The sequence below is a fragment of the Pantherophis guttatus genome, chromosome 1 (genome assembly GCF_059756535.1).
Source record: "Pantherophis guttatus breed Tessera chromosome 1, ASM5975653v1, whole genome shotgun sequence".
NCBI classification, from domain to species: domain Eukaryota; kingdom Metazoa; phylum Chordata; class Lepidosauria; order Squamata; family Colubridae; genus Pantherophis; species Pantherophis guttatus.
Genome location: NC_142063.1, coordinates 126,099,531 through 126,243,709, shown reverse-complemented (window position 1 = coordinate 126,243,709; position 144,179 = coordinate 126,099,531). Strand labels below are relative to the sequence as shown.

The window sequence follows — 144,179 nt, the reverse complement described above, 5'->3', positions numbered from 1 at the left end:
CACAAGTTGTCATCACCAGTCTCAAAGAATGCAAAGCCATCACCACTCAAAAAAACATTTTTCAATATTCATAGAATTCCCAGAAGCAGGGTAAGCAAGTTTTAGATATAAAATAACATGAATGTAGATGGATGCCTCTACTACAGGAATGGACCATGACTGGTGCTCCAGGTGTCATTAAACCCATCCTGTCAGTCCAAATTCAAATGACCAATAATAGTGATTAATGGAATCACAGTCGAAGAATATCCAGAACTGCATATCCTTGCCTTGCAATGTTGTTGCAAAATATTATGTATAGTAACACTGTAAGAGTCTATCCTTGCCCATTTAAAACGTTAGCGTTTCCTCTATTTGACATTGGTTTGAAACAGCCACATTCATTGGCTTTAAAATGTTAATAGAAATGAACAAACACAATATCTGCAAATCCCAGCAGAGTTTACTGTATATCATTTCTGAGCACTAAGGCCATCAGAGAACTTGGAGTGAAATTATACAAGCAGCCAGAAAGAAGCTGGCTAAGAGGTAAGTCAAATGGTAATTTATTCTTTCCAACGGGAATATTTAAATGTACAAATCTGACCAAATGACATTGTATTGGAATCCCATTGGCTATTCAATAGAGCATTGACCGGACTCCATCAAATTTCCCTCTCCCTTTTTGATGATAAAAGAAAATCATTAGGACATTATTCACAATGAAAAGGGAAGGACTTTTCATTGCACAGTGCTCAGTTCTGGTGACCTATGGGAGGTGGGTATATCTGAATGAAGGATGCAGCTATTGTATTCTGTGGGGCTATATCTGTATTTTCACTCCTCCCTCCCTCCCTCCCTCCCTCCCTCTCTCCCTCCCCCCCCCTCTCTCTCTCTTTCAATTTTTGATTCTAGGTCATCATCTTTAATTATAGTTTAACTTAGCTAAGAATATAAATACAAATATAAAAGTTGCAGTCATCACAATGAAAGGCCAAATGTCTTTTTAAAAGGGCATTCAAATCCTCGTGACTGAATGCATGTTTTTGAAGTCAGAGTTTGCAAGTGGGAAGTTCTCTTCTGAACTAGGCAATTGCAACTTAGAGACAAACCAAAAGGAAATGGTTGTTCAACCCTTGGAATGGAATGGTATACCACTTTGCATAAAGATTGGCCTAGGAAGTTCCTTCCTATGCCCTTTAAAGCTGACCCTATTCTACAGTATGCCCGTGGCATTTAAAGGCATATCTGCTGTTATTGTTTAAGTTGCTGCTGCCCAACTCTGCTGGGATTTGCTAAATCCTCTATCTGTTCACTCCCATTAGCATTTTAAAAAGCCAATGAATCTGGCTGTTTCCTAACAATGTCAAACAGAGGAAATGCTAACATTTAAAATGGCTGTTGGCTTGAATCTAAGCCAGTTTAGATCTTAATTTTGCAAGGCATTCAGTTTAGAGAACAGACTACCAAGTCCTCTTGATGAACAATTCTCCTATTCTTATGCCCTTGTCAGAGGGTGGGAATACATAGGAATAAAAATGATCAGGGGGATGGAGGCTAAACCATACAATGAAGAGTTGGGGGAACAGGAATGTCTAGTCCAAAAAAGAGAAGGTCTAGGGGTGACATAATAGCAGTCTTTCAAAATTTGAAGGAGGAGGGGGTCAATCTATTCTCCAAAGCACCTGTGGGTAAGACAAGCAGCAAGACAAGAAGTAATGGATGGAAGCTACCTAGAGCCTATCTAGAATGAAGGAAAAGATTCTTGTCAGTGTGAACTGTTAGGTTTAGCTTGTAGCTTACTCCTAACTTGTTGGTCAGTCAATATATCTGTTTCTTTAAGAAGCAACTGAGCCACGTAATCAGGGTTTGCTGAACCCTGTAATTAGGCTACAGTGCATAAATAAGCAGCACAGAGAAGCGTTCCTTCTTCCTGAATGATCCTGTTGCTTCCTGCGTCTTTCTGCTGATTGTTATATGGTACTGTATACCAAGAGTTACTAAAGTCTGTTTGCTTTGGTAAGGGAAGATACTTACTGGACTGATATTACTGTTTATGACCTTGGACTGTTTTACCTACACCGAGACTGCTTATCTTGTATATAAAGTATTTTTCTCACACGAGCTGGACGTTTATCTCCTTCCCTGTGTGTTTCTGCTCTGCTCGTTGCACAAGCAACAAATACTTTTTACACACACCCTAACATGAACAATTAATCAGTGGAACAACTTAACTCTGGAAGTTGTGAGTGCTCCACAGGGGTGCTATTCAGCAGGTTCTGACAGGTTCTGGAGAACCGGTAGCAAAAATTTTGAGTAGTTGGGAGAACCAGCAAATACCACCTCTGGCTGGCCCCAGAGTGGGGTGGGAATGGAGATTTTGTAATATCCTTCTCCTACTATGCCCACCAAGCCATATCACGCCCACCAAGCCATGCCCACAGAACCAGTAGTAAAAAAATGTGAAGCACTGGTGCTTCATCACAGGAGGCTTTTAAGAAGGGGTTTGGCAGCCATTTGCCGGGAATGGTATAGGATCTCATGCTTAAGTAGGGAATTGTCCAAGGTCTCTTCCAACTGTTATTCTGTATTCTAGTTTTAAATATGGGGGTGGGAGGGAGAGAGGGGGGAGGGGGGGAGGGAGATAAAAGCACCAGAATGCACACATATATATAGGCACAGTTATCAGCTTTAAAAAGTTGTACTGCCTTGATTCTTAAGTTTTTTTAAAGCTGTGTTTTCCATGAATGCTTTAATAGCACAAAGGCTATATTTCTTGTAAATAGAAGATTGGTTCAAAACTTGGTAGAATTTTTAACAGAACTTTTTCTTTTCCTGAGGTTTCTACTTTTCCTTATGCTTTTAAAATGTTTTCTGTTTTCTAAGGAAAAATAAATAAATGAAAGGACTTAAATAGAAATTGGAAATAATTCTTCACACTTATAAATACATTGACCGCAATTAACAGTTGGGACTCAATGGGAGAGAAGAGTATAATTTGTAAGCTAGTATTTTTTTAATAATGCTTCGCTGACTTTTTTTCTTTGCTTTATCTATCAATATCATTTTTTTCTTTTTTTTCCTTTGTGATTCTTTATATTTCCTTTTCAAATAATTTTTTTTTAAATGAAGTGTATGATTGTCTTGATGATTTAAAAATATTTTCTTAGTGTGAGCAGAATAATGGAATGCTCAAAAAATCTTCATTTTTTCATATAATTAATTTTTTTCCCCATTATATCACCCTGTTACAAATATTTACAGATTTCTTGCACGTGCTGTCTTCTTCTCTCCGCAGCTATGGGTGTGGCAGTTTAAAATTCATCTTCATTTTGTGTGAGATTATTTATGGGCTACTTGCATCACAGACTGCTCAATAAATCTGATACTTGATATGGTGTGCTGAAACGCTGAGATATGGGAGAGAAACCAAAGATGGAATTGTGAATGAGAAAGATTCCAGAATGATGGAATGTTTTTTATGCTCTGAAGCAGAAATAAATCCACACTCTCTTTTGCATCCAGCCTCTTGCACTAGGAAGGATTAATGTTGTTTATACTGATTGGATGATATACACAATAGCTGCAGGTCTGAATATAATGATTTTTATTGACTTATACTGTATATGCTGAACTTGGACTTCAACATAGCACACTTTTTGAAGAGACCCTAAGGTATAGGAAGTTCCTTTACACTTAGGTCAAGCTAGAGCTTTCTTGGCTTTGGGGACATGACTTCCAGAATCTTCTGTACAAAAGTTTTGCATTGGATTTTAGCTTGATGTGAATAGACATAGCTATTTTTATTTAGATTGTTTAGCTATTTAGATTGGTTGAATTATCTCGGTTAATAGAACTGTTACCTTCTCATATTTCTAATAGTAATTTTATAGCCAGATATGTTGACATCCTGTAAAAATGCAATTAGGTTGAAAAATTAATTGAGGAAGCTCCCTTATCCTCTTAAGGCTATATGTCCTTTTAGTCTAATTTGTTTTTCCAGTTTGAAAGCTGTTTGCATGCTCTTGTCTATCATTGCCATTATGTTTACTCTCACAGTTCTTTGTGACTGGACATGATATTCAGGGCTGATGGAACTTGAAACCTTCAAATCTGGAAGAAGAAAAATTCCAACCTGGCTGCTCCAGCATGACATTTCTCTAATAGTGTGATTGGCTTGGTTATTGTGTGGGGTACATCTGCCTATCTCAAGTCTTTGGGAGGGACTTGATAAGTGGGCAGAAATGCCAAATCTAAACTAAACCTCTGGCTGACAGTATGACCAACCATAATAATGACATCAGAAGCTTTGTGCAAAGGTTAATGGCATAATGGAAGACACAGTTGCTGATCAATGATGATAAACTGGGAGAGATTAACATCAAAAAAGGAATATTTCAAGGAGACTCATTATCACCACTACTATTTGTTGTTGTACTGATTCCTCTGTCAACAATACTGAACAAGTCAGGCCATGGCTATCAAACATCAAAAACATCTGCCAGATTATCCCATCTCCTTCACAGGAACAATCTGAAGCTATATGGAAAAACATCACCTGAACTGGAATCACTGCTCAACACTGTTTGTATATATATAGCCAAAGGAGCTTGGATTGGACAAATGTGCCATCCTCACCATCAACAGGACAAAAATAGTGAAAACTAAAGAAATCAAGATGCCCTATGGAAATAACATCAAGAGTCTTGATGAAGACAATCACTGCAGATACCTGGGCATCCTTCGGGCAGACAACATCAAGCACACCGAAGTCAAGAAGATTAGTAGTAAATACATCAGCAGAATGAAGAAGTCCTTACAGTCCAAACTCAGTGGAAGAACTATCGCCAAGAATCCTATATGTCTATTTGCACTTAGGCCAAAATACTTTATTGAGCAGGACCTCAACCTAAATCTAGACAGGAAATTTGAAACATATGATCACAAAACTTAAACCTCAGTATCTCTCAGTTAAATCATGACTTTAAAAAAAATTACTAAAAAGTAATATACACAAAATGAAATAAAATTGTACTGCAAATTAATGTGTCAATTAAAACAGAGCATACGCATTGTGCATTTCTTTGAATATAGTGTTCAATATGAAAAAATATTAGAAAATGTGCATATTAGAAAAGGTTCAATATAAAAATTAGGGGAAAAATACACAAAATACATAAATTGGGGAAATTTATGTTCAAGACTATAAATAATAATAATAATAGTAACAATAATAATTCATTGAATGTATGTGCTGCCTGACTCTCAGTGACTCTCGATAGTTTACAAATTGTTAAAAGCATTTGAAAACAAGTAACAACATAAAACTACAAAAGCATCACAAAAGAAAGGAACAGAGATGGCAGAGAAAACAAACTTGGATAGGAACAAAGAAAAGAAAGCTAAGGAATGACAATTATCCTTGTCAAAGGCTTGGGCAAAGAGTCACATTATCAATATATCAATACTGTACATTGCAAAAATTGCATTGAAAAATGTTAAGGAAAAATAAATACTAATGACAGAGTTTGAACTCTATTTTAAATTTACAGGCTGCTGAGGAAATCAGATAGAATAGACGTGACTCAAGATTGAAAGTCTTACCCAGGTCAAAAGTAGACTGAGTCATCCATCCTTTGTTGATGTTAATCTCAGTAAAGAGAGTAATTATCTTAATGCACCAGGAAATAGACATCTCGAGACCAACAGATAACTATCAAATCAATGGATCAGCATCAATGGAAGAGATGAAAAAATATTTATAGAAAAAGCAATTAATTTCCAAAGTGAAGGGGGAAATGAAGACAAATAAGATATGTTTGCCTTTTGGCCTGTGGCGGAAATCTGCAGCACGTTAACTCATAAACTGCTTCACCAGAATTTGTGTCCTGATTGAAAACAACAAAAAGTGGGAGAGCCAGCCAAAGAAATAGGAAGCAAACAGTCCACTGAACCTGACTTCTCTTGTTGCAGAGCATATGGTTTAGAATTTTGTCCCGTCTCCTGGGAAAACATACTGTTCATGCCTTCATTAGTGACTTTCCCTCCACACAGTAGTTGCATCTGCTGTAAATAGAAGTACAGATTGTTGGGATCTGGGTGGTTTGAACAAACTTTGGATAAAAGAGACAGAAAGGAAAGTTAGAGAGAAATATGCATGCTTACTTGAACTAGTGATAAAGTTGTTCTGACTTTTAATTTCTGAGCCCAAGTAAAAGGAATCAGAATGGAAACTAAAATTATGAACATTTGTTATTACTATTACTATTATTATTACCCCACATTTTGACTTCAAGTCATACCAATTGAATGGTTTCTTCTTTCTCAAGAAGGTATCCAGCAGATAGATCCCACTAGTAAAAAAGGAAGAGGGCATTTACTATTCCGTCCTTCCCTTTCATTTGCTTAATTGTCCAAAAAACATTTTGCAGGGATTCTCCAACCATCTAGAGCAGGGGTGTCAAACTTTATTTCATTGAGGACCACATCAGGGTTGTGTTTGACCTTGGGGAGGGAGGGGGCCATGGCCAGGGTGGGCGTGGCCAGCTTAACCTCACTCGTGTCGGGGGCATCTGTGGTAGCCCGAGCACTCTGCCAGCAAAAACAGGCTCCTGAGCTCTGTTATCAGCCTTCTGCCATTGAAAATGGAGCTTGCTCCCTCCCCGAGCTCCATTTTAACTGGCAGAGGGTGGCAGGAGGCCATCACAGCTGATAACGGAGCCTGGGAATCAGGGGTGAAATCTAAATTTTTTTACTACCAGTTCTGTGGGTGTGGCTTAATTAGTGGGTGGGGCTTGGTGGTAAGGTGACTGGGAAGGTGTGGCTTGTTGGTCAGGTGGGTGTGGTCAAGTCAATGTCACTTCTTTGCCCTTTTTTAACCTACAAAACACAACACAACACAACTGGCTCACCCACAATATAAAAGCAGCTGTGCTAGACCCAAAATGGCCCCTGCAACAAGCAGGAACCTCACACAGCCACAAAAAGCCCAAAAAACCAACTTTCACACTTTACACACACAAAATTCCACATACAGCTTTATGAGATTTTGTGTGTTTGTGTAGTTAGAGTGAAACACTACAGTAACACACTAAATCTCAGAAAGCTGCACAAATATTATTTTATTTTTATTTATTTTTATTTTTATATAAAAGCAGCTAAATTTAAAACTTTCTAAACTTTAAATGGCTAAAAAAAAAGAACAACAAAAAAACCCCACAATTAACTATTTTTTTAAAGCTCCCAAAGGGGAAAAAAACTTACCCAATAGAACAGGGGTCTCCAACCTTGGCAACTTTAAGACTTGTAGACTTCAACTCCCAGAATTCCTCAGTCAGCTTTGCTCTGCCATTTTGGCTGGCAGAGGCACCGCAGGCCAGTCCTTTGCTCTTTCTAGGGCGGCACTGCAGGCCAGAACTGGGCCCCGGGCCTTGAGTTTGACACCCCTGAGCTAGAGTAATTTTTAAGAGATGTACATGGTTGCAGAAAGACAGTGGAATCATCAGAAGGAGACCTCTATCTCCTAGCAGGAGCTGGCAGAATTCCATTCTGCAGATGTTGTGCTACCAACAAGGCCATTCATTCATCAATCTCATAATAAACCCACCACATATCTTTACCAAAATCCCAAGTACATTTTTAGTGTGGATATTATTGTGAGGTATCAAACATCAATAAAAGAACTGAAATTTCTGGATATTTTAGAACGGATATCTCTGCAATGAATTTAATGTAGATTTTAAAAATCACTGAGAGAAGTGTCATATAAGAATATGGAATAAATACAAACTCAGACTCTGCCCAAATATACCTTTAAGGGTCTCAGCACAGGAAGCATTTTATAGAAAAGAAATAAGAGATACAGAAAAATGGGTAACATTTTACCCAAGATTTATTAATACAGGAAGAGTAAGAACTCAAGAAGATGTGAGGGGAACAATTGATTACAGAGGGATATAGTTTTCAATGGTTTTCATAAGCAGAATTAAAAGAAAGATTTAATATTGTTAAATGGGCAATTGGAATTGAACAACATAGCATAGAATTTGATAATGAATTATGTACAAACGATGAACATGTAATTGCAAAAATGGATACGCTTTTACTAAGGTGTGAAACTGCAGAAGAACAAGTTAAGGACTGCATGATAACAAATGGGCTATGAATTTTAATTATTATTATAAATAGACAAATGGAAGAGAATGTGGGTAAATGTGATGAAATTCACATTGTGTTATAATTTAAGAGAGCATAAAATAATGTACCGTTGGTATATAACACTGGAGAAACCATCAAAGATGTATAACTTCAAACCAAATGTGAAAAATGAGGGTCATTTTACCATGCATGGTAAAATGCATGGTATTTTTGTGAAAAGCTAGATAATTCTGAAAATAAATACATTCAGTTGGGCTGCAAATCCTTATGAATCTCAAAATAATATTTTAGGCTAACGTTCATTCATCCAAAAATTGTGTTTCAAATTCATTGCACTCCACAAGAGTGTATTTGAAAGCATAGACATCAGATTTTCTTTGCTACAGATATAAAGGGCTGGAGACTTAATTGACCCCTAGGATCAATGAATTTGTGTATTTGTGTTATTCTTTTGGAGTTGTACTTTCATGTGCAGAAGTAGATACATGGGGAAGTTCCTAAACATTAAAGATGTGGTGAAGAAGGAGGAGGAGGAGGAGGAGGAGGAGGAGGAGGAGGAGGAGGAGGAGGAGGAGGAGGAGGAGGAGGAGGAGCCTTGGTAGTACAGTGGTCTAAAGCACCCTGTTATTAAGACCAGCTGCCTGCAATTACTGCAGGTTTGAATCTCGCCAGGCTCAAGGTTGACTCAGCCTTCCATCATTTCTAAGGTAGGTAAATTGAGGACCCAGTTGTGGGGGCAATAAGCTGACTTTGTATAAATATACAAAAGGATGAAGGCTATTGCTTAGCACTAGCCTTCCTGTAAGCCGCCCTGAGTCTCCGGAGAAGGGCGGCATATAAATCAAATTTAAAAAAAGGAAGAAGAAGAAGAAGAAGAAGAAGAAGAAGAAGAAGAAGAAGAAGAAGAAGAAGAAGAAGAAGAAGAAGAAGAAGAAGAAGAAGAAGAAGAAGAAGAAGAAGAAGAAGAAGAAGAAGAAGAAGAAGAAGAAGAAGAAGAAGAAGAAGAAGAAGAAGAAGAAGAAGAAGAAGAAGAAGAAGAAGAAGAAGAAGAAGAAGAAGAAGAAGATATCCATTCAGTTGTGTCCAACTCTTGGCGATTCTATGGGCCAGGTCTGTCCACGTCTTCCAAACTTGCACTGCTTTTTTGAGTTGTTCTATGTTCTGGCTGGTGTCACCTTTGATGGTATCCAGCCACCAGTTAACATGATACTGAATTTTATCCCCAAATTCCTGAATCTGACTGTCTTTGAGGAAGAGGATCGCAAAAAGTTATATTGAAAAAAAAATGGAAAAATGTTAATAATACAGAGGTTCACCATTGTTTTGGGGAAATGTGTAGTTTATTCATTTTGGAAAAGGAATTGTTTTCTACCAATCAATGAATAATTCTTTGATATTATTAGATCATTTATTTTTACCCTTTTGCATTTGATAGTTACAGTATCTAGTACTATAAGATAGCTTTTGTAAATTGTTGATATATTTAACATATGTAAGATTTATTTCTTTAAATCATTTATATAGCCGTCCATTTTTCAACCAACACTGGGCAACACCCAATCAATTAAAAGATATATAAAATCATTTAAAAACTATAAAACATAACCAGTTAAATGTAAGACATCAAAAACAACAAATATGATGCAACAAGATTCTGTAATAATTTAAGTTCTGTTAGGGTCTTTAAATATGTTTTTTTTCCCCCTTGTGTTATTGGTTTGTTTTGGTTTAGTTTTAATGTCAAAGATTCCCCTGAAATCTGTGAGCTCCCACCCTAGGATGGATGGAACACAGATTTGTGGGATGTGTTCTGGATGTTGTTATTGTTTTGTCCTTTTTTAATCTTGTTTCTGATTACTAATTTTGTATTTATTGCTATTATATTGTGAGCCAGCCAGAGTCTGCTGGAGTCAGGGCAGCATCTAAATTGGTGAAATTAAATTAAATTAGTTGCTGTTCTTCATTAATTGTTTCTAGTCTTTCGTGGTTCTTTTCTATTGTTATATTTTATATTCTGGTATTTTGTTTTGTTTTTTGTGATAGATAGATAGATAGATAGATAGATAGATAGATAGATAGATAGATAGATAGATAGATAGATGATATAGATCTATAGATGGATGGATGGATGATGATAGAGATAGATGGATAGATGGATGGATGGATGGATGGATGGATGGATGATGATAGATAGATGGATGGATGGATGGATGAATGGATGGATGGATGGATGGGAGATAGAGATAGAGATAGAGATAGAGATAGAGATAGAGATAGAGATAGAGATAGAGATAGAGATAGAGAGATCGATGGATGGACGGATGGGAGATAGATGATAGATAGAGATAGAGACAGAGATAGAGATAGAGAGATGGATGGATGGATAGATGATATAGATAGATAGATGATAGATGATAGATAGATAGATAGATAGATAGATGATAGATAGATAGATAGATAGATAGATAGATAGATAGATAGATAGATAGATAGATGAGAGAGGGAGAGATTTTTTTTAAATCCCTGAAATTAGTGTAATACATTTGACTACCTAAGACAAAAATAAATAATAAATGCATTCTTTTTCCAATGGTGTCTGCAGAGTATGGCCAAAAAAGTCAAGATGGTGGCCATATCGTAGCTCCACCTGTTTTCAATATGAATTGCACACCAACAGTGCATGTAAAGCCTGGCCTGTTTTTATATGCTTCACAATTAAAAACTAACTAAAACTAAACTAACAACTAAAAATGCAATTAAAGTTCCACCTGTGTTTTATGTCTGTGATGCATGCAGTGCATATGCTGCAAATAACAGGCAAAGTTTCAGTCATACCATAGTGATTGTCACCTGTTTTTTTCACATCACAGCCTACATCCTCCCCGCTCTGATTTTCTCATTCAACACTCTGCACAGAATTACTGTAGACACCCAAACAGGCCATCTGGAATACATAGTTGTGCTGGACAGGAGGGAGGAACAATCAAGATGTTCAGGGAGAACATCAAGAAAGCTGCTGTGATTCCCCACTTCTTTCCCATCTCCCCCCTCCCCCCCATGGATCTTCCTTCTGCATCCATTGCCTCACTCTACCTGTTGGGTTGGACTGGTCTTGTTTAGACCTATTAGCCTTCTACCCAAAGCAGCACCATAAATGAACCACATCTAATTCTGCATTGAAATGCAACCATTTGAAGTTGTGATTCAGGCAGAGTTCCCTGAAGCACGGTCCCAGTGAAAGTGTACAAACTCCACTTTCTATGGTCAGAAAGTCCTGTTAAACCCAGTGAGACTTATTTCTGGACCATCCTGCATTAGAGCAAGCAGCCAGGAGTAACTAAACATCTGTTTTAAGAATTTCATCCTTAGCAACAAAGAGAAGTACCACTGATGTTTGTTTTTTTGAAGTCTACCCAGGTTCCTTAGAGCTATTAATCATATTATTTTGATTAATGGAGCTGAACTAGCTAGTCTGGGTTAATGAGTTATTAATGAGACTACACTAGGGACTTGGAAGATCATAGCCATCAAATGAGAGTTTTTCTCTTTTTTGCTCGATAGCTTTTCCACTTATCTCATCTCTACTCCAGGATCACAAATGTTCTATTTTTGCTTTCTCTTCAGACCCATCTTGTCAGCGATGTACAGCTGTGCCTGGCATCAATTATAAACAGAATGGAATCATATTTTACTTTTGATACTGTACTTTCTTGAAGGGGCCAGTGATGGAAATCAATGATTGTTTTTATTGCCATTCTTCAATCCCCTGCTTTAAAGTAATTCATGGCGAGGCTGAAGCCATTCATTTTACTAAGCTGTTATTAGAGGCCCGATATTATTCTGTTCCATTGATTCTGAGGTGATGGAATAGCAACTTATTAATTTGGGGTCATATGTTTTAGTTTTCAATTTCCCTTAGAAGGCTGAATCCTTGTGTGTTTTTCTATAGATCTGTTTTTAAAGAACTGGGATCAGAATAGACAATTTGCTCAATTAAGTATCATGTCTGCTATTTTTTCCTTATTTGTATTTTAAACACATATTAGGTTTTTTGGGAAAAATAAGCAGCATTTCAAAAGATATGACCAAATTCTTCTTTCTTGTAGACCTACCATTAAGCCGGGAGAGGTCATCTCCTCTGTTGAACATCTTAGTTCAGATGGTGCCTCTTGGAACAGGATCTGTTTGGAAGATTGAACATGTGATGGGTTTACTCACAAGTTGATTGCCACAAGGACAGTCATAGAACACCCATTTAGCAAAAGCTCAATTAACCTTTCATGTTGCCAAGATTTCTATAGAGATAAAGCTTATTCTTGTAAATGTGACACTAGAGGCAAAGCCTTCTTTCATACCATGGCATTCCGATTTTTTGTTTAAAGTAATATATTAATATACCTGGGATATATTCAGGCCATTAATATCACATTACATTCTTCTGCAATAAAACAAATGTGTAGTTTTTCAGTGAACATACCTACTTAGGTCCACTCAAGCAGAATGTTAAAAAAACAGCTATAGATGTTTTTCTCTCCTAGATCACAACAAAAAAAAATCTGCTGTAAACTCTATGTGGCATCAGGAAGAGCATCCAGTCAGTAAATGCTCCGCTCCATCCGGTCACCCCGACTCTAGCCCAAATTAAGTGATTTTTTACAGAGTCATAAAAATGGAGTTTTTATATGAATGGCCCGTGTCCCTCACAAACGTCATGTATTGTCTTCAAGAATTTTGAAGCATTGGACTTCCAGTTTGGTATCACTGAGGGCCAGTTGTAGGGAGCAGGGCTCCATGAACCTAGGCTGAACCCTCCTCATTGGAGGGCCCTTAAGGGGCTAAAGTCACTCTGAAAGGGTGACGAAGAAAGGAGGGGTGCCTTGCAGGTCACAGAGGGCAGCAGCTCTCCTACTTGATCCGAGGCTTACCCTCGCATCCAACAATGAAGAGGAGAGGCAGCCATTATTCACAAATGCACTCATTTCACATGCTAGTAAAGTTATGCTCAAAATCCTACAAGCTAGGCTCCAGCAGTATGTGGACCAAGAACTACCAGAAGTACAGGCAGAATTTCGAAGAGGCAGAGAAACAAGAGATCAAATTGCCAACATACACTGGATCATGGAGAAAGCTAGGGAGTTCCAGAAGAACATCTACTTCTGCTTCATTGACTATGCTAAAGCTTTTGATTGTGTGAATAACAACAAATTGTGTCAAGTTCTTAAAGAGATGGAAGTACCAGACCATCTTATTTGTCTCTTGAGAAACCTATATGTGGGTCAAGAAGCAACAGTGTGAACTGCACATGGAACCACTGATTGGTGCAAAATTAAGAAAGGAGTTCAGCAAGGCTGTATATTATCGTCGTGGAGATAGTGACATTTTCCTGGGCTCCAAGATCACCACAGATGTGGACTACAGCCAAGAAATTAAAAGATGCTTACTCCTGGGGAGGAAAGCTATGGCAAATCTAGACAGCATACTAAAAAGCAGAGACATCACCCTGCCAACAAAAGTGCAGATAGTCAAGGCTATGGTTTTCCCAGTTGCAATGTATGGCTGTGAAAGTTGGACCATAAGGGAGGCTAAGTGCCAAAGAATTGAGGTCTTTGAACTATGGTGCTGGAGAACTCCTGTGAGTCCCTTGGACAGCAAAGCAATCAAACTGGTCAGTCTTATAGGAGATCAACCCTGACTGCTCCTTAGAAGGTCAGATCCTGAAGATGAAACTCAAATACTTTGGCCACCATATGAGGAGGAAGGATTCACTGGAGAAGAACCTAATGCTGGGAACGATTGAGGGCAAAAGAAGAAGGGGACAGCAGAGAATGAGGTGGCTGGTTGAAGTCATTGAAGCAGTAGGCGTGAGCTTAAATGGACTTAGAGGGATGGTAGAGGATAGGAAGGCCTGGAGGAACATTGTCCATGGGGTCGTGATGGGTCAGACATGACTTCGCGACTAACAACAACAAAAGTTGTTGTTAGATCAGTTTCAATGCCAGATGACTCACATCTAGATTTGGATGTGATGGCATCCTGAAAGTTAATTTGTACACTGATGGTGCTCATACTGAAAGAGAAACTCTTCATTTCACAAAGAGTCATAGAATTAGAATATGGAATGTGAGAAACATGAAGCAAAGAAAACTTCAATACAAATATGAAGAACACTAAACTGGAGGTTTTAGGAGTAAATGAATTTAGATGAATGAGAATAGGCCACTTTAAACATGATTACATGGTAAATTATTTAGAGTATTAGACTTTATTTATTTATTTATTTATTTATTTATTTATTTATTTATTTATTTATTTATTTGATTTATATGTCGCCCTTCTCCGAAGACTCAGGGCGGCTTACAAAGCAATAGCCTTCATACTTTTGTATATACCTGCTTAGTAGGGTTTTTTGCCCCCCCCCCAAGCGGTGTTCTATTTTATACAAAGTCAGCTTATTGCCCCCACAAACTGGGTCCTCATTTTACCTACCTCGGAAGGATGGAAGGCTCAGTCAACCTTATGGGGGAATGAAGTGACAAAAAGAGCAGTATTTAAGCAGCACTCAAATACCACTGAATAAATTTCATCTATTAGAATTATTAAATATTATATACCCAACATGTACTTTATTACAGAGTGGTGGAAAATGCTAAGGGATTCTACAGCAAACTTCAAGAGGTCTTAAATGCAATATCAACAAAGGATATAGTGGTACTAATGAAAGAATAGAGGGAAGACAAACATTGAAGAAATTAAGGCATCTTGGATTAGAAGAATATTTGGCCTGGGCAAATGCAATAATACAGGAGATAGGTTAATACATTTTTGTGAAGAGATTTGTTTATTGCCAACACCTGTTTCAAGCAGCCATTCTACATAGGGACATCACCAGATGCACAACATTAGAATCAATTTGACTGCTTAATAGGAAACAGAAGATGAAGGACTAAAATTCAGTCAGGCAAGATAATTCCAGCTGTACCTTGTGGAACAGCCCATGAATCATTCATCTCCAATATATGGATTAAATTTAGAAAATTAAAGAGAGCTCTATGTCAATAGGATTTGACCTGGAAGGCATATGATCAAAAGGTAAGAAGGTGTAAGAAACTTTCTTCAGGAAGGAGGGAAGGAGATTTAATACATTAAATGATGTGAAAGAGAACTTGAGGAGGTATGGGAAGAAGCAAGAGACTTTTTAAAAACAGAAAAGCAGAAAAAACAAATAGTCACTAGAGTATTTGAGGCAGATGACTATCAAAATTCTATTTAAAGGCCTCTAGTGAAAGAGAATACTTGAAAAGGTAACCTATTTCCCGGTTAAAAGTGCTTCCCATTATGACATTTTATCTAATAGCAACCTGAATTTACTTTTCTAAGCTTTCAACCTATTCTTTCTGGATTGTTCTCTGTGTAATAATCCTGTAGAAATGTGAATACTGCTGCCATATTTATGATATGGCCTATGCAAAGGTCCTTTTTGCTGCAGCTCAGCATTCAATACCATCATCCCAGAAATTCTTCACTTTAAACTGATTCAGGTAGCTGTGCCTGCCCACACTTGTAGCTGCATTATGGGCTTTCTGACAGAAAGCAGCAGGTGAAAATAGGTAAAACCACATTGAATACCTGTTCACTTAGCACAGCCCCTCCCCTCAGGACTGCATACTCTCCCCATTACTCTCTTCTTTCTACACCAATGACTGCATCTCAAAGGATCCCTCAGTTAAAGTACTAAAGTTTGCAGATGATATGACAGTCACCGGTCTCATTCAAGATGGTGATGATGAGTCCGCATACAGATGGGAAGTTGAACAACTGGCCCTGTGGTGCAGCCAGAACAATCTAGAGCTGAACATACTTAAAACTATAGAGATGAAAGTGGATTTTAGGAGAAACCCTCCTATTCTATCACCTCCCACAATACTAGACAACACAGTATTAACAGTAGATACCTTCAAGTTTCTGGGTTCTATTAATTCCTTGGGACTTGAAATGGACACATAACATTAGAACCATCATTTAAAAAGTACAACAAAGAATCTTCCTGCATCAACTCAGAAAGTTCAGATTGCCCCAGGAACTGTTGATACACTTCTACAGAGGAATTATTGAGTCTAATAAAGGAGAATATTTGTAGCTCAGGGTTGACATCAGGGGATTTTGGTGCTCTTGGAGCTTGCTTGTTTTCTTGCAGACGTTTCATTACCCAAACTAGCACTGATGATGTTACCTAGTTTGGGTAATGAAAAGTCTTTAAGAAAACAAGCAAGCTCAGAGAACACCAAGGGCCCCTCATTATTGAATCTGTCATTTGTACTTCTATAACTGTCTGTACAGTCATACAGTACAGTATAGTACATAACTGTCTATACTTCGGTTTAGTACAGAAACTAATAGGACAGGTACAGATTTCAACGGATAAGTAGCACTGCAGAAAAAACAATTGCAACCAGCCTGCCTTCCATTGAGGATCTATGTACTGCACAGGTCAGAAAGAGGGCTGAGAAAATACTTATAGACCCCTCACATCCTGGACATAAACTGTTTCAACATCTCCCCTCAGAATGCTGCTATAAGGCATTGCATGCCAAAACAACAAGACACAAAGACAGTTTCCTCCCCCACCCCCCATGCCATCACTCTGCTGAACATCTAATTACCACAATACTATCTTATATCTGTGTGGTATGGCTGTATTAATATTACCTTTCTCATCTTTTCTACTACCTTCTCCTATTGGTATTTTATGATTATACTCATTGTTTTACATGTACACTGAGCTTATGCACCGGAGACAAATTCCTTGTGTGTCCAATCACACTAGGCCAATAAAGCTGTTCTATTCCTATTCCTATTCCTATTCCTATTCTCCTGAGTCTTTTCTATTGTAGATAAACATACCAAGTCTTTTAACTATCCCTTCTAGGACTTGGTTTCCTGTAACTTTTGATAGCTCTCCTCTGAATAGGACCTGACCAAGACAAACCAGAGTGAAACATTTATTTTTTTAATGGCCATACTAGTAAATCCCAAAATAGCATTTACTTTTTTGGCAACTGCACCACACTGCTGGTTCATACTCACTTTGTGCTCCATTAGAATACCCACACTGTTTTTACATGTATTCCTGCCAAGAGAGGTCCCCCCCCCAAATACTTATGTCTTTTTTTCTTTTTCTCCCTAGATGCAGGATTTTATAATTCTTTCTGTTGAATTCCATGTCATTACCATCCAAGCCTATCCAAATCTTTATGAATCTCCCCTTCTTACCACAGCTCTTAGTTTTGAGTCATCTGTAAATTTAATTTCTTCTCTTAACCCCTTCTTCTAAGTCACTGTATCATAAAGTCACAATAAATGTTTTGTCATTTGGCCATGGTCATGACTAGCTAAGGATAACTCTGATCCATCTCGTTGTTCCATTCCACTCTCTTCTTCCTTTTCTCCTCCTCCTGTTTCATTGAAATCTTACACAAAATTCCACTGTTAATGCAATGAATATTGTTGTAAATCTTGATTATTACAAAGATATCTGCACCTGGATGACACACTGTTTAATTGAAGATGGAATTCTTATATTAAAAAAGATTTTTTTTAAAAAAAATCCACTGTTTGTACTAACAGCGTATTACTGTAACAGTGAATTACTAACAGTAATAAGAATGCACAGACTGGAACAAAAACCAATATATTGATCTTGAACCAAATAAAAACTTACTGTTCCTTTGAGGCTATGATCAGCAAACAGGAACTCCCATACTTGGGACATATTGATGCAAAAGTGTGAATCACTAGAGGAAAACAACTATGCTTTACAAGATTGAGAGAAATAGAAGCCAAAGACAATGAATAAAGTGGTTGGACTGGATCAAAGAAACACAGAACTGTCTTGTAGATGAGTTGTAGGCTATTTCTTGAAATACTCAGGTCAAAATAATCAACATATTGTGTGTGTTACCATAAACAGTCAAGTTCTGCTTGATAGCCCTAATTAGTTGCTATATTAATTCTAGGAATATTTTATGTTTGTCACAGTTCCAACTTCTGCATGTCGTTTTCAGATTTACAGAGCTTTAAAGGCATTGTTAACAATACTTTATCCCATACACATATTATACACATTATTTCAATAGTTTCAGTCAATAAATGATTTAAAAAACATTTAAGAAATCTATAGAAACAGTAGGCTGGCACATTGGAATAAGGAATATATAGGGTAGGAAATATGTTGCCCGATACTTTTAATATATTTTATGCTCAAAATGATGTATCGCCTTTGGAATCAAATTTATCCTTATTTCAGTTTCACTTCATGTGCTAAATCACAGTCAACCAATACTTAATTAAAGTTTTCACCTGCACTTGGTAGGCACAGAATAAATCAGGTCAAACTGGAAATAAATGTATTGAAAGTAAAGCTCATTTATCAATTCAGTTAATTATAAAACAAAACAAACCTTTATGAATATGTGCCAAAGGGAAAGCCTTTCATTTTGTCTATGTGTATTTCTACACACAAAGAATTAGGACCACATCAGCTGGGCATGTTGCCATTAAGAACTGTCCTGCCTATTTATGTCCTATCTGTTTTGCAAAAAGAAAATTGTGTGGACAGTTAGCCACAAATATCGACATGGTGATACTAACACTGGTACAATACATCTAGAACCTTGTTGTAACCCCATTGTAATGAACAGAAGCTGTGCAAACCATGATAGTGGTCACACATTGCTTTCATGTTCATTTCAAATGGAGCATTTCCAGTTATATTACATCCTCTTGCATTTGATCAATATGACTACATACCCTTCGTAACATATAACTGGACAAGACTAGCCATTTTCTGTTATTTAGAATTTAGTTTTAGTATTATCTTGAACATAAGTCTTCTTAAAACAACAGCTGTACCTGAATACAGTGCATATGCAAATTGCTAATTCAAGATCTTCCTCCATCTCTTTCCACAACAGAGGTTAAGAGAGATTTGGGGGAAAGGACATACTGCTGGCACCTCTAAAATGCCAGCCTGTGAAACCTTTATAGATTTGCTACGGCACATCCTTCCTAAGCATATAACACATCAATTTATTGGCACTTTCTTGTTCCAACCTCATATGTAAGAAGCGTTGTACATTATACGCATTGCACTTCTGCAAACAATAAAAAGTCAGAACAATAACATTTAATCAGATTTGTTCTCATTGGCATTTTGTGATATTTACATTTGTTTGAACTCTTTGATGAGATCATGCCAACTAGACAGGCAAAATATCAAGTATCCCAAATCAATGTTAATTGATAGAATCCAAAGCCTTAGTTCTTCTTGTTGTTATTTTGTTTCTGATCAAAACTGTAGTCTTTTCTCTTTTTTTTCACATTTAGATACTATTTCCTAAAGGAGGAAATCCAGATAAATCATCTCTCATAGCCTCGTCTTCTTGGACCACCCTGCCTTCCATGGCAACATCTAGCTTGTTTCTTAACAGAAGTACATCTGCCCCTTTTCAAATTCAGAATAGTGATATTAATGATAGATGTACACATTTTGTGATTTTGCTTGCATGATCTGGCCATGTTTGGTGTAGCAAATATCCTCCTTCCATCTTTGGTCTCATACACAGAGCTACGTTGCCATGCAAGTTCAAAAGCATAAATTTTCTTTCTATCCTACTTTTGAATGGAAGTTCTTGTTTCCCTAGAGTGTTGTAAGGAACCCAACTGGATGTGTGATTCTGCATGATTTGTAGGTACAAACATACGATGGCATCTGAATATCTTTTTCAAGGTCTTCATTCTACTCTATCAATTGCTAATTCATGGTGTATGTCTTGACATCAAGTTTCTTTGCTGTTGATAGTTGATTCTGGAAAATAGAAGCTATCCATCACTTCAATATCTTCATTTTTCAATTCTAAGGCTGGATGCTCTACCTGTTGGCCTTTTTAATATTGAATTTTAGTCCTATTTTTTCACCGAGCTCCTTGACTTTCATTACTAGGGCTTGTACATGATTTGCATTTTCAGCTATCAGAATAAGGTCATCAATATAGCACTGGTTATTGATGTTTCTTTCTCCAACTTTAAAACCACAACTATTTTCTTTCAGTCATGCTTCCCTCAATATACAGTATATTCCACATATTGGCTGAATAAATGAAGGAACAGCATGCTGCCTTGTCTCATACATTTGCTAACCTGGAGTCAGACTGTTTCACCATGTTATGTTCATATTGTGGCTCTCCACCTCAATATACCGTATTTTTCAGAGTATAAGAAGTACCGGAGTATAAGAGACACCTTAGTTTTTGGAGAGGAAAATAAGAAAAAAGCTGATTAGCAGGTGGATCGGCCTCCCGGAATACCCCCAATCAGCTGTTCCCAGAGGTGAATTTTAGCAACAGGTTCCTTGGTTGTGAGCTCTCTGCCTTGCTTTTTTTTTTTTTTTCTTGTCTCTGAAAGCCTCCGAAACAGAGCTTCAGAAAAAAAGCCTCTGAAACTCTGTTTGGGGGCTTATTTTCTGAAGCTCTGTTTGGGGACTTTTTTTCTGAAGCTCTGTTTGGGGGTTTCTTTTCTGGAGCTTTGTTTCTGATGCTTTTTTCAGTCTCTAAAACTTCCGTTTGAAAAGCTGGATGGGGCTACATTCAGAGTATAAGACGCACCCAGATTTTCACCCTCTTTTGGGGGGGGAAGGTACGTCTTATACTCTGAAAAATATGGTAGGTTTCATGTCAGAACAGTAAGTTGTTCTGGGATTCCCATTTTTCTGAACGTATACCAATGGTTGACATGATCAACTCAACTGAAGGCCTTTGTGTAATCAATGAAGAAGATGCTGAGATATTGTGGGTTTTCTTTGTCTTTCTCAATTATTCCAGTATATATCAATAATAATGTGTTTTGTTTCTCAGCTTTTTCGAAAAATAGCTTGAACATCTGGCATCTCATTTTCTGAGTTATATGATACTATGCATTATTTTGTCTGGAAATTGTCTGATACTTTGTACATGCTGTTAAGTTTCCTTTATTTTGTATTGGTATAGAGATTGACGTCTTTCAGCTGTCCTTGTGTAGAGAGTAAGGAAGGTGACTTTGATGGGGATATGCAGATGTTGTTGCCTAGGCAAAAAAAGCTAAAGCATTTTAAAAATCCAAAACGTCCAGATAACATTCAGAAGCATTTAACACTTCCCACATTTACTGAACAATGAGGAGAGGAAGTAGAGTTCTAGTGTTCTGATTGACAGGTACTGTCAATTTCAAATTTGATCATAAAATTGATTAGCTTACTCTTCTTCCAAATCTGTGAAAGGCTTGGCTAATAGTCATATTAAAAGGTTATCCCAAAAAAATCTAATAAACACTATGTGGTCATTGATTGCATTGCAAGCAAATATCATTCTTGCTTTATCCTTCCTAACTATGAAAGCAACACCATTCCTTCTTTGTTTTTCATGTTCTGAGTAATAAACAATGTGAACTTCTGACTAAAAGTGTCCAGTTCCAGTCCATCTCAATGACCGGATGCCTAAGATGTCAATCTGCATTGATTCATCTTTTACTGTGTTGTGCTTTTCCATATTCAGGCTTCTTATGTTCCCACATCCTCACTGGAACATAGCATTTACAGGTTTGGATTGTCTTTTTCCTGCATGGCAATATCATCGACTGAATGCTTCAAATATTTTAATTTAGCCATATCATAAGTATCTTTAGTATTTCAAAAGACCTTCAGCTCTTCCTTTATAGCACGGGTGTCGAACTTGCGGTGTCACGTTGTCATCATGTGATGTATCATGACTTTTCCCCCCTTCACTAAAATGGGGTGAGCGTGGCCAGCACGTGATGCATCCGGCCTATGGGCCGCGAGTTTAACACTCTTGATTTATAGCATATGAAGTGGCATCCAACCTGAGGGGTCCATCACCTGGTACTATATCCTTAATCACTTTATCTTTTCTATCCATGTTGTTTTTCATGGTATACTACTGGAGTGATGATCTCTCCCACACAGTATCAGAGAATGCATTTGCTGTTGTTACTAAAGTAATAAACTACATCCAGAATCTCCCAATAATCTTGCTGTTAAATATGGATGCCTGCTTGCTTCAACTTTTATACCTGAGATTATATACTCACATATCCAACACAAGAAAACACAGCACCTATACCCACAGTGAGGTAACATAGCAAGATTTGGGTTCAGGATCAAAAAGAGTAGGAGAGGTTTTAAAAAAAGCCCATAACTGAATCTTGAAGCCACACCTGCAGGGGAATAAACATTTCATAAGAAGAGAAACAGGGAAGATGGGGCTTCTTTGAGAAAAGCAGCTTCAAGGTGGGAAATTCCTTGGGGCGCAGGTTGCAGAAGTACAAGAACAGGTTCCTTTCAATTACCTTTTCCATTATGCCCATCAATTTCAGGGCTTAATGGACTTACAATTGACCAGTCAACTTACCTATTTAAAAGGGGGGAAATGTACATGGCTGCAGTATCTGGGATTCTGATTTATCCCACAGTCTGAATAGGACTGCAAAGCTGGTGCTGAGCCTGGGATCTTGAAGAATGGGTACAGTCTCTGAGTAGACCCACCAGAGCTCTTGTAGCTGAGCACATACCACCACTTCAAGCTTCCTCTTCCATGTATCACGATTATTTCTTCCACTTTCTTCCCCCCAACCCCCAAACACTACTTTTATGCCAGAACACTTGTGTTGGTTTCAGCCTGCCTCAGTAATGACATGGAAGGTTCATCCCTGGGGGTGGGTGGGGAGGTCAAACAGTCAAAATGGTAGCCTCAGTCACCTAATCAGACCCTGCCCTTTTTGTACACTGTCATAACTTGACTTCTTTCAGAGAGAGGTGGGGAGAGGGAGAGAATATGAATATATTTCTGGTTGTGAGGACATGTCCTCAGCAAATGGAAAGTAAAATGTCTCCATGATATAGTAAGCACAATAATGTGGGTGAGCCTTTCCTAGCCAGCTCAAAGTGCTTTTAGACTGCCTTCTTAAATCAGAGAAGATTCATTCTTTTATTTCTGAGAAGAAAGTTAAGAAAAAAAGGAACTAGCTTTGTTTCAAGTGGAGCCATGTTGCCTTTGCATTATCTGCCTTTAAATTTCACCTCCTCAATTCTAATTCAATTAGATCTTGACAGCTAGCAGATGATACAACTTCTATTTAATTAGCACTCCACCCCACAAGGTCCAACGTTCATCAATATTTCTCTCACACAGATGCAACATCTTTCAATGTTCCTTGATTATTCTTTCTATACTTAGATGTACAGAACATCTTGCTAATGCCACATCTATTCATCAGTGAGGAAAACAAACACAAGGGATGAATCAGGCTAGTGGAGCTTTAATAAAATGAAAAGTACTTCCATACTGTGTTGCAAAACAAAAGTACTCCTGGTATAGGGCAGGGAAGAGACTAAGACTAAAAGCTGAATGGGTCAGGAAAAAGGGCTAAAGTGCAACTGTGAGGTCAATCTCCACAGCTGCCAGTGCAAATCATCCTTCTGTTCTCCTGCCCTTTGTGAAGCTGTCAGATCAGCTATATATATTCTACAATCTTGCATGCAACTTCATTGGCCACTAGGTGCTAGGTTGAGATCAATGTTCTGGAACAGTGGCTGGGATTTTGTTGCTACTTGGAACATGTTACTCTTTACAGCAGTTGTTGCCTGTAGCATGGCATCCTTTGGGTTCACAATATAGCATGGGCCACATAGATTCTATGGTGGGAGAAGAAGGCCACTATAAATCATGCAAATGTTATATTTTAGGTTTAGACTTATGCTGCTTTTTAAAAAAACCCATTGTAAACACTCAAGCCAAACAATGTAGGCTGGTGACCCCCAGGGGGAGAGCCTTCTCTGTGGGGGCACCTACCCTTTGGAATCAGCTGCCCCCAGAGATAAGGAGAATCCAAGACCTCAGTGCCTTCCGCCGTGCCCTTAAAACCTACTTTTTCCAGCAAGCCGGGCTGGTTTAGGAAGAAATTTTTTAAAATTTTTAAATGTTTAATTGGTTTGTGATTTTTTAAATTTTGGGCCAAATTTATATAGATTTTAATTGTTTTTAATATTTGTATTTCATGTTTTTAATTCTGGCTGTGCACCGCCCTGAGTCCTCAGGGAGAAGGGCGGTATATAAATTGAAAATAAATAAAAATAAATAAAGATTGGAAGATGTGGCCCATAGAATTGTCAAGAGTCAGACACAACTGAATGGATAACATCATTGTTTCATCTGCATTTGTGAAGGAAACCAGAATATTCTATTTATTTTTCACGTGTTCTTTAGTGCATTTACTTTCCCCCATGTCACTTGGTCTGAGTTAAAGCTTATCTTAACTCCTAATTCTTCTAAAATGTAAGGCTTATCTATTCCTTAATCCAGAGGTCTTCAAACTTGGCAGCTTTAAGACTGTGGACTTTAACTCCCAGAATTCTCCAGGCAGCTATGACAGTTTCCTCTCTCCATAAACAAAGGAACAGGAATGAGATGCTCAAAAGGGCAATCAGGGCAGTATCATCAGTGTCTTGAAAGATCCTATAGTACCTATCCCTTCAGAGCAGATGCCTCTGCTCTGCTCATGTCTCCTGTCTCCTATTAAACAAATATATCTTCCCAAGTGAAAGTTTCCTTCAAGAATGGAACAAAAATAATTTTATGGAACTCAGGATTTGCAATAGTTAAAAAGCAATGCTCAAAAAACATTTTAGAGGGACAGCATAAGGCAAAATAGTGACAGAAGGACAGGATAGGGTTCTGTAGAGCCGTGATGGCGTAGTGGTTAGAGTGCAGTATTGCAGTCAGTACTTCTGCTGACAGCCAGCTGCCTGCAATTTGGCAGATCAAATGTCACCAGGCTCAAGGTTGACTCAGCCTTCCATCCTTCCGAGATTGGTAAAATGTGGGCCCAAAATTGTTGGGGGCAATGTGCTGACTCCATAAACCGCTTAGAGAGGACTGGAAAGCACTGTGAAGTGGTATATAAGTCTAAGTGCTATTGCTATTGCTATCATCTGAATCACAAGTAACGAAGACATGACATCATCATTGTCTTAAAATACAAGTGCTCTTAGGCAGATACATGATTTATAGTGGAAAACATATTGGGGACTCAGATAATTATCTTGCTCAAAGGCCTGGCTATCAATCAGTTTAAAATGGAGAGAGTAAGATGTATAGGTTTTATAACAGAGCCTCTGGGGCTGGTGAGAGGGCTCTGCTGGGAGAAAGTATGGACAGTTCAGTGGTGGGTTCCTCCCGGTTCGGTCCGGTTCGGCTGAACTGGTAGCGGTGATGATATGACGTCACCGAACCGGTTCTCCCCCCACCCTCCCACCCCCCCACCCCCCCACGTTATTCTTACCTTTTATTTGGTCCCACCCCCAATCTATTGCTGCCTCCTGAGTCCCAGCTGATGACTAGAGCGAAAAAAACTGTTTAAACTCTTGCCGAGGGGCTTCAAAGGGCCGTCCTACAGCTGATCAGTGTTAAAAGCAAACAAATGAGTCTGGTCGTAAGTGCGAGGACTGGTCGTAAGTGCGAGGACTTTCCAGAAATGACTGCCCAGCTAGCCACACCCACCTAGTCACATGACCTCCAAGCCACACTCACAAAATAAGCCATGCCCACAGAACCGGTAGTAAAAAAAATTAGAACCTACCCCTGGGACAGTTGACTTGGGATTCTCCAAATGAGAGGATGGTCAGTAACAAGTTGTGACTGGTTAGGGTGGCTGTTTCTTTCTTCATAGAAGACAGTCTTCCATTTGAAGAAATGGAAGTATGACTTCAGTATGACCTAAGCGTAGCTCATAAAATTATCTGCTACAATGTCCTACCTATCAATGACTACTTCAGCTTCAATCTCAACAATACACAAGCACCAGCGTGCCTACTGTTCCTGTCCTAATGTTTCCTCTATTTGTATCTATTTTATGTATCCAATCCATGCTTATACTTATTACCTAATATGTTCTTGACAAATAAATAAATAAATAAAAATGTGAAATGATTATTCTCCCTTGAAAGCTACCTTCTTTTCAGAGGCTGAAAAAAGCCTCTGAAAGAAGCTTCAGAAAAGAAGCCACAGAAATGAAGCTTCAGAAAAAAAGCCTTCAAACAGAGCTTCAGAAAAAAAGCCTCTGAAAGGCTTTAATCTAAAATAATATGGCAAGCAACAAAAGAAGAATCAGTAAAGGTTCTAGCCAAACTATGCTAACAAATCTGGAGAATGACACAATAACCAACAGATCGGAAGAGGTTAATCTATATACCAATACCAAAGAAAGGAGATTGAACAGAGTACAGATAGTCCTTCAGAAAAAAAACCCTCTGAAACAGAGCTTCAGAAAAAAAAAGCCTACAAACAGAGCTTCAGAAAAAAAGCTCTGAAGCTCTGTTTCAGAGGCTTTCAGAGGCAGAAAAAAAAGCAAGGCACAGAGCTCACAACCAACAAACCTGTTGCTAAAATTCACCTCTGGAAACAGCTGATTGGGGGTATTCTGGGAGGCCGATCCACCCTCCAATCAGCTTTTTTCTTATTTTCCTCCCCAAAAACTAAGGTGCGTCTTATACTCCGAAAAATACAGTAGCTTCGACCATTTGTTGGCTAGAATGTTGTACTAAGGTAGCAATAATAAATTCTTCTTTCTGTGCTTTGAACTTGATGAATGTTCCCAGTTTTTGTGCCTGACAACAGAAGAGTTATGCTTCTTGCCTTCCTGACCACTGGCTCAAAAGCCAGATGTGAAACAAGCAGTCTTTTTGGTGAGGCCATGCCTTGTTGGCAACTTCAGACGTAATGTCCTAGCAATTATGCCAATAATCCTGCTCCCATCTTGAAATTACAACAAAGGTTCCCAGTCAAATTTTCATTCTCGCCCAGGAAATATCTGCACTTGTTGTATGCTCCATGCGTGGCTTCTTGCAAGTGTAAAGCTGTGCTTCCAGTGGCATCCAGCTCTTCTCAATAAAACCAGTGAGGCTGCAACAATTACAAGCATCCATGAAGTATGCCAGTGTCCTTTGACCTGGAGCTAGAGATTGGCTGCCCTTACACCAGTTCTTCTTAACAAATGGAGCATGCTGTCAATTTTCTAATTGAAGATTGACCTCTAGAGACGTGGTAGGCTGCAGCTATTCCCCTTTTCTCAAACTAGGAGGCAAGCCGGGGCTGATCGAAGGGAGGGCAGGTGGCTCCTCTCCCTTGTGCTCTCAAATGACATCTTGCACAAGCACCATTTGTAGCCTAGTCATTAAAATTCATTGGACTTCAAAAAATCAATTACACTGGGACATTTCATAGATTATAAACATGAATGATGATATCTTCATAATTAATGATTATAACCGAGCAGCTTTCGTTGTTTCCTGTCTTGCGGTTGGTCTGATTCTTAATCTACATTGGTTGCTGATCAAAAACACAAAACTGGGTAACAATTCTTCCTGCATCTGGCTGGAAATTGCTATTTAAAATTCCTGACAAAGTTTATTTGCCCTATTTTACATCCCTCTCTAGCCACAGGTGGCAAAATGCATCTGCCAAAGAAGACGAAAAATGACAGTGAACAGGGGAATTCAGTGCATGCTGGTATTTTTGGATTGACCTCTAACTGACAATCAACTTTTGGATTGACCTCTAATTGACAATCAGCCTTAGCAGTAAAGTTTGCAGAGCGATGGAAAGCAATCAAACATAGCTTTATGGTACCTTCATTCAAAAGCGCATTTTGTAAGAACAGGAGGCACACATTTTGAAGAGGAAGCAAGAGCACAGCGAGGGGAGCAGTGGTAGGATTCAGCCGGTTCTGTCCAGATCGTGCGAACCGGTAGCAGCGACTGTGGGAGGCTCCGTCCACCCAGCCGGATGTAACGCACGACTACTAGGCATGTGCAGAAGGCCATGCACATACGCAGAGGTGGCACGTGTGAACAAAGAGAGAGTGCGCATGCACACTCCCATTTGCGAACCGGTAGGGAAGGTAAGTGAATCTGGAAGGGAGATGTGGTGCAACATGGGAAGAGATTCATCACAAATATGGACTTGCTCAAATTTTTTGGATTGTCCTCCATTCTGGGAGAAGTTAAATATATAACCTCTGTTAAGCCAATGTTAGGATCTATGCTGCAGTTTTTTGTATATTTCCTGCTTCAAAGTGGCAGAAAATTATACCAATGTATTGGGGTGGGGCCCAGAAACCCCTAAAGCCCCAGACTGCCCACTCCCAGAATAGGAGAACTGCTGAAAAAGAACAGAAGAAGCAAAAGGTGGAGACAAACTGTATAATTACTAGTACAGTATATAATGGTCATAACCAGCATGTCCTTTATGTTACAATAAAAAGGTCAAACTATTGAACACTATGAGTTATGGCACAGTGCTTTGCTGGTGTTTGTGTTCTACATTTACTGCTGTGTTTTTGGTCACTATTCGTTTTCACAACTATCATTCCTTCTATGCAATCAATACAGGGGTGGGTTCTACTTACCTTTACTACCGGTTCGCAATGGGATCATGCACGCGCCTTGCTTCTGAGCATGCATTCAGTAGAAGCTTCCACGCATGTGCAGATCACTGATGATGACATCCGGAGCAGTGGCCGGGGCCTCCCACTTTTACTACAGGTTCTTGTGAACCGGTCCAAACTGGGGGCAACCCACCACTGAATCAATAGGCTACATTTTTATCCTTAGCAGGACTGGAAAAAATAAGAAGCTGGGATGTTGAATGCCACCTAGAAAAGTTGAATTTGGTTTCTTCAAAGGGGGAAGGGAATGGAAAATACACACAGACATACACAGGAAATCTTTGTGACCATGACTTACGATCACAACTGAGCTCAAAATTTCCATTGCTAAGCAAGACAGTTTTTAAATGACTTTTGCCCCATTTTATGATCTTTCTTGCCAAAGTTCTTAAGTGAATCACTGCAGTTGTTAAGTTAGTAACACAGCTGTTAAGTGAATCTGGTTGACTTTGCAAATGTCAAAAGTCGCAAAAGGCGATCACATGACCCCAGGACACTGCAAATGTTATAAATACAGGCCAGTTGCCAAGTGTCCATATTTTGATCATGTGACCATGGGGATCCTGCAGCGGATATAAGTGTGAAAAATGGTCATAAGGCACTTTTTTTCAGTGTCATTGTAACTTTGAATGGTCACTAAATGAATGGTTGTATGTTGAGGACTACCTGCTGTTTCCAGTACACGTCCAAAGAAAGATTAGCTCAATGCATAATGAAGAGGTTGAATCAGGGATGAAATCCAGCAGGTTCTGACAGGGGTCTGGAGAACCGGTAGCGGAAATTTGAGTAGTTCGGAGAACCGGCAAATACCACCTCTGGCTGGCCCCAGAGTGGGGTGGGAATGGAGATTCCCCTGCCATGCCCACCAAGCCACGCCCACCAAGCCACACCATGCCCACCAAGCCACGCCCACAGAACCGGTTGGGAAAAAAAATGGATTTCACCACTGGGTTGAATCTAGGATATCTGTCAAGCTTCGAACTGTATTCAAACTGCTTTCATTTTTCACTGCTTCGCAGCTTGTCAAGAAACCAGGGGGAAGGGAGGGAGAGATTGGAATGTGCATTCCAGACGATAACAAGAAACCATCTCTTGAGAACCAAGGACATTTCAGCTGGTGTTCCCCAGATCTTCCCACAACAACGCCTAAGACATCTAATTGGACAATGTAACCTACACAAATGGTGGGGAGGGAGGATTCTATACTTTAATTATACTGAGTTGCCTGGGAATTCCCCAGAGCTGGTTTTGCTTCAGTCTGTACCGAAATGATGTACTCAATAAAGCTTTGCATTAAGAGATTGGATCATCTCAACAGTGCCTGCTTGTTTGGGTTCATCAGTCGGAACATTGACAATATCATTACTTAAAATGATCGAGTACCACTTCATGAGAATGATCTCTGCCAGTCAGAAGATACTATGGATCCAAATGGACACATAATCTGATTGAATAGAAAACAGATCTGAGCCAAGTGGGTTTTTCTTACTATCTGTAATATGTTTTGGGGGTTTTGTTTTTGTTTTGTTTTTTGCATTTGGGTTAGATTATGAATTTGTTACTATTTTTATCCTTTCAGTATAGTATAATTACAGTCCAAGTTAAACAAGGGACCCTGAACTGATTTAGGGGCTGAATCTATCTCTCACCCCTAGCCTTGATAATCTGATTGACCAAGCAATTAAAGGACCGGGTGCAAACCCACCCCATCTCCTGACATCATGTATTTCAATTACAAGAAGAGGGGGGCAGCCTCTATCTATGGTAGATGAAAGGGCTGATCCTGTCCTCAACCAGTGTTGTCAAATGAGTGCTTTTTGTAAGAAGAAATATGGACTTTGCTTTCCATATTGCCTAGTACTCTGTGGTTACAATCACCTTGCGCTACTGGAAAAATGCAAAGTGGCAAGATGATGCTGTGCTTCAGAGGGGCTCCCCAATGGGTTATGGAGGGTGGGGGAAACCAAGAGTGCATTTTCCAACCAAGTAAGTAAGAAACACTAATGCATTCTGGTTTTCTTATATTTTTTCCCCCATTCAGAATCCATTGAGAATCATTTGAGAATAAAGGAATGCATGGATTATATTTACTATGCTCTGGGAGAAAATGTGAGATGCTTGATAAAGGGTGAACTAAAGGAACCATTGCATTTGTGAAGGTGATGCTACTTTTGCTTACTGTGTAGAGAAGAATGAGTGTCATTCATTTGAACTAAAAATAATGAATTTTTTTGTTGGTCTCTGTCTATAGAATTGGGTGCTGAAGTTGAAGGAGACTTTCCTAGGTTAAAATTGCCACCTCTGGCCCCAAGATCCCATCATACCCAAACAATCTCTTTGTTATAAATGGGCATTTTTGGATTTTCCTTTTTACTTAAAAAAGAAATAGGAGTATCTCTGGCTTTTCCTGCAGGAGTCTAAGGCTGTGCATACAGTATCCTCTACCAATCTATTTGTATATCAAAAGTTTTGTGAAGTTGATGCTGACTGATTTGGGTCATCCAGTGTGTATCCTTGACAGGGTGGAATTATCCAACAGCTTAACCATTATGCTATACTGAAGTGTCATGCATTTCATACATGCAAAACACAACCGTCGAAAGAGAGCTTGGTAATAGTCAAATAAAAGAATTCTACTCAAGTCATTATGGGACCAGACTATTTCTTTGTACCTGGAATGGCGAAAACATTGAACCTAAGAAGACTTTAAGTAGGGATGAATTAAGACCCTCATCATCAGCAGGGACCTTGGATTTAATTTAGTTTGTCCAGAGGGCTTATTCCATCTGCAGTTGTGGATATATAAGACATGACTGCCCATGTTCAAATAACGCTTTAAGCGAGATCACTACTAATTGCAGCTCGAGCTGTCAAGAAGATTGAAACTGCAAACCCAGGAAGAAGAAAAGGTGAACCTGTTCATTTGCTTTCTTAAACGTTTTCCAACTGTCACATCAATAATGCACCGAAGAAGGAAAACCTGAAGTAGTATGCTCAGCACACAAGGTAAAGATGCCATTCGATTACTCCTTGGCACATTGTCAGTGGCACATTCCTTCTCATAAAGAGGGGAAGGGAAGGGAAAGGAACATCTCGGATGGAAAACAAAATAAATCCATGTTCAGATCACCATGCTGTGTCAAATGCTGGGAATAAAATGGAAAGGAGATATTGTTCTCTAAAAGCAAGGGATAAAACAGAGCCTTGTAGTAGTCCTTGCATGGCCCATGACACCTTCATTGCTGCTTAATCCTGTGCTGATGGAATATTGTCTTCATAAACAAGTGACACAGGGCAATTGACCACATTTAACCCCTTAATCGGATGGTCCCTTTCAGGGAAATGCCACTGTGTCCTGATCCTATCTGCTACCAGGCATCATTCGTGCCCTAAGGAATCCCAAGCACGGTCAAGATGTCAGTTCCCATTATGCTATTATTAACTCCTGCCTGAAGGTAATCAAGACTGTCATAGGAGAAATAGCTAGTCCTCTCTCCCTGGATGGTATTCACCATTATTAACGTAAATGTAAAGTGTAATCATGCATGTAATGAACATTTAGTTTAATTCCAATATGCTGAAGGGAAACTCTTCTTCAAGTGAGGGGGAAGAGAGAAAAAAATCATAAAAAGCAGAAGATAATAAGAATTGCATCTTGAAAAATTTCTATTACCTTAATTCTAAACAAATATCCTAATCTCTTTGGAATAATAGTCTAAACACCCCACCTTTGTCCAAATTGGCTCATCGAATCAATCTATCAGGGGAGCCTAATTTAATCTGTCTGTTTGATTTAAAGGGTGTCTAGGCAAGGAAGTGTGGCTGTACAGATTTACTCAGTTTATTCTGCTTAAAGCACCATGAACATAGCCTGACAGAACTCAGGGGAGCCATAATGGGAAACCAGGATGGAAAAGATGGACATGACAGCCGTTGACAGCTTTATCTAGGAGACCGTGCAAGAAGAAAACAGAACGATAGACGAGAGAGAAATTATGAGCTAAATTTGGGGCAAATGCTACCACTCAAGCGAGACAAATCTTGAATGCAAACTTACATTCTGCATGAATAATCAACCAGCCAGAGCATGACTTTAAATAATCTGGGTAGTATAAGGATCTACCCAATGTGTAGAGAACTGACAACATAGTACATTTAACAGCACCACATTAGAAAGATTGGTGCTGGCTACAATCATCATACAGTAAGAAAGAACAATTTGGAAAAGTTGAGAGATTAGAGATGGCATACACAGAATATTAGATCATCATACGAATGTGCTCAAAGGCAGTTTGATAATTTCCTGCAGTTTGCATTTTTATCTGAATTAAATTATCCACACTTTCTGGACAATTAGACTCTAACGCAGTTGTCCTTCGGTTTCTGTATTTGTTCAGGCTTTTGCAGTGGAACTCTTGGCTCAGAAATATACTTCACGTTATACATTATTATATTTTGGTGTGTCTATTTGGGCCATTGGGAGAGTAAGATAATAATATGTACTCTGAAAAAAATCACAAAATGATTCAAATGTAGATGGAGCAACTGCATGAAAAAACTTACATTGAATAGATACCATATGGAAATAAATTATTTCTCTATCCATATATCTGACAAATCCTTTCTTTTCCCCAGAGAAATTATTTTTATATGAAAGTAGCCAGGGGGAGTTTATAGATCTACAGATAATGAGCCTCTATGTTGGTCTGTGTGCCTCTGTATGTGTGTGTGTGTGCGCATGCGCACATGAGCATGTATGTGCACCAGGGGTGGGTTCTACTTACCTTTACTACCAGTTTGCATCACGCCCATGCTCTTCTGCACATGTGCAGAAGCTTCAGCACATGCACAGTTTACCTTTGATGACATCCAGGTCAGTGGGCGAAGCCTCTTGCTGGTTTTAGTACCAGTTCTTGCGAACCGGTCTAAACCGGGGGCAACCCACCACTGATGTGCACAGGTATTTGTGTGTGTCTCTGTATTGAATATAGTGCTCATAGTCCATAAAAAGAGGAGGAGAGACTTGCTGTCACACTCAGCCCTGTTGGTCTTCTAGAGGTCTCCAGGCATTCTGATGCATGATATGCTTTGTTCTGCAAAGTTTCCAAATTCATCTTAAGATGGAGAGAAAGCTGCTACTCTACATGGCAAAGGGGAATGAATCAGAGGGAATAAACACCAAATCTTTGGAAACCGGAAACAACCAACTACCAGATGAAATTAAAACCAGTACCTTGACTTGCTATAATAAGGATACACAAAGAGTGCAAATTTATCCTGCAAGTGGAGATCTGGGTTGGAGGGGTGGGGAAATCACAGCTGTCTAATATTTCAGTACTAGACAACTTAAAAAGATCCAAGAGACCCTTTGAGGTCAAGAAATGATCTGGCTTTCCTTCTTATCTATCAAAAGAGAGGTAAGGAGAACTTTAATTGCATGATGTGACTTGAAATTTTCCAGCAAGGTTCTTGTAAATTAGAGAAAAATGTAGTAGTATCCAGGGGAGGAGGGGAATACAATGCAGTTGATAGGACATTATCTTATAGCAGGTCCTATTGCTAGTCCAACTAGAATTGTGTACTTATCATTAGTGGCTTCTCATTATCTCAAGAAAAGAGCTATTGTCTGAGACTCTTTTTTTCTTGCCAGAAAGCACAATGACTCAGTCCAGGACTTTCTACATGCAGAAAGTTTGCTCCACCACTGAAGTACTTTACATCAAGAGAAAAAAAAATGGAGGCAGATATAAATCTACAGAACAGGAAGACATGCTGATCTCTCTACTTCTGCCTGCCCAGCGGACATCATGATGGTGCTGATATAAATTTATGGAGTGGTTCAGTGGCCAGAGGTAGCTACAAAAGTCTAGTGCTGGTGCCTTGGATCTGGATTGTAAGTGGAAATTGCTTTCTTATTGCTTCTGTTTTGGAATATCTTTTGTCAAATCATGTTTTGGAATTCCATGGATGGCACGCATTGATCTGTACTGAACATTTTTTAATGTGCTAAGACACACTCATATTTTCTCTTAATTAATATGCCAAGGTGAAATTGACATTGCCAATATTTGGCACACATTTACGGGGGGTGGGGGGGTGGGGGGTAGTGTCAGTCTGATCCTCCAATAGTCAAAAAGTTCTTAGGATTTTTCAGTTTTTGGCTTTGCATCTAAAAGTTTCATTTACATATAACCAGCAAGAACTGCAGCCAGGAGAACAGATATGTGTCTTTTGCAACAAAGCTAATTTTGTACCTTTAAAGGACATCATCAAGGAAAGGTTCCTCATTTTCCATGTATGTAAAAGAGGTGATACCCTTCATAAAATAAAAATGGTGCTGTCCATCTTGACCTAGCAAATCTGGGATGTTGTAAACCCTTTCAGTGTAAAATGCTGTCACCTCTGTTATTGATGATTGCAGTAAATCTGTACTATATTCACTCATGTAAGAAAAATTCTTTTGGCATTTAAAAAGTGGAGTCCAAGGACAATGTAACTGTCCTTGGACTTCACTTTTTAAATGCCAAAAGACCTTACATGAGTGGATATTGTAACTGACATGAGTTGCAACTTGTTAGGGAAAGGCAGGACAGCTGGAGAGGACCTGCTCTCTGAAACACTCCCTCCTACCACCCCTTTTCATCACTGAGAAGGTACCCAAAATCTGGCATCAGAAGTGAGATGGTTGTAGGTGAATCTAATCTACCACCACTTTGCCCATAAAGGAACCTACTGAAGACCTCTCAAAGGAAAGTATTGGATTCTGGTTTCTGCTGGCCTTTTAGAATGAGGCACTGAAATGAGGACATTTCTTCAGAGCAGTTGGCTGTTTGGTGTCTTGAGGATTTCTCAGATGAAGTAGACAGTCCCGCTAGAGTTAACTTTCTACCTCAGAGCTCCTATAAATAGATGTCTTTTGTGTGATCCATTAAGTTGTGGGATAGTAGTCCCTTTCCAACCCAGAAGGATCCTCATTTTGAGGACTATTTCTTTCGGTGGAAAGAGAGAGGGGTGACAGTCAAATGAGATGGACAGTCACATAATTAGAAGAGGTCCAAACCTCTTGGTTCAGGCTTCCCAAACCTGGTCCTCACCAGAAGTATTGGTTACAACTCCCAAAATCTCCACCAAGCTGATTCTAGGGACATTTTTACATCCCTCCCATCTATATCTCTCCCATCTTCTGATCCTTTATCCTAGAAGAAGCAGTATAATTTATAATTGACAGAATCTGGGGAGAAAGCTAAACTATAAGCCATAGCCTGCAAACCACCATGACTGAGTTCGCATAGTATGCCAAGTTCAAACCAAACAAATTACATGGTGACTTAGCATGGTATGTGAAGCCTATCAATCTGTGGTTTTGCAAATTTTTTAATCCTATCTATTATAGTTTAATGCCTCAGACACTTTGTAGAAACATTGACTTTTAAACTGGAAGTATTTTGTAATGTGTTGAATCTGATTGGTCAGAATCCGATTTCTGGTTCTTATTTTTAAAGGCCTGTTACTAATTCCTCTTCTATGACCACATACAAAAATTGAGGCAAAGGATATCTGGCAATGTGAACTGAAAATAAAGACTCATGTCACACATGAAATTATTTTTTTATGATCTTGGAACAAGACTCCTTTAATTAAAGCTGTGAATGAACGACAATCTGTGATAACCTTGTTCTTTTATATTTTTGGCTTGGAGTATTATGGGTGTGTTTTGTGTGCATAGGTAAAGAAAATGTGTTTAGAAAATACAGTCTGTGATTTTAAATAATATCCGAATTGTTCCAGAAACATTGCTGTCTGTGGATAAAGTTGTTAAATCCTTGGCAATTTCGTGGCTAAATAAAACTTCCCAATCATTTTTATCCACTTGATGCCATATATGTTTCAGTGCCAAGTATCCAAATTGAAGGCTTATAAAAATTTTAAAATTACAGTAATTTAAAATCATGACTGCTAGTGCTTAACCATGCTGGAATTCATCTGTTTCTTTAGGCAGAGAAGTTTGGAAGAGTAAGAGGCCTAATTGTCTGTTTGTGGTTCAATTTCAAAGCAGCTCAGAAATCAGCAGATGCCTGCAATTCAGCTGTGACAGAGCTAATTTGTATTTATCATAAAGCAGAATATAGGAGAAACAAATCTATTCCTTGGAGAATGTGCCTGGTGCTTAATGGCTATCATGTGCATTAAAAATTGAAAAAGACAACAATTCTGTCTTTTTGGACTAACTTTTAATGGCTGTGCTCAGGATAGTAATGAAAGAATCCAAGGAACCAAATATCCAATCTTATTTCAATGTCCTCTTTCACACTTTTGCCCACATGACTTACTCTCTCTCAAAACACAAGATAGTTGTAATTCATTAGACTATAGTTATCAGTAATAAAGTTTGTTGTCAAGTATCTTGTGCCTTTTCTATGCAATCATCCCTATGGCAGAAATGCTTCTATCAGCTACAGCACTTTTTCTGAAGCTGGACCACTTCAGGATATGTGGACTTCAACTCCCAGAATTCCCCAGCTAGCTATTCTTGGAGTTGAAGTCCATACATCTTAAAGTAGTCCAGGTTGAGAAACACTGTGCTACAAGATCATTCTGTTTTACATGCCCAGGGAAAAACAGCTGTTTATTTCCTATCCTAGCACTCATGGTTCAAACCCAAAGTTTCTACTGTGAGCAGAACTTTCCTTAAAGTGTCTCAGTACCATCAGACATTCGATTAAGGGCTTGACTGAATGGCTGGATTTATGTATGATCCTAAGTCAAACCTTGATTTTATTGTTCTGTTACTTGTTCAGCCAGAAAACAATGTCCTACATGTAATGCAATGAAAGTTGCATTTTAATTTTACAGCATTCTATGATAATAAACTTGGCAGCTGACGGGAACTGAATCATTTCCTTCTGTTGCCTCAGTTTATATGCTGTTAGCATATGCTCAGTTTATATTCATAGCAAAATTTTGTTGGATGATTCCTTAATTTTCTCAAAATATTCATTAAAATGGATGATTAACTGGACATTGCCATTGAAATTTGTAACATACCGATTTTTGTACAATGCAGCCTAATAAATGTTGCGATTTATGCAATATACTTTAACTAAATACAATAGTTGGTGGAGGTTTTTTGCAATAGCACTTAGGTTTATATACCAATTCACAGTGCTTTACAGCCCTCTCTAAGCAGCAGAGTCAGCATATTGCCCCCAACAATCTGAATCCTCATTTTACTAACCTTGAAAGGATGGTAGGTTGAGTTGACCTTGAGCCAGTCAGGATCAAACTGCAGGCTGTGGGCAGAGTTTTGCCTGCAATGCTGCATTTTTACTACTGTGCCACCAGGGCTCCTGTTCTCCATCCTGGTGCCTTACACCATTCCCCCAAATTGGCTCACTGTGTTAGCTACTGTTGTTTTCACAATCCATTGTGGAGGATTTATGTCACAAGAGTATAGCAGGGAGTTGGAGAGAAGGAGAAAGGCTAGGATGTCTGATGATGCCAAATGATAAAATGCATGTTGTAATATCAAATGGAAACTCTCTCTTATTGTACTAGCATTGTGGTGTTGTGATGCACATTTTATTACTCTGCCCACGTCTGCCTTCATAGACACAAATGGCCAGGAACTAAAAATTATTTCCAATTTTTTAAAACTATACTTTTGAAATTGTAGATATTACTAATGTTAACAAGACGTAGTATTGACCTAATGAATAGTGAGTTCAGTGCTAACTCCGTCTGTAATCTCAAAACGTTCTTTAAAATCCTAATGATAAAAATCTGCTGATATGGTCAAAAACATGTTTTAATCCTCCATCATGCTTCAGTTGCTATTTTAAGATTTGCTTAATCTGAGAATCTTTTCATAGTTAAACATAAATGAAGACACTTCACATTTTCTCTATATCATTTAAATATTCAAAATATACTTCCAATAATTTTTACATGAGCTTCTTTGAATTCCTGTAGAGAAGTCATACCTCAGAGACAGTATGGTTCCATCAGACTTTATGATGAAGAAGGTTGGCACTAAAAAGTTGAGGGCCAAGTTTTTAAAAAATACAGAGCCTGTTTAGTTTTACTGGTTAAGGCATCAGCCTAGAAGCCAGGAAACTGAATTCAGATTAAGATTAAGAATGAAAGCCGGCTGGGTGACCTTGGGCCAGTCACTCTCTCTCAGCTCAACTCAGCTCACAAGTTGTTGTCATGAGGAAAATAGGAGGAGGAAAGAGTGTTAGGTATGTAGGGTTGCCAGGTCTGCTTCCAAAAAATAGCGGACAAGCGGGGGGGGGGTTAAGTAGTAAAAAAATAAAAAAAATTTACAATTAAATTATATATTTTCTTACAAACATTTTAACACGCCATTTTAGGTCAGTCGACACAAGCTACAATACATTTTAAAAATGTGAACTGTACATAATTTTATAATATATTTTTATTTTAATCTCATCATTAATTTTTTCGGAGAATTGAGTTCAATGGATATTCGATCTTCGCCTCATTCTAACTTATGAAAAAAAAGACAAAACGCGATTCTCCTATCCTTATTCTCTTAGACTGTACAGCTTTACATTACGTACCATTTCATCATAAAGCTTTTGAATAAAAAAAATGTCCACTATTTTGTGAAAAAAAATAGTGAACATAATGTGAAAAAAGTGGACTGTCCGCTCAAATAGTGGACACCTGGCAACCCTATCCGGTATGTTCACTGACTTGAGTTATTTACAAAAATAAAATAGGGATTTAAAAAAAACTAAAATAAATAAATAAAATATTTGGGGCAGGGAGATTATATGAGAAGCACTGGCTCTACCAAAGGGCTGGAATTATATACTTTTCCAGATAGTGGAGAACTCCAATTCCCAGTAGCCCCAACAACAAGAAGAATTCCCATTCAGGAACATTTAGAGGATTACAGGTTTTTTTAGCTTTATTTAGAATAAACTACTTTGGAGTCAAACCAGTAGTAGGATTCAAAAATTTTTACTACCACTTCTGTGGGCGTGGCTTGGAGGGCATGGCATGGCTTGGTGGGCATGGCTTGGTGGGTGTAGCAAGGGAAGGTTACTGCAAATTCCCCATTTCCTCCCGATCAGCTGGGACTCGGGAGGCAGAGAATAGATGGGGGCAGGGCCAGTCAGAGGTGGTATTTACCGTTTCTCCGAACTACTCAAAATTTCCGCTACCGGTTCTCCAGAACTGGTCAGAACCTGCTGAATCCCACCTCTGAGTCAAACTGTTCCAAATGAACTAAAGCAGAGAATACAATTCGCACTGGGTGATTTTCCACAAGTCCTGTTCTCTATTATCTTGTTCTCTCTCTCATTTTCATGCGATTTCTCATTAGACAATCAGTCATACCTGATGTAGACCAAACCATGCATTTTTGAACCACAAAGATGTAAAAAAGAAAAAAAAGCCTTTTACTCATCAATGATACATATTATAGTTGAACTGATAATTACAGGATTACCATTGTACACAAGGAAAACTTTGACAGTTATACCGAAGCACCACTAAAAGCTGCACTTGTAGGTTTTGTACAGAAAAAAGATACATTCCTAATTAACTCTAAGAGCAGAAAGAATCCATTTATACTCTTATCTGCTCTCTTCTCAGCCTGAAGAATTGAAAATCTTTGGAACTTTTATGCCCCAACTCATAACATGCCCTGATTGAACAATAATTTATAGATCTGGTTAAAATGTATTCAGTCGAAAGATGGTGAGCTTTAATAGGAAGGCTTCAATATTAATCCTGAGGGAGTTGGAGCTGAAAACCCTGAAGCAAGGACCTCAAATAATGACTTGTGAACTGTAGAAAGAGTGTTGCTTTAATGAGGCCTATTAAATTACTCGGTAAAAAAAAAATCAGGAAGAAAATTGGCTAATAAAGTTCCTCACCTTTACTGTCTGTATACTAATGTTCGGAGAATGGGAAATAAACAAAATGAATTTGAACTTGATATAGGAAGAAAAGTATGACATATAGATATGACAGAGATTTAGTGAATATCTTCCAACATATTACAACTGAAGGATGAACTTTTTGTGCTGAAAAGAAACGCAGGCAAAAAAAACAGAGAAAAATTATATGTTACATCAGGAATCTGCACCTCCTTAGAAAGCCAAGGGAATGAAGTTGGCAGAGAACATGTGGTTAAAATAGTCAGAGATTTGAGGGAATTTTTTGAGCCTGGGAATCTGGAGGGACATTTGCAGAACAATGTAGAAGCAGAAGAGATGGACCGTCCATTTGTAAGCCAGCAGCAGCCCCTCCTCAAATTAAAAAAGAATGTGAAAGAAGGCTGAAGACGTCAAGGACAGCCAGTCTTAATGCATTAAAAGCAAGGCTTAAATATGCATACATCTTTTTTTTCAAGATTATTGATGACATCACATCAGATCAAATGTAAAAGCAAATATAGGTAATCTTTGACTTGCAATAGTTCATTTAGTGACTATTCAAAGTTACAACAGCACTGAAAAAAGTGACTTACGACTGTTTTTCATACTTATAATAGTTGCAGCATCCCCATGGTCAAAATTCGGATGCTTGGCAACTGACTCATGTGTATGTATGATGGTTGCAGTGTCCCGGAGTCATGTGATCACCTTTTACGACCTTCTGACAAGCAAAATCATTGGGGAAGTCAGATTCACTTAACAACTGTAGTACTAACTTAACAACTGCGGTGATTCACTTAACAACTGTGGCAAGAGGGGTTGTAAAGTGGGGCAAAATTTACTTAACAACTGTTTCACTTAGCCACAGAAATGTTGGGCTCAATTGTGCTCATAAGTCGAGGACTACCTCGACTTATTTTATTTTTTCACACTGGCTGACAGGTGAAGTCAGTCATAACCAGAGTTGTTACTGCCAAGTTACTACAGTTCTTTCCTTTTCCTACAGTGTCTTGGGATACTTTGTCTTTAGATTTTGGTATAGACTTCCCAAATGTTAAAGGGTTGACTGTTACTTTGGTTGTTACGCATCTTTTGGTGAAAATGGCTCATTTTCATACTACTGCATTTCCAGTATATGCTATACTGGAAAGCATATACTGCTTTCCAATATAGCATATGTGTGCACCTTCAAGCAGGGGTGAAATCTAAAATTTGCTACTACTGGTTTTGTGGGCGTGGCTTGGGGGGGTAATGGCCAACTTTTTTTTTTTTTTTTACTTTTAAAAGCATTTTTTCTACAACCTCTTCGGCTAAAGAGGTTGCAGAAAAAAAATGCTTTTAAAAGCCTCTGATGATCAGGCAACTCAGCTGGGATCGCCAGAGGCTTTTAAAGGCATTTTTTTTCCTACAGCCTCTTCGGCCGAAGAGGTTGCAGAAAAAAAATGCTTTTAAAAGTAAAAAAAAACAGCCTCTAATGATCGCGCGGCTCAGCTGGGCATGGGGGAGGGGGCGCAGGGATTTTTGCTACAGATTCTCCGAACCACCTGCCGCCATCGCTACCAGATCGGGCGATCCAATCCGAACCGGGAGCATTTCACCCCTGACCTTCAAGTCACTGTTAACTGATTCTGGGGGTTCCCTCCCTGTAGCTGCTGATATTAGCCTGCTAGTTTTTCATTTAAAGGTGCCATCCTCAATTAAAATCGTCCCAGTATCTCACCGGTCTGTGTCCGTTGTGCTGCATAGAGTTTTTTCCAATTTGAAGGGAACATATTTTGATGCTAGACACAGAAGGAGCAGAGTAATTCCCTGGAACGTCCAGCTTGAGGGTTTAGGAAGCTGCTACTGATATTCTTTATATCTATGGAGATTGCTGAGGGAAGGGGTGTCTACTTTAGTCCCTATGATACCTGGCTAGGTGGCTCAGCGGCTAAGACGCTGAGCTTGTCGATCAAAAAGGTCGGCAGTTCGACGGTTCAAATCCCTAGTATAGATCTCCTGCGTGAGCAGGGGGTTGGAGTAGATGACCTCCAAGATCCCTTCCAACTCTGTTATTGTTACCTAAAACCTTATTCCACTCCCATGACATAAGAGTAGAAGGGAGCCCATTTTCTACAATCCTTCCTCTCCTGGCTATGAGGAATGGAGACCCAATTTTGATTGCCTGATTACTCATTCTGGGATGGGATGGGACGGGACCTCTGTGGTTACTGAGGAGGAGGAGGAAGGCAGAGACTGGGGACAGGGAGAAAAAGTTCTGAATCTGGGAATGAGAAACAACCTAGCAAAGAATGCAAAACAATAACAGAAAGACAGTCTGTTCACGCAGTATGTAATAAACATATAGGTGGCCCTCATTCAATCAAGAGAGCAAGAAAGGGGATTAAAGGCATCACGAAAATGGAATAAGTGATAGATCCCCAGGGCATGGTACATTTAGTTGCCTAGAGAGGATGTTAGAAAAGTTAAAGCTTAAAATGGTTTGTAATTGGCAAAGGATGCTAAGAACTGCAAAAAGGATTCCATCAAAAATGTTAAAAATAAAAGAATGAAAAATAGGGAAGCTAACAAAAAGAAGAAATGTTGAATGGCCAGCATTCTTATACGAAAGTCATCTATATCATTGGTATTTAATTTTCACATCAGTTCTGCCATCATACATAGAATTGTGTTTAGAGATCTCCCCAGCCATCTAATTTTATTCTATTTTTGTTCTGTTTAATTCCTGCCCTTTCTGATACAGAGGTACTCTGTCTCAGTGATTGACTGAATCTCATCCAACAATCTCTGTGACAGCAAGTTTGATATGAAGTGACATAGATGAACATCAATTATCCCACATGAAGTTAGCGTGCGATTTCATATAATTTCTGTATGGGAAATCTATCATACTTTAAGGATTTACACATTTATATTACAATTAAAAAAATACAAAATCAAACCATTATTTCAAGTGAGTAATGAAAGTATTTTAAAATGGATTAAAGTTCGCAAAGATTGTCTCAACTTACAATTCTACACTGGATTTATAGTGATTTACAACATAGTAATATACACATTTAATTGTAAATGTGAAATTGTAAGTTTTATTTAATTTGAAGAATTGTGGGATGGGTAGGTAGGTAGATAGATAGATAGATAGATAGATAGATAGAAAGATAGATAGATAGATAGATAGATAGATAATAGGGGGAGAGAGAGAGAGGGAGGGAGGGAGGGAGAGATGATAGTATGATAGATAGATAGACAGACAGAGAGCCAGACACAATTGTGCTTTACATATAAAACTTATAAAAATTACTCTTCGTGCCTGATGGAGGCAGAATAGCTAAAACTACTTTATAATTACTTTTTAAGAAGGCACCATTCCAGGAATTTGGATACATTTATTCAGCTGACATACAGGGGAACAATAATTTAGTTTGCTCATTCCCTCTGCATATATCCAATGAGATCATAGCATCAGAAAGAAATCTGTAAAAATCACTATCTTATTTAAAAAAAAAAATATGCCTCTCAGACTTAACTCCAGTATTTGCAGCCCCTTTATAGCTCTGTTTTCCTGGTAACAAGGCCAATCATGTTTTTATTGCTTGATGTTTCATGTTCATTCCCTTTATCAGCAAGTTCTTCTGGGTCTGTGCTAATGTAGAAATATCCCATGATGGAGAAAATAACAAAGACGATAAAAAGGAGCATGGCAAAAAGGATAAATTCAGCCCACTGGAATAAAAACAAAGATTAAACAAAACATTATTTCCATTATTTATTTGCTTACAACACTTATGTCCTGCTCTTATTCTGTTAATACAATGCAAACATATTTCGGTTCTGACACATTTGCCTGAACATGGAAGTTGTGTAGAACGGGGAAGTCTGCCTACGAATTATCTGGGAGATTTAATCAGCATCTGGGTTGTGGGAAAACGTACACATATCTCCGGAATGATTAATGAAATTCTATACATATAGAACAATACCTGTAGTATGTTTTATTTATTTGTTTGTTTGTTTGTTTGGCAAGCATATATAAGATAACAGATAAAAGTATAAACATGATTATGAATACATGAAATGCATACCAATAAAAAGGGACATTAGGACAGGGACGGTAGGCCCGTTGGTGCGCTTTTGCATGCTCCTTACAGACCTCTTAGGAATGAGATGAGGTCAACAGTAGACAGTCTAAGGTTAAAGTTCTGTGGGTTTGGGGATGAAACCACAGAGTCAGGTAGTGCATTCCAGGCATTGACCACTCTGTTGCTGAAGTCATATTTTCTGCAATCGAGTTTAGACCAGTTTACCTTAAGTTTGTATCTATTGTGCGCTTGTATATTGTTGTGGTTGAAGCTGAAGTAGCCATTGAAAGGTAAATGATACTGTAATGTTAAATTTTTGCACTATAAAACAAAAGTAATTTATTTGGGGTTGCTAGTCAGAGTCCTCCTTTAACTTCAAACACTTTATACAGCCAAGCCTGTTTAACTTCAGCATTATAACTCCAATGTGGATTTTCACTGCCTCTCCTCTCACTTCACAGGGTTGTTGTTGTGGGGAAAATAAGAAAAGGAAGGTGTGTTGGATATGTTCGCCTCCTTGAGTTATTTGTAAAAATCATAAAGGTAGGATACAAATAAATAAACCAACAAAATAAAGAAATAAGCAGATTATTTTCGGGATCAAAAGGATGTTGTATTGCAATTCAAATTGCAATACAACTCCTGAACCTTTTCTCCAGACTTGATTACTGAGAATATCCTTTCATGCAGAACATTTAATGTCATGAAATGTCTTGGCAGGATAATCTATTGAGCTCAATCCCTTTTCCTTACACTGTAAAATGTGTCCTTATTAACTGGTTTAGTTTTAGTAAACACTTTGTAGAACAAGTTGATACGGTGAGAATAGGTTTATTTGATTCTGATGCTGCTAGCGTTCTGAGATAATTCATTAATTAACTTGGATCATAGCAGTATGGAAAATCTGACTAGAAGGACATTTCAGCAATTGTAGTTTGATGCTAAAAGCAGAGGATGCACATATATGAACATATATATCTATATGCTAGCCTATATTTTGAAAGACTATCCCTTAAGTACCACATCTCCAATGGCTGTACCAGGGGTGAAATTCAAAAATTTCCCGTACCGGTTCTGTGGGCGTGGCTTGGTGGGTGTGGCAGGGGAAGGATATTGCAAAATCTCCATTCCCACCCCACTCTGGGGCCAGCCAGAGGTGGTATTTGCCGGTTCTCCAAACTACTCAAAATTTCCGCTACCGGTTCTCCAGAACTTGTTAGAAGCTGCTGGATTTCACCCCTGCAAAACCCTTATTTTTCATGCTCATTTTCATCTGATGCATTTCAGCTATAAAGACTATTCCTGAAAGCAGTGAAGGACCACTTGAGCTAAGGAATTGTCCCAGGAGAAACACTGAGGTAAATTACTTTGCTCCTCTTTAGACAATAATTGACCCATAATGGATGATCATATCTCAGAGAACCTAAAGTGGCCATTAACCATCTTTTTAGGACTAACCTAGTCCCTTCTGATCACAGTTATTAAAAACTGAAAGGGGTCTTATTTACTGTATATGAAAACAAGAACTCGCCCACATATACACATTTCCTTCTCCCACTTTTCTTTCTTGCAGCCTGCCTTCTCTACACCATCTATTGCAGCCTTCCATCCTTCCTGCACTGCCCTTCTTTTAGGTCATTTAGATAGGACATTTAAAAAGAAAGAGAAAGGCCCACCATTTTATCAGTGGATGGGTTAAAGAAACAGAAAGGAAGGAAGGAAGGAAGGAAGGAAGGAAGGAAGGAAGGAAGGAAGGAAGGAAGGAAGGAAGGAAGGAAGGAAGGAAAGAAGGAAAGGGCTGTTTCACCAGTTCACCAGTAGACTGGTAAAAGAATAATTCACCATTTCTCTGGTCCAGCAACAAAATGGCTGAAGAGGGCAGTAACCAATGATCAGAGAAACAAACTATCAAGGCATTGCCTACAACAAATGAAGCATAGCAAATGGACTTTAGAGTATTGCTTGTGCTGGCAGAGATTGGAGAACACTACTTTGACACGGAACATGAAAAGATTGGAATATTAAGAGCAGCACTGTTTATTCCTGCTTTATAAATTAAAATAAAAGAAAAGAAAACTCTCATGTTGGGACAAGAAAAAGATTAGGATGAGGCTCAAGTATAAGATATTTTGCTAAATTTTATGTTTTCCATATTCTGGAATACCTTAGCAAAATTCACTGGAGTAATAGCAAGCAATGTTCTAACATGTAATCACCCATGTTTAACTGTTGACCTTATTAATAAAACTTATTAAACTGTGAGTTTGTTTAAATCATTATTTATTAAATAAGTGTACAATGAAAGTTGGTCCATAAGAAAGGCTGAGCGTTAAAAAATTGGGGCCTTTGAACTATGGTGCTTTCCTTTGGACTGTAAGGCAATCAAACTGGTCAGTCCTAGAGGAGATCAACCCTGAATGCTCTTTAGAAGGCCAGATCCTGAAGATGAAACTCAAATACTTTGGTCACCTAATGAGGAAGAAGGACTCACTGGAGAAGAACCTAATGCTGGGAAAGATTGAGGGCAAAAGTAGAAAGGGAGGACAGAGAACGAGGTGGCTGGATGGAGTCACTGAAGCAATAGACATGAGCTTAAATGGCGTGACTCCAGAGGATGGTAGAGGACAGGAAGGCCTGGAGGAATTTAATTTAATTAATTCAATTTATATTCCGCCCCTCTCCAAAGACTCAGGACGGCTCACAATACATTTTTAAAAATCATTATAAAAACATTTAAAAATTAAAAACATTAAAAACTCATTCATGTTTGTCCATGAGGTCGCAATGGCTCAGACATGACTTCGCAACTAACAACAACGAAGTGTACAATTGGCTGGATTCTCAGAACACGCTAAACTATAAATTGCAACGGCTAGGTTCACACAACACTTTGTATGAAAGCCAAACAAACCACATTATGCTTTAAGATCCTGGGTAAACCAGGTAATTGACACAAATAATACAGATACTGTTATCTCATAATACTGTATGTGATGGTCATTGGAGCTGGCAAATTTAGGGGGAAAATTACTTGGCATTCTGGAATGATCTTTATAGTTAGTAGGTTGATGTAACAGATCCTTGAAAGCCTGCCAAAGCTTCTCCAGCTCAACTTATATGAAGTGAATTAAGTTTCACTAAATTCTAGATATTATATAAGTGATTTTTGTGATTTTTGCTGTAATTACTAAGGAATATTTTAGGTCCTGGTTTTGCTCTCTCCTCTGTTCCCCAGGTCTATGAAACATTCATCACATTATGGTTGGTTTGCATCACATGTAACTCCCAAATGGTTATGATGTGCTATTAAATAGGAGAAACAATTTCAGGTGGGCAATAATAGTTTCTTTTACATGAAGTCACATAAAACAATGTCAAAGATCACATAGATGATATTTTGAGGATAGTTTAAGGGTGTTATATTTAGGCAACCAATATTCAGTTGATCACTAGATGCAGCAAAGAGATATTTTAGCATTAGCTTTTCTGCTCTCTAGTGGTTTTCTTGATTTTTGCATCCAGTTATAGTAGCCATAACTAGAAATACAAACAAGTTTAGCAGTTCTCATCAGACAACAGAATTTCGTGCTGGGGTGGCTGTCCCTTTGAAGGGTTGCAGTATATCCAGAAATGGGCAAAAATCTAGTGTGCATGGAGCGTTCGCTCTGCAAAAGAGCTTTCACAGGCTGGAAAATGATTGTATAAGAATCTAATTCTGCAATTTAGGAGAAATTTGGGGGCCTTGACACACATGTAAATTGGCTCTTAGAAGTCTAGATCAATGTGTTCTCTTATTTTTAATTTCATTTATATGAAGTGTTCTTTTTTTACCAAACACCCATTATTACTGGTACTAACTGAAAAAAATGGGTGGGTGGAGAGTCAACCCTGGCCCTAAGTTTTTTTTCTATAAACTATGAATTTCTGAGAGTGGATACAACGAGAAGTGGCACTAACAGCATCCTATTGTAACATCTGCATTCCTGCTTAATTGTTCATTTGTTCAATGGCCTTTCCCTCTAATCAGTGCAGGTTAATCAGTCACACAATTGCAATACCTTTCTTCCTCTCAGTATAAGTTACTTACAAAGTTATTTCTGCATTTATGACGTATCTTTGGAAGTCAAGTGTCTTGATCATGCTTTTTAGTGTAGACAATCAGTCTTTCTGCCTGGCAATTTTAATTTGGCTATCCTTGTAAGAATTTGATTTCCATTGTGTGCACTTCTATCTATTACCTGCCAATGTTCTAGAATACTGATCTGTCAGATATGTGGATATGTGCACAAACTATATCAAAGCTAACTCTGTTCTCACCAACTACACAGCATATTAAACAGTTAATCTCGTGAGTTGGTTTTATGTAACATGTTCATCTAAAATAGGATTGGCTAATTTGCAACTCAGTGTGTTATATGAGAATCCTTGTAAAATAGCCAAAGTGTTTGCTCCTGTATTTTAAGACTGAGTGAAGGAAGAGATGTTTGGGCAAGGAAATCTTTTTCATTCCTTGCAACACAGTCACAAAGATAAGGAACTTCCGGTTGACATGTTGGCTATCTCTCTTGAAATAATCAAGCTAGTATAAATGTGAATGTATCAGTTTGTAAGAAAGGTAGGAAGAGTCAATACTGAGGAAATGCATTGTTGAAAAGAACATGAAGGAACAATGAAGTGTACCAATCCAACTGTGGATCCAAGGGAAATGGGTTAACGTCTTTGTTCAGTCATGAAACTCACTAAGTGATCTTGGGTCAACCTCCTGGCCTACTCATATTTTCTTGCTGCTAGGGAGAAAATGTGATAAATGTATTTCTGTATTTCAAGGAACTGAGTAATATATGCTAGCCATACCTGTACCAGAGGTGCAGACTGGGCAACAATGAGCACAATAATATTTCCAAAGGCCACAGTTAACAACCAGCCAGCTTGCAGCACAGATTTCATACTAACAGGAGCCTGAAAAGGAGAAGGCATAAAACATGCTTAAATTTTTGGAAAATTGATGTTCAATATTCCCATTCAGTACTATCCTGGGACTAGCCCACCTCCTTTGTCAAAGAGGAACACACTGTGGTTCTGAGCCCGTGGCCCCTTCAGCATTCAATAATTCCTGGAGCCAAATATGCCAGTGGATTCAGTGGGGGAACAACTACCATTCTGGAATATTGTTAAGTGACCTGTTCATACTAACCAGGAGAATGATGGCTCATTTATATATCCTTGAATATCACTGTTTGAGGCTACAGTTATTGAGGGATGAAGATATGTGAGTGAATTCATTTCAAATCATTATCAGAATATGGCAACCTGAGAAGAAGAGGATTTGGGGACTCAACACATTGTTTCTCTCTCCTCCTATAATGTTCACCTAAGCAGTATTCCCCTACTTATGTCCAATGAGGATTCTCTTTATAGGAATTGCAATAAAAGTCTTTGGAAATACATGAAATTGAAAAAAATCCTAGAATTGGGGAAATCTCACATAGCGTCTGAATCAATCTATCCTTCATCTTGCTTTTTCATTGTCCCAGGGTAAAACTGGATGTCTAAGATAAGTTGTTTTAATGTTTTATGGCTACTTTATTTTATTTATTGCTGGCATCCTGATTGCTAAATTGTTATGTAAATAAGCTGATTTCTGCTTGCCAGAGAATTGCAAAGTGTACATGTTTCCAATGATCAAGTGCATCAAAACAGGTCCATCTTTTGGCCTAGCTATCCCAGCACTATTCAGACTAGCAACAGTTTCTTATAGTCTCAGGCAAAGTTGGTTTGTTCCTCTCATCCCCTGACTTTGATCCTTTTTAAAAAGATTGGAGATACCTGGATCAAATATGGGATAAGTAAAGCATTTACTCTGCCCCTGCCTCTTTGCCCCTGACATCTGTACAAACTGATCCACAAATATGTCAGCACAATGAAACATTGTGATTAAAGGAACATTTTAGAGAAAGAGCACATGGCCCAACAAAAACTTGCTCCCAATTATCTTTCCTGCCACGTGGTTATAAGCCTTGGGTATTACTAAATTTTTTAAATTGAAAGGATTACTCAGGATTACTTAGCATAACACGGATTCGTTTTTTCCAATTGTGTAATAAATTGTAGGTCACCTAATGTGTCAATTGCTAATATTTCTCCTGATTCCTGGAACATACAAGGTTATCCCAAGAGGCCATTGTTCCTACTGGATTTGTAATTTTCATCTGTTTGACCTCATTTCTACTTCAGAATATAGTTTGCCATTTTTGAATCGTATCTTGATTTTTTTATTCAAAGTGTTCATCTTTTATGATCTGTAGAAAGAATATCTCCTCCCCCTCTTCTTTTTTTTAAACAATACCTTATTTGGACATCAAAACTGAACACCAGTAAAGTACCATGTTTACACACAATTAATACTGCTTTATAAAGCCACTCCTCATTGGTAAATTTGTCATTCAGAAAAATGGTGCCTAAGCAATCCACATGACTGAGAGAGACGCTGCAAAGATCACCTCATCTCATTCAGATAAAGTTTCTTGTGCAGTCAGGCCAATATGGCATTACTTTTAGTCTAGCATGTGTTTTTGTCAGTCATAAAAATTCGGGTTTAAGCACATTTAAACACATTTGGGTGAAGAACATTAGTCAGAAAATTATTTTTTTTGCAACTGTTTATTACCATTTATTACCGTTGTATCCACAAACAGTCACTAACTGAAGTAGTTACTCAATGAGGAGTGGCTGTATTGTGCTTAGGGGCAAGATAAATTGAAAGGATAGCTCTGAGCAGAAAATAACTAAAAGGGCTAGAAAAAAGATAAAGTGAATATTGGCAGAAGTCCAGCTGGAAGAAAGGGAAGGCCTAAACCTGTGATGGTGAACCTATAGCACGCGTGCCAGAGATGGCACACAGCACCCTCTCTAATGGCACGCAAGCCGTCACCCCAGTTCAGCTCTGCTGTGCATGCGGATGCCGGCCAGCTGGTCTTCAGGTCTCTGCCGTGAATGCGCGGAGGGGCAGGGGGCATGTGGGGGGCACGCATGCATGTGGGTGGGGTGCATGCAGGGGGCCGCATGCACATGCAGGAGGCAGACTGCATGCAGGGGGCCGCACATGCAGGCGGGAGGCAGGGTGCATGTGCGGGGGTCGCACATGCATTGCATTTTGGGGGTTTGGATGTTTCTAACCATTGTTTCTTGTACTGCCCTCTGGTGCTTTGTAGAATAATTTGAAAACCCCCCCTCTTCTTTGTGGCAGCCCCTCAAATACTGGAATACTACTGTCATGTCACCCCTAATTCTTCTTTTCTTTAGACTAGCCAGACCCAAAACCTGCAGCCATTCTTTATGTTTTAGTCTCCATCCAGCAGTGACCATCACATGCCTTCCACAGAGTAAGTCCCATCATAATGCAAGTAAGTCCAAGTACCTGCTTATTTCTGTGTACTGGCAGTATACGGTGGCAGAATATTTGGTCTTTTAATGTATTTATTTGTTTTGTTCTTTTAACAGGAAAAAATGTAAATCTACAAGGTTAGTAACCCCAGAACTGGGAAAAAGTGTCTCACCCTTGTCCCTTTTTAAATCTCCTTTTCGCCAGCATCCTGGTGTTGTGTCAGAGGATGAGAAATAGCAATAGCACTTAGACTTATATACTGCTTCACAGTGCTTTACAGCCCTCTCTAAGCGGTTTACATAGTCAGCATATTGCCCTCAACAATCTGGATCTTCATTTTACCGACCTCGGAAGGATGGAAGGTTGAGTCAACCTTGACCCTGGTGAGATTCGAACTGCCAAATTGCAGGCAGCCGGCAGTCAGCAGAAGTAGTGTGCAGATAGGATGCCTAAAAAAGTCCCAATTTTGCAGAGTATCTCTGAAAATTCATCTCAAAATTAAGGGAGTTAATTTTCCAGAAAGTAGTTCAAATTACCTGTTTCTAAAGGTGGGAATTATTTTAACCCCAACTAGCCATTCAATTGTTTTAGACTAGCCATTCAGTTGTTTTAGACTAAAAATAAATTGCAGATAGGTTTAGGATCATGCTTCCACAATACATTTAACATGGTTAAATGTATTGAATGCACAGGACCAATTTCTAACCTCAGGGTCACAACTGTGTTTTATGAAACGTTTTTCATATACACAATTAACTTCAAATCCTTTGTTTTTAGAAGTATGAAATAAAATATGATTTAGCATGTGGGAGGTATTATTAGAGCATGTAACATGCCATACCAGTTATAATTAAGCATCTCCAGTTGCTTTAATGAAGACATTATAAAAAAGCAGTACTTAGATTGATCGACAGAGACTGCTTCCTCCACCCCATAAGATGCTAGCAGAGTCACCAGATGGCTGGCCCAGGGATTCTCTGCCCCAACCTTCAAAAAAGAGCAAGGGCAGTCTTGTTCACAGAAAGAAATATTGGACAGAGACATGAGCATTATGATTCCTAGATCAGTGCTTCTTAATCTTGGCAATTATAAAAGATGGCTGGGGAATTCTGGGAGTTCTTCAAGTTGCTAAAGTTAAGAAACACTACCCTAAACCATAATCTCAGGCATACTCATTCACTGATCACCAAGATTAAACGAGGTCTGGACTGAGGTGCAAACTGCTATTTAATCTCTTTGGACTTGGTTTTTGGCAGATAACCTTTTGCAACCTTTCCCCTTGGCCTCTTATTTACTAAGGATTTACTAAATCCTTTACTAAGGATTTACTTTGGATTCAGGATGTCTTCCTTGTATGAAGTCCTAAGAACTGTACCTGGGAGTAAGAAAAAGCAAGGCCTGTAATGGAGAACATCACTTCCCCAGCTGATATTAACAGATACTGTGGAATCTGCCATGAAATATGGACATTGTTAGCTGGAATATCTTCTATCTTCCATGCTTGGAGTGTCTCTGTAGAAGTCTGGTTGGGAGGAAAAATAGACATGTTGATGATGGATTAGCCAGTCCAAGTTAATGCAGAAGTTAGAATACAGTGGGGAAAAGCTTTCATTCTTAAAATTATAGCAGGGCTGTCCTCTTGGGCCCATTGAAGAATTATGAACTTACTGATTGGACTGAAATAAAGTCATTATTTCAAATGTCAAATAAAGCATTAGCAAACTCCATTTCTACTGGCAAGATGTGGCACTGCTTATGAGATGTCCTTAATCACTGTATAAGGAGAGACAACAAGGTTTCTCTTAAAAACTAAAAGAGGTGAACAGTAATTACATTACTCATTGGGCTGTGGAAAAATGTCAGGAATCCTTTCCAAAGAAATTTGGAGTTGACAAAGAGATTGGTCATTGGAAGTAACACTCCTAATCATTTACATTCTTTGGGTTATCCAAAGTGCTACACCATTATGCATCATTTTGCTTCCTTGTGCATACCTCATAAAGTACAATAGATCCATAGCAGAGTGCAATTAATTACAGCAGGCAGCTATGGACAAAATCAGTGATTTTGTAAATGATAAGAATAGATACATAATGATATGAAATATTACCAGGAGAAAATTAAAAATGGGCCAAATCGGATGACAGTGTTTTACCATCCTGAGATATGCTAATGAACTCTTGGTTAATCACAGTCTTTTTAATCTAGATTCCCCTTTCCTCTGGGTGTAGTTCTGACGATCAGCTGGCCCTGCCCACCCGCCCCCACCCTATCCTGTCCTATATTTCCTTCTTTCTGACTCAGCTGATTCACGCGGCACAGCTGATTTCCGTGACTCTGCTGTTCTACTTACCAGGGCTGCCATAGAAGGTAAGCAGCTGAGCTTCAAATTGCTGTATTTTGAAAGCTGTGAAGCACAGGTGCGCGTTTGAAGCGTGTGTGTGCACACGAAGTATGGACTCACAGAACCAATTGTTAAACCAGTTGCAGCCCACCACTGGTGTAATGCACATAACTTTACAAAAATTAAGGTGCAATTACTTAAAAGTTCTGAATTTTTTGCCCAGTCCAAAATATGATTATTTGTAGGCAAAGGTTGTTTCAATATCCAACACAAATAGTTACTATGAATGACTAATGAACGCACCAGAATGGGATATATTTTCTCTCAGATGTTGTCCTATTATCCTTTATCATTGATAGAAGTTAGAATCCAACAACCTTTTATAGGTCACATGTGTATAATATGTGTTCACACTGCAGCTCCTGTAAAGTATTAGAAACCTAATGCCCAGCAAGGGAACAATTTCTGTATGAAATATCTAATTTTTGCAATTTCAGAGATCTATTTCTCTATATGAAAGACAAAGCTTTTAGAACTTCAGAACTTAGGGGAAATAAAAGTGAGTGATTTGAGTTTATTGGAGAAGGCGTTGTGTATAGAAAGTGTATATAGAGAAATATTTCTCCCTCTTGCACAATACTAGCTTTCGGAAACCTGAAGTGAAATTGATTGACAGGAGAATCCAGCCAGTCAAAAAATATGTCTTCATTCAATTGATGCCCCAAGGCTGTATTGATCGTCATTTGGCTTAGGTTTCTTTAGTTGATTCAATAATGTTTCCTTGATGCTCTTGTTAGATACAAAATTCCAATGAACCCCAAGGTCATTTTTCAAAGTACAGATAGTCTTCATGTCAAGACTTTTCTTGAATCCATAATTTCAAGACTTTCTTTTAAAATTTTGATTAATTTCAATAGGAAGTTAATCAGTGGATTTACTTAGGATTCCAACAATAGGCTATCAACAATAGACTGTAGGGCTTGGTTCCAAGTCTACTTGGAATATCTAAATAGCAATAGCAATAGCTTCCTCTTCTTCTTGTGCCATATCCATCCTTGGACATTGGCGATCATGTTGGTGATCCTATTTTTATCAACAGCTGCATGAAAAAGTGCTGCTGAGTTTTCTCCAAACCAGTCCCTTAGATTTTGAAGGCATGATGTTCTTCTTCTGCCTGGATCTCGTTTACCTTCAATCTTTTCCTGGAGGATTAAGTGATGTATGCCGTATTTTTCCGGGGGTCACATCACATATCCGAAATATTCTAACTTTGGTTTTTAATAGTTTTGATTATTTGCCTTGTCTTTCCCAGGTGGCTTATCACCTCCTTGTTTCTGATTTTGTCAACCTAGCTTATACGTGACAGCTGCCTTTAAATCCACATTTCAAATGCTTCTAGTCTCTTCAAGTGGCTTTCTGTCAGAGACCAACTCTCTACTCCATAGAGCAGGACAGAAAAGATGTAACATCTGACAATCCTGATTTTCAAATTTAGGCTTATGTCATGGCTGCAGAAGACCTTTTTCATTTTGAAGAATGCTGTTCGTGCTTTCTCTATCCTTGTCTTTACTTCAGTGGTTATGTCCCAGTTTTCATGTAAATTAGACGTGATCCTTTCCACTTTTTCTAATGGTCTTCCTTCCAAAGTTATTGGTGGTAAATTAATGGGTTGTTTGCTGATAACCATGATCTTGGTTTTTGAGGTGTTAAGCTTCAAGCCATATTTTACAGATATTTCTGACTCTTTTGATGAGGAGCTGAAGGTCTTCATGCTTCATGCTTCATGGCAAGCAGAAGTGTATCATCAGCATATCTTAAATTGTTGATCCAAACACCATTTACTTTGATGCCAGCATCAATGTTTTCTACTGCTTTGTTGAAGATTGACTCAGAGTAGATATTGAACAACAGCAGAGGCAGAATACATCCCTGTCTGACCCCTCTTCGTATTTCTGCATCATCTGAATATTTTTGGCCTAGTCTCACATTTGCTACCTGATGTCAATATAAATTCTTTATGATTTGGATGTCTTTGTCTAGTCCCATTTGTTTCTGGATTTGTAATAGCTTGCTGTGTCTTGCTCTGCAACCCAACAAGACAGACACAGACTTCAGAGGATAATTAGAACTGCAGAAAAAACAATTGCTACCAACCTGCCTTCCATTGAGGACCTGTATACTGCATGAATCAAAAAATATTTACAGACCCCTCACATCTTGGACATAAACTGTTTCATCTCCTATCCTCAAAATGACGCTATAGAGCACTGCACACCAAAACAACTAGACACAAGAACAGTTTTTTCCCAAATGCCATCACTCTGCTAAACAAATAATTCCCTCAACACTGTCAAACTATTTACTAAGTCTGCACTACTATTAATCTTCTCATCGTTCCCACCACCCATCTCCTTCCATTTATGACTGTATGACTGTAATTTTGTTGCTTGTATCCTTATGATTTATATTGATATTGTTTTCTGATTGCTTATTTGTACCCTATGACTATCATTAAATGTTGTACCTTATGATTCTTGATGAACGTATCTTTTTTTTAATGTACACTGAGAGCATAGGCACCAAGACAAATTCTTTGTGTGTCCAATCACACTTGGCCAATAAAAAATTCTATTCTATTCTATTCCATTATTTTATCGAATGCTTTTTCAAAATCAATGAAGCACATGTAAGCACTGTGATTGACATCTCTACAATGATGTACAAGAACTTAAATGCTGAACAGCAATAGCACTTAGACTTAAATACCGCTTCACAGTACTTTACAGCTCTCTCTAAGCTGTTTACAGAGTCCACATATTGCCCCCAACAATCTGGGTCCTCATTTTACTGACCTCAGAAGGATGGAAGGCTGAGTCAGAATTAAACTCCTGGAAACGAGCAGTGAGTTAGCCTGCAATATTGCATTCTAACCATGGCCGGCAGTCAGCATAAGTAGTCTGGGGTACTGCATTCTAACCATTGCGCCACCACGGCTCATATAAATCCTGATTATTTTTTTAAAAAAGTCATTGTGCTTCAATCCTGAATCTATAATCTTCATATAGAATGTTAGATTGCCTAGTCTTATACATGGTTTTGGTGGTTGCTTCTGTGGTCTTGGCAAACATTTATTGAAATAAAAGGTTCTGTTTGCCAAACCTCAACAGTAAGTTCTATCAGTAATGAATAAGTGCTCAAATAAATCACCGGGGCTGATTTTTAACTTAGAAGATGAGATTGGCCAGGCTTGAATTCTCTGCTGAGAAGTTGGAAGCAGTTTAGAAGGCTTTAGAGGACAAATAATAAAGCATCAAATAGTTAGAAAAAAAATAGAGACAGAGGACAATCTTTGTCAGGCCCACAAGATTTCTAGGAGGAAGTTTAATTTTTGCCAGGTAGCCTTTGCTCATCTTTCCCTCTTTTTTATACTCATCTGTTTGAAGTCAGAATTGAGTTTTCTATTAAAAGAAAGAGACTATTATATCTAGCCGCCCATGTGTTTATCCATTCATCTGTTCATCAAGCTGTTTATTTTTCCATAAACTGATAGGTTTGTAACTCAATCTAGTGCATATTTATCCAGAAAATAATCCTCCTGTGCTATGGTCAGTGGGTTTTGATCCCAGCTAGACAAAGGATCATCGCCCCAGTATGCCATTCTTTTTTCTAGTCCACATATTTCAGTTCAATCAACAAAGCAACCAAATGATTAAAAACGAATACCTTCCCTATTAAAGGCAGGGCACGTTTAGGCACAATGCAAATAAATTGATATTTTTCATGGTTGCTGCCACATTTGGAAAGGCCCTGGTCAAGCTATCATCCAGGCCATCCCAATGCTTGCTGTGGGGCCCATCCATTTGATCTTACAATGACGCAGCACAAGAGGTAGAAATTGTCAGACGTCCAATGCTGAAAACAAAAAATGAAGGCAAAGCAATGCAGTAATGAATGTCATCTGAATTTTCTCAGAATATTCTGAACATAACAATGGGAATGATCATTGTGATTTCTCTTTGAGAGTGTTGAGCCATAAAATGAAATATTTAAAACAATAAGGCTGGAGCCAATGAATCTATACATTTGCTCGTCTATGACAGATGATCATACTCGATCTGCATTTGATGCATTCTCAAGAAAACGTGCTTAGAATTTTATCCAAACTTTTACTGATGACAGCAGGAGAATTATACTGTATGTATATGGCTTTTTTCATTCTGATTTCTGTGGGACTTAGAAGTTCCTAGCTTTTGGTATATCAATTGTTGTATTTGCGTAAAAATCTTTGGATAATGCTTGTAATATGAAGGTCTCATTTGTTTGGAGTCTAATCTTATCCATATGGTTTTTTGTTTTGCTTTTTTGAGAAAACAAAATAGATTTATTTCAGTAGCTGACTGAATAGGAAGAGAAAAGGCATATATATTGAAAAGACAACTTACTTGTGTTAGGACAACTGTGTATGAAGCTCCAAAATCTAGAAGGTCAAGCTTCAGGGCAGATACTTCTGCTCTCATTTGGAATTTTGCATTGTTGTACCTTAATATAGAAAGGAAAACAGTAGTTCCTGGTTAGCTTCTCCTAGGCGGAGCCATTAAAAATATCTTCAAGCTGATCAATGAATAATTGGGAACATGTTTTCAGTCTATAGTAAGTATCTACAAAGTTCCTTAGGATCAGAATCTATTTTACACTGTACTCTAAATTGCCATTATTGTTTCCTGGTACCCTGGTGACATAAAATCCTCTATTTTCTAGTGTTAGTCCAGTCCACTGGTTAGTGTACATACTGTCTGGGACTGAAGGAAATTTTAATTCAACTTTGGAAGAGTAACAGGTCCCCTATCAATGTAGCAGAGTATTCAGTAGCTGGGTAGGTACATCAGTCACATATTCTCTCAGAAAAAGGAAGAGAATGTAGTTCATTGTTTTGCAGGGAAGTGGTCCTAGGTTCAGTTAGAGAGCTTTTTAGTTAGTAGACCTAAATGGAGAAGAACAATGATAAATGACCCTGGGCAACATTTTTGAAGGACAATCAGTAGCCTCCACTGATATACTTTGTTTACCAAACATCTGTGCATCTCTCCTAATGCTTCTCCCAGCACAATCTCTCTTGTTTCCCCTTTTCAGATATAGAATGATTAGAATGACAAACATAATCAGCTAGAAAATCTAGCCCTGTATCTTCCTGCAAAGAATTGAATACCCTATATCCTTTCCTGTACAGCCTAATCTTTTCTTTTGGTAGGGCAAATAGAAGCAGTAAATTGTAGTATAAAGTTTCTTCTCCCCCCCTCCCAATCTTTATAATTTTCTTTTCCACTTGTGAATGAAAGACTGAATTATGTAAAACAATTGATATATTTGGAGGAAATCATGTGAGAAAAAAAATGATTCTAATGAGAGACATGAAGATGCTGTTTTATTTGGAGGACAGAACATTTATCTAATACAGTGTACCTGGACAGTGGTGACTTTTTTCGGCCAAAGAGGTTGTAGAAAAAATGCTTTTAAAAGTAAAAAAAAAAGCCTCTGATGATTGTGCGGCTCAGCTGAGTATGGGGGGGGCAGGGATTTTTGCTACCGGTTCTTCAAACCACCCGCCTCCATCGCTACCGGATCGGGAGATCCGGTCTGAACCGGGAGCATTTCACCCCTGAGATAGATAGATGATAGATAGATAGATAGATAGATAGATAGATAGATAGATGCTTTCTTCTTTTGTCATAGGTTTTGTGTGTATTTTTCTTCTGTCAGATGTAAATGCCTTATTCCCTAACCTGTAAATAATGTATATATGGGATATCAGGGGTTAACTTATTCTTTGTTTCCTAATGTATTCATAATTCACCACTCCCATCCTTGACTCCGCCCTTTGTATATATAAGGAGCCACCCTCACCATTTCCCTTGCTTCTATCTGTAAATATTCAGTGAATATAGAATGCCTGTTAAGATTAAAGAGAGATATATTTAAACCTCTAATCTTTATTATCATTATTGAGTCTGATCCTAAAAATATTGCAACAAACTGGTAGCAGAGGATGGTTAATTGACTCAATAAATAATTAAAAATGTCTAAGAAAGATAGGCCCAACACCAGGGCCTACAGCAAAGAAATAGAAACTGAACAAGAAATAATCAACGAATCCACAAACGCGATTTCGAGAGAATCCGAAGAGTACACCACAGAAGAAGAAGAACTAATAAATGAAAATAATGACCAGGAGGAAATCGAAATAGAAAATAACGAACTCAGGTCAGAAATATTAAAGATATTAAAAAGTCAGAAGAATGATGAAAGTCTCATCGCGAATCTCCAAGAAATGCTGAAGAACAGCGGAGCAGCGAGAGAGAAAAACATCGCTAAAGAGAAACCCAAAGACCAAAAAACTGTGAGTGATATGACTACAGAGAAAGTCGTTACGAAAAAGAAAAGATGTGATGCCGCGCGAAATTTTGAATGGCAGCCATCTTGGTTTCAACAAGCCTCCAAAGGGAGCGAAGCAGAGCCAATCAAAATGCTCAGTTCAAAATTTCCGGCGCGAAAAACGTTATCTGACAACGAAAGTGAAAAGGAAGATTCGAAATCTCCAGAAGAACCCGAATCAGATAGCGAAGACGATTTTACCAAATCCCAAATAAAATCAGCAATGAAGACGCTTTTTGCTGCATTTGGGCCAAAATTAAAAATCTCCAAAGCGCCAACGAAGAAGCAAAAGAACAAGCCGATACCTCAAGACCTACACGCTCCCATCCTGACTTCGAGAGCGACGACGCCCGAGCCCAGAGAGCCATGCCGATTCCGCCCCACACCGCAGACCGGATCAAATATCAACGCACACAGGAGAAAGAGAAGAACAGCCGCCACCATCAGAACTCCTAAAACCGAGCCAGAGACCGACTCGTCTGAAGAGGAGCAGAGCGAACGAGCTGAAATGGAAAGAACCTTCCACGACGATGCCAAAGAAGAAATGAGCAACGCGCATGTGCGAAACCACGTAGACGGTCCGGAAAGACTTGAACTGGCCAGAGAACCGCGCAGACTCGTTGCGAGCATCCCTATGCCGTTTTGCAATTTCCTGCACTTGCGAGATCACGGACTACCTCAGGTTGTAAGTAATGGACAAAATAATGTGGGAAACTTACCCAGTGACTTCCCAAAACTTAGAGTTGATGGCATTAATTTGCAAGAGTGGTATCAACAGCTCCAGGTTGTCTTTATGAAAGAAAATTTACTATTCTTTATCACTAGTCCTCCAAGAAGACCTTGGACTTTAAAAATAGATTGTTTGCATCATAGAGCATTCTTCTTAATAATATCTAGCGTATGTCCTGCAATGTATCATAGTATCAAACCAAACCTTTCAGAAATTTAAGGAATTCTACAAACGCATAGAAACACAACATAATATCAGAATAAAACAAATTATGACAGATAGGGGATGTGAATTCATGTCTAAAGAATTCTCCCAATGGTTAAAGGATAGAGGAATGCTACATTTCACGTCTAGTCCATTTTCTGCGTTCCAAAATGGGGTTGCAGAGAGAAAAAATTCCACACTGCAAACCATGATTAGATGCACATTAGAGGATGCTGGTTTAGGCAAACAATTTTGGTCAGAGGCCTTACATTATTCAAATTACACTCAAAATAGAACCTGGTCCAGTATTGTGAATAAAACACCATATGAGGTGATGTATAATAGGAAACCCAAATTAGCACACATGCACATATTTGGAGTCACTGCAGACGTACATATACCTAAGCAGTTGAGAAGGAAGGGAGAAAACGTATCCAGAAGATTAAGATTTATGGGATATGAAACAGGCACCAAAGGATACAGATTCATTGATAATAATAACAAATTTATAGTCTCCAGAACAGCTGTGTTCCATGAACAAGCAAATTGGTCTAAATTACATCTTAATGAAATATTTCCAGATAAATACAAAGATACAAAATCTTGTGAGGAAGGAACAATAGAAAATCAAAATATCAACAAAAATACAAACAAAACCAAAACTTGGACAAATAGTCAGCACAAAATAAAGACAGACACATTAACAAAAAAGGAAGCAAGATATTTGCATGACAACCATAGCAAACCTGAAAGAGCTATTAGAAACAATAGAAATCAAATACCAGGTAAATACAGAGATTATATAATGCATATGGATGGTGAACAAATAACACCTAATACATATGAGGAAGTATTAAAACTCCCTTATGAAGAAAAGGAAAAATGGGAACTAGCTATGAAAAAAGAGATGGAAAGTTTGCAAGGATTAAATGTATTCACACCTGCGACCGCACCTAAAGATAAAACAATCATAGGTACTAGGTGGATCTATAAAATTAAGAATCTAGAAGGAGGCAATACTCTATACAAAGCCAGATTAGTTGCACAAGGTTATGCACAAAAATATCCGGAGGACTATACTGACACATACTCTCCCACAGTGAGAACAGAGAGTGTTAAAACAGCTCTGGTAGTGGCATCTGCACTCAATCTTGATGTATTCCAATATGACATACAGACTGCGTACTTACACGCGAAACTAGATAAGGAAATATATGTAAGGGCACCACACAGTCAATACACTAATAAGAATGAAATCTGGCTATTGAACAAAAGTCTATATGGGTTAAAACAATCTGGCAAAAGATGGTATGATTGTTTGGTAAAAGTACTTAAGACCATGGATTTTAACGCTACCACCGCTGACAACTGTTTCTTTGTAAAAAAAGGTGATGATCACATTGAATTCGTGTTAATTTATGTAGATGATATTTTATATATAGGAAAAAACAAGGAGAGAAGAGAAACCTTTGTAAATAAGCTAAACGAACATTTTTCGTTGAAATCTCTAGGTAAAGTAAACAAATACCTTGGTGTACAAATTAACAAAACTAGAAGGGGATTCAAACTCACTCAGAAAGATAAAATTATTGAACTTCTAAACAAATGCAATTTAAACAATGCTAAACCATGTGACACTCCCATGCAAACTGATTTCCTTAGAAACAATGATGAGTCTTCCCCTGAATTTAAAGATAATACATTCTATAGATCAGTCATAGGTTCACTTCTTTATATATCTAATTGGACCAGACCAGATATTGCATTACCTCTCAATCTATTGTCAAGACATGTTAGTAAACCAACTATGTATCATTGGGAAGCTGTCAAAAGAATCCTAAGGTATCTAAAAAGTACATTAGATTTTTGTTTAGTATTAGAACCTAGTAATGACAAAGAGCCAAAACTTACTTGTTACGCAGATGCGGATTGGGCTGGAGATATATCATGCAGAAAGAGCACTTCTGGTTATATTTTTCTGTTAAATAACTGTCCAGTTTACTGGTACACTGGTAAACAAGAACTGGTAGCCACTTCAACCACAGAAGCGGAATATGTTTGTTTATCCAAAGCTGCAAATAACCTTGTATGGTTTAATGATTTGATTTCAGATGTCTGGAAAAAACCTGCTTTACCTTTTGTTATGCATGAAGATAATAAAGCAGCCATTGAAATATCCAGATCCGATGCCATTGGACAAAGATCCAGGCATATAGATATAAAGTTTAAACATGTGAGACAATTGTCTCAAGATGGATTTATCAAAGCAGTGCATTGTGATACCTCTGAACAATTAGCTGACATATTAACGAAGCCTTTACCTTCTAAGCAGCACAAATATTTAACTTCAAAATTATATGTCTTATATTGTCCTGAATCTGAATGTAATTAGTGTTGTATAGCGAACCGGCATTTAGAGGGGGATTTGTCAGATGTAAATGCCTTATTCCCTAACCTGTAAATAATGTATATATGGGATATCAGGGGTTAACTTATTCTTTGTTTCCTAATGTATTCATAATTCACCACTCCCATCCTTGACTCCGCCCTTTGTATATATAAGGAGCCACCCTCACCATTTCCCTTGCTTCTATCTGTAAATATTCAGTGAATATAGAATGCCTGTTAAGATTAAAGAGAGATATATTTAAACCTCTAATCTTTATTATCATTATTGAGTCTGATCCTAAAAATATTGCAACATCTTCAACCAGGTATTTTCCTACGTAACCAAGTTTGCAGCCATAGCTCAGTGAAATCACATCCACTATCCTAGGCTTCTTCAGACAGCAAGGAAGCATTTTGCTGACTATTGGGAGACTAATATCGCTAATATCGCCCGGTTCGCGCCCATAGAGCGGGCCTACTCAGGGTGCCGTCGGCTAGACAGTGGCGGCTGGCGGCCCCCAGGGGTAGAGCCTTCTCGGTCGGTGCACCCACCCTCTGGAATCAACTCCCCTTGGAGCTCCGATTAGCTCCTGACCTTTGCACCTTCCGCCGGGAATTAAAAACTTGGCTTTTCAAATCCCTTGACCTGGACTGATGATGCGGTTTTAATTGGTTTTAAGGGTTAATTTTAAATTTTTTAGATTTTGGTCTTTATTTTATATTGTGGCTTGTGTTTTATTGTTGTGAGCCGCCCTGAGTCCATTGTGAGATAGGGCGGCATATAAGCTGAATAAAATAAAATAAATAAAATAAATAAATAATATAGATCTATTTCGGACTGGTTGATCCTCATTAGTTAGCCACACCCTTACCATATATTCCCTCCCCGTAGAAGGTAGAGGAAAATACCCGGTTGAAGAAAAATACATACATACATACATACATACATACATACATACATACATACATACATACAATGCGCGGGAGAGACCCAAAGACCAGCTGGCCAGCAGGAGATGCACGCATAAGCATGGCAGAGCTGAACTGGTGTGACGGTTCGCATGCCCACAGAGAGGGTGCTGCGTGCCACCTCTGGCACACATGCCATAGATTCGCCATCATGGAGCTATAGGGTCTCTATCTATCTCACATCCCAGGATTATGGTGGGGGATACCAGCTAAAAGTATCCTCCTGAAAGATAGATGGTAACTATCTATCTTGAGTAATAACTAGCAAGCAATTATGCTAAGTAGAAAAGGGAGTCCAGATGTATAAAACCAAGAGGACTTTTGGGAAATGATGTTTGAGACTTCCCATTATCCACCCAATTATTTTAGCTTTACCCAGCATTTATCAAGGTCAACGCACAAGTAAAAAGAAGACTATTGCCTTGGTGGAGCAAGGCCATCTATTAAATGTACAGCTTCTTCTCGGGCCTCTCTTTCCCTAGAGTCTATAGCCATTCATTCATGAAGAGTTATAAAAGTGAGTCTGAATATAAATAGATATGGTCAGGGAGAACCAAAATAATATGTCTAGTGTGGAATCAAAACGGAGGATAAGCAAATAACCAAGGCTCACTGCTGTGTTTTCTTAGACATTACATACTGGAGGAGTTCTCCTTCAAAAGGGACACACTCCTGCAGACAAAGAGATACACTCATATTTATACATTTCAGAAAGGAAATAATGCATGCCTAAGAAATAACATAATAGACAGGTTACTTCCTGTCCTTCTATTATCTACAAGAACAATGGTCTTAGATAGAAAAATAAACATTTGCATATAGAGATGCAATGGGAATGTTCTAATTAAAAATTACAAGGGACCACTGTAAACTCGACTTTGCAAGGCAAGGCCACATTCTTTTTGTCTTAATTGTTCCATTCATCTGAAAATTGATTTTCCCCCCCTGCCTGCCCCCCCACTACCATGAATAAGCAACCTTTGGCTTCATGCAGGCCTTGGGGGAATTTAAAATCTTTTTGCGAGCAATTAGACTTGTAGTAAAAAATATCTGTCCCTTTCCTACAGCCTGATGTTTGAGATATAGAGAAAAGGAAAGAAGGATATCAAAAATTGTCAGCTCTTTTTCAGACAAGAAACCAGAACCATGAGTACTAAGGTTATAGTAACAGAATCTTGCAAGTCTGAAAGAACTACTTCTCTCCTGTGCCTTTACTTTCCAGACAACCAAGGAATGTTCCTTTGGAGATACTAGCTTCACCTCCATTCCTCCTTTGAATTCATTTCCTTTGGATTTCATTCCTCAGATTGATGTCTAGGCTGCGGATCTTCCTCCAGTCCCCCAAGGTTATTCTCACAGCACATTACAGAAATGGAATGATTATTCCCACAAACTTTGGCTTTGCTTGAACTGTGCTTCCAAGAAAAAGCTCTTAAATAGAAGTTTCTCCATTTCTGTTGTGTATTAATCAAAGTCCAAGATACAACACCAGTCAGAAAATAGAATATGTATTAGAGTCGGGGAAAATTCATGGGAATTTTCATAGAATCCCGCTATCAAGTCCCATTTTACAGGGCATGAACAAGGAAGCAAGAAATACACAGACTTGAATAAGGAGTTTTAATACAAGGATTAAGGGTAAGGGTAATTTTGGAAAGTGAAGTACAAACCCTCAGTCCTCTTAGAGAGTTCACTAAAGCAGGGGTCTCCAACCCTGGCAACTTTAAGACTTGTGGACTTCAACTCCCAGAATTCTTCAGCCAGCTGGCTAAGGAACTCTGGGAGTTGAAATCTGCAAGTCTTAAAGTTGCCAAGGTTGGAGACCTCTGCACTAAGGCACCAGTTTCTGAACATTTTGAATCTCTTCTTTCCAGGCTTTTTGTAGCCTGGACTGAGCTGCTATTTATGATGTAAACCGCTAATGAACTCTTCTCCCTTTCATTGGTCTCAATGTCTATAATTTCTCCTATTTATTTCTTATCTCTCAGAATCTCTCACACTCACCTTCCCCTTGGCAGGATCCTGTAATCTGAAACGCCATAACTTTTGTTAACAGTGGTGAACTTCTCCTCACCAAGAGTGATGCTGACATCCCATTCCAAGGTATTAATGAACCTGTAAATAAACTTGATTTCATCATGACAGAAAAGGAATAAAGCAAAAGGAAGCATCCAATAGTTGACCAGAAGCATACAGTTAAAGAGGGATTCATCTACATCTCCAGTTTTGAGAATTAAGATTGCTAACCGAAAGTCCACAAACTGAAAAGTGTTTCCCTGTCCTTATATAGGTATGATATATCCTTAAGATAGTGCAGCATTATGTCCTTCCTTGGAAGAAAGTGGAAATTGTTTGTACTGTCATTCAAAAGAACATTAATTAAGGGGGGGAAAAACTATGGGTGGGAGAAGAGGGAGGGGGGAGAGTGGGAGGAGGAGGGAGAGAGAGAGAGGCAGGGAGAGGCAGGTAGGGAGAGAGAAAGGGAGAGGGGGGAGGGGGAGAAAGAGAGAGAGAGAGAGAAAGAAAGAAAGAAAGACAGACAGACAGAGACAGAGAGGGATAGAGAAGACTAAACATGATTCTCCTTTATGACTTTTCTCTAACCATTATGTAATTATTCTTTCCTAATCATTAAATCAACATTCACTCTGTTAGATAGGAGTTCCATTCTCCTGATATTAAGAGTTAAATTCAACACCAGAAGACTCAACTGAGATTAAAAAAAAACCAAGAATTTTTTGGGAGGGTTGGCATGAATGAAAGGTTAATCAATACATTAAGAACTCATAACTACTTAACCTCTTGACAGAATTGGCAAAGTTGACAGATTTTGCTGAAATGGATAATTCACTTCTTAGATTAGAGAAGAGACATTATCTACATTTATTGGTGACTGGAAGCTCTTGTGGATTTTTTGAAAAAAAATTGACCTTGGGATATAAGGTTTTGATGATTAGACAGAATAGATAATAGAAAGAAGACTAATATGATGTAACTTTGGAAAGAGAGGTCAAAATATATCTGTGCTTTGCTGTGAAGACTATCAGAAGCTACTCTTTTATTTTGCTTTCTTTTCTATTTTTTCTTCAACTTTTTTCTATTCTTGCACTTTTTGCTTTTTCTTTTGACTTCTTTCTTTTTATTTTTTCCTCCCTTACTATTAGTTTGTGTTAGCTTTTATCTTCTTGTTGAAAAGTTTTAATAAAAAATTATATATATATGAAGAAATTTGAAAAATCTAGCCATTGAGAAAAGTCAGGGGGAAAAAAGAGAGCTCCTGAATAATAGGCTGATACTGAAAACGTAAACAGTATGCATACCAGCAAAGTATCTAATCAGGAGAAAGAATGTCTGCATGCATGCAATATGAACATGCATGTGTAAAAAGGTCATGTTCTCTATGGAATTTTGGCAGGAAGTACTTTCCTTATTGAGGATGGGAAGGGAAGATCATCTGAAATATGGATTTGGACATGACTAGGAATCTCTTTTCTTCAGCAGCTCATCTTATGTCAACTCAAATCTCTCTACGGATGGGCTCTGGTAGGTGGAACAGTACATGGGCAATAGAGAAAGAACAGGCAATGCCAGATTGTATTTAATTTTCTGATATAAATCCAGCATTAAGTCTGAGAATCCACCCAAATAACTGCCTATACTGGAAGGCTAGAAGCTTAATAATAATTTAAATAAAAATAAATACAGCCAGTCCTCAACTTACAACAGTTCGCTTACTGACTGTTCAAAGCAGTGGTGGGTTGCCCCCAGTTCGGACCGGTTTGCAAGAACCAGTAGTAAAACCAGCGGGAGACACTGCCCACCACCCTGGATGTCATCATAGGTGATCTGCGCATGCGCAGAAGCAAGGCGCGTGCACGAGCGAAGCCAGCGCATGCTCACGATCCCATTGAGAACTGGTAGTAAAGGTAAGTAGAACCCACCCCTGGTTCAAAGTTACAATGGCACTGAAATATGTGACTTATGACTGTTTTTTTATAGTTACGACCTTTGCCACATCCCCATGGTCATGTGATCAAAATTCAAACGCTTGGCAACTGGTTCATATTTATGACCATTGCTGTGTCCCAAGGCCACGTGGTCATCCTTTGCAACCTTCTCACAAGCAAAGTCAATGGGGAAGCCAGGTTCACTTAACAACCAGGTTACTAACCTATCAACTGCAGTGATTCACTTAACAATTGTGGCAAGAAAAGTCGTGAAAGGCGGTAAAACTCACTTAACAAATGTCTCACTTAACAATAGAAATTTTGGGCTCAATTGTGGTCGTAAGTGGAGGACTATCTGTAATGAATGTATAATCCTAAACCCTAAGCAGCTGATCCCTTTAAGTTTAGTTTATTGGTGGGAGAGGTTCCTATTAGTTCTGACTTATATTTTGCAGTAATACGCACACTTGATAAAGTAACTTTCCCCAAATTATTACCCTCCAGACAATATGCATTTGGGCTTTACAATCTGTAATTCCCCATCCAGTATGGCCAATGGATTATCAAACTTGAAACCCAACATATTGAGACAGCACAGCATGGAGAAGGCATGGCAGAGATGCAATTAAATGATTTTGTTGCACTGACAGGCCATCAAAGTGCTCCGGTGTAATTCTCAGCCAATTCCCATGATCTCTGAGCAGAGAGAGGCTGCCTGAAAATTCTGCTTATGTCAGATTCCTCTCCAGTTCATAGATTCTATTCCTTTTGCCAATTAAAGGATCATATATAGAGAGAGAGCAGACCTGGAAAGAGAAGAGACCTCATAAATCAGTTGTTGGTCAGTGTACGTTATAATGGAGCGATGAGTCACTTGCTGGCAGAATTTAATGAAATTTCTCATCGCCTTCTCTTATGGATTCCAAATCTCCAAAGTGGGGTTAAGTACAAAGGCCTCAACCTAGTTGTTGAACCTTGTGTAAAATGGAATTCTTCCCCCCCCCTTTCTCTTTTTCCTTCCTTCTTCAAGAAGAATGATGTTATCTTCTTTTTCCATACGAGTGAACAAGCATCAGCAAATGGGTAATGATAGCAAATTGTTGCTCTGCTCCTGCAAAAGGTATAGTTCTTCCTTTTGCAATTAAAACAAAACAAACAAACAAACAAAAGAAATGTAACAGCTTAATGGCTTCTACCGTGTTTGCCTGAAAATAAGACATCCCCTGATAATAAGCCCGATCGGGCTTTTGAGCGCATGTGCTGAAATAAGCCCTTCCCAAAAATAAGCCCTCCAAAAATAACCCCCCCCCAATAAGCCCTCCCCGAAAATATTTAAATGCATGCACAGCCGGTCCCTGCCATTTCCTCTGGTTAGGGTTAGGGAGACAGAGCTGGAAATCAGGTAAGATGGCAAGAGGAGCCCCATCTTGCTCCATGTGCCCCAAAATAACTCCCCGAAAATAAGGCCAAGTGCTTATTTCGGGGTTCAAAAAAATATAAGACAGGGTCTTATTTTCAGGGAAACACAGTAATTGGAACTGCCCATTTCTAAAGATCAGATATTGTTTTATTTTGTAGCACAGTGAAATCTCTGATAATTCATAAGTGGATGTTGGATTTTAGAATAATGATGTCAAGACTAACAATGGAAAGAAAATATGGATTAAGCAAGGTTTATGCATTTATTTATTCAGACAATGGCTCCCTAGATCAGTTTTGGCTTTTGAGATAGATAACTAAACTTCAAGATCAGATTTCCAAAAATCCAAAAAAACTGCTGGGTATCTTCCAAAAGAAGAGAGATAGAGAATAAAATTATCCTCTCTTTCTCTTTCCCCTCCTCCAAGCCCTGCTTGATCATATTTATTTCCTCCCAGTTATTGTCTTCTCAATAATGTTAAACACAAATAAATTACACAGAGAATCTGTAAATCTTTGGTATGCCCAGGAAATGCTTTTGGGAAGCCTTTTGTTGTCATTGGTCAAGGAAGGACCTTTGCTGATAACATTCTGATCCTGGAGAAAAACTGACTCTAGACTAGGGGTGTCCAGCCTTGGCAACTTTAAGACTTGTGAACTTCAACTCCCAGAATTCCCCAGCTAACAAGATCTTAAAGTTGTGAAAGTTGGATACCCTTGCTCTAGATTAGGGGTGTCAAATATCAGGCCTAGAAGCCATCTTTTTCATTGAATCTTCAGGCCTGCCACATTTACTACTGTGGAAAACTGGGAAGGGGGAATTGTGTGGAGCCAGGGTGATATACAGCCATAATAACATTCCTTTCTCAGAGAGTCAAGGACATCTTGCCCTGCATCTGGAAGGCTGGAACTGGGAGGCATCTCCAGTTGGGACAGTGCTTCGATTGGACTTGTGGGTGTTGGGCAGGGACTTGAACTTTCCTTTGGGTGGGGAAAACCTGGAAATTTTCAGATTTGGGTTTTCCCAGATGTGCCAATATCTAATAAAATGGAACTTTGAGGAACTTCAAGCCTCGGAGTCTTATTTCATTGGGGGGGTGTTACTTGGAACCCTGACATCAAACTCACCTCATCACGACAGTATCACGTGACATATCGGGACATTTCCCCCCTTCACTAAATTGGGCATGGGTGTGGCCAGCGCATGACAAATCTGGCCCGCGGGCCAGGAGTTTGACAGCCCTGCTCTAGATCTTTATAAAGTCTGATGACAAAGATCTGTGAGCTGTATTGCTCTCTGAGAATTGTCCGCTTTTTCTCTTCCATTGAAAAGGTAACATCAAAAGCTACTAGGATATTCTCCTAGGGAGGATACTACTGCAATAACTGAAGATAAATTTCCACATCATTGATTTGAGTTGCTACCATTATTTAAAACCTCAAAGGTATCTTCTTTCCTTCATTAATTCTTTCCAAACCTAAGTTGCCTGCACTAAAGTTGATCTGGTTAATCAGTTTAAAAGCAAGGCAGACGGCAGAGTCAAATGAATGAATAAAGAAACTTTATTGGCAATATGGCAAACTTGTCACTCTTTAGGACTGGCATATAAAGTGTATTATTTTGATGGGATAGGAGTTTTTAAAATGGCCTTCTAAATTCTTACTTTGTCTGTTCAGTGGCAAAATCAGAGCTGGGGGTGGTACAGTAAACTAGATATCATTTGAAAGGGTGTCAGTTTTTCCCCCAGAATGTTCTGCAACAAATTGAATAAAATTTTATTGTTTGTTCATATTAGTGAATGAAAGAAACAAGAGGCTGAGAGAGAAAGCATAGAAACTGCAGCCCTCAGGTTCATAGTTTCTTTCAAAACATAAAACCAAGTTCAACCTATAAAAATGCATCTCTATATTCAAAATTTATCTATAAGATGTAAGGCTGGTTTATTGAATATCTTCTCCAGAAGGCTTGAAATTCTTCCAGAACTTTAGAGGGAGGTTTTTTCAAAAAAATAAAAAAAATTTTTTTTGACAGAAAAGACTATTCTGGAAAAAAAAAACCTCATCCTTGTACCTTATGCATGTCTGGAAATAGAAATAGATACATGGAGATAGATATATTCCAGAAATATAGATGGTTTCATGTCTCTAAACACATCGGAGAAGCATTTCTAATGTTCTGTTCTAAACTAGTTTTCAGTTTGAAAGTTGGTAGGATCATCTGTATTATAGTCTGGATGAGACAGTATTCCTCCATTTCTCCCAGAACACTTCAGATGGTGAACACTTTTGCTGCAGCTCATTTGGCTTAGAATTTCCCATCAGACCCCAATCAATACATGTATTTATACCACTTTACACCACTTATACTCAGAGCTGTTTCAAGCCATTCCTGGCAATCATTACAACCTTGTATTTCCTGCCCTCGAAATGTGTGGTCCTTGAAATATTATACTGCAGTGCTTAATAACTGTCACCATACTGGCTATGCTGCTAAGATCTGTGGCATAGCAAGTTATAGATTCTTCTTTGACCATTGTAACCATAGGCGGCCAGTCTAGAAGGCCCATTCAACTAAGACATTGAATCCAATCCTCTATTCAACATAAGAATCAGATGAACCATTCCCAGTAGATGATGGCCTAGCCTGCACTTGAACAACATAAGGATATTCTTTCCTTACTGTGCCAACTTGTTGTGTGTTATGCCAATGAATATAGCCACGACAAACAAAACTACCACCTAGTTATATTTTGTGTCTCTCAAAATGCACGGATGAAGCCCAACCTCTGGCTGAGAGAAGCTAATCATTTCTGTTAAACTGAGGCATTATATCTAAAATCCCCTCCCCAATATTCAAAGTCAGTCCACACCTCACCGCTGCCATTCCTTCTGATGGCTTTTTCTGCATGTCTTCAATCTAAAACCAAAGAGAGAGAAAATCAATATACAATTTCTGCCTACATGAAAGCTTCCTTAACTACCAAAGTATCCATAATGAAAAACATGAGTCCAGAATATGAACCTAGTAAACAGAGGGAGATGTTTTCAAGAAGCTTTATATCAAATTGTAAGTGGCTTGAACTCCATTAGAAGGACCCCTAAGAGAGATCAAAGCCTATCAGCCTCCTTAGCAAGTGAGATACTTTCTCCATGTGCCCCCAATCCTCTACTTTCTACCTGCAGTGGGAACTTGTTCTGCCAATATGTGTTACTCTGTTCTGAGTTAGCCCTATTTAGACTGGCAAAAGTGGATAAAAGATGGGCTGAGTTTCCACGCCCCTCTAAACTGTAAGACAAGATAATCCTCTGACATGATTCAGTACCAGGTGGTGCTTGTTTAACAACCACATGTCAGTGACTTCGAACTTACAACAGGGCTGAAAAAGTGACACTTATTGTAGCAGCATCCTGTGGTCACATGTTCACCATTTGCGACCTTTCTTGTCTTCCCACAAGCAACATCAATGGGGAAGGCAGCAGGAGGTCACAAATGGTGACCACATGACATCCTCGCTTAATGACTCATGGTGTTTCACTTAAAGACTGCAGCCAGAAATTCCAGAATTCCCATTGCAAAGCAACATATCATATGATGTCATGTTTTACAGCTATCTTGCTTACTGATGGACATCACGGTCCCAATTGTCATTGTTGTCATGATTTTGGCTCTGTTTTGCTGCTTATATATTAAAAGCAAACGGTTTTCTTAATCATCTGATCTATTCTGTCAACATAAAGTTCATATGTAAACAGTGTTAATTAAACTGGGATATGAACAGAAGTATTTAGTTTGCTGAAATGACGATTGGCTTTAATACAAGGAATATGGCTGATGATTTATTTATAAAACTAGAGCTATGCTTTGCATTGATGTTTTGTTATTCCCAGTTGTCAAAGATAAGTCTAGTTATTCTGATAACGATCTTTTTGGAAATTTCTAGTAACAATATTAATAAACAAACATATCACTAAATTGTTTTATTGCTTCACCAATTTAAAGATTTTTTGCAATTTTGAGAAGTTCTTTTGGAGAAAACATTCTTAGTACTATTTTTCTAGGCTTTCTCATCCAAGTGGCTTTATTCCAATTTCCCAATGTCATATTTGACAGTTTAAATTATGTCTAGCAGCTCAGAAATGAGAGAAAATGCAATTAATCAATCAATAGAGCTGGAAGGAATATTGGAAATACTCTAGTCCAATCCCCTGCTCAAGCAGGAAACCCTATACCATTTCAGACAAGTAACTGTCCAGCCTCTTCTTAAAAACTTCCAGTGATGAAGCACCCACAACTTCTAACAGCAAGCTGTTCCACTGGTTAATTGTCCTCACTCTTAGGAAGTTTTAAGACTACTTTAAATGCAAAAAGATTACTCATATATCCATCTTCACCTACCAAATGAACATTGGTTATGTCTTAGTGATAGTATTATGGTTCTTCTGTCAAAGATGTACTTAAATGTCTGATCAGAAAATAGCACTAGCTTCCTCTAAAATATCTCACGTAATCCTCCATCTTTGTTTAGGAATACTGTGGATTCAGAGGTGGATTTCAGCAGGTTCTGACCAGTTCTGGAGAACCGGTAGCAGAAATTTTGAGTAGTTCGGAGAACCGGTAGTAAAAATTCTGACTGGCCCCGCCCCCATCTATTGTCTGCCTCCCAAGTCCCAGCTGATCGGGAGGAAATGGGGATTTTACAGTATCCTTCCCCTGGAGTGGGGTGGGAATGGAGATTTTACAGTATCCTTCCCCTGCCACGCCCACCAAGCCACACCCACCAAGCCATGCCACGCCCACCAAGTCATGCCCACAGAACTGGTAGTAAAAAATTTTGAAACCCACCACTGTATGGATTCTATGACACTGAATATGCATTTAATATTAATTTACCTCACAAACTTGTATTTTATAGCCACCTATCTAATAAATGTGACTTGGGATGGCATACAACAACCAAAAACAAATATAAACATAAAAATAATTAGAAATAAAAAAAAACAAGTCTGTAAGAAAGTGGACAACATGCTAAACACAACACGACCGTCTTGCAGGCTTCCCAGGGTTCCCATAGGATCCTCAAGGTTGCTGAGAAAAACATGTATAAAGGTTTTCTAGAAGGCTAGTAACTATTTGAAGTGACTAGTGACTAATTCTAGAAGGCTAGAATTATGTAGTAGATAAACTATTTTAGTTGGGAAACTGAATTAGAATAGCTAAGTATTAACCAACAAGATTGGGTGGGTTTTGCTATGAATCTTCATACAGAGTATATTTGCCTGTATTCTCAAATATCTGATTTTGGCCCCATTTGATTTCCAACTTACTATATTGGTTGTTAGGTTTCCTCCTCTCTTGTAGATAATTAAGCTGTTCACTGACTTTTCATCGATCGAATGATTAAATGTGGACGATAATCCTTGGTGCTGTATCTTAAAATGAAGAAGTTGTTGATCGCTATTGAGAATTAATCTGGAGTATTCAGTAGGGTCCTGAGCAAAAGAAAAAGGTTTTAATCTATATCTGCAGTGAAGTTTTTCTCATTTAGTAATGAAGAATAAATTTCAAACACACTTTTGCATTTTTCTATTAAAAATAAGTTTTGAGTTTCACTAGATCAGTGTACCCATGTGCATTTAAAGACTTGATGCTATGAGGAATCCTGAGATGGTGGTCTGGTTTTGTAGTTTCCATGAAATAAATATTTCTAGGTGGATCACAGCATATATCATCATCATCATCATCATCATCATCATCGAAAATGAAGACGTTAAATTGCTCTGGGACTTTCAAATTCAAACAGATAGGCACCTGCCACATAACACTCCAGACTTAACAATTGTCAATAAGAAAGACAAAAAGTCTGGATAGTGGATGTTTCAGCACCTGGAGACAGCAGAATAGAAGAGAAAGAACTGGAGAAGATAACAAAATACAAAGACCTACAAATAGAAATAGAACGACTGTGGCAAAGGCAAGCAAGGGTAGTACCAATAGTAATAGGTGCCTTGGGTGCAATCCAAAAATAACTGGAGCACCACTTGAACATCATTGGCATTGACAAATTCACCATCAGTCAATTGCAGAAGGCAGCTTTACTTGGAACAGCTTCCATCCTGCGATGATATCTGTAAGATCATCCAGATCTGCCTATCCCCAGTCCTTGGTAAGGATTTGATAGGTAGACAAAAATGCCAAACCCAGTCTGAACATCTGGCTGACTGTCCAATGATCATCAACAACAACAACCAGTACAGGCCAGTACTGAAACAACCTATGAACTGACCCTTGATAAGAAGAATTAAGAGAAAATTATAGCATACTAATCCCTCATCTACATTCAAGCTGAAACCAGAAAAAGGAATAGTTGCAAGGAAAATATGAAAGATGCCAGCAATCCTTAAAACAAGGATCAGCAGTCTTTCTGGAGAATTGTTCCTTTCAGTGGTTCCCTTTCAGGACCTTGTGGAGTAGGTGGGATTGTTGATATCTGAGAGTGTGATACAAATGCCCACACATATGCTCTACTATTGAAACTATCTATGCAAGAAGTCTATCTAGAACAGTTCAGTTCATTGATCCCTTCATGAAGTTTCAGATTGTTCATCGACCCACAAACATATATTTATTAAAATAATTTAATAAATAATACTTTAATAATACTACAAACAACAACAGCAACAGTAACAATAATATTGACAGCTGAGCCATTTACTGAGTCTTTGTGACCCTCGGCCATTTAATGACCCCCTTAGATTTATTTATTTATTTATTTATTTATTTATTTATTTATTTATTTATTATTTATTTAAATTTGTATACCGCCCTTCTCCCGAAGGACTCAGGGCGGTGCACAGCCAAAATTAAAATACATACAATACAAAATTTAAAATAATTTAAAAGCAGAATTAAATCGAATTGGCTTCCCAAAATACTAAAACCCATTACCCTTAAAATAACCCATTAAAATTTTAAGCCAGCCCAGTTTACTGAAATAGGAAGGTCTTCAAGGCTCGACGGAAGGTCCGGAGGTCCGGGATTAGTCGTATTCCTGGGGGTAGCTCGTTCCAGAGGGCGGGTGCCCCCACAGAGAAGACTCTCCCCCGGGGGTCGTCAGTCGGCATTGCTTGACCGACGGCACCCTAAGGAGGCCTTCTCTGTGGGACCGAGTTGGCCAGTGGGAGGTTATCAGTGGCAGAAGGTGGTCTCGCAAATAACCCACTGATTCTTGAAGGTCAATACCGACCATTTTAGGGAATCTTGATCTATAGCATCAAATACTAACCTGCGATAATCACAATAAAACCAGAATTGATCTACCTCTGAATATGATTGAATGGCATTGTCCTTTGAAATAAACAAAAATATTTGTACTGGATGTTGCTGGGTTAAAGAGAAAATAAACATATAATGCTCCAGATCACCTGAAAAGGTTTAATTGGCTGCCGGAACAAGTCATATCCCTCAATAGTCAGTTCAACATCACTGTCTGCTAAATTCAGGACCTGAATGTAGCTTTCTTTGGGAACTGGGATAGGCATCGCGTTTTCCTAATTAAGAGAAAAGAGTGTGTCAACAGCAAAATAAAACGCATGGTCAGGGGAAATTATTAGTGATTAAGTAATTAGTAATTATTAGTGATTAGTGAGGGGAAATTATTAGTGATTAAGATTTCAGTGGGTTGGTTAGAGTCCAGAGATTCAAGTTCTTTACCCTTCAGCCTCATTTCCAAATAAAGGACCCACTGTCTTTTTAGCACACTGATGAGCAATTAATAACATAGTGCAAAGCAGAAAAATGGCCAATGATGCATAAATGTAGAACAATTGCATTTCTACCCCTGTGCCTATCTTACCTACTTACCTCTATCTTGAGTTCCACAATAGCTGCAGCTGCAAATGCCAGACTGGCCAGGATCATGCCAGTTGCCATCTTTTTAATGGGCCTGAAAGTAAATAAATACAACTTAATTAGAATAATGTACAGCTACCCTCCAAGTCTGAGATCACGGCACTTAAGCCACATGCATTTGATCCAGCTGAAACCAGCAATCCTTGAATTGAATGTTTCTATAATATATATGGAATATATTCAAGGTCTATTCAAATGGATTTGCTATTTTTAAAAAATGCTCCCTGCTTGCAAGATTCCCATTAAGTTCCACATAGCTCTTTGAGGAGAGAACTGAGTTGGCATTTAGTTAATGTGTGAAGTGGAGGAAAGCAAAACTGATGATCTGTATCCAGCTTGCTTCTGAGAAGTGAGACAGAAAAAATGTATGGGATTATTGAGCTGAAAGGACATTAGAAATAAAGTGCACATCTTCGAATAGTTCTGTCATGATAAAAAGAGTCAAATGAGGGGATTTGCAGGTGAATATCTCAGAGCTGGTGAAGGGCATATTAAAAGGATGCTTTAATTAATGAAAATTTCCTGCCCTTGAAGAAAAATATCCTGGCCTGTTGTTCAGACCAGTAAAATAAATTGGGGTCAGAGGACGTGCTTGCATTCAGAGTTGGAAAAGAAAAACTGGGTTCATATAAGGCATGATTTCCTTAATTTTGTTATTTGTTGACGAAGCTACAATTTGATAGGTTCACAGAGCAGATGGAAGCCACCCACCATGGTTTCCAAATCATAATATAATACTTTTGTAAAGCTTCTCTTGGCAGGTTGTATGAATCTGTGACCTAAAACCTGCAAAATAGCCTGCTTTGTTTTGTTTGTTTGTTTTAAATTGTGGAGAAGCTGAAAGAGAATAAACATAAACCTTGCAAAAGTTAAAAGTATATTCCCACCCCATTCCAGGGGAAGAATACTGTAAAATCTCCATTCTCTCCCCAATCCAGGGGAAGGTTACTGCAAAATCCCCATTTCCTCCAAATCAGCTGGGACTCAGGAGGCAGAGAATAGATGGGGGCGGGGCCAGTCAGAGGTGGTATTTACTGGTTCTCTGAACTACTCAACATTTCCGCTACCGGTTCTCCAGAACTGGTCAGAACCTGCTGTAACCCACCTCTCATCTGGAAGCCTCAAGGAGAATTGGACAAGATTTCTTCAACATTAACCAATTGTGGCCTTATTTTTGCCGGTGATGATCCAATACGCTTGGAGGGCATCGGCTGAACCAAAGAGTTTTCTTCTTAGGTACTTACGTGAAATTAAGTCTGCACAGGTTTACCAAGGGATATAGTCCAAAGTCAAAGACAGGAATGAAGACAAGGATCAAGAGAGGATTTAAGAACTGGAATATCAAAGATTGCAGGAGGTTATTAATTTGTCATTACAATCCTAAAATAATTTAGTAGGGAATAAAACTCACTGACAACAGGTATTAGGTAACCTTGACACATGTAAAAAAAGGGAGGGGGTTTGAATTGCGATGACAAGTTGCAAATTGTGTTACCATCCCTGCAGATCGTGGTGCTTATGGGACTCAGGAGAACTTATTCTGAGGAAACAATTTACACATATAGGTACACAGTAGAAATGTCCAGCAATCCATATTTGAAAGGGGGCAGAGGATTCCAAATGCAGGCAGGCACTCAGAGCAGCTATGAGCATCTACACTGATTTCAAATGACCTGTTCCTCCTCAGATCCAGTTTGCTGAGATAGATAGATAGATAGAGGTAGATAATTTATTATCAAAGCACTTTCAATTATTGGCAATTTTCTCAGTGAAGAGGACCTGTCCCCAATTGGGTCTTGGTGGCTTAATCACTACATCAAATTAGTCCTCTTGAGTGATACTTAACTAAGGCTAAATATTAACTAAATTAAAATCCATCAGAATGCCATAATTAGTAGACCTTTATCAAGAACTCCTTTGATCCACGCTCACTTGTATATAACCATATCTCAATATCATATTCAATGTAAATTACTGATTTTCTGACACAAATAGGAAAAGGCCAGCTGTTTAAACTCATGTTTACAACTCTTAATTTAATCCTATTTTCTCCTGGTTTAGAGTAAAACAAAGAGGAACTTCCTGATGGAGGAACAAGTCAGTGGAACAAACTGGCATGCAATGTGATAAGTTCTCCTTCACCAGCGATCCTCAAACAGGTGCTAGATCAGTGATGGCTAACCTTTTTGCCATCACGTGCCAAAAGCGGGGGGGCTGGGGGGGGTCGTGCGCATGCGTGCTCACACCTATAATTCAATGCGCCCCACCCCCCCATGCTCCCCACGCTTTTGGCACGCAATGGATTCAGTAGGCGTGTTTTTTGCCTTCTGCAGGCTCCAGAGGCTTTCTTGGAGCCTGGGGAGGGTGAAAATGGCTTTCCCCAGCCCTCCAGAGGCCCTCCAGAGGCTGGAAATGGCCTGTTTCCTGACTTCCAGTGGGCCCGGAAGGCCAGAAAATTAGCTGTCCGGCACGTGCATGTGCACCGGAGCTGAGCTAGGGCAATGCTCGCGTGCCCACAGATATGGCTCTGTGTGCCACCTGTGGCACGTGTGCCGTAGGTTCGCCATCACGGTGCTAGATGATCATCTGTCAAAGTTGTGTAGTTGCCAATGTTTTTACAGAATCCCATGGATTATGTATCAATCTAGGATATTTGGGGATATCATTGACAAAACAATAGCTGCCCTTTTTAGGGGTTCACTGAATAGTGGAATAGTGCTTCAGAACCCCATCCCACTTTTAAAAATGATACAATATCCAAAAAGAGCCTTTGTTTCTGTGAGTTATATTTATCAGTATTTATCATATTAAACTCTGCTCTGAACTCATTATTTTTTTTTACTATGTATTTAATATTTTGTAATTGTAATCGGTTTTCATATTTATAATGATTTTTATATCTCTATTTTTATTATACATTATAGACCACCTAGAATCACCCCAAATAGCAACATGGGAGGTATATAAATTTAATTTAATTTTTTTTTTAAATTGACACATTTGCTCTTACTACTGCTTTTCAGAATTATTTGATGGGGTTTTAATATTGTACTATTTGCCATAGGTAGGCTGGCAAATAATGTTTATTTCAAAGACCCCTGAGAGTCTTGGGGCACTCCCAGAAGTGCTAGGACTACACTTTAAGAAACACTGGTTTAGAAGAATGACAACGTAAAAACAAAAACAACAACAGTAACATGTTCATTAAGGAAAATGAATGGGATAATGCAATTTTGAAAACATGTTTTCATAACCTTAATTTATGATTATCTACACTTATCATACAATTCCCAGTGGCCGGTGACTGAATTCCAGGATACAGTCTGTAAAGGTGTACTCCTTTCCCCAGCCCCACACCGGATAATTTTTTTTCATGAAATCATTGCAATGTTATCAGAGTATTCAGCGGGAGAACAGAGAGCTTACAGCTTCAGCTTACCTGCATTTGGTCAGGTTGAAGGACAAATCTTTCCTAGAAGACAACAACATCAAAAAAGAGTTAATAAAGGCAACGATGGCAGAACTGGCATTGTTGATGCAGGTTACTAACATATGGGATGGGAGGTGGAGGACTTAAGTGTTTCCTCTATAGCACTGATGGCTAACCTTTTTGCCATCGTGTGCCAGGAGGGGAGGGGGGGTTGCGCGCGTGCGCCCACACCCATAATTCTATCTGGGAACGGAAGTTGGCAAATGGGCCATTTTCGGCCTCCGGGGGGTGGGGAAGGCCGTTTTCACCCTCCCCATACTCCTAGAGAGGCTCTGGAGGCTGGGGACAGCAAACAACAGGCCTTCCCACCCCCCACCCCCCGAGGCCCTCCGGAGGCAGGAAACAACCTGTTTCTCTACTTCAGGCCCAGAAGGCTTGAAAATCAGCTGGCACACGCCGGAGCTGAGCTCGCGTGCCCATTGATATGGCTACACCTGCCACCTGTGGCACACGTGCCATAGATTCACCATCACAGCTCTATAGCTAAAGATTTATTTTTATGGTTGAGTTCACTTTCTCCTTGACTGAAAAGACCAATGCTTTTGAAGCAAATCGCTGGCAGGACATAATGGAGATCTCACGGCAGAACATATTATTTCTTTAGTAATTATATCTCAAAACAGTGTTGCTGTTGTTAATCACAGAGAAACGATGCTTGTTTTTAAAACAGGTCTGCATTCTGTTCTAAATGACATGGTGCATAATGAGCACTGATGTGATGCTTCAATATTGTTCCACGGGGACACTGACCTTAATTTTGCTCTGTGTAAATTTCCTGAGTTGTGTAGTCTTTGTAATCTGGATGTGATCTAGTGAATGGAAAATTGTCTTTGGGACAGGGGCCTTGATATGAGTGAACTATCCATGATTCTTCCTGAGCCCAATTCAAATCTTTCTTATACATTATGGTTTGACAAGCATTCCATGTCTCTTTTAGTCCAGAAGCAATCAGCTCGTTCTTACACTAAGACTATAGCTGATGATCCCATATATCCACAGAAAAGAGAAATCATTCGCTCACATGTAGGTGTCCCCAGCAATCAACATGTTTATCTTTCTAACATTGTTCCTCTGAGAATTAGGGAAGATAATACAGGTAGTTCTCAATTTTCTGACACAAATAGGAAATAATTGAACCCAACATTTATGTTGTAAAGTGGGAAATCTGTTAAGTGAGTTTTGTCCCATTTTAGGACTTTTCTTGCCACATTTGTTAAGTGAATCACTGCAGTTGTTAAATTAGTGAATCTGGTTGCCCCATTGACTATGTTTGTCAGAAGGTCACAAAAGGGAATCATGTGACTCCGGGACACTTGCAACCGTCATAAATACAAATCAGTTGCCAAGCATCTGAATTTTGATCATGTGACCATTGGGATGCTACAATGGTCATAAGTGTGAAAAATGGTCATAAGTCACTTTTTTCAGTGCCATTGTAACTTTGAACGGTCACTAAACAAACTGCTGTAAGTTGAGGACTACCGGTACAAAAATTATTCAGATTCCCACTTAGCTATGAAATTCAATGCACTTCCGAATTTAACTGATCACATCAAAATGTTATAGGTATAACAAATCTAGAATTCCATGAAGAAATGAATATAAACCTGAAGACATAAAGATTTTTTTTTTTAGATTAAGTCCATACAATGATCCAGCCTTATCCAATCTAATATACTCCAGAAGTAAGGGATTCCATATCCTAAATCTCCAAACCAATGCTGGCCAGAAAGACTATAGAACCAGTTATTCTTTCAGAATTATTATTCTGAATAATTATTCTGAAAGAATAATTGAAAAAGTTAGGCTAGTGTGAGTCAATCAGTGGTGGGTTGCCCCCAGTTCGGACCAGTTTGCAAGAACCAGTAGTAAAACTGGCGGTAGTAAAACTGGCCCGCCCACCACCCCGGATGTCATCATCGCCAATCTGCGCAGAAGCAAGGTGCATGCGCTCGCTTTGCTCACATGTGCGCACGATCCTGTTGTGAACCAGTAGTAAAGGTAAATAGAACCCATCTGTGGAGTCAATAATAGCTTACTAATAGTTCCATTAATTGATATCCTTTCCTTAGTGGAAACTGTTAGGCATATCTTGAAATATATGTATTGAAAGTGACCTTATTGTCATTGGGCTACTGTTTTTGCTTAAGCTGAATTTAATGCATTGCTAATAGTGATAATAACAATAACTGTAAGGATGTTGTTGATGATGATGATGATAATGGTGCAATTCTAACATCCAAAATTGTGTTTTAAAAAATCTTGGGATCTAACTAAGCCAAGACATATAATACGTTATATTGCTTTATTTTGTGGAATTATTTTATCTAGTCAATAGGTGTATAATTAAAATGTATGTATTTAAAACTAATAAAGGTGTAATCTTTATTATACTACTTTTGCTTAAAAACTTAAAGCAAGAAATACCACTTACAAAGTCAGCATTCATTTTAGTTGCTTGTAGAGTCCACCTGGAACCCTATGGAAGAGAAAGAAAAATAAATGCTGTAGCAGATTTCTGGTCTACAAACCGCCATAATTCATAATTACTGGCGTTGGCCAGTATGAACCTTATCTCAAATATCTATTCTATTCATGAGACACCATGAACTGTAAGAGACCTACCTGAGATTATACATACTGTAATTGCTTTTATGGCTAGAAAGAATAAATAGTAATGGATAAATTTATAAGTAGTAGATTTCTGAGTTACTTGTTAAAATAATGTGTGTCAAAACAATGCATTTTCAATGCAGTTCTTTTCCACTCTTTAAATTTTAAGTGTAGTTTTACTGAATTATTGAGTACGATTAAGAAGCATTTTTCTCTATTTTTTCTGTATCTTCAGTTTTCCTTTTTGCTGAGATAAAAATATACGTAAACAGAATTAGTTTGTGTGTGTGTGTATGTGTGTGTCAGCACAAATCAGACCATTGCAAGGATAAACTCCTCTTAATTGGAGGTTATAGATTACCATGCTATCCCAGTGTGGATTAGTAAATGGATGTTTTCCAAATGTCCAGTCTAGGACTGAGAGCAACTGACCCAAAGTTACTAGGTTGGCTTCCATATCTCAGGCAGGTCTGGGACTTGGACTTGCCTGCTCCTAGTTTACCACCTTAACTATTAATATCATTTTTAATGATATCAAGTATTGTAGAATGATACTTTATTCTATATTTTTCTCCCATCTGCAATACCTTTTAAATATATCTAACATTTTAAAATGCTAAGCTAAGAAAAGCAATTAAATTATCTTTAAAATGATAGTTTTTCTATACAACATTTGAACATGAAAATATATCTTAAATTCACATCTTTATCTGAAAGAGTTATTGCAATCAGCTAAAATATTATACGTTCTCTCTTTATCTATAAGACCAACCCTTACACAATAGATAACGGAAGAACAGCCTTAAATTGGAATCAAATACAGTATTTCTCACACATTACCCAATTCTTGATATAGATGCGATAATTAGGAATTAAAGTTACTTATTCAGGCCAATGCTTTCCTGTTTCAATAAACTAGATTGGTTCTTTGATCATTTATTTCCCTTTTTAATATTTTGGCAAGGCACTACTTTGGTTATCAGTGTTCACATGGTCATGTATCTTTCATAGACGTACCATGTACATAATTTGCTAACATAAAAGAATTCTCTGTTTGAAGATGAAATCAATTTTATTCTATCATCAGGGCAAAAATTAGCAATATGGGAGCAGCAATAAGTGGAATTCTCTTTCTTGAATCAATCTAATAAATAAATTTAATATAAAGGATATATTTATAGTATATTTCTCCATTTATTTATTTATTTGTATTCTGCCTTTAATACTTTTACAAATAACTCAAGGTTGTAAACATTGCCAACATACCTTCCTCCTTATATTTTCCACACAACAACCACCATGTGAGGTGAGTTCAGCTGAGAAAGAGTGACTGCCCAAAAGTCACTCAGCTGGCTTTCATGCCTATCATAAGGATTAGTGTGGACATTTACATTGTTTGGTTCAAATGGTCACCTCCATTGCAAATTTAATTTAATTTTGTCCTTCAAAATTAAAATAAACGTTTCAATCAAACAAAGAATCTCAATGTTACTGATGTGTGTTTTAGTGGAAGTCAGCCATGACAGTAATTTATTAGTTGGATTCAGATAACTCTGAAAACTTAAAGCTGAATTAAGAAAACACAGTTGCTGGGTTTGCATTACATGCTTCATACAAACAAACAAATAACCCACCAAATGCCTTAAAACGATGACCAGTTCATACAGCACACTAAGATGGCCAGATTCCCACAATATATTGAAGTATGAAAAAAATAATCCAATTTAGTGCACTATGGTACAGCATAATAGGATGTACCCAGCTTTTGAGTCTCAAAAATCAGACCTGGTGTGTATAGTAAAATGTTGCTTAGTGTTGGTGTGCATTACCTGTTGATCAAAGAGTGCCCAGAACATTGGTAATGGGAGAAAGAGGAAAAGGACCCGTGTCACCATTTTAACTTCAGTGATCAACTGGTTCTACGGAAGGAAACACAAATACATCTTATAAATATAGCTTGGTGTTCAAAGTCTGTTTGGATGTTGAGACGCAAGACATAGACTATGAATGACAAAAAGAGAGGAAGGTGTCAGCATATGTAGAACGATGTTGAGTAACTGTATCTGCATAACAGCATAGTCATCTTATATGGGAGCAATTCTACCATAAGCAATGTGAATATACAGAAAGCAGGATGAATTAAAATACTTCCGAGGAGTACCTATGGGGACCTGTGACAGTAAAGACATCATACATTTATTCTGGAATTAACTTCCGTAAACTAATATGGCATGAATCACAAGGTGTTGCAGCTCCAAAAGACATTTTGAAAAGGGAGACATGCAGAATAAGAGAGAAAGACTTTTGATCTTTGGGGGAATAAATCAGCCGATGGTTTTTCTACTTTTTTTGGCCTTCCTTCTCTACTCGACCTTGCCTCTGAGAGACTAGGGGGGAAATACAATAAATGGTGAGACTTCTGGAACTTATTTTCCTCTGGCATGGAGTTTTTATTGCTGTGACTGTTTTTGTTTTGTTTTGTTTTTCCTTTTCCTTTTCCTACCTATGATGATGTTATAATCCTTTTATAAGCCACTCGGCATGGCTTGACAAATGGGCAGCCTTAGCAATCGAATAAATGAATAAATAAAATTGGAAGAAAGGAAGCCATTTCAGCTTGGAGACTTTGTTAGAGTTATTTTCTCAGGTCCTGTTTCTTTCTCTCCTCGCTCTTGCCTGGGATTAGAATGCTAAAATTTGTGATCCCTTACTAAACTTTAGTTTCTTAATTTGTAACCACCTCTTAAGTAACTGAAAAGTGAAACTTGGTCCGACCATCAGTCTCATGAAAGAATTTAAGGGGGTGTAATATGGTTGTGTTTTTGGCATGGCTATGCTAGTGATGAAACTCTGTGTGTGTGTGTGTGTGTGTGTGTGTGTGTGTGTGTGTGTGTGCATTTGTGTAGGTGTGAGTAAGAAGCTATCATAGAGAATAGGAAACTGGTCTCCAGTCACTGGCAAAAGATAATCCATTCACTGCTGGCATTTAATGTTGTTAAAGAAAAAAAGATTGGAAAGTATGAGACTATGAATGGAGATAGTTTGCTTGCAACAAGGACAAAATTGCTCTGGTTTTCATGGAAGCAGCTTACCATTATCTTCTTCTAAGATTAAAAAAAAACCCCATGTTTTCGTGTAGTCTACTGCCTATGGGTTTTTGAGCATTCCCACTCAAATGTGAAACAGTTTTGGCTCTGCTTAAAATTCTGTTAAGTGTAACGGTGGTAAGAGAACAATTCAAACACTCTGAGAAGTAGCCTGAGTTGACTGATCCCAGATGATTTAGAAATTTTAGGCAAGTAAGCTTGAAATTAGATAAACAGGCAATGCAAATTTTGGTTCTCCAGTGTGCAGAGAGGAAAATATAAAGCTGGCACAAACATAACTCTGGTGGAGAAATTGAGCATTACATCCCAGATATGCTGGTAGGAATAGTATCTAAAGTGGAATTGTTTTTTCTTCAATGGGCAAATTATTGTATTTCTCGCAGATTTTGCTCCTCTCTCTAGCTAAAGAAAGAAGAGAAAGTTAATACATTACAGATCTCAAGGGGATGTAACACTTGAATGGTTCTGAGGATGAATGCTCTTCTGTAAGATCTAAATGTTAAGTTAGGAGGAGCCATCACTGATATACAACATGTATATTCAATGTATTGAAATGAAAATATTTACTTACTGAATATTTTTCTGATGCCCAGTCTAGCCAATGCTCTCTTTTGGGTATCTCTGGGAAGCGATTTCTGATCCGGTTTCTCAAAGCAAACTGAAGAAGAATGCAAACAATTAAAGGAGATGTATGGATTAGAGTTTATCCAATATAAGCATTGTTTCTACTACCCCAATGCTAAAGTATATTGCACTGATTTGTATTTCATCTTATTCCTGGTTTTATAAATATGTCTATAAATATGAAGTTCTACCTTTCCTGTTGTTCTATTGGCCATCTTTCAGAAGATGTAGCTGTCAACCCTGAAGCAAACCTGTCTAGAGTCAGCCAGGTTCACTTAGGTGGGAGGGGGAGGGAAATAGTTAACTGGGGTTTTGCAGTCAGGTTTTCCTGTGGGAACCAAGGTCATTCTAGCAGGTGGCTGGGAGAGGAGGAGCAAAGTAATCAAGCAACTGGCCAGCACTTCCACTGAACCATGTGACTGATGACTTGGGGAAAGGGGAAAAACTTTCTCTTTTAATTAGGTGAAAACTGTGGAAACTTTCAGAGTTGGTTTTCACCAGTTGTGCCAATATGATGTATCCAAGAAATTTGTTCTTTGAGGAACCTACCTGACTCTGAGTTCTGCTTTCTATGAGTGCATTACTTGGAATGCTGACAGTGTCATTATTTGAGGTACAATTATATATAGAATTCTGGATTCAACATCCATCAATAGCACCCAAACAAATATAAATTATAAGGTTTTCCTTCAAATTTATTTCCTGGGAGGTGAAACCCACCCACCCTCAAAAAAGGCAGCATAGCTATTTCTGGACCTATTTTGACAGAGTGACTAAACTAATACGAGGCCTTACCATAGAGATATGCTTTATAATAATAAGAATTATAAACAAAAGGATTCCATCCTGAACACAGACGCATATGTCATAAATACTAAATTCATACAAGATTCATAATCCAACTTTCTGTTAGTAATGAAGCAAACATTCGTGAAAATCATATGATTATGCTTCTTTCTCATATCTAATCTAGATTTGGCCAACCTGGTCCTGTTTAGACATGTTGAACTGCCAGTTCCATAATCTTCCATTGTTCCTTTTAGTTGTGATGATTAAACTACTGCATATCTCATAAGTCTCTGTAATTTAAATGATTTTGGCTCCCCTATAGGTAGATAAGAACAGCAACCTAAATGACCCGTTTTCTATTAAGATATCAATTCATTAAAATATAACTATCTTAAGTTAATAGTATCCCTGTGTCATGTTAATTAACTTCATATAATAATCATCCATTAATTATTGTATGAGAAAATTTTTCCTTTTGTCTGTAATGAATATAGAGCCAATCAATTTCATTGAATGACTTTGGGGTCTATTATACTTTACAAATAGGAGTGTGGGGGGGGAGAGACATTTTTTCATCCTCTGCACTATTCAGAATTTTATTAATGTTGATGAAATTACATCCTTGAGTAATCTTTTTTCCTCCTCACTCTAAAAAGCCCCAAGTGCTTTGCGGTGTAAATTGTTGTTATGACCTCAGTGCCGCAGTACAGTAATACTAAAGAGGATGAAGGATGGGAAGGAACCAATATACCAAATATTATAACCCAAAATCTCTGCTGTAACTCCAGTACATAGAAAGCAATTGACCAAAATTATCACATGAGCAAATGGAACGGATGAATAACTACTGGGTTTATGTCTCACACCTTGATGAAATTGGGTACTGACCTTGGAGTTTTAATATAAAAACCCCATGCAAGTGACTATAATGAAGTCATTAAAAACCCATGCAGATGATTTCAATGAAGGAATAATCAAAGTATGTGAATGAGTTCATATGTGCCAGCCATGGTCCTGACCCCCATGTGTTGACCTGAAAATAATTTCAGTATATGTGTCACTTGGGGAAAAACAACTTAACTGCTTCTTTGAGTGTACTAATTAACTCCATATTATAGATGTGGAGTTCAAACTTCAGTTTTAAGAGACTTCCCTCTGTTACTTACTCAAGGCCTTTTCCTCTAATGAAAGACCGTGAATGCCTTATCAGCCATTGGTGATAGGCAAAACTAGGAAATCCATCTGCAGTAGGGGTGTCAAACGCACAGCATCATGTTGCTGTCATATGACGTATCACGACTTTTTCCCCTTTCACTAAATCAGGGGTGGGGGTGGTCCACGGGTGAAATCCAATTTTTTTTCCTACCGGTTCTGTGGGCGTGGCCTGGTGGTGTGGCAGGGAAAGGATATTGCAAAATCTCCATACCCACCCCACTTTGGGGCCAGCCAGAGGTGGTATTTGCCAGTTCTCCGAACTACTCAAAATTTCCACTACCGGTTCTCCAGAACCTGTTAGAACCTGCTGGATTTCACCCCTGGTATGGTCAGCATGTGATGTATCTGGCCCGTGGGCTGCAGATTTGACACCCTTGAGCTACATTATGTAGCTGGGTTCTGCCATTTTGATTTCCTACTGTATCTCAGCAGTATGCAAAATTGGGAACTTGCTGTGAAATTCAAGTGGCAGATTTACTATAATTTAAGGCTGTCTCAAAAATATTTCCTGCAATTGTTTTTTCTTTTAGCCTTCTAAATTGATCTGATCAAAGAGAAAGTGATGGTTTCATTGGCTGCAGGACAGGGTAGGGGCATTCTCATTGGTGAAATGTGGTATTCTTGCAGTGTCCAAGAGATCTACTATAATGATCTGAAACCTCCCTGGCTTCCCATTGCACAACTGAATTCAGGAAAGATGCTAGCCTTTTTATAAACTGGGCCAGTATATTATTACGCACATTCATGGAACTAGGTATAATAATCATATTAATCAGTTTTAATTTTTTTTAATAAACTTCAAAGATATCTCCACTTCAAGAGCCTTGGTAGTACAGTGGTTTAATGCACCCTGTAATTAACACAGCTGCCTGCAATTTCTGCAGGTTCGAATCTTACCAGGCTCAAGGTTGACTCAGCCTTCCATCCTTTCTAAGGTAGGTTAAATGAGGACCCAGTTTGTGGGGGCAATAAGCTGACTTTGTATAAATATACAAAAGTATGAAGGCTATTGCTTAACACATTGTAAGCTGCCCTGAGTCTCCGGAGAAGGGCGGCATATAAATCAAAAAATTTTTTTAAAAATTGCATTTTTTTTTTTTACCAATTGGTGATAAACCCTAGTATGGCTGAAATCTGTTCCAATTGATGATGCTGAAAATTGTAATTCTAGACAATTGGGAAGGGCAGATTGGAAAAGAAGATACTGTAAGCCCTTTGGGGTGGCCCAAATCAGGAAACAAGCTTCATAGGAAGACAAGAATGGAACTTTATTGAGATAAGCTGTAATAGCAGCTTTTCCAAGGCTGATTTTGCCTTCCCTTCAGAGGTGGTATTCAGCATGTTCTGACCAGTTCTGGAGAACTGGTAGCAGAAATTTTGAGTACTTCGGAGAACCAGTAAATACCAACTCTGACTGGCCCCATCCCCATCTATCTATGCCTCCTGAGTGCCAGCTGACCGGGAGGGAATGGGGATTTTGCAGTATCCTTCCCCTGGAGTGGGGAGGGAATGGGGATTTTGCAGTATCCTTCCCCTGGAGTGGGGAGGGAATGGAGATTTTACAGTATCCTTCCCCTGGTGTGGGGGTGGGGGAATGGAGATTTTACAGTATCCTTCCCCTGCCATGCCCACCAAGCCACGCCCATCAAGCCATGCCATGCCACACCCACCAAGCCATGCCCACAGAACCGGTGGTAAAAAAATTTGAATCCCACCACTGCTTCCCTTCCTCTTTATATCCCAGTGAATTAGGGAGGAGCCTGCCTAAACTGCTTCTAAACATTATCTTGTTCCCCAGGATTTGAGGAATGATGTAACCTTCTTGGTACTTATGTAAAGTTTCTTTCCTGTTTCCCTCAAGATCAGGGCTGTCAAATTCCTGGCCCATGGGCCGGATGCATTGCACACTAGCCACGCCCATGCCCAGTTTAGCGAAGGGAAAAAAAGTCCCAAAATGTCATGTGATGCCGGCGTGACGATGTGAGTTTGACACCCCTGCTCAAGATCATCTCTCCGATTCTCTGCTGATACACCTGTCATTTTAAATAAATACTAAAGGCTGTAAATGATAATAAATGAACTTTCAAACAAATACAACAAAAGTCTTAAGATACACCCACAAACTCTTTCTTATCAATTAGAATGGAATGTAACTTCTAAGGCATACTAGAACACTTGCAGATAATAAAGGAATACAATTGCTTCTGGGTTCAAAAATTGTTTTAATTCTTGTATAAATGTATAAAGCCATCATCAGCAAGTTGTTTTACTCAGTTCTCAGAACCCTAATCCTATCACCATTTTTCAGGAGTATGTCCCGTTGGCTTTAGTAGGCATGTATAGGATTTCATTATAAAAGCAATAAGTATTTTTTTTTTCAGTATGATTGTGTTTTTAATCCTAAAATATGTGATCACGCAATAGAAACTAATTTTTTTTACATTTTGTACATAAAAAAGGAAAGCATACAGTACTTACTACAATGCACTTGCAAACTTTCAGCAAGATATTTCCTTGTGGTGGAGTCTTTTTGTAAAGTCTGTTTCCAGTGATAAACACAACTAGGGGAAAAAAATGTAATTTCAGTATAGAAATAGGAGTGTATAATTTATATAACAATAACTTACTGGTAACCATTAAGAAATTCCTCCACAAGGTGGGGCACTGATTTTCACTAGTCTTCTAGCTATCCTCTGTGATTTCCTGCCTCAAAAACCTTTTTCCTGTTCTAAATACAGGTAATCCTTGACTTACAACAGTTCATTCAGTGACTGTTCAAATTTACAACGGCACTGAAAAAAGTGATTTATGACTGTTTTTCACACTTATGACCATCGCAGCATCCCCATGGCCACATGATCAAAATTCGGATACTTGGCAACTGACTCAAATTTATGACAGTTGCCAAGTCCTGGGGTCATGGGATCATGTTTTGCGACCTCCTTACAAGCAAAGTCAATGGGGAAGTCAGATTCATTTAACAACCGTATTACCAGTTTAATAACTGCAGTGATTCACTTAGCAACTGTGGAAGAAAAGATGATAAAATGGGGCAAAATTCACTTAACAAATGTTTCACTTAGCAACAGAAATAGTGGGCTCAATTGTGGCCGTAAGTCAAGGACTATCTGTATTTCTTTCCCTTAGTAAGTATTCGACACAATATTAGAGAGAACTAGTATGATCCAGTCCCAAAAGGTGTTTTCAGGTTTAAACTGGGCGATTTGAAATCCTATAGTGTATACCCACTCCATTACTACTGAAAGATTGCCTTATTTACCAATTTATTTCTCTATTTATTTATGTGCTTGCTTGATGGGGCTTATTTACCACCCCAATCCAATAAAAACTATTTCACTAATTGGTAGTCTTTAAAAAGGAACGACAGCATTTGCTAGCAACGTTTCCCTTGACTATTTCTATGTTCTACTCATCAGATAACATCCAATTAAAAATAATACTAAGCGCGAAACAGATGTCTTATTAAATAGGGAGCTTTGGGGCATATGAAAGATGGGGAAGGGAGAGAAATGGCAATAACATTTCTGTAACATCAGCAACTTTCCACTGGTAACATTGCTAAGCCATCTATCAACTGGCAAAACCCTTTTTCTAGTGCAAACCGTATAGCTTGATAGAAACACGGAGATGCTGAAAACTCAGATTAATCACTAGCCATTCTTTCTACACTAGTTTTCTCCAAAATGGTCAGAATCAATCCTCAAAGGTATATGGGACTATCCAAGGGGGCAATGCAGGGGTGGGCCCCTGGGGGTTAGGCAGGGTTCAGGTGATCCTCTAGCCAAGAATCACCAGGGTTTGGCAAACCCCCAAATGCCACCCCTGGCTGGCTACACCTACCCCACCCCACCCCTCCTACCCTGCCCCTCCCCTCTCAGGAGTCTCCACACAGCCCATTCATCATTCCAGGTAAGTGCAGGGGCCGAACAGAGGGTCTGGGAGGACAAAAAACAGGCCTCTGGAGCCCAGGGGAAGCAGTTTTCAATCTCCAGGAGGTTCCAGCAAAGCCTCCGGAGCCTGGGGAGGGTGAAAAATCCCTCCCCCCCCATGTGGTGCAGGCGGCCGACTAGGCCACGCCCATCATGGCCACGCCCACCCAGCAACAGGGCAGCAAACCTGTTGCTAAAGGATCTGAATCCCACCCCTGGATCGTTGTTGTTACTATTAGTACTGTTAGTTAAAGTAGTATTTATTAAATTATTTTCATATGATAAATGTTTGCGGGGGAGTATCAATGAAGAGTCTGAAACTGCATGAAGGGGTTGAAGAGCTGAAGAACTGAAGAGTCTGGGAAGCCTGATCTACACCAACTGGTTCTTCAGAAATTCAAAATAATACCTTTCTTAACACAGTCTGGAAGGTTAGAAAACAGATCTAAGATCTTGTGAATACAAAGAATATACTTTGGAACTTTATGTCAACTCAGACAAAAGAGGGCTTGAGGTGTTCCTCCTGGAAGCCATTTGAGAAGGATTTCATGGTGGACATTTGGGCTTTCCAGAAGCCCAAATGTCATAACTTTAGTAGCTGTTTTTTAAAATAGCAAAATATATAGAGGACACTCGGTGAATAACAACCATGACAGAGAAGAGAAACTTGCAACCCTGAGATAAGACAGATAGCAAACCACAGTTGGAACCAGCAACTTTGTTGTTAAATGAAATGGTTGCAAAATAAAACTGGGACTTTGCGTATGATGTTACTTCAGCTGTCCTTTCTTAAACCGACTTATTTATTTATTAAGAAAAATTCCATGGCTGCCCAACTCAAAGTAACTCCAGCCGAAGAGGTTGTAGAAAAAAAAATGCTTTTAAAAGTCTCTGGCGATCCCAGCTGAGTTGCCTGATCATCAGAGGCTTCTAAAAGCATTTTTTCTGCAACCTCTTAAGGTTGTAGAAAGAATGCTTTTAAAAGTAAAAAAAAAAAAAAAAAAAAAGTTGGCCACGCCCACCCAGTCACATTACCCCTCCTACCAAGCCATGCCCACAGAACCGGTAGTAACAAATTTTAGATTTCACCCCTGATGCATGCACACATCTGAAACCCAGCTACCAGCTGCCCGGCGCAGATATGCGCATATGAAACCCGGCTACCAGCTGGCCGGCGCACATGCGCGCATCTGAAACCCAACTACCAGCTGGCCGGTGCGTATATGTGCGTTGGAAACCCGACGACCAACTGGCTGAGCTGCGTGCCGTAGAGTCACCATCACGGGTCTATAATATCACTTTGTGGACAAATAACAGAGACCGGGATGGCTGTTGTCTGTATGTCTTGATTTTTAAAGGCTGATCCCTGTTCAGGGCCAACTCTGCTATTAGGCCACTTCGGACAGTGAATAAATCTAGGTAGCCATGAATACTATGTATGTTGTTGGAATGAATTCTTAAACAGAATAACAATTTGTCCTGAAAATGAGACAGCCATGGCAGAAGGAGATAGCAGGCTGTTTTCAGCAGCAGTTTCATTTTCACCTTTCTCAGCTGTCCCTTGACTCACTCTGAGCTTATTTGCTTATGTGTTTCAACTTTATCTTGCTGACCACAGGCCTCACTTCTGTCTGACGAAAAAGAAGCACAAATATCAGCTTAACTAAGTGTCAGCAGAAAAGGAGTGAACAGGGAGAAATTCTCTCTCAGGCCAATTCACACTTTTCTTGGCTTCCTCTGTGGAGCTGAGCAACATGAGCACAAACTTTCCTGAAGGACGATTAAGTACAGGTAATCCTCGACTTACAACTTCGGTTAGTGACTGTTCGAAGTGACAACATCCGTGAAAAAAGGGACTTATGACCGTTTTTCACACTTACGACCATTACAGCACCTCCATGGTCACATGGTCAAAATTCAGATGCTTGGCAACTGACTCATACTTATGATGGTTGCAGCGTCCCGGGGTCATGTGATCACCTTTTGCAACCTTGTGACAGGCAAAGTCAACGGGGAACACAGATTCATTTAAACAACCATGTTGCCCATTTAATAAGTGCGGCGATTCACTTAACAACCATGGCAAGAAAGGTTGTGAAATGGGGCAAAACTCACTTAAAAAATGTCTCACTTAGCAACAGAAATTTTGGGCTCAATTGTGGTCATAATTTGAGGACTACCCGTATTAGCAGAGAATAGCTAGGTAGAGGATGGGGAATCTAGTGGAATCCCTCTGCCAGCTAATGCCTGATAAGAAGCACTGATTCGGTTTCCATATAGATTAAGGCTCTGGAGTACATAGGGCTTTAAATCAGTGGTGGGATTCAGCCAGTTCGCACCACTTCGGGAGAACTGGTTGTTAACTTTCTGAGCAATTTGGAAAACTGGTTGTTGGAAGAAATCATTAGGGCAGAGAACCGGTTGTTAAATTACTTGAATCCCACCATTGCCTTAAGTGGCATAAAAATAAGGGATAGACCCAGCTTTAGGTGTGATCAAGCCTTGACCAAGTGCATCCTTGGTGGAAGCATCCCAATTCCAGAACTTGCCGTTTGCCATTTACTAGATAGCAAATAGAATCTGACACCGAATACAGCCCACCTGGTACTGTTTCCTAAACGATGCAACTTTGCTTCCATTGTGCTAGGATTGGCACTACCCAGTGTACCTATGTAGACTCGGAACTCCCCTGCCAAGATATAATGTATCTCAGGTCTATCATTAGCAACAAGAGGAATTCCCTGCTAGGACATTTGAAGCTCAAGAGCTGGCAGGAGAATTGAAGCCTCCCCAAGTTCCAGCACACTCAGCTGAAAACCACCTGCAGAGCAGTTTGTCGTGCACTGCAGTTCAGCAGAAAGTAAATCGGCTCAGCTTTCCAAGAGAAACATTGGCATGGGGGGTCACAGGTGTATGGAGCTGATCCAGGAATGGCGCAGACTTCTTGAAAAGAAGTGCTCCACATGAGCTCATGGATGGGAGAAAAATGAGTTCTTTAACAGAGACAAAGGCAGCATGTTTTTTTTTAAAAAAAAAGAAACAACCCTAAATAAACTGTATCATATCTACTGTAATTAGAACTGGAAAAACCCCAGTGAGAAATTGTTTTCAAGCCGTGTAACTCAGAGATCAGCCTTTTATTTCCCTATGGGATTTTTTGTTTTGTTTTGTCTTTGGCCTCAAAAGGCTGGCTTGGAAAGCTGCATGAGCTATGGGATGATCTGGAGATACATCATAAAGATTAGCGACACAATAATTCTCACAATGGAAGAATGGGCGGTAAAGGTGATGCAGTTGGCAGAGATGGCAACACTGACTGTTTTAATTAAAGAGAACAATCTGTGTAGTTTTGTTTCTACTTGGAAACCACTTCTGGACAGTTTGCTCAAAACTGAAACCTGAAGTTTTGGGGATTAGAATGATTTTGTTGTTATTGAGATGCTTGAAATGTTTAGAAATGTAAAGCGAAAGGTTGAGGTTGTAACTTTTGTGTATTCTACTGTGCTGAAAAAAGTTGGAAAACACTACTTCCTTCCTTCTTTCCATCCTTGCTTCCTTCATTCATTTGTTCCTTCCTTCCTTCCTTCCTCTTTCTTTTCTTTCTTTCTTTTTCTTTCTTTCTTTTTCTTTCTTTCATTCTTTCTTTCTTTCTGCACTCCTCTTCCTTCTTTTACCTTTCTAACTTTTGTTTCTTTTTGTATTATTACCTTATAAAAACTTTACTAAAATACTTTAAAATAAAAAGATATACCATAAAGACAAAATGTTGGATTTTTTTCATTTATGAGAGCACTCAGGGGTATATTTTTACTGAAATAGGTTCATTTATGCCCCTTCTTTGGGGAGTGGGTCTTTTTAAAAAAATGCCCTTAAAATCATGCTGATTTTTTATTGATGAATGTCAGTGACATGATTTTGGCAGGCTAGGAAAATGTAACCCATATACTGCCTTTCTTTGGACAATGCAGAACAAGATGGGAAAGTAATTTTCATTTTATAAAATAAGCTGTTAACCCAGATCTATTTTGAAGCTGCCAATAAAAGCAGCCCCCTTCGGGTGTGTTCAAAATGTTTGGTTGCTCGTGGGGACTAAAGATATCACAGATAGGTAGAAAGGCCTCTTCAAAATGAAAATGATTGGACTTCTATTGAACTTCCCTGCTGTTTGAAGACAACGAGCTTCTGGGCTCCTTTTTTCTGCCTTGCAATTCCAGTACAGGAGAACCAAACAAAGGGAGCTTTGTGGAGAGGTGAGGGTGTCACATAGATTTCCTTCCTTGGTGCACAGAAGAAACATCATCTCTTTTAAGTTGTTTGCAGGACCTGTGATCGTCCTCCCCTTTCTTGTCTCTTTCAGTCTCTCTCTTTTATACCTGCTACTCACCAAGAGCTACAATCATTAAAGCAGCGGGAACCCCGAAAGCCAGAGCGTAGCAGTCTCCTCCGAAGCATTGCACGCCCCCTAAGAAAATGATAAACAAGTTATTCTTTTAACAAGTTAAGATTCTTCCATCCTTTCCCTCCACTGCTATATTGCACAAAGAGGAAGTGTCTGGAGATCAGAATGTACTACGCACAGTTCACACTTCGGCACTCTACTACCAATCCACCGCTATGCAACTTGAACTGATTTCAGCTTTGACCACGGCAATGTTGTGGTCCGCCAGCAGCCTGCGGAGCTGGCAATGGAGTCAGACAGTGAGGAGGCTGGGGAGGAACATCGGCCAGTCCTGGAGTCTGGGGAAGGCCCAGATGAGGGCTCTGTGTCAGAGGCAGAGATGGGGCCAGGGCCATCTGGGAGTGATGTACGGACTTCAGAGACTCCAGAGTTGGACAGCAGAGGAACAGGAACAGGCAGAGGAACAGGCAGAGGAACAGGAGGAGCCTGTTCCTAGTGTGCGCATACGCAGAGTTGTCAGAAGGCATGAACAGTTAAAACAAAAGGGATGACTCGGGAGTAAGACCTGGAGATGATTGGCCCCTCCCATAAGGCTTAAAAGAGGAGCAAAGGCACGTGGGCACTTTGTAGGAAACCAACGTTGTTAATTCTGTTCCCAGTTGGCATCTCTGTTTGATTCTGGAATCTGTGTGGCTTTGCCAAGTAGGTCTTTGGCAGAGTGTCAAGGGAGATAAAGGTTGGTGATTATCCCAAAGGACTTCTCCCGAAGGACTTTTTGCAACTAATTGGGACTCAGCTGTGAATGAACATATTTCACAGCTGTTGCAATAACAGAGGTTTTTGGGACTACTCAAGTGTTTTAATGACTCAGGAAGCCTAGGTCACAACAGCCAAGTAGCATCCTGACTGTAACTTCTTTGACTTTTATGAAACCTATTGTAAATATTAATGATTTAAAGATTCTGGCTGTTGAGCCTGCAACTGAAGTAATTTCAAAATACCATTGCAGCATACAATGGATGATGATGATTCTTTAGATAATTATTCTGGACTGTGCATAGATTTCTCTAGCACTTAGTAATAGCATTTAGACTTATATACCGCTCATAGGGCCTGGTGGCTCAGCAGACTGATAGCATTGTGATTAACACCAGCTGTCTACATTTACTGTAAATTCAATCTCACCAGGCTCAAGGTTGACTCAGCCTTCCATCCTTTCTAAGGTAGGTAAATTGAGGACCCAGTTTGTGGGGGCAATAAGCTGACTTTATAAATATACAAAAGTATGAAGGCTATTGCTTAACGCATTGTAAGCCACCCTGAGTCTCCGGAGAAGGCGGCATATAAATCAAATTAAAAAAAAATAGTGCTTTACAAAAGTGGTTTAGAGAGTCAGCATATTGGCCCCAACAATCCGGGTCCTCATTTTACCGACCTCAGAAGGATGGAAGGCTGAGTCAGAATCAAACTCTTGGAAGTGAGCAGTGAGTTAGCCTGCAATACTGCAGTCTAACCATGGCTCTTGCCATGTTCGCAGCAAATCGGTTTCTTGCATTATAGGAGGCCCTGACAAAACATGTAATGAGGTAAAATCTGAGAACAGAAAAGAGTTTCTCCAATTAAGGAGCCAGACCAGGATTAAGAGAATTGGAACCCTGTTATTTGGCCACCTGACCATAGGCAACAAATCCACTCTGAATATTTATTGTGATAAGACTGGACCCAGGGGAGAGCAAGTGCTTCTCTTTGACACCTCCTCTATCTGCATCTTCCTGGTGGTGGATCTCCATTTTGAAAATCCTGATATCTCATATCAAGCAAGTTAGACCAGTAACTTTTGAAAAATACGATCCAATTCTGCAAGTATCAGAACACAGGGCAGGGAAATGAGTCAAGAAAGTAAATTATGCTGCTGGAAAAAGCAGCCATCCAAATTTGAGCCAGCACTAAGACTCTGCTTGATCTGAAAGCTACACAATTTTGTTTATAGGAAGGCTTACCTAATAGCAACACTGGGTGCATGGATATACTTTACTAAAGGGATTTGCGAGATGGAATGGGGGAAGAACAGCTAATTTGGCTTTGAAGTTGGAGCCTGTTTTGCAAGCTACAACAGAGAAAACGGCCTGAAATTATCCCACAAGCTGGTCTTTGCTTCTGCGGTATGGTACAATACATGCATGCACATACACACACCCAGGCCGAATTGAGGCATATTCTTCACAAAGCTTGGGTTTTACACCCCCATTAAATATTCTGCACAACAAAAAATAGTTGAAATGAAAACAAAATCCTGACGCAGCTGCACAACCAACCGGGTAGAATATTGCTAATAAAATATTGATCACGATTACTATGTAGCATCTCTGTCTGAAGTTCACTTTTATGCCTGATATGAGCTTATTTATTTTACTTTCCAGAAGATGAGCCAATTTTTTTTACAGTCAAAGCAGGAAGTGTTCTGCTCCAGGATGTTCAGATGACTTCTGATCTACAGCAGGAGATCTTTGCAGCTGCTCAGTACTGAAACCTGAAAGGTCACATACCACTGCCAAATTTCTGAGAAAATAAGGGCCATTTTGTTTTAGTTTTGAAAAGACTTTTAAAAATCCTATGTCTTCATTCCACTCCAAAATATGCCACTGTTTTTATTTTTCCTAACAATGATCTATGTAGATGTAAGAAGTCTGTGTCCCGCCCCCCTCCTCATAATGTGTGGAGCAAAAGCCAATCCATATTAGCCCAACTGAATGGCTCTGTTTTTTCTACTGTATACTAGAACAAACATAGAAGACTAGTAAGTCATCAGCTTCCAGCTGTTAAAGAGGTTCGCAGGGGAAATAATAAAAATATTTATACACATGCTGTTGAACCGCTCTGTGAAGTATGAAGGCAAGCTTTATTCTTTGGATTTTAGAGCATGAACATACTATGCTCATCTGGAGTTGGTTGTTGCTTAGAAGAGAGCCTGATAACCGCTGTATTGTTTTCCTAAGGTTGATGAAAGAGGAAGAAGACAAGTATAACAATCAAAATACCAAGGCTCCAGTGGCAATCGTTCCCTTTTAAAATGATGTTATATGCTTGAATATATTCCAAAATTACAATTTTCTAAAAAAAAATTATAACAATTGCTGTTCTTCGGAAACAATGAGGGATAATTGTGATGGTCTAGTGAAGCTATTCCAAAAGAGCATTTAATTTCTTTACTCAGAAGAGAAGTTAGAAGAAGTTAGAAGCAGATGGGCATCGTGGGGATGCATCTAATCATTATGAGCTCAAACATTTATGAACACATCTGTGGCATTAGAGTTGATCTTGTTTCCCAAGGGTGAATTTTAAATTCCATTACCCATGGTCATTGTAAACTAAACACTGACCTCTTAGCACAGGAGTAAGAAAAGTGGAGATCAAGCTTCCTGCATTGATGGCAAGATAGAAAACAGAGAAGAACTTGTTTCTTTCCTGGACCTAAAACAAGACAAGATCACATCAGTCTGATATTATAGCACATCTTAAAAGACAAGCATGGGTTTCATAAAAAAGGATTCCAACAGTCCCACTGAATTATGGTAATAATATGAAATGCTGACATAACATCTTAAAAATTGACATAAAAATTCAAAATGTTAAATTTAATATGAGATTACATTTTTAAAAGCTGAGTTAAAATAGAATACATATGTATGTAAGTATGTTTGTGTATGGGTGTGTTTATGTATGTGTATATGAATATGTAGATATACATACATACATAAACACATACACAAAAGTAACTAGGAACAATGCTGCATGGTGAATGGATTTGCAAGGAGAGTAACAGCCACTCATTCAGCGCATGCTTTTTAATTGGATCAGTCTAACCTGTCAGTCCTTGAGAACTAATTATATCTTCATAAATATGGTAATAAGGGAAAAAAATCAACTCTTGCTGGGAAACTATAATTGATAAGACATTATCAAGCACAGCTGTAATTTCTTGAATAGTGGACTGGCTATTTTGAATCAATAACATCTCATTCATAAATCCATTTGCATGGAATTGTTAGTTCATTTATTTCAGTGGAACTTATAAAAACAAACACTATTTTGGCCAGATGCATTCAAGGGATTAATTTGTTTTTAGTTATACTATCAGGAGGAAGAAGAAATATTGCTAATGTGTTAATTAACAGGGTCTGCAACATCAAAAATATTGCACCATATCTGCCCCGTTGGGTGCGGTTGTATTTTATTCCATTTCTATTATGTTTTATTATACTGTGTGTAATCATTTTAATTGCTGTATACAATATTATTTCATTTTATTATTTTATGTTATTCAATGTATATGTGTTTGAGCTGGTTAGTCAGTAGACTGACTGGCAATGTTCTCTTTTAGAATACCAAATTTTACACCCTCTCAGTTCTAATTTTCTTTTCATTTTTGTACCCTCTTTGTGACATTTAAAGCACTTTCGCACAATCGCTGGCATCACCCACAAACCTTCCAGCATTTTTGTACCCCCATCAATACTGCTGTCTTTCAATGCTCAGTCTTTTGCATGAATTGACAATGTCCCCACTAGCTGACCAAGGGGCATCTACAAAAATCATCTGTCAATCAGTTCTCTGCCCTCCAGCTTTATCATTGTTTCATTGCAGATGTTTTCATGCAGAAGAGAGAGAAAAAATATCCCTCTTCACTGTGAGCGGAAACTGCAAAGCCACACCTTTCCGTAAGTGAACAAGAAAGAGAAAATCTGCAGAGTGAGACCGCTGGATTTCTTAATAAGAGATCTGACTTGAGGCATGTGACCAGGATAGAGGCACAAGACAGACTTAGAATGGAATTGTTTGCAGTATTCCAAGCCACTGCCCAATTCCTTTCCCACAGATGCATTTCCACCCCCCAGCCCCCAGGAATGTTTTTCTCTTCATCCATTTGTAGAGATTCTCAGTCATCCAGGTCATAGTTGTCTCAAAGGTGCTTTTTTTTTCCTTCAAAAGGCAACTGGATTGTTTTTTTCTTGAGGAAGAAGAAGAAAATGTTTGCTTCTGATCCAAGAAGCTTCATTAGTTCTGCTGGCGGGGTGTTTGTGTGTGGAAGGATAGGTACTGACAATTGAGACTTGATGGTGGAGGGGATGGAAGGATCTGATAGGATGGTGAGCGGGGAGGAAGGATTGTATTTCTTTGCAGTCATCCAGGCGTTAGCACTCTTCATCTTTTTTCTCTTTTCTTTTTTTATCATTTTCATCATTTTCTCTTCATCGTTTTTGAAACTGATAGTCTTTTGCCAGCTTTTCCCACCTTATCAAATTTGGTCCAATTCTGTTTAATTTTAATCTTTTGATGGACAAATAGATATTCTGATACATACATACACACACACACACACACATGTATGTATATATACATACATATACATACATGTATGTATATATATACACACACATATACATGTAGGTCTTTGGTTATTTGGGTTTTCTCCCACGTAAAATTGGAAGTACCTTGGCGACGTTTCGACCAAGTCTCATTCGTCATCTTCAGGCTAGTGTCTTCGGCCTTGCTCCTAGAAGCACAAGGCCGAAGACACCAGCCTGAAGATGACGAATGAGACTTCGTCGAAACGTTGCCAAGGTACTTCCAATTTTACGCTGGAGAAAACCTGAATAACCAAAGACCTACATACAAATACCCGCAAAAACCTCAGAAAACAAATATCTTACATTGCTCCTAGAAGCACAAGGCCAAAGACACCAGCCTGAAGATGATGAATGAGGCTTCGTCGAAACGTCACCAAAGTACTTCCAATTTTACGCGGGAGAAAACCCGAATAACCAAAGACCTACATACCTGCAAAAACCTCAGAAAACAAATACATATACATGTATATATATGTTTTTTCTGTTGAAGCACCTGGTCTACCCCAATATGGGAGGGGGCATACTGTTTCCCTTTCGCCTTTCAGCTCCAATCCAGGAGCCCTCAGGCAGTCACTTTCATGACAAACTATTTTGTATCAAAATAGTTTGCTCCCTCCCATATTGGGGTAGACCAGGTGCTTTGACAGAAAAAACACTTAATCTCTCCCCTGGCTCAGCTAATAAAGGGAGGAGAACTTGAGGCTCAGAGGTTAATACAACTGCCTAATATGCAGGCAGACCAAGTTCGAACCCAAGTAAGGGTATGGCTAGCTGATGAGAGCTAAATAGCTTGAAATAGATCTATATTAGTCTCCCTTTATTTCTTTATCAGCAAATACAAATTTGATGTATGTATGAATGTATATATATATATGTATGTACATGTACACACATACATGTATGTGTGTGTGTGTGTGTATATATATATATACACACACACAAACACATACATGTATATGTGTGTGTGTGTGTACATATACACATACATACATACATACATACATACACCGTGTTTTCACGTCATTAGGGTTTATTTTCCGGTTAGGTCTTATTTTTGGGGAAATATGGTACTAAATGCGGTACACACACACACACACACACAGATCCGGCATTCTGTCAGGTTGTAAAAAAAATGAAATATCCATGAAAGAAGTCTGACACACCATAGCTCCTTGACTTCAACAAAAGGAAGAAAGATAAGGAGCTAGTAACATTCCACCCCACTAAAGATCCTTAGTAGTATGATTTTGAAGACGAAGGAAATGCTATAAGCATTTTTCCTTTAAATATTTGAATTGGAAATATTGTAATTCCTTGAAGCTTCCTAATTTCATCTTCTTATGTATGGATGATGCTATTTTAGCTACAAAAAAATTTACACTCAAAGAAGAGTTTGTTCTAAATGTGAAGGGATGTATGGACAGCAGCCTTTCATTAATTTCCTTTTGGTCGGCTTCAGGATGGAATACGTAAACTGTAAAATGAAAGTACTACGGATGAAAAAAGGAGATGCATTTGAACAAGTTGTGATGAAAAATGAATAAGATATTGATTTTGCATCAATAGAATAAATAATGATGAAAATAGCCAGATTTTTATGAGGTATCTCAGCTTATAATACGGGCTGATCAATTCAGCAGCATAGTTGAGGAAGGACAGTTCCAATGATTTTCTTAATCAATTTAAAAGGAATCAGAAAGCAAAGCCAAATGGCTTATTCTTATTCTTCCACATGGAATATATTCCTTGTCTGTATGAAGATGAATAGAATTACCTAATTATTTAAATAGCATAAAGGAATTAAACACCCATTGTGGTTTATCACACCAGAAATCCATTGACATTGTAAAATGGTTTGAATTATATTAATGCACACTGGTTTCTAATACATAGAAAAGATCTGATTACTAGGCAATGTGTAAGTGGATTGCTTCATGTGCTCTGCTCATTCCTGAAAAGAAAATATGGTTTTCATACCACTCACATTTCTTGATCTCTTTGGAAATGGGGAAAATTAAAGAAATTGGTATGCTAATCCATGCATGCAAAAAATGGGGAGGAACAGAAAAAATGGAGAGTTAAGAAAATCATTTATTAAACATTCCCATTACAGGTCAGTGACAATTTTGGGGTAGAGGCATTCCTTCAGACTAATGCCTACCAATAGGTAAATATATAATCCTTAAACAGGAACCACATACATTTAATCTTAATAATGAAATCATGCAGAATAAAATGAAAATGTCATGCCTATCAACTAATGGGGTGGGAGCTTGTTTATACTCTGCCTTGAGAATGTGAGAGGATTATGAGAGTTAGTTTTCACACAGTCACTGAAAAACAAGGTAGCAAATCTGATTATTGCGAAAACAAGGTAGAAATGGGAACTGACCTTTTTGTGCACAAAAGTGGGCCACAATAGGTTACGTGGGATAGGAAGAAGAAAGAGGTGCAAAAGAATTTGAAGATGGAATACAGATCAAGGTCAACAACAGAGAAATCACCAGAATTTTTTGATTATGGCCTCCTAACCTTCCCTCAGAGATGAATTACTATGCTATCAGCAGTTCTGAATTCTTGTAAATGTATCTATTTGGATATAAACCTGCCTGCTGAGTGACATCTGAGAAGGATAACAACAATCCCATGAAGGCCATGTGCAACCAATACCAACAACGGACAATAAAAATACAATGATTTAAAAACAACTGTCTCTTTAGGATCCTTCTAACCAGTGGTGGGATTCAAGTAATTTAACAACTGGTTCTCTGCCCTAATGATTTCTTCCAACAACCAGTTTGCCAAACTGCTCAGAAAGTTAACAACCGGTTCTCCCGAAGTGGTGCGAACTGGCTGAATCCCACCACTGCTTCTAACCATGTAAATAATCTTTGAAAATCAGCATCAAAGTTGCATACGCAGTAAAGAAGTCATCCTGAAATCAGCTGGCTCATAGTAATGAAAGATGGGAAAAGAAACCTAGGCTATTAGTACTCTGGCATTCATGGGATTGTTATTCTTGTCAGATGTCACCCAGCAGGCAGGACCAAGCAGGCTTATCCAAATAGATAAGTTTACAAGAATTCAGAATTGCTGATAGCACAGTAATGTTGAAAAATCATCCTAATGTTGCAAATCTCAAATTGTTCTGCTACTAGGTTTATGTCTCTTATTCACAGAAACCACTGAAATCTTGTAGGTTGCTCCATGTACTATATGCAATTCCATCTTTTAGTTACTAAGCTTTTTTATCTATAGTATTTCAGGGGTACAAAGTAGACTTTCCAGTAGAACTGATCAGCAAAAGGTTGAAGAAGTACCTGCTTTCATGTGACATGAACTGACTCAATGATTACTTCCTTACTCAAATTCTCTTCTCTTCCTGCTCCACCCTCTACCTAGATACAAGGATATTAATCACCAGGTACAGCCTCTAGAATCCCTTTCTGTTGTTTCCCTGGCAAGTTCCTTCATTGGATGATTTTAGAAAGAACCCGAACGGTTCTTGTTAAAGGGGTTTTGTTGCTACTTCTACTTTTACTGAATAGCTTTTACAACTATTTTTACATTATGATATTAACAGACTGCTTTCATTACAATCACTGCCTTCAATGTCATACTTGGGGGATGAGTGCTACAAGACTGGAACCAAAAAAGGGTCATTAGGTAACAAGTGTAAGCTATTAGCTTGCACAGAGGAATGCTGGCATCGGCAAAAAGCAATTATTCTTTAAGACCGGGTGAAAAAAAGCCATCAAAATGTAGAGTAAGCATATTCAGCAGCTATGAATGCCATTCTGACAATAAGCAATGAGAGACTGGAAGGGCAGGGGATAGAATGCTCTCCTGATCCCTTGCTGGAAAATGTGGTTGACTTGATCTCAAAAACCTAGAGCCTTGATGTCAAATTTATGGCATGCGTGCCAGAGGTGGCACACTGCACCCTATCTGATGGCACACGAGCCATCGCCCCAGTTAAGCTCTGCTGTGCATGCGCGTGCACCTCCCGCCAGCCAGCTGGTCTTTGGGTCTCTGCCGTGTATGCGCCATCCCTGACCTAGAGCAAGAGACTGTCATTAGAAAGCAAGGCTAAATTGCCACATTTTACAGCTGCTCTCACTTGTAAAATACCAGCCAATAACTCTGCGGTATGCAGAAGTATTATTGGCTATACAGCCTGTCTTTGTCCGAAAGAAATAAGACCAGTTAGGAATGGAGATCCCCAAAATTAGACTAATTCCCTTTTGGAAGAACAAAATAAGCTTGTGAACTAAGTGTGGTGTGACAGTGTTTTCTACTAAAAACTCAATTCTATCCTCTAGCTCAAATATAGAAAGAAAAAAAAAGAGCTGTCAGATGTATAGACTATAATTAGCGTATACTGAAACTTTAGTGCCTAACTAAATATAGCAAGTATAATTTAGTTTTATTTGGTTTGGGGTTTACTAAGTATATGTACATGAAGAAATAGACAAGTATAGGAAATGAAAATAAACTGAAGTACTCTAAAAAGTGTTTGTCTCATTGTGATTCTCTGATGCTAGGAAGCAAATACTATTCCTAATATCTTAAGAATCTGGCTGGTTTCAATATTTTACCCACAGTTCACCTATCCTTTAGCCCAAGGGTGTCAAACTCACGTCATCCTGGTGGCATCACGTGATGTATCGGGACTTTTTTCCCCTTCGCAAAACCGGGCATGGGCATGGCCCAGCACATAACACATCCGGCCCAGAGGCCGGGAGTTTGACAGCCCTGTTTTAGCCCTTCCAGGTGGATGAAGCCAGTGGTGGGATTCAGCCAGTTCGCACCACTTCGGGAGAACCGGTTGTTAAATTTCTGAGCAGTTTGGTGAACTGGTTTTTGGAAGAAATCATTAGGGCAGAGAACCGGTTGTTAAATTAGTTGAATCCCACCATTGGATGAAGCCCCAAAAGGTACTACTGATAGCACCACACAGGTCAACCCCAAAGTCAGGTTTCTAAACACCTTATGAGTATTCAGGCAGTAGTTGCTTACATTCATACTCATGTCTGAGTGAACACTGTTTGAAGTTGTTATTTTTCAGCAGCTGCCCTGTGGTGGTTGAGACTAAGCTGTCTAATGGCATTTCACAGGATTTAATACTTGCTTTCGGTTATTCCTGAAGTTTTAATTATATGCTTTGCTTGCTTACCTGTTCCTAAGGCTGACTCAAGGGATTATCAAATCCCTTGAGATTCTTAGAATGTAGCTTGCTTGAAGATGCTTGTGTTTGAGGTCCACACAATGTGAAGCAGCCTGTAACTTCAAACTGCATCAACAACTGAACTTTTGAAAGGGTGATTCTTGCTGTATTGTCTTGTTGACTTGCTAGGCATCTCATTAGGCTTCAAAATGAGTGGAGATATTAGAAATTTTCCATATGCATTTCTAAGCAGATGTAATTAACACTGAAGTCACTTTCAGCTGCCCTAATAATACCAACCTTCATATGCTTCCTTAAATGTGTGAATTCCTTTTTGTAAGAGTTGGGTTATAAATATCTGATATACCTTTTGGGACAAAAATTGAACATTGTAAACCTGAGGTCAGAAGAAATGTTCACTGGATTTTTTATAGTTGTTTGCCTAACTATATTTGGATTGAGGCTATATTGTGCCATGGAAAATAATCTTAATGCTGCACAAATAGTTATTGTTGTGCATGCAAGAATATAATGTGATATTCTCACGGTTCAGTGAGTGGTTTGCATTTAATCATTTGCATAGAACAGGGGAAGTCATAGATTTATATTTAAATCAAAAATAAATCAAAATAAAAAAATTATCTGATCCAGGCTGGAGTGAACAGAAACAAATGCATAGAAGTTTCACATGACTCTCCATTTTGAATGAATAACTGGATGAATGATGACTTGGCATATAAAATATGCCAATATATAAAAGGTAGGTGAAATGAGGACCCAGATTGTGGGGGCAATAAGCTGACTTTGTATAAATATACAAAAAGTATGAAGGCTATTGCTTAACGCATTGTAAACCGCCCTGAGTCTCCGGAGAAGGGCGGCATATAAATTAAAGCATATATATATATATATATCCCCAAATTCTCTGAAACAAGGAGAGTTAAAATTCCATGTGATGATTCCACTCATCTGCATAAAGACCAGGTCAGTAATTGAAGTAATAATAACCATATGTAACACCTATTAAAGTTTATCTAATTTGGTGTCCTTTGGATTTATTCAACTTGAACTTTTATTGTCCCTAGGCAAGATGGGTAGGGATAGAGACAGGAGTTTGGAAAAAAATAGTTATTTTACTGTTATTCTGTTTACTTCAGTTTTCATTTCTTTATCCCTGCTTTTTTTTCCCTGGTACCTTCTTGGCTGATTTCCATAAAATCTTCGACTGCATTCTATGGATTGTGAGAATTAAAATACAATACATTTTGAAGGCACTAGCTAGAACAGCCAAGGTCAGATATTGGGTTATGGAGGACTGCTATAGATCACTATCCTTCTTCTGTATCAACTGCCTTTCTTAACCAGGTTGTCTCTAGATGTCATGTAACTCTTAGAACTTTTCCACAAATGGTTGTGACTTTCAGATATATTGGTTTCTCTTTCTTGCAATCTATTTTAGAAGATTGGAGAAAGGTGAACTACCCATATGAAATGCATTCATTTTAATTCAACTTGTCTTAAGAACCAAGTCAGGGAAGGATGCTTCCCAATTCATTACTTTATTTGTAGAGACCGGATGAGTGACAAATGTCCCCTCTTCTCCATGTAGAGCCTTCATATTTATCTAATGCGCTTAGGTTTCTTGGCTTGAAGAGAATTAAAATGAGGCTGGTAGTACATTTTCTGACTAATAAACTGAATTAATATTACATTTTAGTATTATAGTAAGAAAGAGTACTACCACCTTTTACCATAATTTCTAAAAAATATATATAAATTCCTTCTAATTTTTTTGCCAATATGAAAAGGTTAAACTTGGTGCATTTTACTTAAGAATAGTTGGCTCGGGCAGGCCATATCAGAGGTGGGTTTCAGCAGGTTCTGACCAGTTCTGAGGAACCGGTAGCGGAAATTTTGAGTAGTTCAGAGAACCAATAGTAAAAATTCTGACTGGCCACGCCCCCATCTATTTTCTGCCTCCCAAGTCCCAGCTGATTGGGAGGAAATGGGAATTTTGCAATAATCTTCCCCTGGATTGGGGAGGGAATAGAGATTTAACATTATCCTTTTCCTGCCATGCCCACCAAGCCACACCCACAGAACCAGTAGTAAAAAAATTTGAAACCCACCACTGGGCCATATGATATTGAACTGCCAAAAAGGGAACTGTTTCTTCACTCAGAGTTTGAGAGTTTGGTTGGGAACATTCAAAGGTCTATCAGGCTGCTTAAGCATTAGCTTTTAGCGATCAATTAGCAAACTGCATAGTCAAAAAAGATAATATTTAACCACTCAGAGAAGATCAGTGATTAATGTGAAGGAAATTTGTGAAGCATTTAAAAAACAAGGGCTGTTGCTATTATAATCACATCCAATTATGTATTAATTAAAGGATGATTACAAAATATAATTATTATTGTTCATAAATGTTGCACTTATGAGAATGATTCAGCCCTCAGGTGTTGTTACTGTGCTGTAATTAATACAAGGTTCCCAATTTGTCTAATATGATTTCTTTTTAATACTTTCTTCTAAATTTCGTGTTCAGAGATAGCTAAAACAGTGTCATATGGAGGATAATCAGATCTATTTTTGTACTGCTACAGAAACTAGGACCAGAAAAATGGATATATATTTTGTTTAAATATAAGGAAAAAGTTATCGAAGGCAAGAGGTGCACAACAGTGGAGTTTGCGGGTTCTCCACTTCTAGAGGTTTTTTTTAAGCCCTACATGGCTCAGGGCCAGGTTATCTTCGAGACTGCCTTCTACCACATAGCTCCCAGCGACCGGTAAGATCCCACAGAGTTGGTCTTCTCCGGGTCCCGTCAGCTAAACAATGCCAGCTGGCAGGCCCACGGGAAAGGGCCTTCTGTGTGGCTGCCCCAGCTCTCTGGAACCAGTTACCGCCTAAGATCCGGACTACCCCCACCCTATTGGCCTTCCGGAAAGCGGTGAAGACCTGCCTTTTCCAGCAGGCGTGGGGCCATTGATCTCACTGTTGCAATCTTGCCATGAATGGTGTGCATGGGCTTTTAGTGTTTTTAAATGTTTTTATAATGTTTTTTAATATTTTTTCTATGTTCATTGTTCGCATTATTTTTGCTGTAAGCTGCCCAGAGTCCCTTGGGAGTTGGGTGGCATAGAAATGCGATAAATTAAATTAAATTAAATTAAATTAAATTAAATTAAATTAAATTAAATTTTAAAAAAGACACTAAAGAGTTACTCTTAAGGATAATTATCTGGTTTTCTTGCACTTCTTGAGAAGTTTGCACTAGAGTAATTCCAGCATTTTATGTCTAGTGGTTTAGGTGCTAGATTTCAAATCAGGAGACTGGGAGTTCTAGTCCTACTTTGGTATGAAAACCAGCTGGGTGACTTTGGGCCAGTCTCTCAGCCCAACCCATCTCACCAGGTTGATATTGTAGTGAAAATAGGAAGAGGAAGGAAGTATTAGGTATCTTTTCTGCCTTGAGTTATTTATAAAAACGATAAAGGCAAGATAAAAATAAATTCTAGAACACCTGGCTTTTTATTGATCTTCCATGCAGCTTGTTTAAACAGGTGTTTTGAATTTAATTTTAAGGTTATTTATGAAATATATAACAGTAACTCAGCTGCTGTTTCTAACTGAGTTGCTCTTTGATTTCTTGTGATCTGGATTTTTTTCGAGTCTGGAGTCTCTGTGTTTTTTTATCCTATTACTGTACACTCCTTAAGACATTTTGGACTTGGGTGAAATGAAAACATGCACAGGCACACATATGTGTATACGTATACATATATACTCATGGACATATATGTATAGATGTTTATGTGTGTATGCTTGAGATGGGGGGCTATACAAATTGTTTAGAAATGCACAGAAAAAGAGAAGGGAAGGGAAGAGACAGGCTATCTAGAATTCTTCTCCTATGTGAAGAGCTACTAGAGTGATAGAAAAGCTATTTCTGAAAAGCTACTGCTATTCAATAGATATGTGCCAAGAAAAAGTAGGGCTTAAAAGCTTAAGAAGCTCGTTTGTTTAATTTTCAAGCCCAGGTTTTTGCCTGCATAGTGTTTCTTGGTTTCTTTACATTTGATATAAATTTAAACAGGGACATTCACATAATTCTGGAGGTAATTTGGTGCCAAGCCCTACAGATTAATACCAGCACTTTAAATTGCACCAAAAAGCCAATGCAGGTGTAACAAGTTCCTACTGACAACTGCCAGAGTCTACATAGGCTGTTGCAGTTTGAATTATCTCCAAGTGGTATTGGTAGAATTGCTACCAGTTTTGTCCAATAATGGGCTAGATAGAAATGTAAGGTATTTGTTTATCTCTCTATTATCTATGAACAAGGCATAAAGACTGAATAAGACATTGTATCTGTTTTGTATCTTTTGCACATACAAAAGGAGGATGAGCAAATGTTTCTAAATGAACATTCCAAACGACCCTTGACATGAGAACTTTGGTCTATTGATCATACAAGGATGCAATAAAGATCAGGTAGATGAATCTTTATGCAGGATATTTCTTCTGCTTTTCCACACTTAGAAGAAGGGACTCAAGCAAAAAAAAAAAAAAGATGTAAAATACATATAATGCCACGTAAAGATAAAGAAATGACATGGAAGAAAAGAAACACAATTCTTACATGCTTTTCTTCAAACTGGTCTCCACCGAATGCTGCCACGCAGGGTTTGATTCCTCCCGTTCCAAGAGCAATCAGAGACAGGCCCGTCATTGACAAAATCCTTCAAATAGGAGAAAATTTCAGCACCATCAAAAGACTTAGGGGCAGAGCTGCAAACTCCATAACAGAGCCTTTTGAAGCATGTTAGTGAGGACTCTTAAGCAGTATGCTGTGGCAAACCCAAATCCTGCAATAGGAACCATGCAGCAAAGTTATCCTTTCCCGTTTCTTTCTAATGGACTTTCAGCCAACAAAATAAACAAAAATCAAGTTGGATCAGTAATGTCTTATAAAATGGATCAGTAATGTCTTATAAGTCTTTAGTCTCAAAAACATGCCAGAAAAGAAGGTGAAATGACATCACAATTTTGGTTGGATCTGTAGCTTATCGCCTTTTGTATCATAGCACTGAGCTACTCCACTCATTTGTAAATTCTTGAAGTGTAAACTCAGTTTATGACTCATTATGATGCCATCACCAGCTTATGACAATAGGAGACATTTTTCTATTAAAAAGGGGAAATGGCCCAGCTCTGTATCTCTTCCCAGTGAATAGGCTTTCCCAGTGCAAACTCTGCAGGAATAGACCGTGATCTAACACTTGACTTTTATGCTGCATTTGGCATTACATACACCCATTCTCTCAAAGGTATGCAAAGGAATGGCTGGCTGTTGTACCGGTGTCACCAATGAGGCCCAGTAGTATTGGTGGGGGTGGAGACAAGGGTTATGAACAAGATATCTGCTCTGGCAATGCTGATGGGGCAGTGGGTGGTAACAAATGCCCCCAGATATTGTGTACCAGTACCATTATGTATATAGTATATTCAAGAGCAATATTGATGGTGCTTCAACATTCTAGAAGAATGGTTATTGGGAATTTGAAACTGAATCCGGGACTAGATCATCTGGAGCTTCCTTCCCATTATCAAATATGAAATGCAAATAAATTCCCTAGCTCAATGCAGCAAAATCCCACTTAATCACTCTGGAATAAGACTATGGAACACAGTTGCTAAGAAATATGTACTTTTCAATGAGTTTAAAGAAGCTGTATATTTTTTTTATTATTATTTCTATACACAACCTTTTGAAAGCTATTGAAAGTTATTAACTAGGTTAACCTATTAGGTGGAATTTAAATTTGTGTTATTGCTATATAATTTATTTTTAGCACTTATTTGTTTGTATCTTAAACTGCCCGATAATTGAAACTATCTGAGTGGTATAGATAATTAAAAATTATAAAATACAAAACAATAATATCAAATAAATGTGATTGTAATTGATTGATTGATTCTTATGTTGCCATGAATAAGGAATTAATTTGGAAAATAATACATCTGAGAAAACAAAAACTGCCCAAACTGTCTTTGTGCCATTTGAGGTTTTCTATTGCCTCATTGTTGCAGTCTCTTGTTTTACTCAAAAAAAAAAAAAAAAAAAAATCCTCAATGCAAAGAATTTTTACAAAGGGGTGTGGCATGTTGATGAAGCTAAGATGGCAAGATCTGAGGTTGTTGAGATTTGGATTGGAATAAATCAGTTCCCTTAGGACAGGGGTCGGCAACCTTAAACACTCAGAGCCACAAAGGTCCTAACCAGAAGCCCCCCCATTCAATTCTGGAGCTGACCGGAAGTCCAGTTCCCCCACCATAGAGTCTCCTCCTAGCGTGGCATCCTTTTTCCTATGTGACCGGAAGTCTGATTCCCCCACCATAGAGTCTCCTACTAGGGCGGCGTCCTTTTTCCTCTACCTGTTCTAACCGAAAGCCCTATCAATTGTGGAGCCAACCAGCAACAAGGAGCCACAGCAGAGGGATGAAAGAGCCACATGCGGCTCCAGAGCTGTGGGTTGCTGATCCCTGCCTTAAGACTATGAATTCTACAACTCCATGTCTGTTGAAAACAAGTACAATACATCAGAAATAACATTTTTCCTCAGGTTTTTGTTTAGCATTGTTTTTTTTACTTTCTTTTTTAGGAAGAATTTTTTGATACCAGGGAATATTCAACTCTGTGAGTCCACATCTAGGTCACCCAGCATTCATTTTTGAATCTAGCCAATTCAAACATTTATGGAAAATACTTTTTATATTGCCTTGGGATTGTATAGGTTCCAACTATAAATCAATCAGAATAGAACTGGAAGGGACCTTGGAGATCTTCTAGTCCAACTCCCTGCTCAAGTAGGAAACCCTGTACCATTTCAGACAAGTGGTTGTCCAGTCTCTTCTTAAAAGATTGCAGTGATGAAGGACTCACAACTACTGAAGGCAAGCTGTTCCACTGGTTAATTGTCCCCACTGTTAGGAAGTTTCTCCTTAATTCCAGGTTCCTTTTTTCTTGATTAATTTCCATCCATTGTTTCTTGCCCTCTGGTGGTTTGGAAAATAATTTCACCCGCTTCTCTTTGTGGCAGCCTGGAATACTGCTATCATGTCCCACCTAGCCCTTCTTTTCTAAATCCTGCACTGTTCTTCATATGTTTTAGTTTCCAGGCCTTTAATTATCTTAGTTGCTCTTCTTTGCACTTTTTCCAAGGTCTCAACATCTTTTTTGTAATGTGTAATATACTTTGTAATAAATAATGAAAAGTTTGTCTGTATAGCACTTTACGCCATATACTCACCAGCCAGATCATGATCTCCATGATAAAATGTGCACTTTACATCACATAAAGAGCAACATTATTTAATTTTAATATAGTTTTCCATGTTTATACTTTTTCATCAATTGCAAGAACAAAAACTCCTTGCATTGATTTCTCCAACTCAAATAGTATTAAGCTACCTGTTGTGTCCAAGTACTTTGGACTTCAGTTTCTATCAATCCCAGCCAAAATGGCCAATGCCAAGAGATTAGGTAACTATCGTCAAAATATTTAGAGGCAACCTGATTAGTAGGGGAAGAATGTGGGGCATGAGTCATTGCTGTCGTTGTCAACAGCAATGGCTTCTGCCCAACATTTCCTAGTCGTACCACAACTAATTGCAACTATCTGCTACATATTGATTTTACAGAAGATAATGATGAAAAAGCACTACACAACCTAAAACCATCTCTATCTATTGGCCCTAATGGATTATGTGCCTACTTCTTGAAAAAGCTTTCCATTGCCATTTATTTATTTATTTATTTATTTATTTATTTATTTATTTATTTATTTATTTTATTGAATTTCTATACCACCCTACTCCCGAAGGACTCAGGACGGTGAACAGCCACAAAATAAAACACATACATATAAAAATTTAAAATCGAATAAAATGAATTAAATAAATTTGGCTGAATTAATACCCATAATTTAAAATACCCATATTTTAAAACACATTAAAATTTAAAATTTGCACTTAAAAGGGAGAAGATTTAGGCAAGGCCATAGCCAAACCACTAAGCACATCTATGAGATATCTTTCAGAACCACTCCTTGCCCAACCTATGGTCATTAGCCACGGTCATTCCTATCTTCAAAAAGGGAGACCCCCTCCCCCAGTTGAAAATTACAGACCAATCTCATTATGTTGTGTCACCTGCAAAGTCATGGAATCAATCATAAACCAATCCATTACCCTCCACTTAGAGACAAACAACCTACTTTCTAACAAGCAGTTTGGTTTCAGGAAAAAAATTGTCCTGTAATCTACAACTCCTACACTGCAGAACTACATTTGAACTACACAACTTGACCAGGGTAAAGCAATAGACACAATTTACATAGATTTCTGCAAAGCTGTTGATTCAGTGGTACACAACAAACTACTGTTAAAACTATGCTCTTACGGCATTTCTGCACAAATGGATAGCTGCATTCCTGTCAAACAGGTAACAAGTAGTCAAAATAAGGAGTGCCCTATCAAACCCTGCATCAGTTAACAGTGGTGTCCCCCAAGGCAGCGTTCTAGGACCCACTCACTTTCTAATTTACATAAATGACCTTTGCGATCATATTATAAGCAACTGCGTCCTTTTCGCTGATTACGTAAAACTATTTAACACCACCAACAATACTGCTGCCCTACAAAGCAACCTTGACTATGTGTCAGAATGGTCGAACAATTGGCAACTTCAAATCTCAACCAACAAATGCTCTGCCTTACACATTGGCAACAAAAATCAGAACACCAAATACAAGCTGGGCAGATACAACCTTGTAGATGACCCTCACTCTGTCATTTCAAAAGATCTAAGCCCTAGAGCTCACTGTAACAGCATTGCCAAAAAGGCATTAAGAGTTGTTAACCTAATTTTGCAAAGTTTGTTCTCTGGTAACATTGTACTGCATACCAAGGCATACAAAACCTTTGCCAAACCAATTCTCGAATACAGCTCGTCTGCCTGGAATCCACACTGTATATCGGACATTAATACAATTGAGCGAGTCCAGAGGTATTTCACGAGACGAGTACTCCACTCCTCTACTTGCAATAGAATACCTTATGCCACCAGGCTTGACGTTTTGGGCCTGGACAACCTAGAACCATGCCGCCTACGGTCTGACCTAAACTTAGTACACAAAATTGTCTGCTACAATGTCCTACCTGTCAATGACTCCTTCAGCTTCAACTACAATAATACACAGTCAAACAATAGATAAAAACTCAAAGTAAACCGCTCCAAACTCGATTGCAGAAAATATGACTTCAGCAACAGAGTGGTCAATGCCTGGAATGCACTACCTGACTCTGCTGTTTCATCCTCAAACCCCCAAAACTTTAACCTTAAACTGTCTACTGTGGACCTCACCCGATTCCTAAGAGGTCTATAAGGCGGTGTGCATAAGCGCACCAGCGTGCCTACCGTCCCTGTCCTACTGTTCCCATTTATTTGTACTCATTTCTTATGTTTATACTTATACCTGTTTATACCTATATGTTTATATGTTATGTTTATACTTATTCTTGTTGTCTCATACATGCTTGACAAACTAAATGAATAAAATAAATCAATAAATAAATAAAATAAAATAAATAGTTTTGCAGCAACATTAGGAAGTTGGATTTATAGGATTCTAAGGTGACTGCACAGACTCTTCATTTCAGATAAATGAACACACTTGAAAACACTGTGGTTCACTTTATATTTGTATGTGTTTGCTCTGTAATAGTAAACAAAATTCCCCTTATCATGCTGAATGGTGATGGCCAAGGGCCCCTCAGTCATAGATAGAGACTAATCAGCAGCTGAGTGGTGAATTCCAAGCAATGCTCTCACCACCGGAACACATGAAGTCAAGTCTGGAACAAATCTTTGCACCCTAAGAATCAAGACTGTCAGATTTTCAAAAGGTAGGCACTGGCAGCTGTCAAGGCTATGATAGCCAGACCTAACAGGGATAAAACTCATTATGCCCAGATAACAAAAGGGTCTTACAGAGCCACATAATGCTCACAACAAGGTACATTTGAATGCGCCGCTCATTAATACAAGTTAATTAATAGTAACATTATCAAAACACAGCAGGCCCATTTCCTCATTACTTACACATGAGCAATCTGGTTTCCCACACTTGGTATCGCCCCAACTGATTTGATCACGTGCCCAATAACATAAACAATGGAGAGATAAATGATTGTTCTGCAGAGGAAAAAAGAAAAGAAAAAGTGGGTAAACATTATCAGCCAAAGGCAGGTGCATTTATAATCAGAAAGCCAAAAACGTGTCTGTGGTTCCTGATAGGGAACAGACAAGCATTTTTCTGCTGCTGGGATATCAACCAAAATTACAACCCTTCTTTCTCTCTTCTAAGTGTTCGGGAAAAGAGCTATTGCTGACCAGAAGGGTGAGGTAACGGTTCCTCTTCAGATTGGCAGTTTCTCTTCCCTGAAGATGGATCCCGTATTCCTCTGAATTGTTCCTGACAATACAAATGGGATAGCCTACAAGAAAGGGGAAGTCTATAAGCATAGACAGCATATTTCATTCTTACTTGTATTTTCCCAGCCAGGAGTCAGCAATGAAGGCACCAATGACTGGCGTGAAGTAACATAAACTTGAGAAAGCATGGTATACAGATGTGGAAGTTGTTTCATCCCAATGCAGGAAGTAGAGAAAATACAAAGTCAGGACAGCTGCAGGAAGAAACACAACAAGAAAAATACAGGATAATGGATATCGCAAATATTTATTCAAATATTTTATATAGTTGAGCATCTTGTTGAAATGACTCTGGGAGGCTAACAATACATAAAAGCATAACCCAAAGTAAACATAAATGAATAACACAGTGGTGGGTTGCTCCCAGTTCGGCCCAGTTCGGACGAGCCAGTAGTGGTGATGATGTGGCGTCAGTGAACCAGTTCTCTATGACTGTGAGCTGGGCCTTCCCGCCCACCCCCACGTTATACCTACCTTTATTTGTCATTTTTTAGCCCAACTGATAGGCGCAGCAGAGTGGATTGCTGTCCCTCAGCTGGGCAGAAATCTAATGTGCTTGTGCGGAGTGCAAGTTCAGCGCACATGCAAGGGAAGTGACCATGCATGCGGCAATCACACGCAAAGCGCATGCGCAAAGAGAACCGGTGGTAACACCAGTTGGAACCCACCACTGGAATAATAGTATAAAAGGCCTACAATGGCAACTAAGGACAATGGTCAATCAACAATCTCATTGGCTTTGCACAACTGCTTGACCTCCAAGCCAGAAACACATCCAAATATTTAGAACTTTCTGAAAAGTTGGTAAGATCAGGGTCAATTTAAAGGGTATGGGATTTCAAATTTTTGCCACATTGTGGCAGAAATGGTCTATTTTCTGGATCCTGCTAGATGACATTCTTTGTCTGGAACTCAAAGCAAACCTCTATGATTTAGTAGAACAAACAAAACCTGGCCCTGTGACATGAAAGGCATGATAGGTGACAACTACCACCTTAATTTGCACTTGAAACCACCCTGGAAGTCAGTACATCTCATGGAACAGAGATGCAACAGGGACATCCTGATGCCAATGCATTCTGGACCAGTTGTAGTTCTGTATGTTCTTCAAGGAGAACCCCCACACAGAACACATTGCAGTAGTCTTCTTGACAGGCAATTCAACTATGAGTGACCATGAACAGTACATCTTGGTCCAAGAAACAACTGCACACAAGACAAAGTTGTACAAAAACACTCTTGATCATGACTACTACCTGTTCCTCAAATAGGTGCTGCAAATCTGGGAGGAATCCCCTACAATTTTAAGCCTGGGGAACTCCACTGCCTATCTAGTCATATTCAAGGAGTTCAGGCAGGTATATTGCAATTTAACAAGAAAACGTACAGTAGTGAGAGTCCCAAGTGTTCCTGAGAACCCAAGTTTATAAACAAGGTCTCACATCACGTTTTCTGTGACACAGTGCTTCTGAATGTCATCAGAGTATCCTAGATGACCATAGCTTCCCCACCATCTCTGCCCTGGGCTCTTAACTGATACCACATATAAAACACAGGTAGGCATATTTCTGAGAGTGGATTTCTCCCTTCCATGTCCATCCAGGCCTCCAAAATGTATGATAGTATTTAGGTCCAGTTTATAATACTGTAGTAGGTTGTTGGTAGTATTGTGTCAACCCTTTCAGGTATATAACATCAGCAAACAGATTCTACAAGAAACAGTAGAACTCTACTTTATTGGTATAGTAGCAGAACTTTGAAAATCTGACATCACTCTTACATCAAAAAGAGTTTTTTTTTTTTATTTGATTTATATGCCGCCCTTCTCCGGAGACTCAGGGCGGCTTACAACGTGCTAAGCAATAGCCTTCATCCTTTTGTATATTTATACAAAGTCAGCTTATTGCCCCCACAAACTGGGTCCTCAATTTACCTACCTTAGAAAGGATGGAAGGCTGAGTCAACCTTGAGCCTTGGCGAGATTCGAACCTGCAGTAATTGCAGGCAGCTGGTCTTAATAACCAGTTTAATAACAGGGTGCCTTAGACCACTGTACTACCAAGGCTCTTTAAATCAGACTCCATTCAAGTTTGCTTCTGACATTTTCTTCCTTTTCTGCACTTAAAACATATTTTGCTAGCTGACACAGTTTTTCTCCAGGGTTATGTCTATGATTCTCTATCTGTTGCCACTCGATAATAGCTTTGTGCCTTTAACAGTAACAGAAGAAGCAAAGTTTATCAGTGGCAGAAAAATAGAGTGATGAACAAAGTAGCCTTTCTGAATGTTGACCATCATCCCAGATATAATCATAGGGCCTGCCACAGGAGAAAAGTTGGAAGAATTAGTTATTAAGATAGCTTTCTCAGTCCAGGCATCCTTCCAGATGTGTGATGGGTCAGCCGGTTTGGACTCTCTGGACAACCACTAGATGAAAGCAAACAGATATAGAAAATTCTAATGCCTTTTAACCATCTGGTAGTCATCTGCATTTTTGCAATCTAGATCTGGTAGCACTAGATAAATGGATTTTCATGCCCAGAATTCCGAGCAATAATATGATGGCTGAAGACTTCTGGGAACTGAATATCCTACATCTCGAAAAGGTCATGGTTGAGAAAGTCTTTCTAGGCCAAGTTTCTTCCTCAGACTTCAGTTCTGTTCCCATCTTCTGCAGAACATTCTTTAAAACAACCTTTATTTTACCGCCAACATTCTATATTTATGATCCTTCTGTCTATCACATTAGCATTTACATTTAGCACAGACCATTAAGATTTATAAATCTGATTGAGATCTTGGGTGAGAAATCAAGCAAAACGCTTCCCCCCCCCCAATCCAAGCCATTAATGTCTCCCTGCCTTTCTTCCATCTAAATAAATGGAAAAAGCATCTGAGTTTTCCTGGGCAAAGGCTGTAAAAACCTACCTTTCATTCCATAGTAGGAGAAGCGCTCACAAAATTCATTCACCACAATGAAAGCAATGCTGAGAGGATAGTGGGTGCCACATATTCCCTAAAGAAGCCAAGCAGAAAGAGGTTGGGTTATGTACTATATACATATCATTTCGTCATTTGCACAGTTGATACAACGGTGCTCACAAAAAGCAGGTTTTGAAACCAAAACATCTATTTGTACAACAAAATGAAAAAGACAGGTATGTCTGTGAAGAAACAGTTCAAGAAAACACTTAAAATGTCAGTAAACTCATGCTTCAAAGAGTGAAGTTCAACACATTAAGTCACTGTCAAATAGAAGATTGAAAATATTATATAAATATTACATATGTTTGTTTGTTTGTGTGTGTGTGTATGTAGCACAGGTGAAATTCAGCTGGTTCTCACTGGTTTGCCCAAACTGTTAGTAAATTACTTAGGCAGTTCAGAGAACCGATTAAAAATAAAGTGCAAGAGAGGGGTCTCTCTCTCTCTCTCCCTCCCTCCCTCCCTCCCTCTCTCTCTCTCTCTCTCTCTCTCTCTCTCTCTCTCTCTCTTCAGTTAATAGCTCCACTTAACAGTTGCAGCTGGAATGCAGCCAACACATGCTGAATCAAATCAATAAACAACAGAAACTGACAGGATTAGGGCAGGGCAACCCATCAATCACTCATCTAGGGATGGAATTAACTTCTTCCCTTCAGGAAGAAGGACAAGATTACAAACATTTTCATTATAAAGGGTATTAAGTAACACTTCTGTGATCAGCTGATACTCCCTGAAGTTTCCCAAGACCTTTTATAGCTGCTGCATGTTGGCTACTTCTCATTTCTTCCTGGGGGAAAAGATACAGGAGGGGACAATGATGCAGCTTGATCATACAGTCCATGAATTTAATGCATGTATGGTCCAGCCAGCTGTATTGCTTCTGCTGTGAAGTACCCAATTTAGAACATAGAGAACATAGAATAATAGAGTTGGAAGGGTTAATGGCTTTTGGCAGCACACCCAGGCTTTCAATTAGCCTGAGCAGCTGCTCTTAGTTTCCCTCTCAGCTGCTGTTTGCTTTGGGGTTGACTTTTTTTAAAAAAGGGGAATGGCTGTTTAAGTTTTCTGCGTTGTTTTAGTGGTTCCTGTCATTGTCTTTTTGGGGTGTATTTCCCTCACTCTTTTTGAAAGCCTCTAGTGATGGAGCACCACAACTTCTGAAGGCAAGCTATTCCATTGGTTGATGGGCCTCACCCTTAGGAAATTTGTCCTTAGTCCTAGGTTGCTTCTCTCTTTGGTTAGTTTCCATCCATTGTTTCTTGTTGTGCCTTTTGGTGCTTTGGAAAATAGATTGACTCCCTCATTTTTGTAGGAGCCACTCAAATTTCCTGACAGAACAATTAATCAGTGGAACAGCTGGCCTCCAGACGTTGTAAATGCTCCAACACTGGAAGTTTTTAAGAAGAGATTGGATAATCATTTGTCTGAAGTGGTGTAGGATTTCCTGCCTAAGCAGGGGGTTGGACTAGAAGACCTCCAAGGTCCTTTCCAATTCTGTTATTCTATTCTATTCTAAATATTGGAACAGTGCTATTTTATTGTGCTATTTTATTCTGAATTGGACTGAGGAGAAATTTCCTAAGGATGAGACGAATCAAGTTGGCCACACCCACCCAGCCACATGACCCATTTCCCACAGAAAACACTGGGAGCCACAAAACCTGGGCAGGTGTGGCTGGGGGGGGGTCATGTGACTGGGTGGGAGTGACATTGAGTTGGCCATGCCCATCCACCCATTCACATGACCACCTAGCCACACCCACCAAGCCAGGCCCCACAGAACCGGAAGGGAAAAATTTTGAATTTCACTCCTGGTATGTAGGCATATTCATATGAACACACATATACGTATACAAACAGTATCAAATAGAATTTTAAAAGCAAACATAAAAAGCAAATATATAAAGGCAAAACATAATTGTTTTCTCATCCAAAGATAAAGAACAAAAAGTTTTTTTTTGTGACTTGGATGAGCTTAGTGAATGTCCACAGGTTTCTATAAAATTTCTGTAACTAATCTGGGTTCTTGGTGTAATCAAGAAACAAATCCCCTCAGAGATGTTATTTTTCCTCCTCCAGCATGTGCAGAGTAATTGTGTCAGCAGAGAAAATATGGGAAACAGGAATCTAACAATTTCAGTGTCAGGAGGATCCGAGCATCAAACACCAAAGGCTAACCACATGCTTAAGTACATAATGGCCATATTATTGTTTTCACAGTCCAGCCTTCATTTTTGTCCTCAAATTTGTGAGGCTTCACTGCACTGTAAGAAAACAAAGCAGGCTGACACTTTCCCTAGTCCACTTCCACAACATTTTTGCAGCGCCACCCCACGACATGCAGGAGCAACAGAATCTACAAACAGAGAGAAAAAACCCATTTGACAGTGAGAAATCCTCAGTCTTCCGGTGTCAATAAGAGATGAGTCTGCCAGGAACGGGTTATTTAAATGGGAGTCAGATACACATTTACAAATTGTGATTTCTCAAAGTTCGGGCTTTAATGTCAATAAAAAGTCCCTGAAGAAAAATGATAGGCCTGTTAGAGTAACTCAAGGACACTTCTCTGAAGGAACAGGGAAATGGGGCAGTTGAGGAAGGTGACTCATGGCATCAAAGCTCTCTTTCAACCTACATGGATTTGATTGTACATAGAGGATGCCAAAATACACAATGCACATGCCAATCTTTCTGTGCATTCAGAAAACCTGGTTGGCAAGTGAGGGGAGGATTAGAGATCTTGGGCATATATGAAAGGGCTACTACAGAGGTCGATACAAGCTCTCCATTCAGGATTGATGAACCTGTCCATTTCAAGTTTGTTTGTTTGTTTTATTTCTCATCTTAGGTTCTTTTTACCCCATTTCCCATTTCCTCACTAGTTTACAAACATATTAATGTATACACAGATACAGACAGACAGACAGACAGACACACACACACACACACACACACGGGCATGTGTATTATTCATTTCTCATACATGCCATTTGTATACAAATTTTTTTCAATATAAATATTTGAGGAAATAATTTTAAACCAGATAGTGTACTATCATATATTCTGTTCAGTAGAGTATGCACATTTTTTTTCAAGTTTTATGGCTGGAGTACTGTATTGCATATCCTATCAAAATATAATTGAGTTTTGCTTCATAGGTTAATTTGGGAGATCTGGATTGCGTAAGTCTGCAGTGAAATGGAAATGAAAGATATTTCCTACCCACTCCTATTTTCCATATCAGTTGCGTACAAGTTAAATGATGAAGATTCAAAGGCTGGAATTTGCTGCTACAAAAGTTATTCTCTTCTACACACATTCATTAGAGCATCTATAAAGACTATTTGTATTATAGGTTGCATACTATATTATGCTATCAAAACTGGATGAATCCAGTGTTAAGATTGTTTCAGATCACAGTTAGCTGCTGAACCCTAACTCCCATTTGACATCCTATTTGGGCTCATTACATCTTTTAAAAAATTGACTGGATATTATTGTTTCAACCTGAAAATCCTTATAGCTTTGCTTACATACAGTACATTAACACATAAGAAGACAATACACCTTTTATAGTCACTGGAGAAGTTTCTCTATGGGTTTCAATACCTTCAATAAAATTAGAAGGGAGATATAACAACATCCCAGGTCAAGACTGGCAACTGGGTAACACTGAGATAGTCACACATGTGTTATTGTGTTATCTTTTCTACATGGTCTGCCTTTCGGTTATTAATGGTCCCAATGCTGTCATACTGTTATGGCAAGTCAGATGTAGACAAAGTATTATTCTATTTGATAGTCAAGAGCATCTTTTATAGCCAAGTTCTGAATTATCGCTAACATCATATGAAGAATAATACCTTTAGTTCCTCAAAACCCTTCCCCAAATATGCAGATGCTCCTCAAGCACAATGGAAAAGCTTGATTTGTTTAATATTTATTTCCAATTTTTGTATCTTTTATTCAATTTCTGTTTTACATATATACTCCTTTTTGGACATGTTCATCCATTTTAGCTTTAGCTTACAAAATGTATTAACAATACAGTAATGCATGAAGCATGAGGTTCAGGATGACAGTGGGATTTAGAGAGCATGAAAAATAGAACTGAAAATAAAAATTGGCCTGACAAGCTGAATGGATTTCTCCTAATCAAGCAGAGCATTCATACCTCAGATGAGGATACAGCTCCATAAAGCAATTATGTTTCAAAGTCCAATTACAAGTTCTTCGTGTAAAGAAAAATAATGGGTTGGTAAAGAAGCTGTAGGAAGGGTGCTTTTCAGGGGTGCTATTCAGCAGGTTCTGACAGGTTCTGGTAATGGAAATTTTGAGTAGTTCGGAGAACCGCAAATACCACCTCTGGCTGGCCCCAGAATGGAGTGGGAATGGAGATTTTGCAAATATCCTTCCCCCAGGAGTGGGGAGGGAATGGGGACTTTGCAATATCCTTCCCCTGGAGTGGGATGGGTATGGAGATTTTGCAGTATCCTTCCCCTGCCACGCCCCCCCAAGCCACACCATGCCTCCCAAACCACACCCCCAGAACCAGTAGTAAAAAAAATTGAATTCCACCACTGGTGCATTTATATATCCTTTGGCCACTTTTTCCATTTTTAACTCCCTTTTCAGGCACTGCTTTCACTTCGCTCCGATTATGGTTACAGATTAAATACAGGACTGAGAAGACACACTTCTAATAACTGAGAGAGAAAAAATCCTAATAATCTAGAACACTGTTATATTCTTGGTTCAAAATTACTCTTGCTTTATTAATTTGCAAAAGGCACTCTTTTGATTCTGGTATGGATTTTTTCTCTGATTTTGCTTGTAACCCTGGAAGATTACAGCTTTTTGGCTTGCTTGCCCATTTTATAGTTCCACTAGTTCCTCTGGCATACCTATTTTATAGAATAATCATTCTTGGCATAAGTTTCAAATACAACACTGAAGTAAAAATTGCAGTACATTTTTTTTTTTTTGTTTTGGAGCATTTCATAACTGCCCAAAATTGATAAGAAATCTCACGTGCCATTCAACCATTATATATATTGGACTTTATTCACAAATGTTCTTACATGCATGTATGGATGCGCTTAAAGTTGCAGTCTCATTCATAAAGACAATTAGAGGGGAAAACTTGAATGAGAGAAAAATAGCAGTTAAATATTTTTCCCGTAATGCAGTTATTCTTAGTTTATGGCCTCTTTCAACAAACCATGGATATTGGTCTTAGGAAAAGCAGGACAAACACTTGATTATCTATTCTTTGAAATAATTCCAGCATTGATCCATATATTCACACCAATGGCTGATTTAATGCTTTCCTCCATTAATCCATAAACGTGCAACTAACAAACTATGTGGAATGAAAAAGCTTTGATCTGATCAAGTTTTAAATTAAAGGGCTTTTCAAAATATTCATTTGTACGTGCAATGAATAGGTAAAGCTACTCATTTAATACACAGGACCGGGCAGCACTCAATTTCTTCTGGGAAGCACACATTTAGGAGTTATTTGCATTTTCCCAGAACAATTAAAAACTCCTTGGCATGAGAATGCTTCTTTGCCTACCAGTTTTTTTCCCCTTTAAAATATTACAGTTTTTAAATATTATTAATGTTTTTAATTGAGAAGCAGAATGGTTCCCTACTATACTACTTCAGGCTATAAACCTTCACTGAGAATTGCATCCCGTTTTAATTAAGACTGAAATCAGCTAGCTTATTCCTTTTCTCTATCTGAAAAAATGCCCTATCTATTCTCAACCTTTTTGCTTTTTACAAATCTATTTAACATTTATTTTATCAGTTTCTTTAAAGGTTATAGCTATTCCTGTCTCTATTGTTTGAGAAGGAAATCTCCTTTACATAGTTATTTATTTTACTGGGGAATCATCATTCCATAACTGTAACTCTGTTCCTTTTCTCCTTCTTGCAACTATTTATAAATTAGTCTTCTCCAGCTTCATATCCTCCAAAGGTATTGGGGTACAGGTTAAAAGAAGCCTCCATAAATTGTTCTTTCACTATCTGAAGGCACAATACCAAATTACTGAATCAAGACTAATACAAATATACCTTAAGGATAAAGCCATTCATTTTTCATAATCAGGATTTAGAAAGGTCTGAAAATTCAACCTCAAAAAACAAACACCATTAACGACAGCAGCAAAAATATGAACGTAGCACTAACTTAAAATTCCACTGTGGTGCAGCTGTTTGAGGTTGCAATTTCCACTGTTGGAACATAATGAATTAGGATCTCATCAACTTCCCCTCTAGAGCTCTTTCATACTTCAAAAAAATGAACATTCTTGGAATGTATTTCCCATCTGAAAATGTCTAGAATGCAAATTCCTATAGTGCAATTTTTTGGCAATAGAGCGATTATTCCAAGGAAGCCACCAGTTCTATTTCCCCACCTTCACTTTTTTTTTTAAACAAAAAGCTTTCTTTTTAATAGATTAATCAAGGAAACATTTCATTCCAAATTTTTAAAGCTAATATCAATTCTAGGTAATTCTGAAGCCAGGACACGGCAGTGACAAAAATAACAGAAGCTTTATTGAAGTTAAAAGAAATAATGAAAACAAAGCCCTCCAGATACATACCGGAGATATTTTCTCAGGAGGGCTAATGCTTTTTGGAGAATCAGATCCTGCAGAAACAGAAAGGAACAAAATCTTCTTAGGGTCGCCTTTCTCCGAGAGGTCCATACTGTTATTGTTTTATTTTTAAAAAATCTGTCTCATATAACTCCTTGCTGTCATGGTGAGTTGGCTGGGAAGACTTCCAACTATGTGGTTTGGAGTTAAGTTCAGTTTTATGTTAACCCTGATTGTGCACCTTTCGGTCATGCTGAGGCAAGCAGATGATCTTACTTTGAATGACGAGAGCAAAATTAATTTGAATGGAGCAAGTGGTCCTTAAATCAGCAAAATCACAGGGCTCTCCCCCAATACCTCTGGGCACAGTTGTGCAATTTCTATTGCTATGACATACTATGAGATCTCCTATGCTCATATCATGGCAATCAAACTGCATACTCCATGATAATTTGCATCACACAAGTTATAATTAGATGTGGAACATCTAATGTATCTTTAGGCCATCTTTGTGCTAATGGTAGGCTTAGCTGCTAGGAGCAAAGACTTCTCTGTCTATTTAAAAGGAGCTGGATGAACCAAACCAACCCCTTCCCCAAAATCATTAAGATCTCAGACCAAAGATGCATTGGGGGGGGTCTGTTCTATGTGCACATCTCCAGAATCTCACCAACTCTGTACAATATTTACAGTATAAAATATGAAGAGCTTCTTGTATTCTTCTCTAAATCTCTTTTAATTAATAGCTTCTTCTCATTACAAGCACGTATGCCACAACTAGTGTAGAAAATGACTCTCCTCATAGAACCCTTGGCAGAGATAAATTGTTGTCACTCTCTATGTTTTGTGGGGTGCTTCTGACAAGACAGTGTGCTGTGCTGCGCAGGAAGCAAATATATTCCACCTAAAAGGTAAGTATTTCTCAATAGGCTATAATCTGAGTAAAGAAAACTTGGCTACAGTATTTCAGAGAAAATTCCAGAAGCTGGTCAGTCCTCCATGCTCACTCCTTTCAACATAATGATATCCTTGTCTATGCCTTTCATGCAGCTTTGATGAATCACCTCATCCTTCATTTTTGCTTGCCCTGAAAAAAATAATTGGTTGATTGATTCACCTTTCCTCATCATTATTTTCATGACCAATGGGGGGAGGGGGAGAGATAGAAAAGAAACAAAAAGAAAGGAAGCATGGGGAGACAGAAGCCCTGAATCCTTCAGTTCCTCTTGTTTTTAATAAAACAAATTCAGGTCAGAGAATGTGGGGGTAAATTTCCATGTGTCAATAAACTTATTAATAGCTTATTGAGGGAGATATTTGAGGAGCTGTCTCACTCCGATGGGACTAACCTTCCCCACTGGTTTCAGCACAAAAGCCTTATTTCGGATCCCATCTTCCAAAGAATTTCTGCTGTTGGGGTTCAGGAGCAAAGCCTTTTCTGCTGTGGCCTCCACCCCCACACTCTGGAATATTCTCCCATTGGTGGTGAGATCTGCCCTCATAATCCTGGCCTTCCAGAAGTGTCTGGAAACAACTTGACCCTGATGGAAAACTGCTACATTGGGGTGTCTGACCAGATACAGAAGATCCTCATCCGTAGGCTGCATATCATCTTGGGTATTAGCTTTTCGATTTAATTCTTCAAATTTTCATTTTCATGTACTACTCTTTAACTTTTTTATTATATTGTAAACTGCCTGGAGTCACTGTATCAGTGAGATGGGGTATATTAAAAAAAATTAATAACTATAAATAAATAACTAAATAACAATGCCTAGTTGATTAGCCTCTTCCAAAAGAACATCATACCACTAAAGCTATTGTTAAATCTTGTGACTTATTGACTATACCAGAACAATTAGTTGTAGGCATTTAGTTAAAAATTGCATTCTTGACACCATTGATACCTGAGGTGCCACAGGTTGTGTATTGCAATGCTGAAATGATATAGGATAGAGTCTGAGTATGCAAGGAATTGGTGGGTTATTTTAGCCTTAAATTTAACATATGGCTTTAGATGGCCTTATATTTTGATTCCAGTTCTTGTCTTGCAAATCTACTATATGGAGTTATGACAATTTTCAGTGGAAAAAAATGAATGAAATATGGAAGAACTAAAATGAATGAAATATGGAAGAACTAAAAGAGTTCTTCCACAACTCAACATTCTCAATAAATATATTTTTTTGTAATTCCAGCATTACAAAATCAATGTTGTGTAGATTTTCTTCTTTTCAAATCTAATTTTATGTTATTAGAATCCTGGGATTCAACAACCACAGACTAATAACAAAAGCAAAAGCACTTAGACTTATATATCACTTTACAGCGCTTTACAGCCCTCTCTAAGTGGTTGACAGAGTCAACATATTGATCCCAACAATCTGGGCCCTCATTTTACCGACCTGGGAAGGATGGAAGGCTAAGTCAACCTAAGCACTGCATAGATGAATTGAGACATGATAAGACCAGACATTCAACTGAAGAATTTACGATTAATATGGGACCCAAACTCATGACTTTTGATTTTAAAAAATACTATTCCAGGATTTCTCCCAAGTATTTTTCTTCAACAAATTAAATGCAGTTGTTTTATTCTTAACATTTGGGTCTAGAAACCCTTGCTGTGGTTCTAGAAATTTGTCTGGGACAGAACTATTGAGAGAGACAGGGAGCATTGAATAACGGATGAGTATACTAATGCTGATATCCTGGAAACTTTGATATACCACCGTTTTTGATCCCTGTTCTTTGAAAGCAGATTAGGCATGGCCAGAATTCTCTTCTTTTCTACCAACACAGAAATCTTGAGAAAAAGGAACAAACATCACTGCCCTATCTTGTGTAATGGCCAGTCTTTTTAGCAACAGAAATTCCCCCATAGAAATTTCTATTCTATATTCAAGGAAATCAAACTAAAGTCATGCCTACAAAAGTGGCATAGCTTGGCCTGGCATTGCGTTTGTCATGCTGATGAAAGCAGTGACCTCCTACACACTGCTAATTAGGCAGGCATCAAGTGAGCGGGCAAAGTAATGATAGACAATTGTAGCAATATGTACATCATATAACCTTTCTATTTATCCCACTCAGGCAGTTGTGAAATGTCAAGCTTGTCTACTACGTGCTCGGGTAGATTGTAGAATGAGTTCAAGATTTGTTTTGGTGGTATTCATATCCCATGATTATTAGGGTTATATTTGTGTAGTTATTAAAATTACATCCTTGAGGACTGGAAAAGGAAATTTCAGAAATTTAGATCTTCTCCGACTCCATTCCACAATAATGACAGATTTTTGCTCAGGCTTTTGACTAATGCCAAGCTTTAATATACTTAAGATACATTTCTGGTCTATTTATGTGGAGGATTTGGACTGCACATCTCATGCTGGGGTTGGTTCAGGTGAGCTTCTTGATTGGCATCTAGGTACCATTGCTTAAATAGATTTTGAGATATTGTCTTCCAGCCAACCCACAAACTGTAAGTAGGGCATATGAATTGGCATGCATCTGCCCTGGCAGCATTTCTGACCTATATCAGTCAATAAAAGGCACTAATGATTCAATTTTACACAAAGGAGAGATGAGATGAACCAACATAATACAGACCCAAAACTAATTATAGCATAATTGTACATTCATATTGCACATTTCTACATCGAATAGATAATGAATGTATTTCAACAAGTGAACAAACAGTTGGGGAGAGGGACAGATTGAGCAACTTCGGGTTGTCAGCTAGGCATCACCTTATTAAAAGAGATCTTTCTTTTAATAAGGATAGTATTAGGATTCTCTTTGCAGTATTTGTTAATTTCAAAGTAGCTTTCATTATGATCCTCAGATTTTGGAAGAAACTTGAATTAGCTTCCATTGACCCGTCCCATATTATTGGTGATTCATTGGTTCCATGAAACCATTTACTTAAGAGTCACTCCCATTGTCAGGGCATCTTTCAGATTCACCCCATATAGAAATGGATAACGAAGGAGCATCTGCCACAAAGAAGAAGGAGTCAATCTATTCTCCAAAGCACCTGAAGGCAGGACAAAAAGCGATCGATGGAAACTAATCAAGGAGAGAAGCAACCTAGAACTAAGGAGAAATCTCCTGACAGTCAGAACAATTAATCAGTGAAATGACATGCTTCCAGAAGTTGTGGATGCTCTTACTGGAGGTTTTTAGTAAGAGATTGGACAACCATTTGTCTGAAATGATATAGTTGCCTGCTTGAGCAGAGGGTTACACTAGAAGATCTCCAATGAGTCCCTCCCAACTCTGTTTTTCAGTTATTCTCTAGTAACTTTATTTTTCATTTATAACTTCAACTCTTTAAAGAAGTAGCTTATTGATCCAGATCACTATTGCCTTGTGCTAGTCAGCAGAACCTGGTTCATGTTTTACTGGACTCATGATGAGAGCTATATTCTTCATCGCATCAGTGAATACAAAAAGATCACAGCATGAGCTAAGTATCTATTTAGAAGTTGAACATCTAAGTGCAAACTAATTTTTTTTTATAAGGATTTTGTGGGGAGTGGGAAATCGAAAAATATAAAAGAGATCCTATAAATGTGAATCCAATTGAATAACTAAAGAATGTTTCTTAGAATGTTTGGTAATCTTCCAAACATTGTTTGGAAAAGGAGCATTGAATAGCCCGTGTGTTATTGTGTCTAGAAAAGAATGGGTGCTATCACAACATTTTTCCACAGCAGAGGGAACTACTATGTCTCTGCCATATTTAAGCACAAACAGTCTGAAGAACAGTTTTTATCCCTGTGCTGTCAGACTCCTGAATGCAAAATAACACCATAACTACATAGTATGATGGACTTGCAGGGCCGGCACAACGTGTAACATGTTAACACTGGTGCAATAGGACCGGGTGTTTTGTTAATATGATTTATAGGGTTAGGGATTTTCTGTCTTCACTGTGAGTTGTATTGTGTTGATGGAGGGGTGAACCGAGGGAGCTCAACCAATCTCATTGTACATATGTTGTGCACTGACAATAAAGATTTGAAAATTGAAATTGAAATTAAATTTGAAATTTAAGATTTATCAGGCAAAAGTGCTGGTGGAGTCCAAATATTCTGGTGGAACTGGTGGAGTTCAAATATACTCCTATAGAATATGGAAGTGGCGTATTCCAAATTCTTGCATTCTATTCTTATTGATGCAATGAATGTACTGAATAGGACCATTTCCAGTAGAAACATGTGTTTGGTTCCTTTTCTTCAGCCTTTGCTAAAATTTATATGTTTTCCAACCGTCTTAGCCTCTTTAACTGTAAAAGACAAATTTAATCTACATGGAAGATAGTCCTAGAGGAGGAAAAAAAAATATTCCTTCAGTTCAATGGCTTCTATCAGGATTTTTTTACCAGGTTGAGTTTTGAAAAAGTCAAAAGAACAACCGTGCATCATGTTAGGACTCATACTTGCAATTGAATAGGAGTTTAATTTTTAGTCCCTTGGGTTCTGGTAATAAATGTTCTTCTGTGGTATTTACAGTATTTAGCTAGTCCTTGACTTACCACCTTTTGTTCAGTTTTCAAAGTTACAAAAAAAGTGGCTTTATAACACTTTTCACACTTAGGACTGTTGCAGCATCCCCAGGGTCACATGAGCAAAATTCATGCTTGAAAACTGGTTCATATTTATGGCAGCTGCAGTGTCCTGCCTGCGGTCATGTGATTCCCCCTTTTGCAATCCTTCTGACCAGAAAAATCAATGGGGAAGCCAGAGACAACATGTTACTGACTCAACAACTGCAGTGATTCATTTAACAACTGTGGCAAGAGAGGTTGTAAAATGAGGCAAAACTCATTGAACAACTGTCTCATTTAGCAACAGAGATTTTGGGCTCAATTGTGATCGTAAGTAAAAAAAACTACCTTTACAACTTTGTTTGTGCCATCTACTTTTCCAGCACCACAATGCTGGAACATCATTAAATTTTACACTGGGGGAGGGAGGGTTACCTTTGAATCAGTCTGGTTTCCTGGTGACTGCCTGGATTAGTAAGGTTTTTCAGAAGTGGTTTGTTTTCTATAGTTCAGAGGGTGTGACCGGCGCAAGGTCACCCAGCTAGGGTGGGTTCTAAATTTTTTTTACTACCGGTTCTGTGGGCATGGCTTATTTTGTGGGTGTGGCTTGATGGTCATGTGACAATTCTTTAGGATTTAGCAGAGGTACTGGTCTACCAGGCTTTTAACTGCTTGCAGAGCTGTACCGGTCTACTCATTTGTTTTTGGAGGCACCGGTCTACCCATTTGTTTTTGCAGGCATCGGTCTACTCATTTGGTTTTGGAGGCACTGGTCTACCACCACACTGCCTTTTAACACTGATCAGCTGTAGGGCGGCCCTTTGAAGCCCCGCGGCAAGAGTTTAAACAGTATTTTTCCTTCTAGCCGATCAGCTGGGACTCAGGAGGCAGCAATAGATTGGCGGTGGGGCCAAATAAAAGGTAAGAATAATGCAGGCGGGTGGGGGGGCAGGGGGGCAGAAACGGTTCAGTGACATCATATCGTCACCGCTACCGGCTCGGCGGAACTGGGCCGAACCGGGAGGAACCCACCACTGCTTTGTACCTATGGCCAGACTAGAACTCCCACTCTCCTGGCTTCTAGGCTGCTGCCTTAACCATTACACCAAAATGGCAATTGGCTTTTATATTACCATGTTTCCCCAAAAATAAGACCCTTTTTTTGAACCCTGAAATAAGGTCTTGGCCTTATTGCCATGCTCTCAAAAGCCCGATTGGGCTTATTATCAGGGGATGTCTTATTTTGGGGAAAACAGGGTACCTAACATTTATGCTATTATACTATTCAGATAGAAATGTTCTTCTATTTAATAAATATATATGTGGGATGTTTATCACACCCCTTCTAAGGAATTTTTAGGCCCAGAGTTTGAATTCTATATTTCCCATCTCCTATTAGATTAAAAATTGGGCATTTCCAGCAGTGGCATAGATTTGTGCCATTGCTTGATTTACACATTGTCTATTGCTTAGCACAATTAAGGCACTTAATCTTTGGTAGAGATTTATGCCCCCTTTGGGATTTCATAATATACAGGTAGTATTATATGTTGTTTTCAGATTTATAGTATTTGTAAGCTGATCTTTTTAATGTTAGCAATAAACATTCCACCTATCTATAATTATCTTAGTATGCTTTATTATAAATATTATATGTCATAGTGTGGCACATTATGTTTTTGTTTTAAAAATGCGAGGTCACTTTCTATGTTTTATATTCTAATCTACTATAACTGACTGCAGTAATGTGTGTGCAATGGTAAATTAGCTTGCACAAAGGAAAGCACAATTTTAAAAATGAACTTGCAAATTGTTTCCACATAGTAGATTATTAGCATATATTAGACTTCAGTACAGAACTAGAACATTTTTTTTTTGGTTATTGAAAGGTTTAAAAGGGCAATTATACTGGTTTTAAAATTGAAAAGTTTCAGTGAAATCTGGTGCCTAGAATTACACTTATGCAAGATGTTGTGTTGACATTAGCTGGACTCCTGTACTTTTAATAAATAGTGTGAAAGAGGTGATTTTAGTAGTTATAGCTTGCAGGCAAGTTATACTTCTTGTACGTATATATTGGATGCAGATCTGTGGCAAATGTATATTTCATCCTAACTGCTATACTATACCTCACCTCCCCCCAGTGGTGAAATTCAATTTTTTTTTACTACCAGTTCTGTGGTAGTTTTGGTGGGTGTGGTGTGGCATGACTTGATGGGCGTGGCTTGGTGGGTGTGGCAAGGGAAGGATAGTGCAAAATCTCCATTCCCACCCCACTCTGAAGCCAGCCAGAGGTGGTATTTGACAGTTCTCTAAACTACTCAAAATTTCCGCTACCGGTTCTCCAGAACCTGTCAGAACCTGCTGAATTTCACCCCTGCTTCCCTCCCCAAAAAAACAGCTTTTAGCCATTTTTTCCCATGTCTTAACATTTCCTAATAATTATACCTATCATTAAGAATGATGTTACTTTCTTAGAGGTTTCTGGAAAGGGATCAACCAGGAGAAAGATAATAGCTAGGCTCCTCCCTCACACTGTTAGCTGCAATTTTTAAAATTCTTTTTATAGTTATTGTATTGTATCTTAGTCTTTTATTGCATTGGTTTGGTTTTGCATTGTAAATAAATTCTGATTGATCAATTAGATAACTTGATGACATTATTGGGTTATCTTGTTTTTCACTATGAATAGCATGGAAGGCTCTAAAAATTTAGACAGGGACAAAGAATATTACACGGTTTCTTTAAATTTTGTATTGTACCATTACGGATGATTTCCTGGATTCCTGCAACAATTGTGTACCTTTTGTTAAAATAGTCAGATTGGTTTTGCCAATTTAAGGCTGACATATTTCTTCTGTTATGGAGTGGCAATTATTAATGGCTGAATAGCAGAGGGTAACCCAATCAGACATCATCTATTCCTGGAAAATAAGAAATCTTATTAAAATCCTTCATGCCTATGTATGAAGAATAGTTTTAGGTGCAGACAAACAGGGAAGAAGCAAAGTGGAAGTCCTTTGTTTCCAGTAGAACAGGGGTATCAAACTCGCGGCGTCACTGCAGCGTCACGTGACATATCTTGCCTTTTTCCCCCCTTCGCTAAACCGGGCATGGGCGCAGCCAGTGCGTGACGCATCCGGCCCATAGACCACAAGTTTGACACCCCTGCAGTAGAAAGTCTGATGCAGAGCAAAGTGCTTAATATACACTTCGTATTTACATTCCTATAAATAAACTGCACATTATGGAATGTTAATAAGCCATCAGTTATCACATTCCAAAGGAAATGAAACCTGGCTAAATAATGTACCTTTAAAATGGCCCAGCAGCAGAGGAATCAACACACGTACAATATTGAATTAACTTTTCCCTTTTTAATTGCACCCTTTTTTAAAAAAAAAAAAAAAGTATTATTAGCATTTTTGTGTGGGAACATTACTGAACAGCAACTCATTTTGAATGGATGGAAACAAATTTCATAATTAGCTTCTCTTTTGGTAGTAAGCCCATTAATGGGACTAAAAATATTTAATTGGAGTACAAAATTAAATAGAATTTTAAAATAACCTCAGGAATACAGGACTCAGCTAAAATGTCACTTCTAGCCAACGGGTTGCATCAAAAATCGTTATGACATTTAAAATCCAAATGAGGTGACTGACTCAAAGTCCCTTTTTTCCCCCTGTTGATCCAAAGCAATGTGTTTTATATTTCCATTGTATCTGCATATAACATAATCCAATACTTCATGGTGGATATAAAGTTTGGCTGCAGTTTGACCATAGTCATTTGCAAACTTTAATTTTCAGTGGTAAAAGTCAGTTCCATAGATAAAGAATGTGTGTTATACTCAGCTCTTTTACTGTATAGGAAATGAGCAATCTTATTTGACAGGGGACAGCCATTTGTATAAAATTATAGGCACTCATGCATTAACTCAAAGAGGATACAGATTAGCATAAACTTTGTACATATTAATTTATTAATCATAGAGATAAAAATAAGACATAATTATGTAACTCTTCCTGCCAGCTACCTATTGCATGAGTAGGAACAATGGGACTTTAATTTCACAATAACAGGGACTTTTGTGCCCCCCCAAATAACACATGTTGCTCCAGCTCCTTTAAAAACTGATGAGAGAAAGCAAGCAAGACAATATGAAGTACAAACATTAGGATTTATTTAACAAACAAAGAGATGAGGAATTAAATAATAATAATAAGGAACTAATGGAAATAGAAATGATTTAAATACTAAAATCTGGCTGGGCATTGGATGGTTGTGAGGCAGAGATAGACAGCCGAAATCCCCCCCCCCCCAGACATTAGATTCAGTCCTCAGGGACTTTCAAATTTAGTTTACCATGTTGTCATGTTTAATGGGATAAGGAGGAGCATATTATTCAATGTTACAAGAGAATAATTGTATGCTAATTTTATTTAAGGTTAATTAGGCATAAGGTATAAATAAAATGAAATCAAGTTTACTTATAGTCCTAGACGCACTAACTAGTTTTGGAGGCCTGGCTCTCAGAGTACAATCCAAAGCCAATGTGACTCTCAACACAGAAAAAGTTGTGCAGTCAAATGTACAATGCTCAGCGTGCCCTCAATTAGTGCCACAAAACTATCAGATGGTAGAAAGAAAGTCGCAGTGGATGTTGCTAATATCCTTTCATTCTTTACTCAGGTTGTGAGTCTGCCCAAACACATTTTCATCTGTTTCTCTATCTCCTTTAAAGTTCTTTTCTCAGTCTCCTGAAAAATTCCTCTCAGCCATTTTCTCATCCATACGCCAACTTAACAAGCACAAAGGAGGCTGTGTCCTAAGCCACTATGCTGCCCAGTTACCACAGTTGTAATTTAAATAGAAATTATATATATATATACACTGGTATATGTACAGTATGTTGCTGTAGTTGGAAGACCACAGTAGTCTGGAAACCTGTGTGCTTTTATTTTATTTTTTTAAGGGGCCCTTGATTGGATCACGTGCCAGGAAAGGATTCACAGTTCCTCAAATACAGTCCTTTGTAAAAAGGCACACATCAGATGACAGATAGAATAGACAGTGTTGGGGATAATGGATCCAAATTACTGACCTCTTTCTTCTCCTTTCCTTTCTTTTGCTCTGCTTTCCTTCTCAGGCATTTCTATAATTTCCTTTGTACCTTGCAAATCCAACTGTGGGGGCTGCCAAAATAAGATTTTTCTCTGAGACATCCTGACTGTCTCTGTTCCAAGACTTGTTAATATTTTACTTCTAGTGACCTAAAAAAAATGCAACCTCTGGATGCATGTGTGTTCATTCAATTCAACTGTCCTTTCCTCAGCTAGAGTATCTACCTATATGATTAACAGAAGTTATTTATTCTTAGCTTCTCTAGCAATTTCTGAAAAAGCCTAGAGAGTTAACATTTAGATTTAAGAGTAGTCTATCGATAAAAGCTTTTTTAAATGCTGTTTCTAAGAAAGGCACTTTAAAAATGCATTAGTTACAGTAGTTGTAGTATTTAAATAGGGCTGGGTTTATGTCTGGGTATCTTAATTAGGCCTACCTCACTACTTGGTTTAAATTGTCCAAATTGCTTCAACTTGAATGAATGAATCACCTACTGGGAGGCAGACATTTAGTAAGTCCACATGACAGAAAAAGAAACTTCTTTCTGTCCAAATGTACCATCTCCTATTCCTGTTTCTAAATAAGACACTATCTACTGTTATTTGCAAACATTATCGCCTATTCACATTTGAGAAATCTTGTCCAGATGAAGAGACAAGCAGAGGCAACTCTTTGTAATCTTATAAGTTATTTATGACAGGTCCACAGATGGGGAAACGACATCATGATGTCATAGGACAAATGACACAAATTTTATTTGCAAGATAATAGCAATAGCAATAGCACTTAGACTTATATACCGCTTCATAGTTCTTTACAGCACTCTCTAAGCGGTTTACAGAGTCAGCATATTGCCCCCAACAATCTGGGTCTTCATTTTACCGACTTCAGAAGGATGGAAGGCTGAGTCAACCTTGAGCCTGGTGAGATTCGATCTGCCAAACTGCTGGCAGCCGGTGATCAGAGAAGTAGCCTGCAGTACTGCACTCTAACCACTGCGCAATCGAGGTTGCTAATTTCATTACATTATTTGCATAATTTGCATGATGAGGTCATGATATAAGTGGGATGTCATCTTGGCTTCAACTCAATGCCTATGAAATTATCATTTCTAAGGTTACTTATCAACCATTCTCCTTCAGATGAAGGGCTGACACACCGGCCAGGATAATACAATGCTAAACAGTGGCTTGTTTAACAACCATAATTTACTGGGGAAACACATGATATAAAGCTGGATGAGTTTACACATTGTACTAAGTCATAAAATGATGATTTACAATCTGCAATAGCTAGAGTCATATAACATAATAATTTTTTAAAAAAGCAAACCATTTTATGACATAGTACAAAGTAAAACCTAATGGGGAATAGAAAAATGGTGGCACAATAGGGATCCAGAGCAAGCCAGAATGAAAGCATCTTATTGTAGGATAATTGGGGATGTAACTGATGCAAATCTCAAAAATGACATCACTTGTGCACTAATGTCTTGATGCATATGATGCCACTTGCCCTCTGCATAGACACTATTTGTTTCAAAATTTGAGGAGGTGGTTAGGAAAATGTTTCAGGACTAACAGGGAGAGACATAAATATCAATAACACAGTATAGTGAAATATAACACAAAATTGATGTCTGATGGATCACAAATGATACTGTTAAACATGTATGTTTCAAACATTTTATTTTTAATAGCTTTCAGTAACTATTGCAAGTAATTCCAAAGCACTGTTTGAGTAGTGAAAAACTGTCTCTGCCAGTTTTTCACTACTTTTAAATTTTTCTACTTTATCTAAAGCCACTCAACTCAACATTCTCTTTTTGTCTTACATTCAGTACTAGGGTGGGAAATCCAAAAAGAATGATTTTTTTTAAAGCAAAGAGTTTCTTCATTTAGTCCATAACAATTACATTGGCTTGTTTATTTGTAACAGGTAATCCATCTCTAAAGGTAAAGGTAAAGGTTCCCCTCGCACATATGTGCTAGTCGTTCCCGACTCTAGGGGGCAGTGCGCATCTCTGTTTCAAAGCCGAAGAGCCAGCGCTATCCTAAGACGTCTCTGTGGTCATGTGGCTGGCATGATTAAATGCCAAAGACGCACGGAACGCTGTTACCTTCCCACCAAAGGTGGTTCCTATTTTTCTACTTGCATTTTTTACGTGCTTTCGAACTGCTAGGTTGGCAGAAGCTGGGACAAGTAACAGGAGCTCACCCCACTATGCGGCACCAGGGATTTGAATCACTGAATCGCTGAACGTTCGATCAACAAGCTCAGCGTCTTAGCCACTGAGGCACTGTGTCCCTTCTCTACATTGCTTTAAATTTTCGCAAATGTCTTCAATATCTGCTTTAGAGAAGATGGTTGAATTCTCATATCTGGTTCTGCATTTGATCTATTGCAATATGTTGCTTTAGTTGAAGAATACAGTCTAGCTTTACATAGATATTACTTGGAAAAAAGAGAAGTATTTTGACAGCCTTTTCAGATCATTGTGAATATTCTTCTTTGATAATATACCAAAAGTGGCTTGGCACGTAGAAGCTGACATATCAATGATTTTTTTTCATATTCGGTTACGTTGAAACAAGTGTCTGTCTTATACTTTAAAAGGATATTTTATCCATGAAGGATTTTGTAATATCTTGTTTTGTTTATCCGAAATATGAATGAAATTCATATGAATTTCATGAATTTTAATATTCAATGAAATATTAGTTCATTGAATTCTGTAGAACTTCTAAATGTTGACACATTTCATTTTGTGGGCCCCACTTCACAAAATAGTCCAAAACTCATGATACTCTTGCTAGTCCAGAGCCTCCTTCAGACCATCAGCCACCATGATCAAATCAAAACAGTCATCCAAGTCCTGAATCTCACAAAGAGGGAAGAAGAAGCTACTAAAACGACTGCTGGACTATGAGGCTGGCCAAGTGGCAGCCACAGAACACAAGTCAGTTCTCCTGCATCATCACCACTACCCACTGCTGCTCCCAGTGCCACCATCCACATGAGCACCTGAGTCCTCCAGCCATCCAGAAGTCTACTGCCAGGATGATAGCCACAGACACCTCACAGCAAACAGCTGGACCAACCAATTGCTGTTCTATTCTCATAGCGGGCCACAAAATGAAGGATGGACACCAGGCTGTGATCCACCTGACTTTCACATTGCCACACCACTGCTCCTTGGCATTTTTATTCACTTAGTGAATCCTTCCTAAGAATTGGGGATAAGGGGATGTTGTTGTTAGAATTATCGTCAAAGAATGTTAGCAGTTTGAGTAAAGCTGCCTTATGCAATTGACTGATGGTGATTTTGTCAGTCTGATAGTGTTCAAATGATGCTCAGATGTTTTGGAATTGCACTGAAGCTACCTATTATTAGTAGTACTGCCCTTGATTTCTTTTGCCACAGTTGTATTTCTATTTGTCTTATGTTTTGCAATTTTTCCCCCCAGTTCTTTCTCTTCTATTCTTGTCTCCAGGTACTGGCATGTCCACTCCTCAAGCTTTTTTGTCTTTCTTATTGACAATAGTTAAGTGTGGGGTGTTATTGTTATTCAATTGGGTTCTCTGAGTTATTCTATTACAAAACTACCGTACATTGTAACAAAAAGCTAAGGAAATCTGTTAAGACTTGGTGAAGCCAGATTATATTATTTTACAATTCTACATTTTTTATGTTGACCTGGGAATTAATATTATTATTGGTATCAATGGCATTGCTCTCATTATTACTGTTACAGTAATTATGGTAATGTTTTTTGTTGTTGTTCAACTTGTGTTTTTCCCTGATAAAAATTCAACACAATTATAATCACCAAAAGAACCTTTATTTAAAAAAGAACAGCCAGGCTTCCTTCTGACCTTAAAACATAAAATCAATTTAGTAAGTTTGAGCTATTACCTTTGAATATTGTTTAAAGTTCATGTAACAAAATAGACTGTGTTTCCACCTTTTCAATTTGTTTCCTTTTTACTGCTTTTTATTTAGTAACACTACACACATTTAAGCCATTTTTTAATAGAAAGCACCTTGGCACAATCAATAAAGGACTGCAGAATGAAAATCAGATACCTAGCTAAAGGGAAGGTTGAATGGGGAGGAGAACTGCAATTTTAAAGATAAACAATGGGTTTAACAAAGACTGCAATCCAAAAAAAGAAACATTTTACTGT

At 38.5% G+C, this 144,179-nt stretch overlaps 1 protein-coding gene across 2 annotated transcripts; it reads right to left on the bottom strand.

Moving 5' to 3' along the window:
- Positions 1 to 43,658: 43,658 nt before the first annotated feature.
- Positions 43,659 to 140,113, bottom strand: SLC15A2 (solute carrier family 15 member 2). Of its 2 annotated transcripts, XM_034422717.3 has the most exons (23): positions 139,972 to 140,113; positions 129,320 to 129,366; positions 122,646 to 122,733; positions 119,770 to 119,911; positions 119,325 to 119,417; positions 113,802 to 113,901; positions 101,962 to 102,052; positions 98,567 to 98,644; positions 92,711 to 92,793; positions 88,176 to 88,262; positions 86,327 to 86,416; positions 84,319 to 84,363; positions 81,834 to 81,866; positions 79,639 to 79,727; positions 78,347 to 78,428; positions 77,908 to 78,033; positions 75,811 to 75,975; positions 73,356 to 73,402; positions 67,124 to 67,234; positions 58,842 to 58,938; positions 53,431 to 53,577; positions 49,526 to 49,630; positions 43,659 to 44,315 (listed from the first exon to the last, which is right to left on the bottom strand). In XM_034422717.3, exons 1-23 carry the CDS (start codon positions 140,090 to 140,092, stop codon positions 44,139 to 44,141), a joined length of 2,244 nt encoding a protein of 747 aa, XP_034278608.2. In that variant the 5' UTR covers positions 140,093 to 140,113; the 3' UTR covers positions 43,659 to 44,138. The 2 variants fall into 2 exon arrangements, with proteins under 2 accessions (XP_034278608.2, XP_087739939.1); XM_087883813.1 differs by lacking the exon at positions 139,972 to 140,113 and having other exon boundaries at positions 129,320 to 129,534.
- Positions 140,114 to 144,179: the final 4,066 nt, after the last annotated feature.

Bases quoted from the DNA above. Each gene is read 5' to 3' on its own strand.
- SLC15A2 (XM_034422717.3), bottom strand. From the start codon at position 140,092: ATGTCTCAGAGAAAAATCTTATTTTGGCAGCCCCCACAGTTGGATTTG. The intron at 53,578-58,841 runs GTAAGTTGTCTT...CCTCCCAACCAG, and splicing joins ACACAGTTGTCCTAACACAA to ACTTCTACAGAGACACTCCA. The intron at 49,631-53,430 runs GTACAGTTCTTA...TCTCCTTTTCAG, and splicing joins TTGCTTTTTCTTACTCCCAG to GCTCCTGTTAGTATGAAATC.